The following is a 144179-nucleotide window of genomic DNA, read 5'->3' as shown; positions in this document are numbered from 1 at the left end:
AGTCAATTTGGGGATCGCGAATCATTTGAATCAGTTCGGGAGTACGTAGCGGGATCGCGAATCATTTGAGTCAATTTGGGGATCGCGAATCATTTGAATCAGTTCGGGAGTACGTAGCGGGATCGCGAATCATTTGAGTCAATTTGGGGATCGCGAATCATTTGAATCAGTTCGGGAGTTCATAGCGGGATCGCGAATCATTTGAGTCAATTTGGGGATCGCGAATCATTTGAATCAGTTCGGGAGTTCATAGCGGGATCGCGAATCATTTGAGTCAATTTGGGGATCGCGAATCATTTGTATAAGTTCGGGAGTTCGTAGCGGGATCGCGAATCACTTGAGTCATCTGACTCCAGTTTGGGAGTTGGAGCGGGATCGCGAATCATTTGAGTCAGTTCGGGAGTTCGTAACGGGATCGCGAATCATTTGAGTCATCTGAATCCAGTTTGGTAGTTGGAGCGGGATCGCGAATCATTTGAGTCAGTTTGAGGATCGCGAATCATATATATCATATATATATATATATATATATATATATATATATATATATATATATATATATATATATATATATGTGTGTGTGTGTGTGTGTGTGTGTGTGTGTGTGTGTGTGTGTGTGTGTGTGTGTATATGTATGTATGTATGTTTCTCGAAATTGATTCTGAATAATTCAGATTGCTTTAATTTATTTATTTCAAAATGTTTTGTGTTATGTTGTCCATTGTTGATAGTTTTCATACTTAAGCTGTGAAAAAATTACTTTCTGTTTTACTTTGTGTTTGTATAGACCATAACGCATAAAAGCGCATTAATGGGAACATTAAAGAAAGTTCTTTAAAAAAAAGTAACTAAAAAGTTACTTTTAACAGTAATGCATTACTTTTTGGTGTAAGTAATCAACAAAGTAATTGAGTTACTTTTTGAATTAAGTAACTAGTTACTATTTCTTTGTAACTAGCACAACACTGGTGTTGTCATAACGTTCACCTTGGAGATTGAAAATGTTTCTTTTTTGAGACCCCAGGAGCCCAAATTCAGACCCAGAACAATAAAACTTACAAAAGAGGTGGGAGTTCAAAAGAGGAATCTTTATATTACCAAACTGCAGGGAGAGGAAGAGTAGATATAAGTCATGATCTGCAAGATTAACCACAATCTGATGTGATCCGACCACTTCAGAGAAAACCAGTGTTGAGCTGCTGCAAGAGCTTTTGAAGCACAGCAGCTGTGGTCAAAGAGTTTGAGAGTTCAAAGCATGTTCGCGAATCATTTGAGTCAGTTTGGGAGTTCGGAGCGGGATTGCGAATTATTTGAGTCAGTTCGGGAAGTCAGTGCGGGTTTGGGAGTTCGGAGCATGAATCATTTGAGTCAGTTTGGCAGTTCGGAGCGTGAATCATTTGAGTCAGTTCGCGAGTTCAAAGCGGTTTCGCAAATCATTTGAGTCAGTTCGGGTGTTCAAAGCGGTATTGCGAATCATTTGAGTCAGTTCGGTAGTTCAGTTTTAACAGTTTTAACAAAGCTGAGGTTTGAGCGTATGTTTTTTTTTTTTTTTAATTCTATTCTATTCTATCTTATTATTGACTGGTGCTGAGAGAGTGCTGAGGCACATTGTATTTCATTGCTGTGGTGCTCTGTACGAATATGCATATGACAATAAAACTGAAACTGAAACTGAAGCGGGTTCGCGAATCATTTGAGTCAGTTTGTCCAGCATTGGGCAGTAACGGGTTATTAGCAACGTGTTACTGTAACGCAGTTACTTTTTACAGTAACTAATACTGTAACCCATTACTTTTTTAATAAATTAACTCCGTTACCATATGGTGCATTGTCCTTTACTTTTTAAAAAAAATAATTAATTTTGACTGAAGTGCAGCCTAACCTGTTTGCAGACGCATTGTAGGATTGGTGGATGCCAACCACTGTAATCACGAAAACACACTGTTTCCGTTTATTCAAGTATGGCGAGTTTCTCAAAGTGGAAATATGCTCATTATTTCACTTTAGTTGAGCATAAAGACAAAAACATTTTAGTCAAATGTAAGCTGTGTCTTTCTGGTTCGAATGTCCTATCATAACCCACGAATTTCCAATCCGTGTGCTCAGATTTTGTAAACCGTACCCTCGGTTTTTGAATCTATACCCACGAATTCATAATCTGCGCGCACACTTTCTCAATCCGTTCCCATGGATTTGTAAACTGTAGCCTACTCACGGATTCATGCAGCAAGCTCCTACGTGTTAACATACAGTTTTAATGAATATTATTATGTGGAATGGGTCTACAGCAAAGTGTCTTAAGTGATTCTCTGTATGTTTTTCTCATACAGGTGAAACATTGTTGAAAACATGCATTAGTTTCGTAAAATAACTTTAAAATAGCATTTATTTTATTACACGTTACAATAATTATATCCAAGTCCTGTAGAGTGAAAAAAAGTCATATCTGTAGAAAATGTTGGGATCTCGAGTGAAGAAATTTTTCTTTGAGCTTTAGTTTCAGATAAATAGCATTCAGGCTTTAGATTATATTTTAATTATCACACCGTAGAAACTTCTGAACATCTGAATCACGGATCGGAACCAACACGTGTAAACAGGAAGCTGTCGGCGCTCATTTGGAGACATATTTATAACTGCAGGACAAAAAAAAGACACTGATGTGTGCTTGAGTTTGAGAAAGTCAGCCAGCGTTTCTACATCAAAATGAAATGGAAAATTAAATCTGCAGTTAGTCATGGGAGGCGTATAAATTAGCATATCTTTGAACAAATGAGTTATCTAATAATTGTAGTTGTGTCGAGCGCTGGGAGGCCGGCGTGGTGCTGTTGCGTAATCTCTCATGCTTGTCTCTCCTGTGGGGAATCACAGATGGGTCTTAAACTGTCAGCCTCACTCGTGTCACTCGCACGCTTCACGACTGCCAATCTGCCACGCTCCATCTTTATTCTGCTCTCATCTCGCTTTCATGTGGCAGAACTCATCCAGAGCCGGCGCTGCTGCAAAAACAGGCCTCTAAACGCCTTTGATTGAGCTCGCTTTGGATCTGAGAGCATTCAGAGGAATATTTATTTATTTGGCTGGTGGCTGAATGATTTATGGACACTTTCGATGCGTGGCCTTTGTCTCGCCATCAGAATGCATCACAGCAAACACACTCTGACATGGAAATGTAGGACTTCAGATGCGTGTGAATCCTGCAGTTGTTATCCGGTCGCAAATAATAGTGCTGCTAACTTTTTAGCGATCAGTTTACAAGAACAAGGCACCAATAAAACCAATCAATCAATCAATAAATAGGATATTATTAAATAATATATATATTAAATATAGAGTTTATACATATTAATTTGATTCATTAATAATTAATGATGAGATTATAATTTGATAAATTTTATACAAACACACAAACACATATAATTACATTACATTAAAATGATAAAACATTAATTTATTAAATCAAATGATCATTTATAATAATTTATAATTTGCACATTAAAGTTACTAGTTTTATTTCACAAGTAATATTTTATTATACAATAGGCTATATTATCAAATAACAATATATTATAAATAAAATATAAACAATCATATAGGAGAAGTTATTGCTATTTAATCATATATATATTGATGTTATTAAAATATATTTATTATAAATTCTAAAATTCTAAATGTATGTGTGTATATACTGTATATTTTTTTATCTTGTTTTTCAGTCAGTTTTAAAATTTTTATACAATAACTACATCTATAAAAATCTATATAACTATATTATATAACTAACTACATAGGTATATAATTATGCAAGTAATTATATTCCAATATATATATATACACACAAATATACAAATATATACACACACACACAATTGTATTTATACGCATGTACTGTATGTAATATTTTAGAATGTAATATTTAATTCAATTTTTGATAGCACTAAGTTTGCATGAACCAAACTCTAGTACATGGACACAGAGATAGCATAAAAAAACTAGTTTTCTAGTTAAATCTATTTAGTGTACATTTCTCTCTCTCTGTTCACATGTGTAATTTTTTTATTAACTTTTTTATAAATTTTATTAACTATATAAATTAGATCAAATGTGGCAGTGTTGCTTAATTTTGTGTGTAACCTTTCCAAATATTTGAAATAAGTAGCTTCCCATCTTTGCTAGCTGTTTGCAATCTAAAGATGAGTGCATATTAATACCAGACCACTGCTAGTAAACAGCTTGAGCCAAAAGAAGTGATGCTCATAAATATTCATGTGTGTCTTCACTGTCTCACATCTCCATGTCTGCTTGGCCAGCACTTTACTCTGCAACACTGTAGCTCTCATTTCCCTGCAGGACAGGCCTGCGAAAGACACTTTTCAGAGTAATGGGTATTTACATGGAGGATAAATCGTTCTCTCAAAGTGGCCCGGCTCTTGTCACCGGCAGATTAGTGCACGGAAACAGGTGTCAGATCAGACAAGTAGAGCGGTGCTGTGGAAATAGCCGTTTGTCGCATGAAGAGAGCGATTCTGCCAGAGACGAAAGGGAAGAGGAAATTGGCTTTGAGAGAGGAAATTAAATCAAATCAAGGGAAGAGCCCCCGAGGTGCTTCAACACGCATTAAACGTCACAATACACGCTTTTAACACGGCCGATTGTGAATATTTGGAAAGACTGAAATGTCCTTTTTTAATAAGGTGACCCGTTCTGAACTGCGCGGTGATTGAACTGAGATTCAGTTTGGTCACGCTGGATATTTTAGGAAAGTCATTATTGAAATTTGTCACGGTTGTGAGGCTGACTGTGTTTTTCATCTATGGCTGAACAAAATACGACTGCAAACAAGATTTTTACTGATTCTCCAGTGGTTCTGGAGATGGAGAGTTGCTGCTCCGCAGTAGTTAGGACGGTTGCTTACAGAATGACTTTTAAATTCCAATTTAACTTTAATGAATTTAAGAAGAGGCTGCAAACATGATGCAGAAACACAGTTTACATTTCAATGCAAGAGAGTAAAGTTGGGATAGATAGATAGATAGATAGATAGATAGATAGATAGATAGATAGATAGATAGATAGATAGATAGATAGATAGATAGATAGATAGAACATACAATTACTAAAAATAAAAAATAAATCAAACCTAAATAGAAAAATTCAAGAAAATGACAAAAGCACAGAAAATTAAAAATAAATAAATAAATAAAAAACTATACAAAAATGTTAATAGCACAAACAATTTCTTAAATCTATTAAATATAAAAATATAAATATAAAAACTAAAAAAACAAAAACAAATCAAAAGCACATAAAATTATTAAAACTAATAAACAAAACAAAATAAAATTAAATAAACCTATAGAAATATATGAAAAACCTACCTAAAAAAATAGGTTTAAAGCACATAAAATTACTAAAACTAAAAGATAAAATAAATTACACCTAAAGATACACATGAAAAACCTAAAAACTAAACTTTTCTAAAGCACAGAAATTTACACAAACTTTAATAGAATTAAACCTAAATTAAGAATATGAAAATCTGAAACAACTAAAAGCACATACATTTACAAAATTATAAGCACGTAAGGACACCTAAGCACCTCATTACTAAAACTAAAATGAAAACTCAGAATATAAAAATTACATTCTATATATATATATATATATTTTTTTTTTTTATCCAAATATGAACCGTTATGGCAATTTATGAATGATACTAGAATAACTCTTTTCTGAAATGCAATTGACCCTTCGCAAAGACCCGCCCCTCTTAGTTACTGTTGCTATGTCCAACAAGTCATGTCAATCTCATGCAGTGAACAATACATCGTGGAGCAAAGGAGAAACTGCCATCATACAGACAGACAAGACTGCACAGGTTACTTTAAATAGTTCTTTAAAGAGTCAGTTCACCCAAAAATGACAATTACTGTATGTCAATCACAGAAAGACATCAGTACACAGCATTTCTCAAGTTTAAGTCCACTTATGTTAATCTACTGAATGCCTGTTATTTCAAGCACGTACTCCAGATTTTGAGCCATTTCAAGGTGAGATCAGTTCTAATATCTGACCTTGAGAATGGAAATCCTCATGTGTGGATGTCGTAACCTCTTTTGAGTTGGCACAAATAGCTACAATATTTCAGCACTGAGTTTGCGGCATGTGAGCGAGTGTGTTTCTCATTTGGCAAAAACTCCAGAGTTTACATTAAAATCCACTCCAAGGCCTTGAGCTTCTTTGTTTGAAGTGCATGAATCAATCTAAAGAAAGAAATCCGCTGGTCGTTCACAATTCAGCATAAAGGTAATAGCCTTTCCCAGCATGCACTGGCTGTGTACGGGACGGCCGACAGAAGCTACAGGTCTGGCCCTCATCTGACCGCTCGGCTGACATTGATGAATGACCAGTGCAATGATCCACTGCCATTTTTCTCTTGCGTTAAGCTCTGTCAAGCTGCAGTTATTGAGTTCAGTCAAAAGCTGTTTTTGGGTCCATCATTCTCCTGCTGTGATATCTGTTCCATACGAAGGTATTTTTGGTTCAAAACAACTGAACGTCTGTGACAGTGGAATTTGTAGTCATAGAGAATAGCCACATACGTGTATCAGTCAATTTGAAGTCGCAAACAAAAGTTTCAAACTTGTAGATTGTTTTTCTCTCCCACAAACACAAAAAAACAGTTGCACCTTCTCAAATCCATCATTGCAGGTGCGCAAATCCTTTTCTATGAATCACAAATCAAGAAACTCGTACGCTCACGTTTTGCTAGAAATAAAATACAGTAAAAATTTGTTTGTGTTGTGTTAAATTTCAGAAATGTTGGCAAAGCTGACAAGCTCTCTGATGAGAAACACTACAAGGGGATTAAGGCTGATGCTTTTTATTTGCTCCCTCTTTTCTGAATACCAGATCTGTGTCTCTGAAAGGCATTTGGTGCCACCGAAGTAGATTCTTGGAATAAAACTGCATGCACAAAAACGTCAAGCATGCACACACACACAAAAAATAAAATCTAATAAGTGATTACAGAATTTGCCCAAACTGCCAGACTTGTGCTGTATGTGCTTTGAGATTAATTAACATTATACACCATCTGAACCGACCTACAGAGAAGGTGCATAATTGCTTGATAATCCATCACAAAATATTAAAGCTCTGTTCTTTATAATGCATTCATGTAGATCAAACAGTAGAGCCAATCAAGTCCCCATTAGAGCTGCTGAAATAATGGAGTTGATTCCCAGGGAATCGATAACGAAAAAAAAACAAAAAAAAAACAACCTTTAACTAGTTTCCTTCGACTAACTTATCAGATGATGTTATCACCGTTACGTTGGCAATTACAAGAAAATGCTCCAACTGGAATGTATTGCAGATGACCACAAACTAGAAATGTTGTTCCAGACCACAAACTAGAAAACAAACCAACTAACCAGTACCTGAAAATACTGTTTGGGTAACTTCCCTCAATAAAATGTGTACATAACGCTGCACAAGTTGCTTTAGATTAAAGCTTCAGGCCAATGCATGAATGAAAATATAATTGTATTTTTGGTTACCTAATTTCAATACAATTGACAGCTGGCCATATGATGATTCTGTCTCCTGTAACAGTTGCAAGCAAAAAACAGGTTTGATTTATGCAGAACAACTCTAACAAAAAGCTTTCAGAGCCGTTTGATTGATAAGTGCTGTGGAGATCAAATGAGATATAAACCACATGCAGCATACTAAATATAAAACCGTATGTAATACTATAAACATACGCTGTTCAAAAGTTTGGGCTCAGTTTAATGCTTTTTATAACAAGGATGCATTCAATTGATCAAAAGTGACATTTATAGTGTTACAAAAAAATAAAATGGTTCTTTCGAGCTTTCTATCCATCAAAGAATCCTGAAAAATCAAATGTATGAGTTTCCAAAAAAATATTCGTCAGCACAACTGTTTTCCTAATTATCAGAAATGTTTCTTGAGCAGCAAATCATCATATCAGAATGATTTCTGAAGAATCATGTTAATGAAGACTGGAATAATGACACTGAAAATATAGCTGCGTATCACAGAAATAAATTACATTGAAGCATATATTCACATTGAGAACAGCTATTTTAAATTCTAATAATATTCACAATTTCACTTTCTTATTCCGTGTTTTTGAGCAGATAAATGCAGCTTGAGCAGAAGAGACCTATTTCAAGAACATTTAAATATTTTACAGACCTCAAACAGATTTATGGATTTTTAATTCAATTTAGTGTAAAACTGACTCCACTTTTTGAAGTCTGGTCCAATAATGACTAAAAAAGTGCTGGTATTTTTTTGATTCATTCATCACACTGGGAACTGAAGGTCAAGTTTGAGTCCAGTGCATTCTGGGACTTCGTATCTTACTGACGGTGCTCTTATTGTACAAAGCAAATATACTTGGACAATTCACAATGAACATCCTTGAGAAACTGTCTGAGTGTTTTGTTATTCTCAACATAATCAGATGATGATAACCTCCTGAATTGTTCTCTGCATCTTGACGTATTTATCCTGTAATTCCACTGCCCTCATTGTCATCATTAGATACGATCTCCACAGGCGTTTATCTCCACATCTGAAGGGAAGATGTCAGCAAAACAAACAAATTCTCGGGTAATTATGATTCCACAGATAAAGCCTTTCTTCTACTGATAACTTCCTTCCTCCTTTCAGCAGTGAATCGTGATTTCAGGAGATCGTTTGTGGTAATATATATAATCTTATTATGACTTTTTAATGCCATATTTATGACTTTCTCATTTTGTGCCAGTGTGCCATAATTTGACTTTTTTGTCTCATAATTATGATTGTGTCATTATTTTGACAAAATATAGTCACAGTAGTCAAGCAGTAACTATATTTACAATACAACACCACCTCACATTTTATTTATTTCATTTTTGTATACCGTGTAGGGCACTTTGGAGAAAAGCATCTGCCAACTGCATATTTTTTTGCCAATGTAATTTTTTAAATGTAACTTTTTATTTTATGATTAATATTTGAAGAATGCATAAAGAAAAAATATAAAATTCACATGAGCATCAGGGAACATGATATATTCTTTAGTCTTGTTAATATTTAATATACAGTTTATTTAATGAAAATAATGACAGAAAACTTTTCATAATTGACAATTCATAATTGTGACTTTTTGAAGTTAACATATTTCACTTGGTATTTCACGTCACATCAAGTCATGTCACTTTTATCTTATAAATTATGACTTAACTCATAATTAAGACATAATAACATTTCTTACTATTTTATCCCAATTTCGATTTTGTGTCATAGTTTAAAAAAATAAATGTAAAAGTATAAATATTAAATTGATATGAGCATGTAAGGAACAGGAAATGTCCAATTTATAATAAGATTTAATATGCACTTCTCTTGTATTATTTTAACTTGTCTTGCATATCAGTTGCATGTCTTTAAAGGGTAAATGCATGATTTACTTTTTCCTTCATATAATTCATGTGAAATAGCAGTATGTTATCAGCAGCGGACACACTGACCCTGCGTCATGTCATGAGCTGTCACACAAGGCCTGAAGCTAAAAGAGCTGAGCGCTTGAAATAATTCCCAGTTGTTTCGCTCTAATGGCTTTTGTTGGAGGTTTTGCAGGAATATTTGTGCTGGGAAAATTACAGCGCGTAGACACGTTGCATTTTCTCATGAAGCGCATACTTGGCTGACATTTATACAGCACGGCGAGGCAGATCCCTCTTCACGCTGAAGTTTAAATGCCACTCACATTAGTTTCAGACACCTGTGTCCTTTAGCATTTCCTCACAGAGCAGCTGGCCGACTTCTGCTCTCAAAGCACAGAGCAAATCCAGCTGATCTTAATTACTGAGAGACAGAAAACACACAGCACTTCTACAGTATGACTGTAGATACAGACATAAACCAGGTCATAAACCTTCTTCTGATCTTTCCTACTCTCCAGCTTCTCCAAAACCTATTTGGAAAGTCACAGTCAAACATATCTGAATATGGGCCAATAAGAAGTCTTAATTATGCATTATAGTTAGCAAAATTATGACACACAAAAAAATAAATGACTAATCACATTATTATGATTTAGTATTTCATAATTTAGATTTCATGTCTCATAATTATGACTTAATATCATGACTATGATATTTTTAGTATTTTGTCTTGATTGGGACTTAATCTTATAGTTATGTCTTTTTTCATGATATTTCAATTTGAACATTTGATCACATAATGTAATTATGACTCGGCATGTCATTAGTCCATTTTGACTTTATACCTTATGATTATGACTTAACGTAATCTTGTAATGATGACTTGTCTTAATTATGAGTTTCTATCTCATAATTACGATTTAGTTGGTCATAATATAGATTTTTCCATCGCATTTTGACATTTTTGGTCATTTATGACTTTTTATCTTAATTTTCACTATCTCATAACAGTTGTTTTCATAACTTAGTATGTACAAAAGCATGATTGTTTTAATACGTGACAAAAATTCATTTTGTACGTCATAGTTTTGTCTTATCTCATAATTATATATTTTTTAAATCATACATTTTACATTTACTCGTAACTGACTTTTTGTGTCATTTTTATGTCTTTTTGTCTGAATTTCAATGTTATAATTATTTCATCTACTGTATCTCATAATTGTAATTTAAAATGTCACTATGTTGAGTTATGACATCTCTCATAACTGTAATTTAGTACGTCACTGTGTTATGACATCTATCTCATAACTGTAATTTAGTATGTCACTATGTTGAATTATGACATCTATCTCATAATTGTAATTTAGTACGTCAATATGTTGAGTTATGACATCTATCTCATAACTGTAATTTAGTACGTCACTATGTTGAGTTATGACATCTATCTCATAATTGTAATTTAGCCTGTCACCGTGTTGAGTTGACATCTATCTCATAACTGTAATTTAGTACGTCACTGTGTTGAGTTATGACATCTATCTCATAACTGTAATTTATTATGTCACTGTGTTGAGTTATGACATCTATCTCATAATTGTAATTTAGTACGTCACCGTGTCGAGTTGATCTCTATCTCATAACTGTAATTTAGTACGTGACTGTGTTGAGTTATGACATCTATCTCATAATTGTAATTTAGTACGTCAATATGTTGAGTTATGACATCTATCTCATAACTGTAATTTAGTACGTCACTATGTTGAGTTATGACATCTATCTCATAATTGTAATTTAGCCTGTCACCGTGTTGAGTTGACATCTATCTCATAACTGTAATTTAGTACGTCACTGTGTTGAGTTATGACATCTATCTCATAACTGTAATTTATTATGTCACTATGTTGAGTTATGACATCTATCTCATAATTGTAATTTAGTACGTCACCGTGTCGAGTTGATCTCTATCTCATAACTGTAATTTAGTACGTCACTATGTTGAGTTATGACATCTATCTCATAATTGTAATTTAGCCCGTCACCGTGTTGAGTTGACATCTATCTCATAACTGTAATTTAGTATGTCACTATGTTGAGTTGACATCTATCTCATAACTGTAATTTAGTATGTCACTGTGTTGAGTTTTGACATCTATCTCTAAATTGTAATTTAGTACGTCACTGTGTTGAGTTATGACATCTATCTCATAACTGTAATTTAGTATGTCACTATGTTGAGTTATGACATCTATCTCATAATTGTAATTTAGTACGTCACTGTGTCGAGTTATGACATCTATCTCATAATTGTAATTTAGCCCGTCACTGTGTTGATTTGACATCTATCTCATAACTGTAATTTAGTATGTCACTGTGTTGAGTTATGACATCTATCTCATAACTGTAATTTAGTATGTCACTATGTTGAGTTATGACATCTATCTCATAAATGTAATTTAGTATGTCACTATGTTGAGTTATGACATCTATCTCATAAATGTAATTTAGTATGTCACTATGTTGAGTTATGACATCTATCTCATAAATGTAATTTAGTATGTCACTATGTTGAGTTATGACATCTATCTCATAATTGTAATTTAGTATGTCACTATGTTGAGTTATGACATCTATCTCATAAATGTAATTTAGTATGTCACTGTGTTGAGTTATGACATCTATCTCATAACTGTAATTTAGTATGTCACTGTGTTGAGTTGACATCTATCTCATAACTGTAATTTAGTATGTCACTGTGTTGAGTTATGACTTCTATCTCATAATTGTAAGTTAGTATGTCACTATGTTGAGTTATGACATCTATCTCATAACTGTAATTTAGTATGTCACTGTGTTGAGTTATGACATCTATCTCATAACTGTAATTTAGTATGTCACTGTGTTGAGTTATGACATCTATCTCATAACTGTAATTTAGTACGTCACTGTGTTGAGTTATGACATCTATCTCATAATTTTAATTTAGTACGTCACTGTGTTGAGTTATGACATCTATCTCATAATTGTAATTTAGCCCGTCACTGTGTTGAGTTGACATCTATCTCATAACTGTAATTTAGTATGTCACTATGTTGAGTTATGACATCTATCTCATAATTGTAATTTAGTATGTCACTTTTGAGTTATGACATCTATCTCATAATTGTAATTTAGTATGTCACTATGTTGAGTTATGACATCTATCTCATAATTGTAATTTAGTATGTCACTTTTGAGTTATGACATCTATCTCATAACTGTAATTTAGTATGTCACTATGTTGAGTTATGACATCTATCTCATAATTGTAATTTAGTATGTCACTTTTGAGTTATGACATCTATCTCATAACTGTAATTTAGTATGTCACTTTTGAGTTATGACATCTATCTCATAACTGTAATTTAGTATGTCACTGTGTTGAGTTATGACATCTATCTCATAATTGTAATTTAGTATGTCACTGTGTTGAGTTATGACATCTATCTCATAATTGTAATTTAGTATGTCACTGTGTTGAGTTTTGACATCTATCTCTTAATTGTAATTTAGTATGTCACTGTGTTGAGTTATGACATCTATCTCATAATTGTAATTTAGTATGTCACTATGTTGAGTTATGACATCTATCTCATAATTGTAATTTAGTACATCACTGTGTTGAGTTATGACATCTATCTCATAATTGTAATTTAGTATGTCACTTTTGAGTTATGACATCTATCTCATAACTGTAATTTAGTATGTCACTATGTTGAGTTATGACATCTATCTCATAATTGTAATTTAGTATGTCACTATGTTGAGGTGACATCTATCTCATAATTGTAATTTAGTATGTCACTATGTTGAGGTGACATCTATCTCATAACTGTAATTTAGTACGTCACTGTTTTGTGTTATGACATCTATCTCATAATTGTAATTTAGTATGTCACTATGTTGAGTTATGACATCTATCTCATAACTGTAATTTAGTATGTCACTATGTTGAGTTATGACATCTATCTCATAACTGTAATTTAGTATGTCATTATGTTGACTTCCTATCTCTTATTAATTATGAACTTCTATGTCATAATTATGGTTTACCAGAGAATAAATTTTTTTTATGTGGCAGTGTAGTGAGAAATGTGTCACTTTGCTGTTTCTGATTGTTTGAACACTTGATTGTATTCTTTGAGCCAGCGAACAGCTCAACAGAAACACATTTTTGCCTCTTCACCCAGATCTGTTCTGGTATTGTCTGATATCTGGAGGAATATCCTGGTTTGGATGTTGACAGGTCTGTGTGAAGGGAAGCGTGTGCTGAATGCAGGTGCCGTGTGATTTGTCTGTGATTTTGTTTTCGTTCCGTGTCTGTCAGATGAATTGGTGTAATGTGCAGAGCCTCTCTTTATGCTTTCATTCATGTTTTATATTGGTATTTTTGGTGAGATTCTTTGCTAATCCAGTTGGGACGTGACTTTGCGTGGAATTGCAAGCTGAAATGACTTCCACATCTCTTCCAAACCCAATATTCAGGTAATTATTCTTTAAAATCATATTGTGTTGTGTTTTTTTTCCCCTGTTATAAATCTCTTCTTTTTGAATCTGATATCTTTTGTGCTCTGAGCAGCCCAGGTAAATAATATCTCCAGATCTCTCCTTGAATGGTAAAAGACTGTCATAAATTAGTACACCAAAGCCTTCCAGGTTTTATGTACTTCTGCTGTGCTCTGTGAAATGTGGACCATGAATTTATTTGGTCTTTAAAAGCAACATGCAGTAAGACCACAAATTTAGCGCTCAGCGCATTCGGTGGCTCTCCAGACTCGAGTGTCGTGTCCACCGAATGACCTCCATTCAGACGCCGTCTAATTTACAGTGTGGCCTATGAAATGCCCCTCGTTCCCAAAGGATGAATTACTTTCTGTATACTGAAAAAAAGAAGTACCTTGATCTTTGGCCCTTTTCCTCACACAACTGTACGTTTTCCTGAAACACAAACAGCAGCTGCCCTGCGGACCAGGAAAGCATCAAAACACACAAAACACATGCATTTTGACAACAACAACAGCGTGAATAACTCAGAGCTTCTTCCATTAGGATCCGTAAGCAACCAGAGCGAGATTGATCCGGTCGCAGATGCAGAAGCCCACGGCAAAGCATCGATTAGGATGTAATTTATTCCTGAGTAAAGGGTAATGTAAGCAAAGAATTTTTGGGCTCCGAATGTGATTGTGATGTATGACAGCGGGAAAGTGATGCCGACAGGTATAAATGACTGAAGGTGACGGAGGGCTTGAAATTAAAATCTGTTAATCTAAGCTAGGTCATAAAACACTGGCAAAGTCAAGAACAAGGTGTGTGTGTGTGTGTGTGTGTGTGTGTGTGTGTGTGTGTGTGTGTGTTGTCTGCTTCAGTTTGAGCTGCCCTTAATACAGCTTCATTTTTTTCAACAATTTCTTTGAGAAATATTGCTTTTCAAATCAGAATCCCATGTTCTTCCGTAATGTGATGTATTTCTGTGCCAAACAGGATATTCATCACACAGGACTTGGTTTTATCTGTGAAGAATTGATTGGTGAAAATTGTCTCTGTAAGACAGACAGATGAAAAAGGAGAGGGATTGATGACGTCAATCATTTCAGAGGCAGAAAAAGTTATTACACTCAACATCTAGTGACGAATCATTCACATTAAGACCAGACACATGAATCAAGAGTTTGGATTTGATTGATTTAAGCATAAATAATTAAGTTACATTAATAAAAATGTATTTCTTTACTAACAGTAAATAATTAAAAGAATACAATAAGTTAATTAATAAAATAAGAAAATTACACACACTTCTTTGTTACTTTTCCATTACAAAACTGTTTTTAGTTGAATTTGTACATTTCAAATAAAGTAAATCAGTTCAATAATAAAGTAAATTCTTTAATTTATCCATTAAGCTTAAGCACAAATAGTTGCATAAATAAAAATGTACTTAATTGCTAAAAGTCCTTAAAATTAACTCATGTTACCAATTTAACTAATAAAATAATTGTAAAAAAAAATGTAGTTTTGCATTGAAGTGTTTTAATTTACATTTGTGAGTAAATTCCAAATAAATAATTTATATATATATATATATATATATATATATATATATATATATATATATATATATATATATATATATATATATATATATATATATATATATATTTGATTAATTGATTTAAGTTTAAGCACTAATAATTAAGTTACATTAATAATAAAAAAATATATAATTACGAAAAGTAACTAATAAAATAGTAAAAATAATTGTTCCACAAATTTTTGTTACGTTTGCATTAAAGGGTTTTTCAGTTGCATTTATTTGGAATATTTTTGATTTATTGATATAAATTTGACCACTAATAATTGATAGCATTTTAATAAAAATTATTTATTAACTAAAAGTATATAACAAAAATAACTAATTTAATAACTGTTGAATATTTTTATGTGATTTTTGCATTTAAAAATGTATGTTTGTAGACTATATCCATGCCGTTTTCTTGGTCTACACTGGACTTTCTTCTTCTTTTTTTTTTTTACTGAGAAATTACTATTTTATAATTAATTACCCATTGAATTAAACATTTCGTTTTAAAAAAGAAAGATGGAAATGGTGTTTTCTTGCCAAATGTATACAAATAATCTTTTTTTTTTTTTTTTTTTTTTTTTACAGTGTAGATGGTAAGACATTGCAGATGTTTAGTTGAATTCATCAGTATATCTCAAATACATTTTTGAATGCCGTTAAATTTGTTAATATAATATTTGGAAAAGTTACTCGGGCATCAAAGTGCACATTGTAGCATGTTATTTTGCTCAAGACTTTCAAAAACTAATCTAATTAACACTCATTACCATCAACACTTCTCATTCAGTTCACACGATCATGTTTTCAGATTGTCCTTGAGCCTTCGAGCACACACACAAACACATACACGTTCGTGGATTTTGCTTATTCCTTTGCTAATATATAAATAATTGTTCTTGTTTGTATGTGCCTGGAATGAATACAGAAGTGATTAATAATCGAGTGGGACGACATCATTGTTGCAGATTGATGTCACATCCACTAGTTCTCACAAAAATCAAAACACACTGAAGCATTATCTGATAATCCTGTATTAATGTTTGCATAAATTATTAAGCTATTTACATGTGACAGTGAGATCTTTTGCTCACAAGAGTTTGAGGAATGCAAATGAGTTTGATTACAGTCAAGCATTCAAAACTGATATTTGGGAACATAAATATATATTTAGAAATTTATTTTTGTGCACTTGAGGCTATCAGAAGTGTGTTTAGTTAGTGTGTGTGTTGGTATGAGGGTGGTTTGGTTGATTTATAATGTGGCAGCATCAGTAACAGTCTAATTTTGGTGTTGAAAGGAGTGCTGGGCTTTTTCTGGAGGATGTTGAGCTCTTGAGATCTTCTGAGGCTGCATTGATCTACATTCGTGTCACGTTACTCTTTTAAGAGTCCCTTTCAGCATGCCTGTTGTTGTCGGATAGGGCGTTACCATGGGAAATAGCCGAAATAGCCATCAGAAAAAAGAGGCAGAACTGTGATCCGAGTCACTGAGCTCAACAGGGAGCCGGAGGAACAAACTCACTCCTGTGAAACTCCATTCCCTCTTCAACTCTCAATGGACGAACGCTGCTGATGTTTGAGACTACAAGAGAAAATGATGGTGGACACGTCTGTTTACAGTCTTTAAAGAAGTTATTAAGTTTAGCAAAAGTTTTTCTCTTAATTATTGTGTATGATCTGGCAAGAAGCGAATAGTATTTTGTTTTAAATCACCGTACTTAGTTGATTACATTAAAATTCACAAACATTGTTGTATTATATTTTTTTAACAGTTGTTTGGACATGCAAATGATGCATTATTTGCATAAATCTTAACTTTGGATAAAGTCAGGTTCAGAATTCTTGTTTGATTTTGTTGTCATATGAAAGATATAGTAAATATAAAAATACCTGTAGATTTTGCTGTAAGTGCTGCTGAAGTGAAGGGAAAACCAGTTTTGTACAAATGTTAAAGATAAAGATATGCTTTAAAGATATGCATTATAATTGAAATCTATAATCACAAATACAGTTGATAAAGTGCGATAAAATAAACATGTAATAGTGTATTTAGTGTATTTTGAATGCTTTCCCCTCACTAGTCTGATAGAGCACAAGTCAAGTAGCCTTAAAAACAAAACAAATTATGTTTTTGCCTCTAGTTTCTTTTCTTTTTTTGTGATCAACTTTTTGTTTTTAAATTAACAAAATAAAATCCATTCAAACATATAAACAAACTTGGAAGAGGGAGCGACAGACGTGTTATCAATAATTTACAATCAACATCTAATTTCTACAATATATATAAAAAAATATTTGTAAATATTTGTGAAGTTCGCTTCCATTTCTTAGTGAAAATAGTTTCAAAGTACTAAATATTCAGACTTGAAACTTCAAGATGCATTGTGCAAGTAAGAACTGTGAAATGCTTTTCATTTAATAACAACTTAGATTTTGGTCTGTTACTTTCATAAACCTGTTATAGGATGTCAAAAGACTTGGAAAATAATGCATGACTCATAACTGCGTTCACACCGCAGTCTTCAAGAGCATCAAAAATCACTCTGACCGCCTGCCAACAATGCTGTAGAAAGATTTGTGGACGCTCTGATGGAGATCGAATGCATATCTTCCTGCAACTTTATGTCCTCACCTCATCTCTCCACACGCCTCTTGGTTTTTTTGGACATTTTTGTAGCTTGACAGTTTTTGGACTGTACATTTATAGGGTGTAAAAACTTTTGCTTCTAATTGGCAAAACTAAAATTGCAACAATAATCTGATTATCAGATACCCAACAGAAACAGTGACTGCTGCTTGTGTTTGGTTTAATAACAGCAAAATTGTTTACTTTAAGGTTTACAGTAATTTACAGTAAAATTTTAATGTGAAGTAAGATTTGTGGCTTATGCACCCATCATGGTACACTTTACGCTTTTTTGAAATAGAGCGGAAAAAGAAAAAAAGTGCAGCCTAAAATATTCTCTCTATTCAAAACAAACCACCTCTTTCCTCTTCATCCTTGTCTGGATTCACAAGCACACAGGTTTTGGAGTATCATTTGTTTGTGTTTCTTCAGCGTCACGGCACACACACACAGTTCCTCTGGGGTTTTGTTGAGAGGTCTGGGCCGGTACGGTCCTCCTGAGACAATAAGTGATTTAGTTTCTCATTGCTGGTCTGCTGGCGTCTGCTGCATGTCAATCACAGAGGAGGTTTATCTGGACACACATCGCAGGACGTGATGACAATACCACCAGGTGGTTTCTCAAGGATTGGATGTGATGTGATGTGATGTGTGTGTGTGTGTGTGTGCATGTTTTTGTGCTATATCAGGACACAACTCTGTATAATGACATTGGTTTGACACAGGTATTACAAGGAGCGGGTGACTTATGAGGACATAACCCATGTCCCCATTTGTCAACACTTATAAATCATACAGAATTAGTTTTTTTGAGAAAGTAGAAATGCACAAAGTTTCCTGTGAGGGTTAGGGTTAGGGGTAGGGTGATAAAAACTACAGTTTGTACAGTATAAAAACCATTACACCTATGGGATGAACACACTTTGCACAAAAACAAACATAGGGCTGCCAGTCGATTACAATTTTTGATCTAATTAATAACATGGTGTCGATCGGTTAATTAAATTAATTGCAAAACAAGTTTGACTGTGAAAATACCCACACAAGTAAGTTCTCTTCAAGAATGGGGCTTTGGGTCATTGATTCACGCCATTAGTTCAAAATGCGGATTCATTCACAAACTAAACACCGCTGTTTTTCTTGATGATCGCAACAAATCTGCTATGGATTTAAAGTTAATATGTTCTCCGCAAATTGAAAATGGATCGGCGTACACAACAGCGTGTTCAGGTTCCTGCCAATATCCAGTAACTTCACACAGCCATTGAAGAGTCACAATCCACAATCAACAACCTGATCAACTCTATGTGAAGGAGATGTTGCACTGCGTGAGGCAAACGGTGCTCACACTAGATACTGACTAATTTTAGGACCATCCAATACAGTAAAGCTGCACATTTTAGAGTGGCTTTTTATTATAGCCAGCCTAAAACACACCTGTGCAATATTCATGCTGTCTAATCAGCATCTTGATATGCCACACCTGTGAGGAAAATGGATTATCTCGGCAAAGGAGAAGTGCTCACTAACACAGATTTAGACAGATTTGAGAACAACAGGCTCTTTTGTGTACATAGAAAAAGTCTCAGATCTTTGAGTTCAGCTCATGAAAAATGTGGGCAAAAACAAAAGTGTTGCGTTTATAATTTTGTTCAGTGTACAATTAATAAAGTATTTATTTATTTTGAAATATGAGTTGGAACGGGATGTTCTTGCCAAGTTTTCATTAAATTTGCCCATTTGCTAAAAGTTTTGGAAGCACTTCACAGAATATATTCCTGCAGTGATTATGGTGTTATTGTGCTTCTTACTGTCCTCTGGGTGTTTTAAAAGACTTATGGCCTCTCTAACACTGTTTTTCCATATAATGGTATGGCTGAAAGCTTTTTTATTCCAGCAACAGGGTTCAGTTTGTCCAAACCCTTGTGAAGAACTGAATTATTCAGGTGAATGAAGTGGCTTTCTTTGCTCAGAATAATCTCAACCACGACCATACCAGATTTATTTGGATTTCTGTTTTCTGTGAAACATCAGCTAGCTCAAATATAAACACAAATACCATAATATACAAGCACTCAAAAAAAAAGAAAAAAAAAAGAACTTTGTGTAACTTCCATTCAAACTTGTTATACACAGTTCACCAGCATGTATAATCTAAATATAGATCTGGATTAATTTGCTTTGACATGAAATGCATTTTCCTGTAATGCAGAACATTAACTTTGACATGCACAATTACTGGTTTAATTTTATTAACTTATACAACAATAGTAGCTGTCGTTCAGATATGAAACTTGTTAGAAGGAAGGATGTTTCCAGTGCTTCGTTGGAGAGTGAGTAATTTTACAGTTTGTTTTGGACAAAGAAAACTTGTAATATATAGTAGTGTATATGTTGAATCATTACATTATATTGAAATAATTTAAAGTCACCCTGTCCCCGCAGTGTAAAAGTGTGTGTGTGTGTGTGTGTGTGTGTCTGTTGTAGAAATGACTTTCCATATGAGTCACTTCTGTTACGATACTTTCACTGCTTTTTCTCATTTTTGGAGCTTGACAGATGTGGTCACTGAATTGTTTTTGTACAAAAAAGAGCTGCATAATTCAAATGTCTCCATTTGTGTTCCCCAGGAAAACTTTTTTGTGTGATTCATTCATTTAAAGTCAGTCACCCTGTCCCCGCAGTGTAAAAGTGTGTGCGTGTGTGTGTGTGTGTGTGTGTGTGTGTGTGTGTGTGTTGCAGATGTACTGCGGCTGATGAGATGCTTCACCTCATTCTCAGCAGTTCTGATATTGATTAGATCTACAACTCTGTTATTATAAATCATATGATCAGCGCTCAGCTGTTCATCTGCCTGTTGAAACAGCTACAGTACAGTCACATAGGTTAACTGGGTGTGGTGATTCACACCATTGATTTATCACCTGCACACTCACATGCAGGTGAAAGAATTATGTTTTTATCGTCAATTAATGAGGCTTTATATTGGGAATTTAATCTGTGTGACTCGAATGCATTACACTACTGTGTATCATCTGTAGTGTCTGACTTCAGCATGAATGTCTGGTTCACTTTACAGCTTACTGTAGCCAAGAACCACCCACTTATACAGGACAAGAGCGTCTGACCTTCATATAACCAAACAAACATCTGAAACCACTGCTACCTGCACATTCATAGTGAGTATGCAAATAAATATCTGATTATGAAAAGCTCTGGTAAACATATGCATCACAGTTTTTAAATTGTTCTTATTTGAACATTGAAAGTCAAATTCCAATATTTACATGCTTAGTTTATTTTCCTATTGACTTGATTATTACTCCTTTCAATCGGATAAAAATATCATTCAGATCAAGCTCAGTCAGGCAGATTGAGGCATTCAGGACTTTTCAATCCAATTACTAACAGATTAATTGGGTTCATGTACTTTTGCAATACTTGAGCAAAATTCACAGTTTAAGAATCTGCTCATTTTATTTAATGAGTGTGAATTTGAATCAATTCAACCACGACACACAGGATCATGAATTTGATAAACAAGGAATACTGAATGAAAGATATTGTGATAAAACAGAAATTATAACACCATTAAATCTAACTAATTATGCATTTTATTATTTTGTTGCATGACTAGATGTTCATCAAATTCCCAAAATAAATTAAACTCAATAATTAACACAGCCAGCTTTTATTTATCATCCAGCAACACACAATGCCACCCCATTATTTTAGATAACTTTATTGGGAGAATAATTATTATAAGTTAAATTGTTAAATGTAATATGTTTGAATTTAATACACTTTTAATGATGAAACTTGGATCAGAGAAACTGTCTTTAGTAAATCTACACTAGGAAAGACTGTAACACACAAACATGATGTTCGTAGACCCGACAAAGACAGACAGCACTGACTGGGACATAAATACATTGGGTGACAAGGGTAATTAAAAGACACACCGGAATCAAATGAACAATCCAATAAGGGAGAAATTGGGTCATGGGGAGCACATGAGGAGAAAAACTCACATAAACCTGGGATGGGGTCCATGGTGGAGACTACAGAGGGAGTAGCCAGGGTGAATCATATTGAAGAAGGAGCCAGGGAGGAGACTGGAGGGACTTGAAGCAGGAGGAGTCAAGTGGGACCCAGGCCTCTGCCATAAGAATGACTTATGGTGGAGCCGACGGAAGAAGGAGAAGGGCTGATGACTCCGGAACCAGTTGACTGACAAGCCATGGTGGAGAGGAGAGAGCTAGGAGCCATGGTGGAGGATGGGACTCAGAGGCTGGAGGTTGAGGCAAGGGATTCTCCAAGCCACGCCAACAATGGAGACTGGCAGACCCGTGGTGTTCACAGATGGTGGGCTGAGGGGGAGCAAAGGGGCAGCCAGACAACAGTCTGTTGGACTCAGAGTCAAAAGCTCTCTTATGGCTGAACTCTGGAACAGGAGCCCTCTCTGGGACACACTTGGGAACATGAGCCCTCTCTGGGCCACACTTGGGAACAGGAGCCCTCTCTGTGCCACACTTAGGAACAGGAGCCCTCTCTGGGCCGAAGTTAGGAACAGGAGCCCTCTCTGGGCCACTCTTAGGAACAGGAGCCCTCTCTGTGCTACACTTGGGAACAGGAGCCCTCTCTGGGCCACACTTCGGAACAGGAGCCCTCTCTGGGCCACACTTGGGAACAGGAGCCCTCTCTGGGCCGAAGTTAGGAACAGGAGCCCTCTCTGGGCCACTCTTAGGAACAGGAGCCCTCTCTGTGCTACACTTGGGAACAGGAGCCCTCTCTGGGCCACACTTAGGAACAGGAGCCCTCTCTGTGCTACACTTGGGAACAGGAGCCCTCTCTGGGCCACACTTAGGAACAGGAGCCCTCTCTGGGCCACACTTAGAAACAGGAGCCCTCTCTGGGCCACACTTGGGAACAGGAGCCCTCTCTGGGCCACACTTAGAAACAGGAGCCCTCTCTGGGCCACACTTAGGAACAGGAGCCCTCTCTGTGCTACACTTGGGAACAGGAGCCCTCTCTGGGCCACACTTAGGAACAGGAGCCCTCTCTGGGCCACACTTGGGAACAGGAGCCCTCTCTGGGCCACACTTAGGAACAGGAGCCCTCTCTGGGCCACACTTGGGAACAGGAGCCCTCTCTGGGCCACACTTAGAAACAGGAGCCCTCTCTGGGCCGAAGTTAGGAACAGGAGCCCTCTCTGGGCCACACTTAGGAACAGGAGCCCTCTCTGGGCCACACTTAGGAACAGGAACCCTCTCTGGGCCAAACCTAGGAACAGGAGCCCTCTCTGGGCCGAACTTAGGAACAGGAGCCCTCTCTGGGCCACACTTGGGAACAGGAGCCCTCTCTGGGCCGAACTTAGGAACAGGAGCCCTCTCTGTGCCACACTTAGGAACAGGAGCCCTCTCTGGGGCACACTTGGGAACAGGAGCCCTCTCTGGGCCGAACTTAGGAACAGGAGCCCTCTCTGGGCCACACTTGGGAACAGGAGCCATCTTTGGGCCGAACTTAGGAACAGGAGCCCTCTCTGTGCCAAACTTAGGTACAGGAGCCCTCTCTGGGGCACACTTGGGAACAGGAGCCCTCTCTGGGCCAAACTTAGGTACAGGAGCCCTCTCTGGGGCACACTTGGGAACAGGAGCCCTCTCTGTGCCACACTTGGGAACAGGAGCCCTCTCTGTGCCACACTTGGGAACAGGAGCCCTCTCTGGGCCGAACTTAAGAACAGCAGCCCTCTCTGGGCCACACTTAGGAACAGGAGCCCTCTCTGGGCCACACTTGGGAACAGGAGCCCTCTCTGGGACACACTTGGGAACAAGAGCCCTCTCTGGGCCAAACTTGGGAACAGGAGCCCTCTCTGGGCCGAACTTAAGAACAGCAGCCCTCTCTGGGCTACACTTAGGAACAGGAGCCCTCTCTGGGCCACACTTAGGAACAGGAGCCCTCTCTGGGCCGAACTTAGGAACAGGACCCCTCTTTGGGCCACACTTGGGAACAGGAGCCCTCTCTGGGCCGAACTTAGGAACAGGAGCCCTCTCTGGGCCACACTTGGGAACAGGAGCCCTCTCTGGGCCGAACTTAGGAACAGGAGCCCTCTCTGGGCCACACTTGGGAACAGGAGCCATCTTTGGGCCGAACTTAGGAACAGCAGCCCTCTTTGGGCCACACTTAGGAACAGGATCCCTCTCTGGGCCAAATATAGGAACAGGAGCCCTCTTTGGGCCACACTTAGGAACAGGAGCCCTCTCTGGGCCGAACTTAGGAACAGGAGCCCTCTCTGGGCCAAATATAGGAACAGGAGCCCTCTTTGGGCCAAACTTAGGAACAGGAGCCCTCTCTGGGCTGTATTCAGGAACAGAACAGAAGCCATCTCTCGACTCTGGTCAGTTGCTAGAGACAGGGGAGGGGATAGTCTTTTTTTCGACAGTCTTTTCCTCCTCATTGTCCTCTTTCGGGCTGCTGTCATCATAGGGCATTAAAGAGAAAATCGGCTGGCGGGCTTGACAGTGGAGCGGCCGGTGGCCTTAACTCGGGATCAAAGTGTCTTACTGGGCTGGACAGGGCAACAGGACTGACAGAGGGCTCTGATGAAGGAGGGAGGAGAGGGGAAAGGTCAGCATCCAAATCTAATTTTGGATCCCCTTCTGCATTCCTCAGTCCCATTTCCTCATTAAAACTAAAGTCAGTGATGGATTATTTATCATATAGCAACTATCCCACAACATAATTTTAGAAAACTTCATAAAGATAATTATTAACATAAGTTTTTTTTTTCGAGTTTTTTTCTTCCGATTTTTATACAATGAATTTAATACACGTTTCATGTTCCATGTGTAATTTTAAATAATTAGTACTAAAAAAATAATAAATAATTAAATTAAATAATAATAATATTTTATATGAATCTCAAGACTCTCAAAACAACTAAAACAAGCAATATTTATTTGTCATACAGCAATATTATTGTAGGTAACTTCATAAAGAGAAATATTAACATAAAAGAGGAAATAAATTATTTCTATATGTGGCATTTCAAAATTCAGTGGCTATTTCTAAAACAAATATTTTAATTAAACGTTTTTAATTAATACTGAAAATTTAAAATTCTTGAAAGCTAATTCAGTTGTCACGCGAGCGCACACAAATAATAAAGTTGTATATTTAATTCCGTTTTATTTATTTATTTATTTTACTTTTAATTAGAATTAGAATTTCAAATTCACTTTTAATTTTTCATTGGCGCATTTCGTTTGACTTTAAAGTGATGTCTGACAGCATTGCAGATTCTCTTTATAACCTGATGAGATTAAATTAAAACAGCAGCAGGGTTGTGCACCGGACGGTGCTCTCTCTCTCTCTCTCTCCCTCTCTCTCTCTCTCTCTCTCTCTCTCTCTCTCTCTCTCTCTCTCTCGTTCTCTGTGTGTGTGTGTGTGTGTGTGTGTGTGTCACGCAGACTGTATTCAGATGTTTTCGGCAGCAGGATGGCGTGAAAGAGCCACGGAGAGCAGAGCCCACGCACGCGCACACGCACGCGCTCGCTCCCAGAGTCTCGCGCTGAGGAGTCAGTCTCATTCCAGCATCAGTCGCGCATCATGGATCTGCGGGGCTCACACACTATTGGAATGATTTTACCGCTGTATCTCATCTTTTACTTCATCCCAGGCTCCGTCAGCAAAGGCGAGTATCACGTTATTCATATTATTCGAGGTAATCTGAGACGAATAATGACTTTTCTGATGGATTTGTGTCCGCGCGCGGTCCTCTTACTGGAATAACGGCAGTAAGTTGAGGAGGAACTTTGCTTTGTGCCAACCGGTGATTAAACGACAAAACAATCTAATGTTGTTTTATTATTTTAGTTGATGTAGTTTATTATATGTTTGATGATGTATTAATGTATGGTAGCTTGAGGGGGTAACTGATTCATTAATGCAACAGATAACGTGAAGGTGTTTTACGCATCGAATTGGTTTGATCGAGTCCATGATCCGGAATATCTGATGTGTGATTTTTATTTCAAATAGTCTCAGAATGAGCGGTTTTGTGTCTATTACTGTAGGACACACTTACTCGTGTATTTCAATGGGTCGGATGCGACAGGAGAAATACTTGCACTATTTAATGTCGTGTGTTTTAAGCCTTCGTGTCAAATAGTGGATTAGTTAGCTATCATAACAATTACGTCTGTGAATTTATTCATAATAATGCCATAATAATATCGATATTATTTACAATAAGCTATTTAATAGGCATTAATAGATTAAAATATTAACAAAACGTAAAAATTACTAGAATTATTAGAATTATTAACGTATGAACTTCTTGAAGGTATCATGCATTTCATTAGGCGACACAAAACTCGATTGCGCGTCATACGCGACGCGGCTTAGTTGACGTTCGACGATCTACTATCCTGAATTGTCTCCTCCAGTCCGTAATAAAATACTTCTCTGCTGAGAAACAAAAGAAACATCTTACAGACAAGCCTATGATGGCTTTTCGCTCAGGCTGGTCTGGTTTGCGGATTTTGGAGGGGTTGTAGTTGGTCAGGATCTGAGGGTGAAGCTTTCTGGACCAAAAGCTTTTTTCGAGCGTCGATTTATTACATCGAGCTCGTATCTGATATTAAACATGAAGAATATTTCTGATTGAAGGTGAAGTGACCAAGTCTTTAGCTGCGTTTAGGGGTGGATTTATCTGAAAAACTATGGCCACTCTTTTCCAAAGCAGAAATCATCATAGTTGGTAAACTTCTATATATATATTGTGTGTGTGTGTGTGTGTGTGTGTGTGTGTGTGTAATAGCAAAATTTAAAAAATATATATATTAAAAAAAATCTATATGCATGTACAGTATGGAAAGATTGATTACGTTGGTCAAAAGAGTGAACAATGTGAAATTTGCCATCACTTTCCAGCAGTTGCATTAGAAACACATAGCAACCTTTACTAGATGTCTAAAAACATAATGCCAATGTAAAATACTGCAAAATACAGTGGTATAATGTGCATTACATTTTCTTAAATTAAAATAAAAGAAAAACTTTGCTAGATATATCATCACAGTCTGTGAAAAGTGTCCATTATCAACCGGTGTAGAAACCTGTTGAAATAAGTGCACAGTAATGTCGCTTGGTGAAAAACATCAATAAATTAAGCAGAAATGTGTGTGAACAGTATTACTGTCCATCCAAAACGAGCTTTCTCATGATTCTATCTAGTTAACCTGTCAGTCCTTTGGAGATGCAGTGACTAGTTCTTTCTCTGAGCTGCATCAACGGGTTCTTGTTCTCTAGGTGAACTGGTGACTGACTGGTGTGAGCTGCATAATGTCAATCAGTCATGTTTAGTTGCATGTTTGCATGCGGTTTGCATCAGACGGTCAGTGATGGGACTATTACCGAGGTGACTGACTTCAGCAGCATTTATTTTGAGCCTTTCAGCAGTATTTGGTCACGGATGTTGAATCTGGAATGGAGGAATACATCAGAATGAGCTTCACCAGAGTGGATCATGGGGAATTACACCGATGCAGTCTAACACAGAGTGATGGCCGTCACCATAAACCCTCGCGTCGCTCTAGAGGACAACGCTGACGTCATGCTCTGAGCTTGTGGGTGTTGGTAATGAGATGCATATGTGTTGTAATTGAAACAGATGGTTATGAACTTTGTAAGCCCCTGGCTCTGCACAGTATGCAGCACTCCAGGATACAATATCCAGGGTGATGGATGCTGAATTCTGCTCTTCTGTCTGCACAGATTGAGGATGCATTAGAAATAAGAGTGCACTGGTGCCCAGACATGCCTCTCGCTCGAGTGCTGTGTGCATCATGCTACAGTGATTATATCTCCACTCCAAGACACTTCAAAACATATCATGGGACTCAAGAAACGTGGTATTTCCTTGGTGCATTTTTATTGGTGGTATAGAAACTGTGTAGCTAGGGTCATTGTTAGGGTGATCTGATTGTTAGAATCATTTTAGCATGTTGCTATGTGATAGTTAGGATGAGCCTATATATCTATATATTTTTTTGTTTAAAATATATATATATATTTTGTTTTAGAATAGTGATATCGATTTTTTTTTTGTCGTTTGTTCATTCATTCATTTTTTTTAAAGAAACTGTGTTGCTAAGGCATTCTATGTTTAAAGCATCTATTTAGCATGTTAGCATGCGGTTGGTAGTGAAAGTCAAACATGCATCTTCCTCATTAAATGTTTATCTGTGAGATTTTTGCACCTGCTTTATCATCCAGCATGTAACAATTCAGATTTGTAGTTATATATTTATGTTTTGTCTTATACAACTTGATATACAGTAGTGCTATAGATTTTACATTTTTTACACTTTGTACAAACTATGATGCTAGGGTCATGGTCGAGGTGTTTTAATTGCTTTTAGCATGTTGTTATGTGGTTGTCAGGGTTTTCTGGGTGGTTGCTCGGGTGAGTTCTCCCTCACGTTTCTGTGATCTTCTGGTATGTGCATCTTTCTCATTCAGTGTGCATCTCTGGGGTTTTCCACCTGTCTCATGGTATGCATCTGATCACTTTTTCAGAAACTAGGTTTTTGTACAGTTTGTTCAGCTTTATCTGTATGGCCTCCGCTGTTAGCTCCGTAAAGCACAAGCCTGAAATATCCTGCTCGTGTGAGACGCAGAATCAGGCCGCAGTGGAAGCCGTGCTGGGCTCAGCTGGTTCCTCTGCAGGAATAGAAGTGCATTGGACTGATCTGAGATGTGCTCTGGGAGTCCACACAGGCCTGTTTACATCCAATGACCCACTTTTACTCTTCATTTTGAAGTCATTGTACCCTAAAGAGCCATCAACAAAAGCTTCATTTCTGAAATCACTTCTATTTTTCTTTTAACCTCCAAGGTAGACTTAGCAGTATATTATGATATCTCGATTTTCAAAATGGACTCAGGGGCTCACTTGTGTAGTTTCATACTGGAGCACACACTTAAGCATCAAGGCTCTTTAAAGGTTCTTTTAGGCAAGGCACTGTGGCCTGTTTGAGGCTTTTGAGTTGTTTGTTTTTTTGGAGATGGCATCAACTGTTTAATTTATCATTCTCCAGATTCCCAGAACCAAATTTCTTCAGGTTCTTCAGATCAGCGTTCTTGAAGCACCAGATCATAGTGTGGTTTTCAAAAATAACCATATTACATTACTATTTTTATTTAATGCGGTGACCTGTTGATACTGATTTTTGCAGATTCCGAGAAGATTTGAGAATAGACTTAAAACGGGCTAGTGAAGGAGAAAGTCCCACATTTACAGACAAACTTTTCTCAAGTTTAGGAGATGAAGCTGGAAAAGCCCGTCCACCCTTGGTTTTACAGAGACAATGTTGGGACTGTTAAGAGAAGGTGATTACTAGACCTAAGTGCTCTTTGAGGAAAGTAAGGAGTCAGAAGGTCATTGATGTATTTTGGTGCAAGATCAGATAAAGTCTTTTACACAAAGACAGCTTTTAAAATCAATTCTAAACTTTACAGGAAGCCAATGTAAAGACGCTGAAATTGGAGTAATGTGATCCCTATTTTTCGTTCCATCAAGAAGCCTCGCTTCTTACTGGAACAAAAAAAATGGATCTCATTACACTGCATAAATTGTCGCATTTTGGACAGTCTGCAGGCTAGAAATAGCCGTTTGAGGCAGGCCACAGTAGAGCAAATTACAGTAATCCAGGTGTGATGTTATGAAAACATGGATTATAGTTTCCAAATCTTTGTGGGGCAAAAACTGTTTCAATTTAACAATTGATCTCAGATGGAAGAAGCTGCCTTTTACCACAGTGCTAATTTGTTTCTCAAAGGTGAGTAACGAATCAAATGTAACCCCAAGATATCTTACATAGGGTTGAACACTGGCAGAGAGAGAGACCTTAGTCCTACAGTGGCCTTAAATCAGAATTTCGCAGAATTGCAAAACATTCTTAGTAATCCAATATTTGATCTCCCCTTGAAACAGTCTTAGAGCACATCCAAAGAATCACTGCTGTCAGTTTTTGCTGGAAGATAGAACTGTGTATCAACAGCAGTGGTAGGAAACATATATTTTTCTTTGTCCAAGGGAAGCATGTAAAGCGAAAAAAGAAGAGTGCCTAAAATGGACCCTTGGGGCACACCTAACGACAAAGGAGCCGATGAAGAAGAAAACTTCCCAATGCTCACTAAGAAGGTTCTGTCTTTGATAGATAAGAGGCCAACCACTGCAGAGTGATTCCCTGAATACCCACCAACTTTTCCAACCAATGTAACAGAATACTATGATCAGTTGTATGTAATGCTGCACTTAAATCCAACAAAACAAGCATCGCATATGATCCAGTATCAAGAATTTGCAAAAGGTCATTGCTAACAAAGTCCCTTCAATTAATGTTTAAAAAAATGCAGAACCTTTTAAATATGAAACCAAACCACCAATAGGTGGCAGCAAATGACTATTTTAATGAGTGAGTCATTTAGACATTCATTCAACCGATTCATTCAAATGGCTGATTCATTCAGAATCAAAGCAAGTGTGGTTTAATGAATGGATTACTGAATGATTTACTCCTTTGATTCATTCAAAAATGAGGATTCATTCAGTAAAGAAACACCACATTACTTGGAGACACAATTAACAGTTCTGCTGTTTGATTGGAACTATTTTCATCACTGAAATTGAGCAAAAACTGTCAATATTGTGTCTAAAATGTTAGTCACAATTTTTTAACTTCTTGTTTATTGAACTACTATTGTATAAACTTCTACAGCAACAACATATAATTGTGCACAATTTCTTTTTAGTTTCACTTTCACTTTCAAGATCCGTGATCACACGCACTCAGTGGCAGTACTTACTGCATATTTTACAAGATTAGATGTTTGTCAGTGGTGCTCAGGATCTGCAAATCATTCAGCATCGTCTCAGTCATCTCTCCTTACTCTGTTTATGTGGTAAGTGATATTTTATGTACTGTAATATGCAATAGTTATTTGTTTTCCGTGCGTTTATGAATACAGATTCACGCTTTGGGCACAACCTCTAACCCCCGGCCCTCATGATGTCATCATGCATGGCGATGTTTTTCTGTAGACATCGTCAGATGCCAGTTTTGTAGACATTGCGCAACCCTAACTTACATTATGTATAATATTATCAATATATAATATAAGAATATAATTTTTATTTAAAATTTAAGTTTTCCATATTTAAAATATAATTTAAATATTTGTTTAGTGTACTTATTTTTACATAAATCTACATAGTAAATATTTTACATTTTAAAATTCAGTACAGTTCTCATTGCATTCTATTTATATTAAATTCCTTGTCATATCACAATATTTTGTGCTCTTTCTTATATGCACTTGTCGGTAACACTTTAGAATAAGGTTCCATTAGTTAATGTTAGTTAACTACTTTCGTTAACATGAACTAAGCAAGAACAATCCTTCTACAGCATTTATAAGTCTTAGTTGATGTTAATTTCAACATTTACTAATGCATTATTTAAATCAAAAGTTGTGCTTGTTAACATTAGTTAATGCACTGTGAATTATCATGAACTAACAATGAATAACTGTATTTTCATTAACTAACAGGACAATTTTTATCTGAGATACAACTATTTGAAAATCTGGAATCTGAGGGTGCAAAAAAAATTGAAATATTTAGAAATTCACACAAGTTGTTCAAATAAAGTTCTTAGCAATGTATATTACCAAACAAAAATAAAGTTTTGATATATTTACAGTAGGAAACTTATCAAATATCTTCATGGAACATGATCTTTACTCAATATCATCATGAATATTGGCATAAAATACAAAATCTATTATTTTGACACATACAATGTATTTTTGGCTATTGCTACAAATATACCCCAGCGATTTAAGACTGCGTTTGTGCTCCAGGGTCACAAATGACAGACATAACAATAATCTAGGTTTATTTTTACTTTTTGAATTACCGTAATTATTTTTGGCTGTGTGAAGTTTTTTTAGGTACTCTTTTGTTTGTTGGAGTTGAAAATGTTTTTGATGTTTCATAGGTTCTTCAGATTAGCTCTTTGGTTTCCTTGTTCTCAGAAAGCATTTTATTCTGAAGAATTTGAGATAAAAAAGCTCTTTCTGAGTATAAAGGTTCTTGTGCTTCATCAGGCTGTTAAAACACGTTTCGATCCTTTATTTAACAGTGTATAAGCTCTCGTGTGGTTTGATACTATTTCTTTTTTGACAGTCGGCCTTAGTTTACCTATTTGTAATAGTAATAGGTCCAGAAATGTGACTGTTACGAACACAGATGACAAATACAGCGGTCAGTGAATTAACACAGTAGTGCAGCAGCATTTTTTTTTTGACATTATGCCCAGGCTGTTTATTCTGCCAAGGCAATTATATTCAGCACTGAGGCAGACTGGTGAGATCCGGGGCCAGTTTGTTGGCTCAAAATCCATCTGCCAATCACACCTTAACACTCAGTGTCTGCACTAAGCATATCAGGAGGTTTTCCCTATCTGATCTCGGGTCAGAAAGACTGACATCCCCTACTATGTTATCTTTACTTCCAGGTCGTTTATCATTGCCGAAAGCTGGTCCGGAGGCACTGAAGTGTTCAATTTAATCATGACTGTGTGGCTGCTTACTCTTGGTGATGTCGTGCGCTTTATGATAAAACTGAGTTGCCACCAGAGTGTCGTGGAAGCTTAGTCATAATTGTGAAGCATGTCTTGCTAAAAATGGCCAGCAGAATCAATTAAAGAGCGGAAAGAAAGGAGATGGCAAGCGATGGATGGAGTTTGGCTGGATTTCAGTTCCTCGAGATGTTGGGAAGTGGTTTGTTCTGATGAATGATAACATGAGGGATAAACCTCCTCTTTAAAGGTGAAGAGTGCGCATTTCACATGTTTCAAAAGTTGCAAAAAATATATATAAAATAACACGATAATTGACTGTTGAGCATTATTTTTAGGGGAAACTTTAAAGATCTTACCCAGCTAATGGAATGTTCTGGTAAAGTTCTCTCAAAGTTGTAAACAAACCTTCTTCCTGTAACATTTATAGAATGTTCGTTCAGAGTTATCTGTTCTTTAATAATGTTCTGACAATGTTATTAATAGCCTACATAATTTATACATGGTTTTAGTTGGATGTTTATATAACGTTTTTTTTATTTTATTTGTTTGAGAATATTTAGAGTACATTCCCAGAATGTTTGCAAAATTTCGTAATGTTATGACCAAGATTATTATCTTTTTTTTTTTTTCACATGTACAAAATGTATTTTGAAGTGTAGAACGGAAACTTGAACTTATTTCCACTTAATATGAACCTGTCCTGTAATTGCATCATTCTGGTCTTCAGTTGTTCAGGAAATTGAAAGATCTTTTGGTATTAAAATATCACTGGATCCCAGATTGTGTATCCTTGGTGTAAATAAGTGTGTACTGGAAAAAAAAAAAAAACTATATGTCTATAATGCTTTTTGCTATTCGCCTTTCCATACTTCATGTTTGGATTAAAGAACATCCTTCTACTGTAACTCTTTGGCGTGAAAAACTCTTGCCACTGTTACCATATGAAAGACGGCATAATGTACTGGATGGAACTCTGGATACTTTTGTAAATGATTGGTTTCCCCTTAAAGATTATTTTGGATGTGATCGGCAAGCTATAACGTATTAATATGGATTGAAGGTTATTATTATTATTATTATTATTATTATTATTTAATATAAGTTCTCTGGTTCTTTTCTCTGTATATGGTAAGAAGAAAATATGAAAATAAATAGTTTAAAAAAAGAAAAAGAAAAACTGAAAAAATTCAAGAATGAAAAACTAATTTAAAATATTAAAAAAAGAAATCTATAATACTAAAGCAATTCTAATTACAAAGGAATGGCAGTTGAATTTTTAATGAAATGTAACACTCTAAAGTAGAAAAATATGTAAAGCATACTCTACTAATCTTTAGTAAATATGGTTTGTATCTCCCATTGTAAGGTCTCAGCCTCATCAGGATTTATCGTTTATCAATTCTACCAGTTGTTTGTATGGAACGAGACATAAACTCTCAGCATAAGATCAATTTGTTGCGAATGCACTTCGTATTTCCCTGCAAAGCACGTTGTCCGTTATGATTCATGGCCTCAAAGAGCCTGGACGTCGGCATGGGGCGAAGCCGAGAACAAATCACCCTCATACGTCTACTTTACTGTCAGTTATGAAAATGTGTGAATAGAAAGTCAAACGGTGAATGGGAACATTATGGAGTGAAGGTCACACACTAGTGGCAGTTGTATGTGCTTATTTTATTTTTTCTCATTGAACTCTTGCCTGCTCCTCATGCATTTGCATCTATTAAGTATTTACGCACAAAATTGGCAGGAAATTACACCGCAGCCGTCAGAGACTCGAGGCCGTATAACTCTCAAGGCTCAAGCACCCAAAACCAAAGCACATTCATCTCACACACCTGCCACGGCTGATAGGTGATACAGCCCAGAGAATTCATCATCCTGAGCCATATTTTGTCTACAGAATATACTGCACTTGCTCAAATATTTCTTTAGAAGAAGGTGTCGAGTATGTTTGGGAGGAAATGTCATTTCTTTTCTGCGCACTTCCAAACACTTAAAGGGGATAGTTCAAGGAAAAATGTGTTTTTCGCTTATGTTGTTCGAGAACCGAAGGTGGATCTTTTTTTTTTAGGAATTTGGAAAAAAGCTATCCAAGGAATAATTGACGACGAACCATTGAATTATTTGAAAATAATGCACACCCAAGGTGAATGGTTTTGGTTCTTTTGCTAAGCTGTATCAACCTTTGAAATAACTGGAATAATTTGGCGTTATGAACGAAATAATTTGGCCAACATTGGTGATATGAACATACTTTTGCTATGCATTTCCCTGGAAATAATTGAACATTTTAGGAAGTTCGTCAGCCAATCGGATTCAAGCATTCAACAGCCCCATATTTTTTTTTTGTGAAAGAAATTAAGAATGTTTGTTCGGCAAGGATGCACTATATTGTTCAGAAGTGAGAGTAAAGACATTTATTATGTATAAAAATATTTCTATTTCAAATAAATGCTGTTCTTTTGGACTTTATATTCAAATTAGAATCCCCGAAAAATAAAATGTATCATGATTTCCACAAAAATATTAAACATTGAAAATAATCAGACATGTTTCATGAACAGCAAATCAGCATATTGGAATGATTTCTGAAGATCGTGTGGCACTGAAGACTGGAGTAATGATGCTGAAAATGTAGCTTTGATTACAGCAATCAATTAAAGTTTAAAAGATATTCACATAAAAAAACTGAATTGTGATAGTATTGCACAGTTTTAATGTCTTTATTGTATTGAGCAAATAAAGATAATTTTTTAGAAACATTAAATATCTTTGTGGATTAAATGTATGTATAAACACACAAATCTTAATGTTTAAGCATATAATGATATTCTAGGGAATTGTGTGCTTCCATTGTTAAAGCAGCAGTTTGGACAGAACTCTTTTATATTGTAACATGACAATTCCTCTCTGTATAATACAAGGTTAGAAAATACATAATTTATTTAGTCAGTGTGGAAGAACTTGATGGTCTTCAGAAAGCAAAAAAACTCAACACCAAACATTAATGACCTGTACATACATTATATATGGACAAAACTATTGGGACAAAACTCTGGCAACAAAGAATGAAACATAACTTTTTAAACAAAAAAAATGCATTGCCTTTCATTCTGTTGCAACAATTTTGAAAGTTTGTAAAATAGAGATTGACCGATATATCGATTTACCGATATTTTACCAGATATTTAAGAATTTTACCATAATAAAGCCATAATTCACTGATAAATAAATCTGCTTTGTGTTTTGAGAATTGCGTGCTGGATCTCCATCGCAGTGCATCTGAGGGGAGACGAGATAACAACAGTGTGCAGGTACTTGATTTACTGTAGTTAGTAAACTTTATTTAACATAGCAGCCAGTTGTGCACAAATTCGATGCATTACATAAATGCCTGAAATGTAGTTTGTGCAGCTTGGCTCTAAAAAATAGAGATCATTTAACAGAGTCATGTTAAATAATCCATCAAGTCCTGTCCCAATAAAGACGAATTTTTTCATCATTAGTCTTGTGAAGCCACAGTGGGTTGATGTGGTTGATGCTCAGGAAATGCTCCAAAACGGCCACTGCAGATCTTTTAACAAGATTCACTTGTTTAAAACACCCTAAATTGTATTAAGATTTAATATATAACCATTAATTTGCTAATAAATATCTAAATAAATACAACTCTTTGGAAATTAATTATTTATTGTTGCTGCGAGCGATCGCAATTGGAGTATAATTCTGTGTAACTGCATCGATAAACCGAGCTGTCAGCAGGCATTTCATTATCTAGAAAGACAAAACAATATTAATAATTTTGATATAACATTCCAGTTGAGATATGCAATAAAACACAATGTTTTGTTTGTTATAATCCGATATTCCAGATAATATTATTCAGTGAATTAGCATTATCCAGTGATAGTGACTCTGTAGCTATTTAACAGTTTATAAACCTACTAAAACGGTAGTTTAAAATGAACCCGATATGACTCCTATCCTCTGTTTATTTTCTCCATTTGAAAACATTAGACATTCTACATTTTTATAAATAAAATGTTTTTTATTGTTGTAATATAAAGATTCAATTTAACATGAAAGACTGAAGAAGTATGTTCTTATTTCACTCAGTCATTTATTTACTTTATAACAGTAAATAAATATCGGTTCTGTATATCGGTTATCGGGCACATAAACATGCAAATAATTGGTATCGGTATTGGTTATAAAAAAAATAAATATCGGTCGATCACTTGTCTAAAATGACTGTACCCATGTACAAGTCATTGGTGTTTTGTGATGAGTTTTTGGCTAAAGACCTGGTTTTAAAATCACACCAGAGGTGTTCAGCTGGGTTTCTGCAGACCAGTCAAGTTCATCTGCGCTGACTCAATTAATAATTTATTTTTGCATTGTCATGTTAGAACAGAAAGGGTCATGTCCAAACTGTTGCAATAAAATTAGAAGCACACAATTCCCTAGAATATTGTTTGCTTAAACATTAAGATTTGTACTCATGGAAATTACTAAAATAGTCAAAGGTGTTCGTTAGAAGGAAGTGTCCCAGTACTTTTGGCAATATAGTGTATATATGCATATATAAAATACCTCATAAAGTATAAGAAAATCAAAAAACGTGGTGCATATGTATATTGTACGTGTTTTGTATATTGTATAGACAGTAAATTATTCTTTATGGTGTTTTTTGGAGCTTGACAGTCGTCATAATGACTTGTTGTTGTATGGCATACATTTCCTTTAAAAAAACCTCCTGTGGCGTCTCACAGGGCAAGATAACAGCATGTGGGACGGGAGCAAGTAAATAAACTCAGAGTTTTGGTTTTGGAGTGAACTATTCCTTTAAATGTGCTCCATGTTTTATATCATCAGCCTCAAACATCTCGCTAATAAATAGACACGGATAGACGTGCCCTTGAAGAAGAACAGATAAAACACAACAAAATCGTCAGCGGGGCGCTGCAGGAGGAGCGACTCCTGAGCCGTGTCACATTCTACAGGCGTAGTTCATTTCACTCTTCAGTGCTTCCCCTGTGGCAGGCTGGAAACACAGAGTGACCTGCCCGCAAACTAGGTCAAAGGAGAAACGTGCCCCTTTAAACCCATGAAGAAAACAGCTAATCAGATATTTCTCACCCTTGAGGCGTCCGAGTTCTCCAGTAGTTCGGCATCGGGGATCTGAATGTGGCTTTCCCCTGTGAGCGCAGTGAAAGTGATTAGTTGTCGGTAATGGAGGGGAATGGTGTTAGTGACACCGCTCGACCTGCCTGCTATCTACACACACACACACACACACACACACAGATCCCGCAAATAAGCACTTCGTAAATTGTATATCTGCCTGTGATTTCACTTTCTGATGTTCCTCTAGAAAGACGGTCGAAAGACTCCGTGATATCAAGAGTTTTGTGGCTTTTTAGTCTGTCTGTTTATATATATTGTGCATACAGTATGAAGCTTATAGTGTTTTTACATGAATATATAAATAATAATATTTACTTATTTAAATCTACTATATGCACAAAGTATTGGGACTGTTCTAATAACAGGTGTGACTGCTTATAGTAATAATCTTACAAATCTTAATGCTAAAGCATATAATGATATTCTAGGGAATTGTGTTCTTCTAATTAAAGCTATAACATTATTCAGATTAAGAGCTGTGAGTGATTTTCTCTTTGCATTTTTTTTTTTGTTTGCTTAACATTGATTGCCCAAGCGCGAGTCTGTCACTTTAAAAAAGTATATTGACACACATCAGATTTAAGTAAATTATTTCCATATTTTGTGTGCATTTGATCATTTGGACATGCACTCGAACCTCAAAGTGTAATTTGGTTGTCTCTTTTTTTAGTGCTGGGTGCACATATCGTATTCCTTGGGAACACAGCCTTGCTCCAATATGCATTAGTGTATGTTTGTTTGTTTATTTGCTTACAGCCAGCAAAGTTAGCTGAATTTCATTGCGAGTCTGGCTTGTGTTTACTACACTACTGATGTCACTCGCTCAGATGAGGACTATATATCACTATATATCTCGAGCCTTCATGACAGCAGCTCATTAGTAGTTAAAACAAGCAATTACACCATGCATGTCAAGAAAATTCATGTTTAACGTGATTTCCCCTCCGAGGGTGTCCGTCCATTAAGAACTCAACATTCATCACACAGATGCTCCTGTCAGGGATTATCATTTATAATAAGGGCTTCTCAAGCTTACAGACCCCTGCAAGAATCAAACGGCTTGATTTGAGGAGTCGCAGCCCCTTAGTATACAGATAAAACAGCACGAGATGAAACGCGTCCCTGGAGGACCAGAACATGAGCGTGTAGAAGAAGCTCGGGCTTTATGTTCCACTCGCACTGCAGCTTTTAGAAATGATACATTTAAAAATACATGTTCTATTTAGAACCAGCCTGATGTCACTTTGATGCTCCACAAAGAACTTCTCGTTCTCTCTAGGTGATTAGAAAAAAACAGTCTGGTGCTGTGAAGATCAGAGAAAACAAAACATTGATCTGAAGAACTACATGAAGTACTAAATAATCAAACATCAAGAATATCTGAATCTGCAACAGGGACGCTGGGGCTAGTTGTCACACCTTTTAATCTAGTCACTTATTTATTTTCCAGTTGCATTTATATTCTAAAGTATATTGAATATAAATGCTATAAAAGCATTTATATAGTATATATACTATAAAGTATATAGTATATAACTTCTACTCAAAATTGTATTGTCTTGAATACAAAAAAAAAAAAAATGCTGTTTAACACATGTTGACATTCAGTATAAAGTAAGCAGTTTATTGACACTGAATTGATCATGTATTTTACTATAAATATTATGTTGTTTAAATATGCATTATATTTAATTAAATAATTTTACTTGTTTATTTATTTGAAATGTGCAATAGTCTATTTAATGGCTTTTCAGATCTAAACATAAAATTGAAATCAAAATAAAATATGTATCTGATTAAATATTATTAATAGTATTTATTTGAAATGCATTTTTTTATTAATTTTAAAATGTATTATATTCAATTTCATGGCTATTTAGCAAGATATAAACTTTAAAAAAATATGCTATTTAAATAAAGAAATATATAATATATCTGATTAAATATTATTCATATGATTTATTTATTTGAAATAACATTTTTAGATACATTTTTAAATGTATTAGAATCTATTTAATTAATTGTATTTAAAAATGTAATATGTGTAATTAATTACACATTTGTGATAGTTTGTGATTAATTTGCTTCCTTTTTGACTCCTTTTAGATTACTTAACTTGTCTATCACATAGATTTACAAGATTATTCTGTACTGTATTGCTTTAAATTTAAATTAAAAATTAAATTAGTAGACACTTTTATCCAAAGCGACTTTTTTAACTTATCATGTGATATAAAAATAAATAAAAAATGTGTTACATTCTTTGTTATTAACAACATAAAGTACATAAAAAAAATAGTTTAGTCAGAGTTTCACTGTCTGGGGTTCATGTTATTATTTTACATGAGATTACATGTAATCAGTTACTACCCAGCTCTGATAAATTGCTCTAATGCAAATGTGACAACTTGCCCCGACTGTCATACTAAAAAAAAAACTAAAAAAAAACTCATGGTCCCACCTCTCAGTTCAGATTCACATTGATAATGCAGTTACTGTTGACATAGAAGACATTGTGAGATTGCACTTTTGGCTGAACATTACTGAGTTACTGAGATGAAGACTCGGTGTCCCCTTTATAGTGCAAAAGAAAAGGTTTGGCCATCTTTTGTCAGTCTGAAGTGTTGCACAGACCCACTGAAGGACTTTAAAGTGTCTATTTCCAGTATCATGTGACTTTCTTCACAACGTTTTGGTTTAAAAATAGCATGACGCAAGTGAGCGGTAGATCCAGAAGAAAATGACTTAACGTCACACGTTTGATCAGGAAGGCTTTCAGAAGTCACAGGCGTCTGTATAAACACAGAAAAACTCAAACCACCACCCAAGGATCAGCTTATGATAATCTCAGCTGGTGCTGAATTATGAATGCTGCAGAAATATGAATTTCTGTGTAGAGTTTCAGGCCATATTTGACTGGCTTTTGAGTCAGAAATGCAGCATTGTGGGGAAATTTCCACCTGCTGGACCTTAAAACAGGTTAAACCTCCACTGAGCTGAACACACACCTAGATATATTGAGTTACAAACCACTTCTCTTTGTTAACTTGTACCGGCAGCGTCAGTTAATATTTATTCATTGCATACTTCATATGTACTGCACAGCAGAGGGAACTAAGGAGCAGATGGAAAATTTCCCACTAATGATGTCAAAGCAGTTCCGATGCTAGAAAAAAAATATATATATATATATATATATATATATATATATATATATGTGTGTGTGTGTGTGTGTGTGTGTGTGAAAACAATGCATTCATTACCAGACTAATAAAACATGGAATGCATTGACTCCTATGCATTTCTTTCTGCATGTAATTGATGTTTGTTTCATGCATGTTGCGGCATCCATATCAAATGCATGATGCTCTTGTCTCGCTGCTGTATTTATGTATAATGCATGGCGAGTCATCACAGGGACGCGTCTTGACGTTCGTGCCCACCTTGTTAGATAACGTTGCTTTGAGTTAATCTGATGGCCGCTGATGATTTCTGATGTTGTGTCTTAGAAGGGAATCTGTCATCATGACACTCGTCTTTAATTGTTTGGCATTGTTCAGCAGAGTAATTGTGTGCTGCTGAAGGCTGCTCTGTGGCCCGTCTGTCAGGTGTGTTTACCTGAGATAAAGGCAGATCCTCAGCCGCTGACAGTGTGCTGCTCGGGGAGTTTGCTCAGTAGATTCTGTGTAAGTTTGAATAAATAATGAGGGAAGATTGGATGTTTCCACTCATCAGATCACAGGGTGTTAGTCAGTGAGTCGCAGAGCTCTGGTAGGTTTGGGTGTATAGTCAAAACCATGGTATTTGAGAAGTACCTAAGTGTATCATATCATATGCATCATATGCATTTTTAAATATGAAAATATATTTGAGGTATTATTACTATTTTCCGTTATTATAGAAATTATGGAATTATTATTAGAATTTGTGGTAACACTTTAGAATAAGGTTCCATTAGTTAATGTCAGTTAATGTATTAATTAACATGAACAAACAATGAATAATACATTTATTACTGTATTTATTCATCTTCGTTAATGTTAGTTAATGAAAATACAGTTATTCATTGTTAGTTCATGGTAATTCACAGTGCATTAACTAATGTTAACAAGCACAACTTTTGATTTAAATAATGCATTAGTAAATGTTGAAATTAACATCAACTAAGACTTATAAATGCTGTAGAGGGATTGTTCTTGCTTAGTTCATGTTAACGAAAGTAGTTAACTAACATTAACTAATGGAACCTTATTCTAAAGTGTTACCGAATTTGTATAAATATTTTTTTTGTTTACATCCTAAGTTGTTTTCATATTTTAGTTTTATTTGTTTTCCATTATTATTATTATTATTATTATTATTATTATTATTATTTACATTTATTTTTAAATTTTATTTTATTTTGATTGTAAATATACACACATTTAAAAATATATAGTTGTTTAAAATATTATTATCATTTGTCACTTTCATTTGTGTAGTTATTTTTGATTTTTAATGATTTTAAATAATTTATAATACTAATAATATTTGTATTATTATTAATGTATTTATATTATTTGTTTGATTGCTTTTATGTTTGATTTCCCACTTTTATATTTTACTTTTTGTTTTAAACTAATGTAAGAATAATAACAATACTAATATAATTCTTATTTTTAATTAAATGTTTTATTTTATTTTACTTTCATTATCTTTAAAATATTTATTCATTATTTTTATTTGTTGCGATTTTATTTTATTTTATAATGAAAAACTGAACAAGTCTTAAACCATATGTATATGAACTCCTTCAGTACAGTAAAAAAATGTTGCACTGCATGTGCATGACATGAATGTTGAAAATGTAAAAATCTAGATTTATTTGCATTCAGATTGCTGCTGATTGCATAAAGTGGCTTGTCAGAATCAATATGAAAAGATGAAGATGCAGTCATTGAGGGAAGTCTCTGAAGAGTTCATCACTTGTTCTGTTTTAACAATTATTGAACACCGAAACCTATCTGAAAGCGAGCTATTGGCTGAAACCATTTCCAGTCTGTCCAATCAATGCAAAACTGTACATGGAAACACTGCTAATGATTGTGTAGCGTAATGAATGAATCGGCTCGCATGCAGAGAACAAGAGGACAATGCCAAGACAGATGCACTCACACTTGCACAATCTGCTCGTTTCAGAAATGCACATTCACAACCTCTGCCTCACAGTTTTAATGAAAATATGAACATGTCAGCACCAACCACAGCTTGCAACACATATTAATTCCATAATTCAACACATTTCTTATTAAAACTGCAAATTGAATGAGGAATTTTTTTTTTTTATCAATCTGGAATTGATTGAATTGTGAAACATTGTATGAGAATGGTTGTTTATTATTATCTTCATCATAATTTGATTTTTTATATGTAATGTATTTATTTTTAAATATTTTTTTTCATTAGACTTTTATATATTTTTGTTCATTGATATTTATAATTTATTTTTAATGTTTTTTATATGTTAAAATTAAATATGAATGTATTATGTATTATTATTATTATTATTAAGGTTTTGTTTAGAATTGTTATATATATATATATATATATATATATATATATATATATATATATATATATATATATATATATATATAAATATTTTCATTTCTATTTAAAATTATTTTTAAATATTATTATTATTATTATTATTATTTAAATGTTATTTAACTTTTTGTTTTTATATCATTTATTTATTAAAGTGTATTTATTTATTTTTAAATTTTATTTATATTTTTAGCATTTATTTGTTTTAAATATGAATATTCTATGTATTATTATGATTATTACTATTATTCAAAAGAGTCTCTCTGTTTATTTTTATTACCTTGCATTTTCAAGTCACTTAGATAAACCCATAGTAGACAGTCTTGAGCTCCTGTTGAGTGTATTGTTCATGAATCGATGGTTTCTGTGTTGTTTTTGGAGTTCAACTCTTCTCTGACGGTGTGAAATGGTTTAATAGTTCCTCAGCAGCGGATGGGAGAGAAATGAAGTGATTGTTGTCTTGTATATATATGTATAATAAGTGATATGAAGGAGGTTTTATCACAGCAAGGGTGATGAATTATCCTCGTTAACGCTGCTCTCCTGGTTTTGTAGTTGTTTCTGGACCTGGCAAGTAAATGGTAAAAGCAGAGCGGTGATGAGCGTAGCATTGGTATCTGTCAGGACGTTACGGTTTCCTATCAATCAAAAACGCCTGGCCAGCGTCCTGCGCTCATCTCCTTCTCCATTATAAACTCCAAGAGGAAGAATCGAGAAACGACTCTCTGATATGAAAATGAGACGCTGTTTTTCTGAAATATGTCATCAGAACGATGTATTAGAGAGAAAGGAGTCTGCTCGTAGCTCCTGTGTTTTATATATTGGACTCACACACTATATAGATGCTCAGAAGCTGATTATACAAACCAGGACAAGGACAATTACCTTTCCACATATATTATTCAATACACACTCTGGGAATAACTATTACCATAAAAGTAATAGGAAGTATTATTGTGCGCCGATAGGAATGCAAACAAGAGCCGTTTGCAATAAAACTAGAGGAATAATGTACAGAATATTTCACACAACACACCGCTTTCTCTTTAAATAAGTAAAGAAAAACGGCTCTCACTCGCACAGAAATAATAATCACCTGACCGTGTGTTTCATGTGGAGGAAAATGGGTCAGCTTTGTGCAAATGTATTTTTCTGTAGGTAAAAGCTTTTTAAACAGTCCTGAATTTCTGATGAAGTTGAATAATAAGCGTAAAGCTGGATGGGCTTTAAAAACATCCTCAAGTGCCCCAATTCCAGCTCTAATGTGAGTCTCGCTGGCACTTTACTACACTTTAATACATCCTCCACAGCCTTTCTGACTGATATTTACAGTTTATATATATATATATATATATATATATATATATATATATATATATATATATATATATATATATATATATATATATATATATAGTAAAAAAATGTGATATTATTAAAATTTTTAAAAAAGCATTTTTTTTTCTGTGTATATGTTGTAAAATGTGATTTATTCCTGTGATCAAATCTGTATTTTCAGCGTCTTCAGTGTCACATGATCTTCAGAAATCATTCTGATATGATGATTTTGTTGACTGGTTGTGTGAGTGTGTGTGTGTGTGTGTGTGTGTGTGTGTGGGTGTGTGTGTGTGTTTGTTTGTTTGTGTGTGTGTGTGTGTGTGTTTTGTTTGTTTGTGTGTGTTTGTGGGTGTGTGTGTGTGTGTGTGTGTTTGTTTGTGTGTGTTTGTGGGTATGTGTGTGTGTGTGCATGTGTGTGTGTTTTTTTTTTGAGTGTGTGTTTGTGGGTGTGTGTTTGTCTGTGTGTGTGTGTGTGTGTGTGTATGTGTGTGTGTGTGTGTGTGCGTGCGTGTGCGTGCGTGTGTGTGTTTGTTTGTGTGTTTGTCGGTGTGTGTGTGGGTGTGTGTGTGTGTGTGTGTTTGTGTGTGTGTGTGTTTGTGCGTTTGTGTGCACGTGTGTTTGTTTGTTTGTTTGTGTCTGTGTGTTTGTTTGTTTGTGTCTGTGTGTGTTTGCGCGTGCGTGTGTTTGTTTGTGTGCGTGTGTGTGTGCATGTGTTTATATACAATAAAAAAAGAAAAACAAGACATTAAGAAAATAAAATATTGCACAAGTATTCATATTTTGAACTAACAAAAAAAAAACATGTTTAAGAATAATTTCTGATTATTATCAATGTTGAAAACAGTTGTGCTGCTGAATATGTTTGTGGACACTGTGATACATTTAATTTTTCAGAATTCTTTGAACAGAACGTTTGAAATTGAAACAGGAATGTGTTGTTGTTTACTGAAGTGAGCTGTCCGTGTGTTTCTGTGTCTGTAGAGAGCTGTGATTCTCCGCTGGTGTCCGCTCTTCCTCAGTCGGCCTTCACCAGTTCATCAGAGCTGTCCAGCAGTCACGGGCCGGGCTTCGCCAAACTCAACCGCAGAGACGGTAATCCAACACCGCTTCATCTTCATCTCACATCTCACCATCAAACTAGATTTTGTTCAACTCATTCATCAAAGAGAGAGGCAGTGTTTGATGGCTGCAGGGCGATTTTTGAAAAATGTTCACATTAATATTTATATTCATATTTATATCATCAGTCTTCCAGTAATCCAGTTATCATGTCTGAGAAAAAACTATTTGTTTTGCAAAGGTTTACCAGGTTAGTAGCATCAAGAGTTAACCTGGTAGCATTCAGTAGCATCTGAAGTAGATATTCATGAGCACAACTGTATATTCAGATGTTTTGTGAGATATAATTAAAAGAATTAGATTCAGATTACAAAGTCACAAACCATTTCTACTAATTTCTGAGACATTTTATCTTCAGCTGGACTCATAAATAAACAGTTATGTAATTGTTTGTTAATGTGGTATCAATAATTGTATATTTACCTGCTTCTAGTCATCATGGATAATATATCTGACTGATTGGTCGCTTCACATGTCAGTCGGATAATTATGTCCTGCTAGCTTTTACTTATCTATGTGGGAAGTCAAGTTTGCATGATTTATTCTATTATTTTGCTTTTTATTACTGTAAAGCTGCTTTGAAATGATTTCTATTGTTTAAAGCACTATAGAAATAATCTAAAATGTAACTAAAATGAACTTAAACATTTCGGGCATATTACAGTTAATGCTTTTAAAAACACCAAAAGTAAAGCATACTGTTTTTAACCAGTTGATTATAATGGTATTTGTTAATATTGTAAATTAATGGTTTTTTTCATGTTTTCCTTTGGATTCTAGTTACATTTTTAGTAATTCTATAGACATTTTATCATTATTATTAATTATATTTTTTTAAAACATGTCTAGTTTTTATAAATTTTTATTTTTGTGTTTAGAATTATTAATTTTATTTTAGCACTTCATTCTAAATTAAATGTTGCCTTGGCATATATATATATATATATATATATATATATATATATATATATATATATATATATATATATATATATATATATATACATACATACATAATATATTAGGGGTGTAACGGTTCACAAAATTCACGGTTCGGTTCGATACGATACACTGATGTCACGGTTCGGTTCGATACGTTTTAGATACAGCAAAATGTAAAAACATCTCAACTTTTCAGAATGCTGCAAGCGCACCGCGGGTCATGTGACAAGAACTAACCAATCAGCTTCATCCTTTCCCGTAACAACGTTGAAAGCTCAGCCAAGATGAAGGAACAGCTGATCATAGTTGTATATGGATTGCAATTTTGAAATAAATTTAGTAGCAGAGCTACTGCAAGCGATTTTTAGAGCTGCAGATCCATTTATCCTTCGCTGAAATTTCCACGTCTCATGGAAAGAGCACGTCATTGTTGCTTAGCAAAGACAGATGCCTCATGAGCGCTTCTGCCTGAGCGCTTTGGAAAGAAGGAGAAAGATACGACTAGCGTTTTCCATGCGTTTTTAGGCGCGATATGTGAACGGCCCCTAAGGCGCTCGCTCACTCAGTACGCGCTGAAGGCTCGTTGCAAAATGTCTAATGCATTTAACAGACCAGAAATAGAAGATCCTAAAATAACCAACAGGTCTGGTGTTTGGGTGCTCTTTGGATTCCCTGTAAGCTATAATGGTGATGACAGAATGAATGGTAAATAGTAAGGTCTCATATCCGCGGCTATAACGTAAATGAAGCCTACCAATCGCTGCAGTGATGTCTTTTGCCCTGTTTGAGTCCGTTGGAGTCTGCCTAAGCTGCGGGGATGGTTTGTTGCGTGTATGTTTCTCCTTTTTTTCGTCTTTTCCCAAATACTGACACAATAAGGTGATGTCGGCGTAAATGAGTTGACATGTTTCAAGTATTCCCGCTGGCAGACATCCCAACCTGCAAAAAGTCATTTCAGGGAGGTATCCCGAAGACCCCCCCATCTCCCCCCCCCCCCCAAAAAAGGAAGGAAATACATCTCAGCTGTAGTCACCTTCTCAGTGAGACTTTGCCTATCTGAATGGGATGAACTTCCCTGCACTTAGCCTCCCTAACATGTTATGGTCCCTAAAAGATATAGCATAAAATATTATAGCTATAGGCTTATGTAATTATTCGTTAATTATGTTTAAATATGTAGATTACTTTTACAATTTATATAATCTGCTCATACAATTTATGTAAACTGCTTTTATTTATTTTCCATTGCAACTTTAAACAGGTCTAAAGAGTTTGTTTTTTTCATGTAGCCTTGGCAACTAGCCTGAATAATATGCAGATGAAATGAAACTTGTCAACTCACCTCAACATGCCTTTTGCAATCATTTAACCTCCTATGGGTAATGCTTGAGCAAGACTGTCATTATGTTTTACATATATAAGACAGGGGTATACTTTCGTGTAGTCTGCCGTAAAATGTGTCTTGTACTTTTTTTTTTTTTGGCACTTTCCCTCTGCCATGGTGCTCCTGTTTCTAGAGAGACATAACTGATTAATTTTGTTCGGGAGAAGAGATAAAAGCCCGCCCACACTGACAAATGATTGGTTGATTTGCAGACACAGGCCGATCAGGATGCTCTCTGTCTTACATGCGCTTCGCACACACGCACATTAGCACACACACGCAAGGTCTCTCGCTCCCTCTCCCTCTCTGCCGTGCGCACGCGACACGGTTTGAAACACAGTATCTGTTTCGCATGCGCGCTTTTGCTCGCTCGGTCTAGATTCCGGGAGATTTTAACTAATTTGCGGGTCTCAGGGAGCCGCTTTCAATATGCGGGAGACTCCCGGTACATAATGCGTACCGTGTACCGAACCGAAAGCCTCGTACCGAATGGTTCAATACGAATACGCGTATCGTTACACCCCTATAATATATACATATATATACATACATAAATAATTCCAGACAGTTCACAGCTAGAAACGTGTGTATGGCTTTAGTTCAACTTAATACCCTGATTTTAATAGTCTACAGTGGCTAAAAGATTATAAAATAATAATCAATTGAACAAATTCATTGAAAATGCAGCTTTCTGGTCATTCTGGCCAAGAAGTGTCCATTTACCCGTGCAAAGGCACGTTTGATGACCGTGGGCATCTGCTATCATTTGCAGTAGCTCATCAGCTTCAGTGAGATTCAGCTGTATATCGCATTAGCTGTGCTTGTGTCGTGGCATTCGGTGAGTCTGTGAATGCATTCCTCTTGAGGCTGACAGGTGACCACATTACAGATGAGCTCAAAGAATGACCCGCCTCGCATTTCAAGAGCTAACAGATAGGCTTAACGAATCGTTTCAACCTATTACTGAGGCTACAGCGCAGTGTTTAAGTGCAAACATGCTTCCTCCAGGAATGACAACATTAATGACTGGAGTAGGAGGAAGTGTAATTGTTGTGCCTTGTGGAAAATAGCCTTCAAAGGTGTGATACACACACACACACACACACCTGTGAACAAACAAACAAGCACACACAGTGTAGGAGGCTCTGAGAGCAGTGCTTCAAAGACTGCAGCACCCAGTCTGATGTTTCTGCTTAAAGGCCGATGTGAAAGAAAGCGGAGGCTGCCATCGCCTCGTCCGCTCACCTGCCCGCTGGAGACTGACATCAAACTCTGAATAAAACCAACACATCAGTAGAAGAGTAAAGATTTTTAGTTGAAATCATTGTCCTTGGTGATTCGTAGAATGTGAGTCAATGGCTACCGGCACTTTGAGAGTCAAAAAAGCATATACAGACAACACAAAATTAATCCCTGTGGCTCCTGATGATATATCGAGGTCTTATGAAGCAAAATGATCAGTGTGTGCAAGAAACTGAACATTTTTTACAACGTAATCCAAAGCCTCAGATTCTTTTCAAAAATGCTAATTGATTCTCGTGAATAGTTCATTTCAGTGAACTGATTCAGTGAACTGATTGACCTGTTCGTTTACATAATCATGCAATGACATAACGTATATACTGTTACATTACAGTACCAAATAATGATGTGAAACGTGGATGATTTACATGTCTAAAACATATAAAGTGGATAATCGTGTCTCATTCAACTTAAATGCATCTTCGTTTAAAATAAACGGCTCTTTCTGTATGTGAGCTTTGAGATTCAAAAAACTCTTTTGGTCTTCACTGTTAGTTTATTGATCTGACTGACTCATTATATGAATAAAATCTAGTATCCCAATGACATTACCAACTGACATTGATCAAATGTAACTGCATTTATGTGCAACATTATAAAGTCTGTGTAAACTCATCTTTAATTCATACTAACAAAGTACGAGGTTATCTAAGTGATTCGAATTAGTTTTCATGTTTGTGGAAATTAAATTTTGGAAGATATTTCAAGTTTGAGGCATTTTAGTAGCAACTAAATGAGCAGAACTCTATATTCTGTTGGACTTTCTGAGTCATATCTGTGAATTTGCTTAAACCTGACAAGAAGTGAAGACAATCATAACTGTGTTTCAGTCCCAGAATCGCTAAATTGCCCACGATTCCCATCCCTGGTTCCCCAGGGTCGACTTCATCGTCTAGACACTAGATGTTTGTCTTCTTCTGTAAGTTCTTCAGGCTAAATTAAATGCCAAGGTATTTGTGGCTCTATCAGAACCATGTGAGATTTCAGGAAATCAATAGAACTCTTAAAGCAGCACCATATAGGACTCGGACTAAAGGTCAAACTCGGGTGGCACGTAAAAGTTGGAAGCATGTGGAAAATAACAAATAGTTTGAGATTCCTCCAGGCTGGTGTTTGGATCCGGTCAATACACACTTACAGCAAAGACAAGAAGAGTTTGAATCTCAAAACTCACATGCATAAAGTTTATTTTGGACAAAGAAGCAGTTTGACTTTAAGTTAGTGTTTAAGCGCAGCCGCTTTGTTTACAGTTACATTACATCTGAAAAATACTTTAGATTGTCAAAGGGAGTATTTATATAATGACTTTTAATGTAATTTATTTCATGAAACATCTTTACTTACTGAGAACAACTGAGGGACTTATCACCAGCTATTGCAAAGGGTGAAAAATTTGCTGTTACTCAAAGAAGTAAAACAATGCATTAGTAACAGGGCGTGAAAACTTTTGAACTTTTGATGATTGCCTGCATTTTTCATTCGGGAAAAATTGTGGAAAACCAATGTTGTTAAACATAATATGCAGAGGAAACTTAACTCCACTACAGACCTTTTGCCTTATATACTTTATTAGTATTCCAAAGTTTTGTTGGAAAACTTGTGTAATCTATCAAAATGCATTAGAAATTAAAATGTGTCTTTTGTCATCTGTAGTTAAATGCATTTTTAAAGTAACCTGCCCAACCCTGCAAGTGTGTTAGCACTTAAATAAAAGGGACAAATTAACATTTTTATGGTTTCTCAATGGGTATGTTTACATGGACATCAGTAATCTAATTATTTATCTTATTCGGAATAAGACAATATTGTGATTAAGGTGTTTGCATGAGTTGCTTTTAGAATATTCCTTTCATGTCCGGCATGTTCTGACACTTCGATAATGCAAATAAAATAGCAATATTCTACATGGCTTTACTTCCACTATGACTTTAACTATGACGGATTAATGTAATCAAAAATCTCTGTTTATGTGGTAGATTCTTAATCAGAGTATTGTCTTAAAGGGGGGGTGAAATGCTATTTCATGCATACTGAGTTTTTTACACTGTTAAAGAGTTGGATTCCCATGCTAAACATGGACAAAGTTTCAAAAATTAAGTTGTGCGTTTGAAGGAGTATTTCTGTTCCCAAAATACTCCTTCCGGTTTGTCACAAGTTTCAGAAAGTTTTTTTCGAGTTTGGCTCTGTGTGACGTTAGATGGAGTGGAATTTCCTTATATGGGTCCTGAGGCACTTCTGCCGGAAGAGCGCGCGCTCCCGTATAGCAGAGCACTGAGAGCACAGACATTTCACTGATCAGAGCGAGAGCGTCAAGAAATGTCACAAAAGAAGTGTGTTTTTGGTTGCCAGGGCAAGACAACCCTGCACAGATTACCAAAAAAACAGCATTAAGGGACCAGTGGATGGAGTTTATTTTTACAGAGCATCAACGGAGTTGTGCAAGTGTTTTTGTTTGTTCCCTGCATTTCGAAGATGCTTGTTTTACAAACAAGGCCCAGTTTGACGACGGATTTGCGTATCGTTTATTTCTTAAGGATAATGCAGTCCCAAGGAAAAAGGGTCACGATCGTGTGTTGGAACCGCAGGCGGTGAGTAAAACTGCTTCAAATATCTCTGCCTTCTTGTTAGTGCGTCCGCCTCCCATGCTGGAGACCCGGGTTCGAGCCCCGCTCGGAGCGAGTCGTTGCTGCTGCTGTTCTCGTTCAGTTTCAGCCTCTGGATCTGATTCTGGATCATAAATATACGCTGAATCTGACTGTTAGCCATGGTTTGTTTTGGATGTTTTTTCCTCACGGTAAAGTCACAGCTTCCACATGCTCTCAAAGCAAAAGCTTACTGGCGCTCGTGATTCTTTAGCTCCGCCCACACGTCACGCCTCCAGCCGGTCGTGTTTTTCCGGGAAAAAATTGGTACAGACTATCTTTCTCTTATGAATATAATAAAACTAAAGACTTTTTGGAGTTATGAAGGATGCAGTACTACTCTATAGGTACTCAAGATTAACAGGATATTGAGTGAAAACGAGCATTTCACCCCCCCCCTTTAATCGTGTTAAAATCGGTATATTGTTGTACATGTAAACGTGCTGAATGATTATGTCAAAAGGTCATTTTGATTCTTTTTTTTTTTTCAGAAAATGATTCAGTAAATGAGTCAGATTAATTCTAAATGACTCACATGAGCTTTAATTCAGGAAATTGGACTGCATTGGTCGTGCTGTATGTTTTTGCGACGTGGATCGCTGGCTCTTATCATATCATATACAGACACCTTTTTCAGGTTTTCCAGTTAATCAGTCTCTTGATAGCTTCTAAACATTGTAAGCCCTCGACGGCTGCATTCGAGTCCAAACAACATTATTAGAGCAATAATGAAATTTTGAGACATTTGTTGTGTTTGAATGCCTCCAATCACAGGCCAGATTACGTGCGGTATTTCATTGCACAAACCTGTCGGGATGTCGGAGCAAAGCTCTTTGAATCATGGGATAATTAAGCGAAGCGTTCTCATTCATATGGCAGCTTCTGCTAATTCCCAGACCACCGCTGGCTCTCACAGTGAAGAGCGCTGGGTTTCTCAGAAACGTTGCTCTGTGTTGGTATGATTACGGCTGCCATCAGTCGTTTAAATCATCAGCTGTTAGTCTATCAGCAGGTGTAATCGTTCCTCGCCATGTCACAGATAAACATAGATATGAATACTGTGCACAGGGTCTAATTAGAATGCAAATGTGATTGTGTTTCTCATGATGACCGCTATTAATTTGAGATTTTATCTGCAGGATATAACAGCCATACTTATGAGATCATTGTATATTGAAGCAAAAGAATACAGCCACTAGAAACACAGATTAAATCTATTTAATTTTGTATTACATGAAAACCATGCGTTTTTTATCAAAAAAATTTTTTTTAATTTGTACAAAAATAATAACAAATAACAAATAAATATATACAAAATACAAATAAGTTTTATATATATATATATATATATATATATATATATATATATATATATATATATGTGTGTGTGTGTGTGTGTGTGTGTGTGTGTGTGTGTGTGTGTACACATAATTTTATATAATTAACATTTTAATTGCATTTAATTAACATTTTATCTATTTAATTTACAAATGTATATATTTAATGATTTAATATATAAACTGTAAAAATATATGTTTTTGAGGTATATAAACTATATGAATATGTCTCAAAGCAAAATGAAATACACTATATATATATATATATATATATATATATATATATATATATATATAATTTTCATAATTTAATGTTTAATTAGATTTCATATATTTAATTACAAATGTATATATATTTTTATATAAAATGATATTTTTTATATTTGTCATTTGTAATTTATATAATTAAAAAATGATTAAAATATAGAGTGCGTAATGTACAAAATATGTGTATAATTATAACATATATAATTTAATATCTAATTTGTTTTAATGAATTAATAGAATTTCTCTGTAAGTTCTATATATATAGAGAGATATAGTTTAATTAAAGTTAATTAAATCTTATATTTTTGTATTTTTAATTTCTTTATTATCTTATTCTGTTCTTTTTTTCTATTTTTCAATATGGATTAGTTTTTATTTTTTTGCGTTTTTTGAATGATTTTCTGCTGTTGTGTATTTCATGTTGCGCTGCATGAAAGCTGCATTTAATCGCATGGCTAAATTATAATAACTATAATTGACTGTTTGTCATATTTGGCTTTCAACATGCAGATTAAACAGTCTGGCATTTAGATCTGCAATCAGTGTGAAAAAAGAGCAAATTAGATCCGTATGAAATTCTAATTATAATCCTTTCAGATGAACTAAGCAGATGCAATTAACCAAAAAAAGAAGGTATTGAGCTTCATATCCTTTTGTTACCTTTCTCTCTTTGGCTGGAGTGCAGGAAAAAGCAGGCAGGTGGCAGCTCTCCAGATCGGTTTGTGTTGCAGTCGCTTCATCAAAAGCTCAACAATCAACGTAATAAAAGTTGCTACTTTCATCAGACATTTCTGCTGATCCTGTCCCGCTCTAAACTAGCCTTTGTCCCTTGGCTCTTGCAGGTGCGAAAGCGGTAAATAATAGATGAGATTCTGGCCAGTTCATTACATGGACATTGGCTCTTCTTCAGCGTTTGCTGAACTTGTTTAAGGATGACTTTCAGCTTTCTTTAATCATATTAGTCAGTAATACATTTCCTTCATTTTTCATTTTGATTGGATGTGAAGTACAGATCAAATATTACACACTTGATACAGTTTAAAAATCTGGGATTTTTTTATTACCTTTAAAAGCATTTATTTGATCATAATTAATAACAATAAAAACAGAACAATTTTGGAATTTTATTACAATTTAAAAGATCAGTTTTTAAAATGTAATTTATTTCTGTGATGTGTCTTCAGCGTCACATGATCTTCAGAAATCCGAATAATATGATGATTTACTGCTCAAGAAACATTTCTGATTATTATCAATGTTGAAAACAGTTGTGCTGCTCAATATTTTTGTAGAAACTCTGAAACATTTTATTTTTTGATGACAAGAAAGTTCAAAAGAACAGCATTTATTTGAAATAAGAATATATTGTAACATTATAAATGTCACTTTCGATCAATAATATGAATACAATTCATATAATATTATATAATTACTTTATATTACTATTATTAATGTTACTGACCCCAAATTTTAAAACCTAAATAGCGGAGATTCTGGAAGAAAATCAAGAAGAAATTCTGGAAGAAATTCTGGAAAACCATCTTCGTGGTTTGATGTAGGTCACTGTAGATAAAGCATTGCAGTCATTATTTAGTCTGTTTCTTGCAGACTGAATGTTGCTGGTGGTTTCAGGTGTTATAATAAGCTGAAACGGTGATTTAAATGTGTCAGAGCGCCCTCATCAACGCCCCCTGATTAACCCTAATCACTTTGTTCATTTGGAGGAATCGTTTGGTCCTCTCCGGTCAGAAAAAAGGCGGTGAACGTACAACTTTTGCTTTATTCATTGTGACAGCTGAGCAGAGATGCAGCTTATTCAGTACGAGACGATTACTCTTTAATGAGGGCCGTATAAGAAGATGTTAGGATGGGTAATTCAGTTTTAATGGAAACGGAGGAAAACGTAAGAATTTACTTGCGTGAAATTGACAGCGATGGCGATAGCAGAACAATGCTTGTGGTGTTTGACCAATCGGACATAACCTTAGGTTTATTTATTTTATTTATTTCATTAGTGATAAAACATGTATATATATATATATATATATATATATATATATATATATATATATATATATGAGTATGTTTGTATGTTTATATATATATATATATATATATATATATTTTTTTTTTTTTTTTATTCTAATTATGGAAAAATGACTTTATATATTTTACATATATTAAATGAAGTTAAGAAAAGAAAATATGTCTATACATATTAATATACATTATTATAATGTACATATATTTACATATAGATTTTTTGTAATTTAATATCTCATCTAATACGTCATTTATTTGAAATGTTTTATATATTATTTTTACTTAAAGATAGACGGACAGATGGATGGATTTTTTTACATTTTTTTGTTAAACTAAAGATTACCTCTTTTAGGACAGTATCGTTTTTGAATAAAATGTATTCCTCTTACATTTTCTTCCTGGAAATACACCTGCTCCACATTTTCACCAAACAAATGCAGTGAGAGTGTCGTCTCCAGTATAAGTTAAACAGACACTTTTCCCTTGTATTCTTGCGAGATGTGCCGGCTTTGTTTCTTTCTTGTTTTTTTTTCCTAAAGCTTGGATCCTGCAGCTCAGGGCTTTAGAAAGCTTTTAGAGAAACGCTCTGCAATCGATCAAACACACTGCTGTCCCTGCTCCATGATATTAGGACCGGAGCTGCTTTCTGGACGCTGGTTTGAATTCTCCACACAGGCTTTGTGTCGTTACAGAGCTTCTTCCGGCTGTCCGCCCCTGCGCTTGGCTCTCAGTAATGAGCACAGGTCAAGCGTCGACTCTTTCTATCTCAGTGGCCATGTCAGTGTCTTCTTAGCTTGGCTTCTTGCAGCCGCTGCCCTAAATACTAAAATAGGCTAGTTATGCTGCTCTGAGGCTAACCGGCTCGGATAGAAATAGGTTTGTTTTGTTTTAGTGAACACAGTATGACAGTATCACCCATGATTCAACAGGACTGAACAACATCTCTAACCAAACCTCCATCTGCCGTTTTGTTTGAACTCATAGAAAAGAGATTCACAGTTGAGATTGTTTTTCTGAGACAAGTGTCTCCTGTTTCTCAGATGCTTCTCCTATAAGAAAAAGGCCTTGAGTGTCTGGGTTTCAGTGGAGATCTATACAATGCTACATTTAAAGCTGCAGTCCGTAACTTTTGACGGTTAATAAACAGAACTTCGTGCGTCTTGCTGAAAAACAATGTCGCCAAATTTTCTCTCTATGTCTACAACAAATCACTTTTCACTATTCACGTAACAACGTGCAGAAAGATGGAAACTTATCTCTAAAGATTCACAGCGGTTTATTATAATAGTGTTCTCATTAAAATGTTATGTATATGACAGTCCCAGTCATAGTTATTAATATTCTTCAGTGTTGTTTGTCATTATGGAAAGAGAAACTTAAATCTAATAGGGGTAGTTGGATTTATTCATGCACTTTAAAAAAATATTTATTTAAAGCTTCTTTCTTTTCAGATTCTTATTTTTATTATTATTATCATAATAGGTTGGATATTAATTATTGGTAGAAAAAAACGGTAGTTCTGTGTGAAATCAGACATTTGAGCATCTCCATATATCCAAAAATGGCATGATCATAAGACTTCAGTGAATATTTTCTGTTAATTGGGAGTTGAATCAGGCTCCTCCTATCAAAGAATCAAAATCTTCATCTACTCTGGGTTACCCCTACAATATAGAGTAATTTTTGGTTTAGTTTATTTATTATTTACATATATATGTAATTAATAAAGGTGTTGATGTATATAATTATATTCAAGATATTACAAGAAGATGTGTGCTATATATATATATATATATTTTTTTTTTTATTATTATTAAATTATTGTGTCTATATCTATTTATTCTGTGGAATTTTAGCAAAAACATCTTAAACAGTGTTGATACTTGAGTGAAACTAGTCTTGGCTATAGACCCCGTCGTGCTGTAGAATATCCTCATCTTGGGTCAGGGCAGCTGGATTTGGGTTCTCCGGGCTCCACCTGTCTGATGTCTCCATCCATCTGTTTCCGACGCTTCGGCCACATTCAGCACGTTCACTTCCTGTGCTCCCAATGCACCGCGGCTCCCGTCCCGAGCAGGTGTGGCTCTCGCCTGGCTCTCTCAGAGCGGCCGTCGGCTGCTTCATCATGATTTACGAGGGACAGGTAGTGTTTATGATGCCTGATCTGATTTGGTCTGCGCTGCAGAGGTATACAGATCCACATCTGCAGCGTGAGACGCATCACTACAGATCTCCAGCCAATGCAGCTCCTTAAGTGAGATTTGACTGGATTTTCAAGCTAATTTGTGTCAGTATTTATGGCCGGCTGTGGGTAAAATGGACTCTGCTGTGATGGACTCAGAATATCAATGCATTCACTGTAGCTGCCGGTTTCTCTGTGCAAAACTTTACTTGTTGTTTTAAGTCTGTGTGAGTTCTCTGGAGCACAGAAGTATGGTCGTATGATTTCTCTAATGTGGAAAACAGGGATGGAATCACAGAATTTTCTGTATAAAGTGGAATGTCACGGAATTGGTCATATTTTGTCAATACACGTCCTATGGCTAAATAGACTAGTGTCTGTGAATATTAAACTACAAAGTGACTTATAATATGAATCCTGCATGTGTGTCTGTGTTTATGAATGGTTTTAGTGTCTCACTAAATAAGGACATTAATACATGAACGACATCTCCAAAACTGCAGTTTCATTTTAGAAAAACTATCGTCATATCATATATATATATACACAAACACAAACAACAGGTGCATCTCAATAAATTAGTTCATTTATTTCAGTAATTCAACTCAAATTGTGAAACTTGGGTATTAAATAAATTCAATACTCACAGACTGAAGTAGTTTAAGTCTTTGGTTCTTTTAATTGTGATGATTTTGGCTCACATCTAACAAAAATGCAGCAAATTAAAATACTTCATAAGACCAATAATAATAATAAAAAAAAAACATTTTAAGTTAATTGCTGGCTTTCTGGTAAGTATGTTCATTTACTGTACATGTACTCAATACTTGGTAGGGGCTCCTTTTGCTTTAATTACTGCCTCAGTTCAGTCTGTAATGGAGGTGATCAGTTTGTGGCACTGCTGAGGTGGTCTGGAAATCCAGGTTTCTTTGACAGTGGCCTTCAGCTCATCTGCATTGTTTGGTCTCTTGTTTCTCACCTTCCTCTTGACAATAGCCCACAGATTCTCTCTGGTGATTTCGCTGGCCAGTCAAGCACACCAACACCACGGTCATTTAACCAACTTTTAATGCTTTTGGCAGTGTGGGCAGTTGCCAAATCCTGCTGGAAAATGAAATCAGCATCTTCAAAAATGAACTTTTCCATGACATTCTAATTTATTGAGATGCAGCTGTATTTGTTTGTGCACTAGTTTGTGCACTTCACAATAACTGCCTATGTAGTGCTTTGCATATCAGCCACTTACAAGGGTTCAGTTTCAGTTTGGATTCTCCCTATAAAGGCACCTTTTTTTTTTCTCCTAACCGGTGCTAAAGCAGCGGATCAGTTATGAATAGCGCGTGATGCAATCCATGCAGCGTGGCCCGTGATGCAGAGTAAGAAGCCTTGGTTTGTGTGCTGTGTCCCGCAGGTGCTGGAGGCTGGTCCCCGCTGGACTCTAATAAGTACCAGTGGCTGGAAATCAAGCTGGAGCAGCGGACGGAGATCACAGCCATCGCCACCCAGGGCCGATACGGCAGCTCTGATTGGCTCACACGCTACCTCCTCATGTTCAGTGACACGGGCCATAACTGGAGGCCGTACCGACAGGAGGATAGCATCGGGGTAAGGCTTGAATTCTTCACCTGAAACATGCTCTGACGAGATAAAACGCTAAGCATGCTGCTTGTCTGTGCAGAAGTCGTCATCTCACTGAGAAACTCGTATGTTGTTTACTGGCTCCGTGCATCTCTGTGATCCTCTGTTCTGTAGATATGACTCTCCAAATTTGTAAAATTTGTTTAACTGGTTTTGGTGATTGTTCAGATGTGTTTTGGCCTGAACAGCTACCGGGTAGATATTACATTTTTCCTGTTTTATAATAGAAATACTTAATATTTTAATCAATATTATATTATATTATATTATATTATATTATATTATATTATATTATATTATATTATATTATATTATATTATATTATATTATTGTAAATCTCCTTCTTCATTGTACAATCTTAAAACAGATATATTTAAAAACAGATTTAATCTTTATCAACCTCTTTATGATATTTTGTCATTTAATTTATTATATAATGTTTTTAAATAAATGTTATATTAAGTAATAAATTGCATATTTTTAAAAAAAAAATTATTTTTAAAAATTTTATTTTATAATATAATATAATATAATATATAATATTTAATATTTATAATTTATGCATTTATTATTTGATTTATTTATAAATTTAATATACATTTTTAATTATAAATATAACTTTCCTCATTCAATGTGCAAATATTTTATTTAAATTTTTTAATATAATTAATTTGTAATAATTTTATATTTAGTATTTATGGTTTATTTACATGTATTAATAATTTATCTGATTTATTTAGATATTCATTATAAATGTAAAATTGTAAATATAACTTTCCTCATTCAATGTGCAATCTTAAATACTTTATAACTTGGTTTCAAATTAAATGTCTTTTTAATGATTGTATATTTAATATTTAGAATTTGTTTTCAATTATTTATTCATTTATTCAACAATTGTTTTTGAACATCTGAATATAATTGTCATTCTTCAGTGTGTAAAGTTAAATCAGATTCAGAAGCACAGATCTCAGGCTCTCCAGTGAGTTCAACATTAGATAAATGTGTTATTGAAATGAGTTTGTGAGTGTGTGAGAGGGTTTATTTAGTTTTGACACTCAGAGAATATCTGCTTATTGAGTTTCACATCTTTTGTCGTCTTCACGTTTGGATGTCGAAATGCTCTGCAATCTGTTCTGTGAGGTTTGCACTCAAGATTTATTGATTCATCTAACTACTTTTGATTCAAGATGTGGATTTAGGCTACATTTGACGACCAAACTCAGTGACAAAAACAAGTTTTGTGTTTTTTTTTCAAAAAGTGTTTTTTTTTCTTCTTTACTTCTTTATTTTTTTGTATGCATTAGAGGCTAGCTTCTGTTCACCAAGGTTGCATTTATTTGATCAAAAAAACCTTACAAATAATTAAAAAAAATGTTCCCTTTGTCCAAATGGTATGAAACCTTCTACGGCTCTCAACACTTTCTAGATCTACAAAAACAAAACAAAAATAAATTGGAATGATATCTGTTTTTATGTTAGCGTGACAAAATTTGTGACACTCTGGGTTTTCGCAATCAAAATATCATCAAAATCAGAAACAACGCAGAACAAATCGACAGAAATGGCACAAATAAAGTGGCACACTTCCACCAATGCAAAAAACATCCACAATGCTAAATTATATTGCTCACAACACACGTACACACACACACACGTACACACACACACACACACATAGAGGAATACATTTTTGAGACTATAGAAACTGTTCTCTTATCATTTGTCAAATAAAATCATCCAAAATGCAGAACCAACACAAATATAAAGTGGTGACACTGACACCAACAATTTGTACACACACACACACATACACATATACACAATTGTGAGAATATAAAAAAACTGCTCTCTTATAATTATTTTAAAAAAATCATGCAAATTGCAGAACCACCAAAGAGGGAGAGAGAGAGTGAGTGAGAGAGAGATGACAGGATGAGACAAAACAATTTAGCATGCACACACACACAAACCTGCTCCAACCCCCGTCTACAGAAGTCCAGCGGTTTACCATGCTTACTGCCTGCAATGCATTGTAATGTAACATTATTGAAAAACGGAAAAAATTGCTAAACTTTGACAAAAAATATTTTATTTTTGTTATAATTGTGATTTTATAATATTTAGATATGAATCCAACTGAATCCAACTTGTGAAAAGACATCTTTCAGGTAGTCAAATAGCATATAGTGGAGCTCTATGTATCGGGACATGTATCGGGAAGGGCTCCACCGCTAACCTTAAAGTGGGGGTGAAATGCTATTTCATGCATACTGAGTTTTTTACACTGTTAAAGAGTTGGATTCCCATGTGTGGCAGATTAGTCAGATCCTCCCTGTAGTGACGTCATGTTATTGGTAGCCTATCTTCCCGCAGGGAGGTGTGTATAAATGGCTGTTTGGTGCGGGCCGGATGTGCGTCATCTGTTCTGTGCCTGCGCTCTTCCTGTTTACTGGCATTCAACAGAGGTCTGTGGTTAAAACACAGCCGTTTGGGCATTTTAACACCGCTTGTGTCATTTTGTGGGGCTTTGCGTACACTGGAGAGTCTATTGTAAACAACCGTTACGTGCGGTCTGGCTCGTTACACTGCCTAGTCCCAGGTACGTAAGATTTAGTATATTGCCAGAGGTTTTAGGTGATGTGGTGTGGGGGTCAGCTATGTTTATCTTTACCGCAGCATTCCCGTGTGTTTACCGTTTGAGTGGGGACATCCAATATATGCTGTTTGGCATCTACTTCATTTCTATCCCGTGGATACTGACGTCAGCTCTGCTTTCTGGTGTGGCGAACGGCTGCGTTATTTGGTATGTGTGTTTATATTTCCGATTGCTGTTCATAAACTAATAACTAGTTTACTAATCGCCTTATTATCTGTTAGGGGCTAAGACTGTGCGTGCTGCATTTCCCTACTACATATAGAAGCACGCTGCTGTTTTGTTCCTGCTGGATTTGCTTTCGTTTCTTTTCTGTATATTTTTGCTGTGTGTTTTCATCATTTTGTCCTGGGTGATTTAGCGCGGCCCGATTTTGGAGTTGTTGGTTAAAACCTGCTCCTACTGTGACTGTATTTTAAAGATCTTTTTCTCGTACGTTGGGAAATAACGAGTTCAAGGGCCGCGCTCATTCAGATATTTATTTCTTCATTTTCCCTTTGTGGTGTTTCTCATTTTGGACTGGTTCAGAATGCTGAGATTTTCTCTTGGACATTGTTGTCTTTAAATTTATTTTCATTTTCCTTTTGTGTTATTATCTAGCTGTTTAAGCTAGAATTTATTTCTTTTCTTTATGTTGGAAGGGTTTCTTTTGCTCCCCTGCATTTAATAAGTTTTTTATTGATTAATTTCTATTGCTTTGATTTATTTTGTTTTGTATTACAATTACAGGAGCTGTGTGTCCGACGGCAGTGAGGCTTTCCTTCACCGTGTGCTGTGTTATGCTGTGTGAGCACCACTGATAAAATCACGGGTATTGGAGTGAGTGTGGGTGTGTGTGTGTGCACTTAGTGTGATTCTCCTCTTTTGCTCCCTCTCTTAGCCCATTTGATGCCAATAGGCTACAGCTCCGAAGTAAATGTGAATCCTTATTGTGGATTGTGATTTCCAGCTTAGTAATTGGCTGGGTGACTATTATTCCTGCATTTTAAACTTTTGTACTAATAAACAAACTCTATTTTGCTACCCACGTCTCTTGCTCATTTTATTCAGTGGAATGAACCTGGGTTCCTTATAACATTTTAAGTGAACTGTGATTCCCTGGTATAGTCCCAGGGTGGCGTAGTCTATTGTATATCTCCTGAGTGTTGAATATTGCTGCAAAAAGACCACTTTGCCACACATGCTAAACATGGACAAAGTTAAAAAAATTAAGTTGTACGTTTGAAGGAGTATTTCTGTTCCCAAAATACTCCTTCCGGTTTGTCACAAGTTTCGGAAAGTTTTTTTCGAGTATGGCTCTTTGTTAGATGGAGCGGAATTTCCTTATATGTGTCCTGAGGCACTTCTGCCGGAAGAGCGCACGCTCCCGTATAGCAGAGCACTGAGAACACAACAGACTTCACTGATCAGAGGCTCAGAGCGTCACGAAAAGTCACAAAAGAAGTGTGTTTTTGGTTGCCAGGGCAAGACAACCCTGCACAGATTACCAAAAAAAACCAGCATCAAGGGACCAGTGGATGGAGTTTATTTTTACAGAGCATCAACGGAGTTGTGCAAGTGTTTTTGTTTCTTCCCTGCATTTTCGAAGATGCTTGTTTTACAAACAAGGCCCAGTTTGACGACGGATTTGCGTATCGTTTATTTCTTAAGGATGATGCAATCCCAACGAAAAAGGGTCACGATTGTGTGTTGGAACCGCATGCGGTGAGTAAAACTGCTTCAAATATCTCTGCCTCCTTGTTAGTGCGTCCCCTCCCATGCTGGAGACCCAGGTTCGAGCCCCGCTCGGAGCGAGTCGTAGCTGCTGATGCTCTCGTTCAGTTTCAGCCTCTGGATCTGATTCTGGATCATAAATATACGCTGAATCTGACTGTAAGCCATGGTTTGTTTTGGTTGGTTTTTCCCTCACGGTAATGTCACAGTTTCCACATGCTCTCAACGCAAAAGCCTACTGGCGCTCGTGATTCTTTAGCTCCGCCCACACGTCACGCCTCCAGCCGGTCGTGTTTTTCCGGGAAAAATCGGTACAGACTATCTTTCTCTTATGAATATAATAAAACTAAAGACTTTTTTGAGTTATGAAGGATGCAGTACTACTCTATAGGTACTCAAGATTGAGTGAAAACGAGCATTTCACCCTCCTTTAAGGGCTAAAATAAACTTTTTAAGATTAACCTTAATAATTACAGTATATAGTTGCACGTAATTATCAGAATTCTGTGCTGTTTTCTCCTGCAGTCGGGGGGGGCCATATTTATGTCTGTATCCATCATCAGTCTGCAGTGAGAAACGCTAGTCACGATTCCGTCTGTCACGAGAAGCGTTTAGAGTTGAAGACACAAGCGCCTGTGTTTTATTCTCCTGTGAGAGCCAGAGCTTGTCGCTCCAGACGCTGGAGGATTTGCACCTTGTCTCTTGATATATTTCACAGGCCACTTTAGAGCAAATGAGATGCGCCTCCTCAGCAGGAAACAGAGCAATTTGTAGGGTTTAACGCTGCACTCCAGCAGACGGATGATGCCTTCTAACACACTGAGAGCACTACTCACCTCCCAATTACTCCGTGCACACAAACTCCAAATTGTAGACATCTCTGGCAGATATAAGGACAAAATGAACGCTCCTCTCTGCAAAATAATCCAGAATGACTCTACTTGTTGCCTCCGTTTGCCTCTTATAATGGCCGGCAGGACCTTGATTATGAAAGCAGACTGAGGTGATGTTCTGTTGTTCACTGGTTTCCCAAATTGGCCAAGCTAGTGTTTCACTGGTTTAGGTGGTTATTCAGCTTGTGTCTCAGCCTAAACAGCTGACTTCTGACAACTGTCCTCTTCAGGGTAACGTTAGTCTGTTTTTCTAGCGCTCCTGACAGACAGCGATCGTGAAGTAGAAGAGAAAGTGAAACCCGTCTCACTTTAAACTCGTTTTTTCAAAATTCCATTCCGGAAAATCATAGCAATCTGCCAACTTCACATATCTATAACTTTTGTAACGTTCAAGCTATGGACAAAATGAAACCAGTTCACTTGAGCTTTCACGTGGTATCAAAACCTAAATAAGGTCAAATTTCACCATGTGTTGGGTTTTCCTAGATCGCATCACATATGTTCCATTCAGAGTGCATTGAAGTGTGCGAGACGTGGATTTAAATTGTATTATACTACGAGGCCGTTGAATGCTTGAATCTGATTGGCTGACAAATATTCTAAGGTGTGCAATTACTTTCTATTATATTCTATTATATTTTTATCAGTTAGCCTATATAGTGTTGCATCTTAAAAGGCTACACATGACATTATAACAACGCTGTTTAGAGACGCAAAGAGGTAAGTTAGTTAGAGGTAAGTGTCTCTGTCTCTCTCGCTCTTTTCCTAATAACTTTATTAAGTAAATGCATTATAATGCTATCAACTTCTCAAGCCTCCATTACCAGCTTTAAAATTAAGTTTTGGTACTAGCAAAAGAGGCACTGGATGAGATGCGGGAGAAATAGTCCTACTCACAATAACGATTTAAGGACAAAAACTGGACGAATCCTTTTAAATATAATATCTGATCGATGTCTTGAGGTGTGGTAACCGTAGTATAAGCGGAATAATTGACTCCGGGCCGTTGAATTATTAGAAAAATAATGCACACTCGACCATTTACAGAGGTATATGACAACATCTTCACACACGTACAAGTGTGACATCATATTATGATGTCACACTTGTACGTGTGTGAAGATGTTGCGCAATGCAAATCCGTTAAGAAATGTTCCGAAGGGAATAAACTTCAACAGATTTCCCTTGCTCAGGGAGTAGGGAACAATGAACACTGTATAGGTACAATGTCAATGGGAACACAGTTCATGCATGTCGTACTATGCCGTCTGACAAACTATTTTGTAAAGATTTTATTTTGTTTTGGCAAGTATATAATTATTGTACCCAGATAAAAATGTTGGACTAGTTATTTCAAGTTATTCCTGTTATACATACATATATATATGCATACATATATAAATATACGTACATATAGCATTGATTTCAACGCTAATTAAAAGTTGCTTTAGGATGTATAATAATAAATATAATAATAAATATATTTTATTGATTTGTTTGTCCAGTTTACGTGCTTACGGAGCCCCGCACACGACATGCAAAAAAACAATAATAATAAACTTGTCAGGATCCTGCCCTGACAGTCTTGTCTGTACTGTCTTTGTTCAATGTGTCTTTGTTTATTTTGTGCCTGAGCACATGGTTGTGTCTCTTGTGTCTACCACGTGCTCCTCTTGTCCCACCTCCTTGTTTTCCCTGGTCACGCCCTCTTGTTTAGTCCCCATTAGTCAGAGTGTTGTCACCTGTTTCTCATGTCTCTGTATGCTCTTATTGTGATCATTTCCCTCATGTGTTTGCCGGTTCGTTTTTTGTGTGAGTTAGTGTCTGCTTAGCGTGCTAGCTGTTCTAAACCAATAGCGATTTTTCCCTTGTCAGTTTAAGTCTGGTATTTGTTAGTTTAAGTTTATCTTGTCACTGTTTATTCTAGTCTAGTTTAAGTGTTTCTTTTTGGTTGGATCTCACTTTTAATTTGACTTGAGTTTGACTTGTCCCTTAAAGTATTTATTTTCCCCTTTTGAGTTATTTTCTTGGTTAGTCTTTCCAGTTTTTTCTAGAACTTTATTTTGTATTTGTTTCTTTACCTTTTTAGTTTACTTTGGTTATTCCCCTAGTTTATCTTGTTTCTAGGTCATAGCAGCCTTGTCTGATTTTTGCCCTTGTAGTATTATTATTATTATTATTATTATTATTGTTGTTGTTGTTCTCATGTTGTCTTAAGTCTTGTCTAGTGTTTTGTGAGTTCTGTCTGTTCCTGTCTTGCCTGCTGCCTTCTCCCTGGCTACTGGGTCTCCCCGCCTGGAGATCTGACGTGTGGCTTTACCTCTATAGTCAAGTGCCCTTGGTTCCTGGTGTTGTGGTCTGGTCCCTTGCACAGCCTCCTCAACAGTCCTGCACTCAGTTATCACCCAGAGCCCCCCTCGGCGGTCATCCCCCCCCATCTGCCTGCTCCACTGTCTACCCATCTACCCAATCCTACTGTCTGGACAGTTCAAGCCACTCCCTCCTGTCGTGCTTTGTCTTGTCAATAAACGTTCCTTGTTCACTCTGCATCTGGGTCCTCTCCCTCAGTAACCCTGACAAAACTGTGCGCATGATTTACTAATTCGTTCCCTCAATTTACTAAATGGCACACGATTACTATTACGTTCGCTCGATTTGCTAAATCGTGCGCACGATTTAGCAAATCGAGGGAACGAATTAGTAAATCGTGCACATGATTTATAAATCGAGTGAATGCAATAGTAAATCGAGGGAACGCTATAGTAATCGTGTGCATGTTTTAGTACATTGAGGGAACTAATTAGTTAATCGTGCACACGATTAAACCTTATATTTTTTTCCGTGTGTCATGTGCCGGGGCTCCGTATGTGCTAAATATATGCTGTGATTTTTATTATTTTTATTTATTTATTTTTTTGTTTGTTTACACAATAAGAAACACATAATCCTAAGCTTTCATAGCAATCCTTCGTCCGGTCCTAGTCCAGCCTAAACATCCAGTTTTAGTTGTGCGATGAGTGTTTTGTCCAGTGGGTTAGTGCTGTATTGATTTCCTTTAATACAGTGATGTGATGGAGAGAAGCACTGACCCGTGCTCATGTCCGATCGCTCTGGTCTCCACAGGGTCTCAGCTCGTATTATGTTGAATGTGAGATATAGACGGGTCTCTTCACCTGCCGCCCAAGTACAGGATCAACTATCTGCATCTTTATGATCGAATGGGAGACTGAAGCGATGCAGGAGCGCATTAGTGCATCAGGTCAAACCACACACATGTAACTCTGGTGTTCTTCTCGTTCAAGGCTTTCTCTGGGAACTCGAACGCTGACAGTGTGGTGATGTATAAACTCCAGCAGCCCGTCATCGCTCAGTACATCCGGATACAGCCGCTCCACTGGAACCCAAACGGCAGGATCGGCCTGAGACTCGAGGCCTACGGCTGCCAATACAGTACGAGTTCAACACTGACATACCACTGGACAGAAGATAATTCAATATACATTTACATTTAATCATTTAGCAGATGCTTTTATCTAAAGCGATTTACAAATGAGAACAATAGAAGCAATCAGATCAACAAGAGAACAACAACAGTGTACAAGTGCCATGACAAGTCTAAGTTAGTCTAGTACAGAACACACAGCCAGTTTGTTTGTTTTTTTTTTAAACCTTGTGTTTATTTATTTAAATGTGATTCAAAAGCTTTCATATTATGGAGTTGGTTATTTATTTAAAAATTATTTAAATATTTAAATATAAAATAAAATAAATTTTTTTGTAACACTTTATTATTTATTCATTCATTCATTTAAATATAAATTAGAATGCTATGTTTTTTTATTTGTGTATTTGTTTAATTTAAAATCTTTAGTTGTGAAATTAAATCTGGTTTATTATTTATTTTTCATTCAATCATATGTTAATTTTTTTTATTTTGACAAAATGGTATTTTAATGATTTGAATATTTGTTAAATTTTATTTATGTTGTGAGTTTATTTAAATATTATTTTAAAAATGTTTATTTTAACAGTTAAACTATTTTACTATATTTCATTCTTTCGTTTTTCCATTTATATATCTATTAATTTGATTCATTTTAAATATGTTTTTAAAAAATGTGTTTATGTAAATTTTAAATAAAATAAAAGCCTATATATCCTGAAATGTTTATTTTTTAATTAATTTATGTATATTTATACTAATAAATGGATTTGTTAAAATAGGATTTAATCTTTTAAGTTATGAATCAATGTAATATAATTACTTATTTACTTATTAAATTTGATTTAAAAATATTTTAAGTTATGAATTGTATTTAAATATTATTTCAAAGATTTTGTTATGAAAAAACTGTACTATTACTACTACTAATAATAATCATAATAGTAATTAAATTCTGCAAATTATGAATATGTATTTATTTATGTATGATTACAATTTTTAGTTGTGAACGAATGTTTAGTTTAACTTCCTGAAGAGTAAAACACTGTGGCACTCTCAAAACATTCATCAACTGTCTCAACCAATGGAGTGAGTTTAGAGGCGGGGCTATGTGATAATGTACTCTTGTTTATGCAGCCAATAGAAGAAGTGTTTGGCAAATGTGTGACTCATTATTTTTGGATTTCAGTTTGGTACTGTTTACCTGTAATCAATGCTTTCATTTTAGTTTTGTGATTACAACCCCCAGATCAGCCTGTGCTCTATAATATGACAATTTCAATCTCCAGACACCACGTTATATGTTAAAATTTGAGAGCAGAGCAGTGTGTTTGAGACTTACTGCAGCCCAGCGCTCTGGCTGATGTATGGCTGGTCTCTCAGAGGTCCTGTGGATGAGATATGTTTGTATGTCGCTGGAGTCACACAGGGTAAACCGCAGGGCAAAAGCTCCAGTCAACATACTACAGTGTTTATTTGCCTCAAGTGCATTAACAACATTTGGATTGTTTCCATGTTGATACTGTAAATACAGCAGATCATTAGAGACGGAGTGTTTTCTCTTCATTCATACAGATGAATAATTTATTACTGGGATCTGCAGGTTGTGTCCAGTGTCAGGCGTTTGCATCATCTCTCTTGACCTCAGGTTTAAACCTTCTCTGTTTAATTTAGTGAAGCTACTGTACCTGAATACATCAGGAGTGTCAATAGAGCTGCACAAACACTGTGTGCAACACCAATTATAAAGCACAGAGTCAAATACTTAAGAGTCAGGGGTTTGTTGACATGTCAGTCCACGCAAACAAACAGATCATTGTTTTGAAAGGGTCTCAGAGTCACAGTGTTTCACTCTTCAGGCAGTTACATCACACACAGCATCTTTATTTATTCATTTCGTTTGTTTGTTTGTTTAACTTTCTCTATTGTGCTTTATATATTTATTTGATATATTTTATTATTTATAGTTCATTCATTTATTATAGTCCCTTATTTGTTGTTCATTCATCTAAATATCTGTGTTGTTTTAGTTTATTATTATTATTTTAATTGTAGATTGTTTTATATATGTGTGTGTGTGTGTGTGTGTGTGTACTTATTTTTTGAGTTTATTATTATTTTCTTCTTATTATTATTCATCTAATTTATAATATATTTACTAAATATAGTTCATTGTTTAATTTCCACTGTATTTGATAATTGTTTATCGTTTGTTTGTTTATTGATATTTCCAGTGTATTTGATATTTGTTATTCACTGAATTATGTAATTGTTTATTTAAGGTTATTAATTTATTGATGTATTACTGTTATTTATTTATTTTAGCTCATTAGTATTATCTATTATTGTTCATTATTAAATAATGAATTATTTTATTTATTTTGAGTTAATTTCATTATTTATTTATTTTATTTTTGTTTCTCTTTTTAGGTTCATTTAATTTGATATTTATTTTTAAAAAAATTATGTGAAATTTATATGTTTACTGTAGTCCATTGCAATTTATTTACCATATTTCATTATTTAAATGTTTTTTGTTAATTATCTATTTTTATGTTTGATCATTATTATTATTAACTTATTTATTTTCGTCTATTATTAATTTTATTTATTATTTAATTCATTTGTATTTAATTACTCTAATGCATTATCTATGTATTTATTTTAATTAATTGTTATGCAATTCATTATTTATTTATTTGTTTAATTGTTTGTTTGTTTGCTTGCTTGTTTGTATGTATGTTTGTTGCAGTTCATTACAGTTTATTTACTGAATACATTTGAAGACTTGTTAACGAGAATAGAAATCAGTCATTTGTCCTGCCTGGTTCTGAGTGGTTCAGCCTGATCTCTCAAGTTCTTGTGTCTGTTTCTGCTGTGTTTCCAGAGTCTGATGTGGTCAGTTTTGACGGCAGCGCTAGCTTGCTCTTCAGGCCGGATCCCAGCATCAGTCTGGCAGACAGAGACGTGTTGTCCATGAACTTCAAAACCCTGCTGAACTCTGGGATGCTGGTTCACATGGAGAAGAACAGCGGACACTCACTCACTCTGGAGTTATTCAGAGGGAAACTTCTCCTGCAGCTCAGAAAAGGTAATAAAATACAACTGCTCTAATTAGTAATTATATTCTTTCATGTTGATAAATGTCGATTTTGAGCCTATTTCAGTTTCAAGTCATTCAGTTTTAGGTAGACAACATGCAAGCAGAGTGTTTTGGGCTACAAACTATATGTTAAAAGAATATGATATGATACAGCAATTCCATCCTTTAGTAATTCCACTGTACACTGTTGTAGACCACGTTAATGAATTACTGATTCATATATTTATATGCCATCTTTTTTAATTAATTAATCTCACAAAAGCTGTTAGGAACATGTCAGGATTATATTTCACCCCAAAAGCAAAAAAATAAAACCATAATTCAGCACAGTGTTCAGTGTCGCCCAGCCCACAGCTCTACAGATGTCAGCCAGAGAGAGGCTGTACTCCAGAATATAGGAGGAGGCAACAATCCATGTGGAGTGAGCCCTCACCACCAGGGGACAAGGCTCAACTTGGGATTGATGTGCTAAAGTGATGGCATCCACTATCCAGTGAGCCAACCTCTGCTTGGAGACTGCCTTCCCTTTTTTCTGACCTCCGTAGCAGATAAAGAGCTGATCACAGCTTCTGAAGCTCTGGGTGCGGTCCACATATATACAAAATGCTCTTACGGGACACAGAAACACCAAGGTTCACCACCTGATCGCGTGTGGTGGGAACCTTGGGCACATATCCAGGCTGGGGTCTCAGGACAATGTGAGAGCAGGCTGGCTCGAACACAAGGCACTCTTCGCTCACTGAAAATCCTTGGAGGTCCCCGACCCTCTTAATGTTACGATCAGGAGCATTGTATAAGCAGACAGGAACTTAAGCTCAGCTGAGTTTAAAAGTTCAAAGAGATCTCTCTGAAGACCAGCCAGGACAGTAGAGAGATCCCAGGATGGCACCAGGGGTGGCCTTAGAAAGATTTAACCTTCTAGTACCTCTCAGGAACTTAACAATGAGATTGTGCTTTCCCAGGGTCTGGCTCTGATGTGCTGTGATAACAGCCATATATTCTACAACCTTTCTTGAAGAAAAGAAAGCATTACTCCAATCGTGCATCTTCTGGGTCTTCTCGGTGAGAAGAACACCAGTTCATGAACAGACTCCACTTCAGAGCATAAGCTTGCCTCGTCGAGGGAGCTCTAGCCTGAGTAATCGTGTTTACCACCACCAGTGGCAGATCACTTAAGTCTGCCGTCCTGTTCAGGAGCCACACATGGAGGTCCCAGAGATCTGGACATGGTGGCCATATGGTGCCGAGCCTCTGATAAAGGAGGTCCTTCCTTGGAGGAATGCCCAGGGAGGACCATAAGTTCCGAAAACCAGAACGGGAACCGGGATGCATACAGATAGAGGGTGCCACTCTGTTCCACGTGAGAAGAGATGGGCGAGAACGCAGCAAAGCCATGCCCATAGGCTCGTAATCAACATATGAGTCATACACAAATGCAGCTTAAGCGTGTTGGGATGCCCAGACACTGATGGCAACGCTTGTGGCCGTCGATAGAGGACAGGTTACTAATGCAACCAAGAGAACACAGACGAAATGGCATCTTTAAAAAGACGCTAGTCGTCCATGATGAGAAACCACTCTGTTAGTTGAAGCACTGAATCAACAGGGACACCTCTGTTTGCGCCAACACGCCAACCAGCAACAGCTTCTTTCTTCCAATCAGAATGAAAAGGTTGTGTAGAGAAGAAATCATTCACTCACTTGGCACCAAAGCAAAAATCTGTTGAGTAGATGCACCTGTTGCCTATTTATACACGTATGCACAGGGAGTGGCTCAGGTATGCAAAATTCATTGGCATTTTCTCTAAAAGTAAGAGCAGAGCGCTCTCAAGTAAGCCCCCTATGTCATGACATAACTTCTAGTGACCTGCAGATAGGTACCATAAAAAGTCTCAGTGCCATACTTCCGGCAACCCAGTGAGCGCAGTATCCAGTGCATGTGCTTTTAAGCTTCCTTATCACTACGTTGCCCCGCCCGTGATGTCCATCCATTGGACTGATTACACACGTGATTCAGAGCTTGGTCATGCTGAAGGCATTCCCATAGCGTTTCGACAAAGCAAATTTCCTGTATTGTATTTCCTGAAGTCTCTCTGAGCTCAGCTGGGTCTGTCTAGAGGAGTTTGAAGGCCTTGCGTCTGTAAATCTGGGATTTTCCATCGTGAAGTACCTGCAGTCTAACTGCCGCTCTCTTTGCTTTCACCTTAATTTAAAACAAATCAAAGATGTCTGCCATCACTTATTAGAGAGAGTTTGCAAAGTGCTAAAGTGGTCTCTCGGCCAGGCTCTGATAATGGCTTGACTCTGTTTGTCAGAAATACATGTAGCACTCGCTGTTGTCTTTGCCGCTGCTGATAATGGCCGCTCGTTCCTCTTGTTTAGATGAGATTTACTGTGCCGTAAGGACATTGCACTTCAAAGCTATAGCTGCATTCGATTGGGATCATTTTAGGAGACATTACATTCAGCCAGTGTTGAATATACATCACTCGAGATGGCTTTTAAAATGTTTTAGGCTTGAAGTACCTGCATATGAGGCTAGAAACTAAATAATGAAGAATAGATTAATATAGATATATTCATATATTTTATAAAACATTTTTAAACATGTTTTATTATGGGCCTTTTAAACCAGTTTAGCAGATAAAGTTTTAATTTAATTATATATTTTTATTTATTTATTTTTTTTTTATGATTTGTCATTTTAATTAGTTTTGGGGTGTTTTTTTCTCCATTTTTAAATATGGTTTTATATCTGCAATTTTATTTGATTGTGTAATCAGAATTGACACTATTTACCTTATATTCATGATCCTGCTGTTCAGATTTGCATGAGACAAATTACATAACAAACTGTTATTATTTATGATTTTAAGAATTCTAAAGCATCAGTCAATGCGGACAGAACAATGTGTATTTAAATCCAAACTCAGACTAGAGAAGTTTGGGGCAGAACATGACCCACTGGAGCACAAAACAAACAGACAGCTTGATGAATGCAAACGACCAGCAGAATAAAACAGTTTGGGATATGGGGCATAAATCTTGATGTCACAGCTTGTTTGCAGATGTATTTTTCGGCACAGACAGAAGCCTGTATTTGCCAGTGACTAACATCTGTCTGCTTCACAACAACAACAAGATCGGCACATAAGCTGCTGGGCTCGTCTGATGATTGGACCTGTGGCACAGTTTATTTTCTGAACCACTGCTTCTCAGTGCAGTCATGCTAAATTTATGCAGGTTTTCAGTTAGGGATGACGTGAATATTTAAAATACAATCGCGACAGAATGAATCCACTACTGTATGTTCCTCAAAAAACCCTAAATGTCCTTCAAATAAATTATACTGCAAACTTCAGCTTCCCCAGACTTGATATCAAATTCTACTTGCAGACAAAAAGCATGAAATCTGATGAAAACAGTACATCCTCTGCTGCTGCAATCTTCACATTTCCAAATGCCAAAGTCAAACGTAAATGGCAAATCGAACACGTACATTTAATTGTCAAACTCGTACAGACACGCAGCATGAGATTTACAACCACAGACTGAGATGAGATGAGAAAACACAGGAAAAAACCATCCGTTTCACACAGACAGTTATGAGATTCAGTGAAGTTTCCTCCTGAGAAAAGCAAATATGAAACCAAAGAAAAAATTAACTACCGTCAAAATATTAACCCTGAAGGTGCCGCAGTATAACAGTCTACAAAAAGTTACTCAAAAAAAGAAAATTACTTTCTTTTGATAAAATAACCAAAAAAATAGTTTATAAATAATAAAATAAAATGAAATATAAAAACGTAAAAACTCGTTAAAAGACGAGCATTCATTCGCACATCAGTTATTCAGTATATATATATATATATATATATATATATAATCTAGGCTGAATAATAAGCTTTTTAAATGCTATTTGAGCATAAAAAAACAACATTGACGGGGCAGTTCATTTCAGATTTTGTTGCTGATTTGAAATATGTTATTTAATCGCGAGTGCAGTGAGCAGTTTTTGAGATTTCAGGATTCCCTCATTCATTTAGATAGGATTTATTTGAGCTGCCCGGAGGCATTGCAAAGATGGCGGCGAGGGAATGGATTTTCCTTGAAAGGGACTTTGCTTTAACTCAACCAACCAAGTGTCTGACCACGACCTCACCCCTCCCCCATCCCCCAACCATTAGAATTTCCGTAGGCGGGATTTATTTTACTGATATTCTAATGGACCGCTTTGGGACATCACAAAACCCCGGAAAACAGTGCTGCAGTCCAAAAGAGCTGTTCGGTGTAGTTCTTGAAAAGTTCTTTAAAACAAAATATCTCCCTTTTGGAGTGGACTTTGAGATTTTAAGTTTGTATCTTTTTCTGTCCAATGTCAGAAACATACATGGCAGCAATGCCCAAACATACACACTACACACTGACCAAAATTCCAAAAGTGAAAAGCATAATAGGACCCCTTTAAAATTATGGTAAAATAAAATGTTAATATTAAGGGGAACACTTTAGTAAAAGGGGGAAAATTTATAAAACTGAATTTTTTTTAGCAAAATAAATATATTAAAAACAATATATTGTAAAACAGACTATTGACCATAATGTATTTAAAATTTAGCAAACTATTAACTTTGTGCTTTTTTAAAAAGCCCATAACCCCCCCACCCCCCCCCCTCCGGAATTATTTTATACCAGTGATTTAATGGGGATTTAGCATAACTGTATAATCTCAAAAGTGCACTCTCAAAAAAAAAAAAATCTGAGACTGTGTAATGCTGAACAACCAAACATTTTATTAAGATAAATTATTATGTACATTAGTATATACACTAACAAAAAATATTCTGCCACAAGGAAACAAATCTAAAAAAAATATATATATAATAACCTATTCTATTATAAACACTATTTACCCTCCAGTACACTCACGTTTATGTTGACAGCAAGATTCTAAGTTAAGGTAACTTACAGGCTAATTGACATTCAGTTACTTGCTTGCTAACGTAGCATTCTATCTGGGTAATACTATCACCAGGTAATACTATTTTCCACAGAATCTGCATTTGAAAGCCTGGTGGTCAGTCACTACTGCTAGTTTATTTTTGTGGCTAGCTAGTTATTTATATATACACAGTCGTGTAGCCTGTCAGATACGCCACCGCCAATCAAATTACGGCGTTTCTTGTACTGTCGTTGTCCTGGTCATTAGAATTGATCCAAATAGCAGTGCAAAGATCCAAATAGCAGTTCAAAGTAGCTTGCTAAATATTGGTGGGGAAAAATTAGTCATCTCAAAATATTGATTGGGACTAGTACCTAGCGCCCCCCCCCCCCCCCTAAACCTACGCCCGTGTGCGTGTGTGTGTGTATGTGTGCGTGCGTGTGTGTGTGTGTGTATACATAATAAATATACACCGTACTCACACATACAGTATGTAAACAAGCTTTAAATAAAAATAATAAATAAAATAAATTATTTGGGAAAACAGGACTTGCTCGTGTGAGATTGCTTAACTATATTTTATTATATAAATATGAAAACCAGTGAGTCAGTGGTCATGTACAATGAACCTATTACTATTAATGCATCTATTTTATGTTTATGGCACGCAACATGTCTATCAATTATTCTTCAGCTACAATCGGTCGGTCTGGCACTGGTCAGTTACCATCAGAATATGAACTAGCTCTGCTTTGATTTTACGAAGATCACAGCTCTGGTGTAATTTAACACTTAGTGTTCCACTGCTTAATATTTCATGATCTTTGTTCCTCTTAGGAAGCAGAATAACACCAGCCCGGCCTTGATCTGTCCTGTTCACTCGCATGACAGCCACACTCATATTAGTGTTTGAAGAGCCAACCTGATTAATAAAAAATAATACACCGTCAATCCGTCATCATCTCACTATGAAAATATGAGAATTGCCTGTCCTCTTCTGTCAGCTTTTTAAAAGTGTTCCTGAAATTTTGATCACGCATCAAGTATCAAAAATATAGCCACATGACCAAAACATTATATAAGTTAACATCACTTAAAAAATTATAAAATTACATATCTTTTTTAAATATAAGTAAAATAAAGCATAATAATGATATATTACTCTTTATTAATATTTATAATAATTATACATAATAATACATAATCATTTGTGTGTATAATGTAATTTGTTATTTTGTTTTATTTTTATAATTTTTATTTTTTATTTCTTTACATTTTTGTTGTTTTATACACACACACACACACACACATAATTATAATAAATGAATACTAAATTATAACAATACAGCTAAGTTAAAAGTGTTAAATGTGAAATAAAATGTAAAGCTAAACAGAAATATTACAATTATTAAAAATGAAATATATATATATATAATAAAATATATAGAACATTCAATGATTTAAATAAATATATACATTTTACAATTAAATGTAATTAAATATTAATGAATTATTAATGTACAAATAATAATAATGATTATAAATGGGTAGATATATATATATATATATATATATATATAGAGAGAGAGAGAGAGAGAGAGAGAGAGAGAGAGAGAGAGAGAGAATATTTATTATTATTATTACATATTTATTTTGTATTATTTTTCTTATTATTTCTTGATATTTTTTTTATTTATTATGTGTGTGTCACTGAAATGGCAACCCAACACAGTTCCAAAATAGTTATTAACTATTTTCCTTAAACGTATTTATATAAAAGATGTGTCTTATGCACTGTTGGGAACGTTACTTTACAAAAGTAATTAGTTATAGTTACTCACTACTTGTTCCAAAAAGTAACTGAGTTAGTAACTGAATTACTCTATAATAAAAGTAACTCGTTACCAGGGAAAGTAATTTGCGTTACTGTAAAAAAAAAAAAAAAAAAAAGTTTCTATATGTCAAATATATATCTTTGTAGATGCGTATCACATTACATGTACACATTTCATGCACATTCTTGCCTTTGAACACAATTAATTTGACGTAGTGCTTATATCTCCACCTTGAAAATGCCAACTTTTCATCGGATTGCTCCTGACTCGCCATCTCTGCTGCGAATCTTTGTTTAGCTGTTGCGTGCGTGCGCGTTTGCGTGTTTATGTATGTGTGTGTGTGTGTGAGTTTGACGCCGCTGGCGTAAAAACACTGGCTCTGATTGGCTACCATGAAACACATGACCTCTGCCTTAGCTAATCATAATCACTTATCTCTTTATTAACCCAGATCCTCACTCGCTGTGTGAGCCAGGGGTGCGTTTGGGGTGTGTTCGGATTACATAGTTTATTAAATCAATGCATAGTAACGCACCGCATTTAACGTCCAGTAACGTTAACTGCGTTTTAACAACGGGAAAAGTAATTAGTTAGATTGCCCCGTTACTGAAAAAATAACGTTGTTACCCAACGCCGTTCTTTTAAACGCCGTTATTCCAAACACTGGTCTTACGGCTGTAAACATTTAATCTTCTTTTGATTACAATCTCTCGTCTTTTGCTTAAATTATGCATTGTTTTATGGAACAGTGTGTATATGAATACTTACACACTGCTTACTTTGTACAGTATATAAATATAGTGTGTGAAATTGTATGTGCAGTAAATGTTTCAAAAAGCTACATTGTTACCTCATGACATGCATGTTAGTGAATGGTGATTGTGTGTGTGTGTGTGTGTGTGTGTGTGTGTGTGTGTGTGTGTGTGTGTGTTTCAGGCCAGGGTCTGTGGCCTCTGGTGTCTCTTGGCAGTCTGCTGGACGATCAGCACTGGCATCACGTCAGCGTGGAGCGAGTTCGAGGACTGGTGAACTTCACCGTGGACAAAAACACCCAGAAGTTCCAGCTGCCTGAGTCCTGGAGTCTCTCTGAGATAAAGGAGGTGAGCGCTGACGACCTCCAGCTCAATAAAGCATTTCAAACACGTCGATTATATACACAACATAAATCAGCTAGAATAGAAATGTCTGTGGAATTAGATTTCACTGTCCGAGTCTTTCTACACTGTTCATTTATATTCACATCAACACTTATACCTCATATTACAGTAAACTACAAAAGCCAAGTTTATTTATACAGAACATTTCATGCACAATAGTAATTCATAGTGCTTTACATAAAAAATTATTACAAAACTAAGTAAAAAAAAGTAATAATAATAACAATATTTTAAAAGTATATATTAATATATTCTGTAAATAGAAGTTATAAAAGGTGCATAAAAAATTAAAAAGCAATAATAGTAAATACTATAAGTAATTCATTACTAAAAATCATAATTGTAAGAGTTATTTCAAACAATATTAGCAAACTTAAAGCTGCGGTAGGGAAACTTTTGACGCTCTAGCGGTTAATAAACAGAACTGCTTGCGTCTTGCGGAAGAACATTGTAGCCGGAACTACTTCTCTCTGTTTATGTCTATGAAGAATCACAAAGGTACTGGGTTACTCCGCCGCGGTACCCCCGAAGCAATCTAAAATAGTCCGAATATAAACACTTGTGTACCCTAGTGATTCAGGACAGGCTAAAAACACGGTTTGGAAAATGGATTCATGGTGTACTCGCTTATTATATACATTTTTCTACATTTTGAACACAAACAAAGTTACGGACCACAGCTCTGATTGGTTGTTTCTTACCGGGAGCGGATGACTTTCTGCAAATGGCAATAGGACACTGGGAGGAGCCAGAGGAGCTTGATTTTTTTCACAGATTATCTGTCTCATATTCTACTGTCAGGACATAATGGCAGGTTTAATAAAAATATAAAAAATATATTTTTACAAAAGTTACCTACTGCAGCTTTAATACATACTCTATATATTTTGTGTATTCAATTTGTCTCCCATGTTAACATGTAAACTAGCAAAAAAAAAATGTTTTTAATTATATTTAATAATAAGATTTTTAAGATTTTTCTGTCATCATTTGAAGTGGATCAATAAAGTTCTTCAAAGTTTTGAAGAACAGGTTTTGTTTAGGTTTTAAGACAACACTGATGAAAGTTTTGATGCACTTCAAATGTTGACTTCTGTATATTAATAATAATAGAAAATTAACAATATACATTTCATTTCAATTTTATATATGTATATAATTATTTATTTTATTTGTTGTTTTTTTACTAAATTTGTAGAACTTTACAGTCATAGTTACTAATTGCGGTGTGAACACACAGTAACACTAGTTAACCAATAAATAATTAATTTGTCAATAATTAACAAAAATAATTAAAATATAATATATTCATATAATTGAAATTAATTTAAATTAATAAATTGATATAATTAAGTATGTGTGTGTGTTATCTATCTATCTATCCATCCATCCATCCATCCATATATATATATCAGAAAAGTGTGTTGTATTTCCACAGTATTTTCACAGTATTTTATCGTTTAACTGCATGTCATTAGTGTAAAGGTAGTTTCTGCATATTTTTACAAGCGCATGAAAGAGTTTAAATGATTGTCTGTGCAAATCAACAGTCTGTCAGTGGAGTTTATCTCCTTAATTTCATATCCCTCTGTTAATGTGTGTGATTTCTGACATGGATCTGTCGTTCTTTCACAAGATCAGTTTCAGTGGAACGTCAGCGGCTGGACTCCAGAAGACCCACTCCAGAACAAACTTCCACGGCTGCTTGGAGAACGTGCTTTACAACGACATCAGCGTGATGGAGCGAGCCGAAGACCAGCAGCTCTCCATCACGGTTAGTGTGTGAACACAGTCACGTCTGCAGATGCTGGATCTGACCGTCAGCTGCTGGCTATCCTCATTTCTCCATAATGAGAGCGTTGTGTTTCCGTGACCCTTACTGTGTTTCCTCCATTATACAGGGTTTCTTCTTGTTTTACAACCATTGTCTTGGGACTTTGGGGGTTAAACCAATTACCATCCCTTTAATTCATTGTGGTAATGGCTGTGACATTGGTTTCAAGATAATAGCCAGGAGAGCGAATGCATAATTTATAAAGCAGACGTTCTTCCTGCTCTCGGTTGTGCTACAGTGTTTGTGTCTCCCGCAGGGGAACGTCAGCTTCACATGCGCCGAATCCATAGACGTGCCGGTGACCTTCGCCAGTCCTGAGAGTTTCCTGGCTTTGCCGTGGGTCTCCGGTGGAGAAAGTGCATCGGTCGCTTTGCAGTTCAGGACGTGGAACAGAGCCGGCCTGCTGATGACCTTTGACCTGCAGCATAGCGCGGGAACGCTGTGGCTCTATCTGAGCGAGGCCAGAGCGCGACTGCAGATCCATAAGACCGGCCGGATCGTGACGGACATCACCACAGGTTCAGATCATGCATTGTGGGATATATATCCCATAGTTTCAGTTTATTTGACAGTCAAAGTAGAATCCATCTCTCTTGTGTGTGAAGGGTAAAGCAAAGTCAACATCAGTGGCCCTTTCTGCTCTGAGCAATGCGATATCTATCAACATTTACATCACAAAGAAACTTTCTGGCTGAAAATAGTTTTATTGATTAACCCAATGAATGCAGAACACTGATTAACTTTGAATATGAGGTAGAATGCTTCATATGTAGTGGGTGAAACAGATTGCAGTATGCAAACAAACTTTTCAGGATCTTGAAATATTTTTCAGCTTTATATTCATCTGCATTTTTAATTATTATTTTTTTAATTATTATTATCAATATTATAATATATTTTTTTAAAATATAAAGTAAAATATACATTTTAGACACAGTAGATAGTGTTATTTTAGTATCATGGATAAACTATTATACTTAATATATATATATACATACACACACACACACACACACAAACAAACACACATATACTGTGTATATAGTGCATTTTATTTTGTTTATTTTATTTTTAGTTCAAATTTTTGTCTTTGTAGTTTATATAGTTATATGGAGTCTAGTTTTTAGTTGCAGTTTATTTAGTTATTTTAGTACTTTAAAAACGTCAACAAAATTAAAATAATAAATTTTGCTTTGGCAACTAGCTGAAATAAAATACAAAACAAATTTTTTTAATCTGTTCCGCTATAGTTGCATTGAATAATTTCTTATTTTCATTTAGTTCAAATTTATTTACTTAAATAACTTTAACTAAAATAAAAAGTATAAATTAAATATTAACTGAAATACACAATAAAAAAAACTTTAAACTGAAGAACTAAACTAAAATTTAAACTGTAAATTTAAGTATTATAGTTGTTTATATGTTGAATTGAATTATATTTATATTTTCTTTTTTCATTTTAATTTTAATATAAAATACATATTAATAATAAAATAAGTTTTTGACATTTTTATCATAATTTTTTCATTAAACTTAGTTTAAATAGTTATAATCTGTATTAGAGCTGTTGTTTTTTAGTTGTATTTATAGTTGTATTAAATTCTTTTTAGATATTTTTTATTTAGTTATGTTGCCGTTTGTTTCCATTAAAAAAAATGCATTTTTAATCCATTTTTGTGTGAACTTCTGGCATTCCAATCCAATATTGCATCAAGACAGAGCTGCTTTCAGGTTCATTTGACACATTAGAAATAAAGCATTGTTGGATTAAACAAAATACATTTAGGCACGTGTCACCTGTTTATGTTGATGCATACAGAAAATATACATGCTGAACACAATATGCACAATGCATTTCTGAAAAAGCACTGTTAGTTTGCTATTATATAATTCCATATAGACTCTAAGACAGAAATCTGTTCTTGCGGTTTATGTTAATATGATCTTTTGGCTCTCTCTCTCTCCACAGGTGCTGGTTTAAATGACGGTCAGTGGCACTCTCTGGAGCTGGCTGTCCGTCGAGGCCGTCTCGCAGTCACCCTGGACAGAACCGACAGCTCTACAGCGTCCACTTCCTTCCCCGTCGCTCCTGACAGCCAGCTATTCTTAGGCGGTAAGAGCAACCTTTAGCCATCCATCGCTGTCTGCTAACAGAAAGCAACATGCTAGCTCCGAGTAATTTCCCTCTACACGAGCCCAGTCCTTCACGTTAATCAATCCGTCGTGTCACTCAACACACAGCTTCCGCTGAGAAAAGCACATTGGTTTAGCTTTCCAGCAGTTTGGGGCTGAAACTCTCGGAAGCTTAATTGCCTTCAGCTCAGTGACTGGAGAGAGAGAGAGAGAGAGAGAGAGACGTCACTGCTGCAGTGTTTCTGCTCTGAGCTGCAGTAAAGCATGCATCAGATCATCATGTTATGAGACAGTTGTCCACATATAAGCATTGACATGACAGTGTGTGAAATATTGCATGTACATTTCTCATGTGATTTGTAAATATTTGTGCAATCCAAATGATTTTTGCAGCTAGCATTGTTAGTGTTACATAAAAGAGGACAGGAGTAAAAAAAATAATAATAATAACAAGTAAACATTGTGAAATCTATAACTGAAATAAAGTCTAAATAACTCAAATGAAATAAAGTCAAAAATGTAAGTTATTGTATTTCAGATAAACTAAATTAATACAAAATAATAAAAACTATAGACATATAAACATTTATTTTCTGAAAACAATCAAAAATGTATTAACATAAAAAAATTAAAGTTAACAAATAAAATGAACTGTAAACTAAAAATACTAAAACTGAAAAACTATAAACAATTAACCTAATTTATTTCAGCTAAAAGAAATACAAATTAATAAAAAATATGTAGACATGTATAAAATATAGTATTTTTTATTTAACTCAAAGCTAATTATTTTTGTAGTTAACTAAAACTAAATATATATATATATATATATATATATATATATATATATATATATATATATATATATATATATATATTTTTTTTTTTTTTTTTTTTTTTTTTTTTTTTACTCATAAATGTTAACTGAAAAAAAAACTAAAAAAAAAACTCAATCCTATTTTATTTCAGCTAGTTGCCAACATTTCTCATTTCCATTTAGCTCAACTTGATGTACTAAAATAATAATAAATAATAATAATAGATAACTAAAACTAAGTATTTTACTAAAACTAAACATTAGCTAAAATTTAAATAATTTATAAAAACTGTAGTACTGTACATCAATGACACTTAAATAACACTGCCCTAGCTTAAACCTGTTATTGTGTGTGTATTTTGGTCTACAGGATGTCCAGACACAGAAGACCGCAGCGGCTGCAGAAACCCCTTCAGTGTTTTCCAAGGATGCATGCGTCTCATCCGGACGGACGGAGCTTTAGTGGATCTCATCCGAGTGCAGCAGATGTTGATTGGGAATTTTAGCAATCTACAGATGGACATGTGTGGGATCGTCGACAGGTAAGCAATTACGCTTTTATGTGAACTCGCAAAACATTCCACTTTCCATTTTCATCCTCGCTAAATATATGTGTTCAGCTTGATTATGTAAATAGAGAGATTAATTAGCCAGAGAAATGGCACTGAATACTGATTGGCTGAAAGACAGACGATGAGCCCGAGGGAGAAACTGACCTCGTTTAAATATTTATCCATCTGATCAATCGCATTGACTCACTTTTTGCTCCGTTCTAAATGCAACTTTTGTTCACAGTTTAGTTTAAAGGGCATGCTGTTTTTGCAGCAGAGTTTCTGGACTTTCTGTTTATTTATTAAATGTTTTTTGCATCACTGTTTGTGATATGAATGAGATCTCAAATTGTGCAGCTTGTTAAGGAGAGTTGTTACATTTTAAACTGTTGGAAAAATAATTAATTTAAATTTAAATGATGGCAAAAAATATAGTTTAATATTATTTAACATTGTGGAAACATTTTAAAATCAATTCCAGATAATTAAAAAAATATATTTTTTATTGTATTAATTTTAAAATATTAAAATAATTGTAAGAATGAGAAAAAGACTAGGTACTTCTAAAAGCAGAAGTGTGTAATTTCTGTGGCACTTACAATACTTAGGCGTGCATGATATTTTTGTATCAGCCAAGGTTTCTTTATTTTTAAGTGCATTATTCAGTGTTTATCAAAGCGTAAAAATAAAGTAAATTAACATGAATAATTTAATATCCAGTTTAGAATATAGGATATTTAATTATGCATGCCTATGTATCCTATTTTTACACTAAGATCACTTTTTATTATGAAAAACTCACTAAATATAACATTTTTTTAAATTTAATAATTTATTTATTTAATGCTGGTAAATGTAATTATTTTAACAATGTTAACAACTAATAATTTTAACATTTAAACAAATAAATTTTTAACATATAAGAAGTTTTATGTACATTATAATTTATGCATTGTATTTAAAAAGATTGTTTTATTTTTTATTTATTCTTACAAAATCTTTTACAATTTTGTTTTTAATTAATATATATTTTAATTATATTGTGTTTTAAAACATATGCAATTGCTTTTTACTTTTATATATCTACACAATTCAACTTGCGTTGCATAAAACATTTAGAAAATAATCATAAAATAACCAAAACTAAAATAATAGAGAATAATGCATACATGATGTTACAAAGCACAAATATACATTTTATATGAATTTGACAAAGCTTGTACAGTTTTTGCAGTCGTAGTTCAACAATATGGATTTTTCAATGGAGATGAGATGAAATTGCTGATATTAATATCTTTGTTTTGTTTTTAAAGCCTATAGCTGTATATTTTCCATTGACAAGGCTGTCTGTAGATTTTGTCTAAAGGAGGATGTTGTGCTGTTTGACCAAGTCCACACTGTTATCATATTGGCCTGGCTAGTATGTAACTAGTATGCAGTGTTTATTGCACACATTGTGCAGTCTCTCTACTGTATGTACTGTACATGTGGAAGAATTGACAATAAAGCAGACTTGACGTGACTGAAACTGGATTAATATCACAATATGCCTTTATTCACTAGCCTTTGCTGACTCTTTAATCACTGCACAAGGTTTCACATGCTGTATGAATCAATGTTGGCTGGTTTTAGTATACTCTGCAGGACTGATTGTGATTGTGTTTCTGTCCTGTTGGACGTTTGCTTCATTTGGCTTGATGCAGAAATGACCTTCTTTTGCTTTGAGACTGCAGTGAATCTCCTGAAGACGAGGCTGTATTTGTGACAGAGATATTTCTTTCTTCTGTGTGTTTGATGGGCTATAATGCGCCGCTGTGACCGAGCAGTTCAGGGTGAAGGGGAATATCTCAAGTGAATATTGTTTTTGGTGAGACTCGATGCAGATGTAGATGCGTTGCCTCTGGGTTCTCGTTTACATTCTGAAAGGTTCTTTCGTCTGTCATACTGAAGACTTCTGGGATTGCTGTTTGTTCATTTGTTTAAACGGTTTATTGTGCTTTTAGTGATGTTTGCACAGCTATTGCAGCATCGAGTTAGTGATCATTCTGCATCGTTTGTGACATATATATCTTAAATTGCATGGCTTGTTAAGGAGAATTGTTATTTTACATGTTAAAATTATTTTAAAATATTGCACATTTATTTTTAATTAGAAAAATATATTTTTTATTATTTAAACTAATTTAGATTTATTGAAAATATATATATATTTTTTTACTTTACTTAGTTTTAAAATATAAAAATATTTGTGTTCATTTATATATAATTTTGAATATACCACCATACCGGTGTATTTAATTACTGTGCAAAATGTTGCCCTTCTAAGCAGCGACTGCGAGGCGTGGTGAGGGTAAACTCAGAAGTGCTCTGGTGTTACGTTATAACGCCGGTTTCACACAGTCGTTCTCCAGTGCTTATTAACCAGGGGGGCAGGGTTTCATATTTTTTTGAAGCACCCCTGGGCGCCGCCATTGGCTAGCATTAACATCACCTGCTGTTAGCATTCCATTGACTCCCATTCATTTTGGTGTCACTTTGACAGCAAATAACTTTACATCTGAGGCGTTTAAAGACTCCATTTGTCCATTAATTATTTGTAAAGAAACACGAAAATGTATAAAAGGCTCCATTACCTTGTTTCTTACGTTATGGTCCCGTAGAAGCAGATTTAGTAAAAAATAGGTTAACGATTGCGTCATAACCAGCGACTCTCTGTCGCACTGTAGAGAAATTACCGTATGGACAGGAGGAGAAGCTCTTTTCCTGTCTATGAGGCTATCGGGGGGACGTGGAGGCATGAAGTCAAGGGAGATAATTAATCAGAATACTTACCAAAATGTGTCTTCCTATTCATGCTCGCCTTCTCTGGAAGATTCGGCGGGTGTTTCAGATTTTTCTTGGCACAGCGATTAGAAGATTTACAGGTTGCTCACGTGACATCTACGTCATCAAGCTAAGTTTGAGTCTGCGCAGTACGCCCGACCCCCAGGAAATGGGTGCTTCTAATTGACTTCACTTGTCTCCATTGAATCCAGTGGGGTCGCTGTGTCCATTTCTTTTACTGTTTATGGTATTAACGGATTCCAGCTGCACGAGGTTGCGGTGCATCGTCTGCAGCAGTGTAGCGATCGTTTACGTAGGCTACGTATTTCTATTTTTGCTGTGCTGTAGGCGCTGAATTAAAGTGACAGCACATTGTACACGGGAAAAATGAACATGGATTGACATGGAAACGCAGTCATTTCACAATAAATGTATACTAATTAAAGCCTACTGTGTTTCACACGCAGCACATGGTTTTTTGGCTAGGTTTAAAACAAGAAAAATAGCACTTTTAGATAAACGAGGAAAACAACATATATGTTCACTTTTATGGAAGCAGAAAAACAAAGTTCATTAAAGGGGGGTGAAATGCTCGTTTTCACTCAATCTCCTGTTAATCTTGAGTACATATAGAGTAGTACTGCATCCTTCATAACTCCAAAAAGTCTTTAGTTTTATTATATTCATAAGAGAAAGATAGTCTGTACCGATATTTCCCGGAAAAACACGACCGGCTGGAGGCGTGACGTGTGGGCGGAGCTAAAGAATCACGCGCGCCAGTAGGCTTTTGAGTTGAGAGCGTTTGGAAGCTGTGACATTACCGTGAGGGAAAAACCATCATCCAAAACAAACCATGGCTAACAGTCAGATTCAGCCGTTTATTTATGATCCAGAATCAGATCCTGAGGCTGAAATTTAACAAGAGCAGCATCAGCAACGACGTCTCTATGTGGTATGTACTGAAACTGTATATATTTGCTTAGCGGTTTTGGAAAATGACTAATTACTTTTTTTTTTTTTTTTTTTAAGCTGTACATGTGGAAAGTGCAGTTTGATGACAACATCGCATGTTGTTTACTTGATGTGCTTACGGGCTGATAGCTAAGTTAACAACACAGAGATATTTGAAGCAGTTTTACTCACCGCCTGCGGTTCCAACACACGATCGTGACCCTTTTTCGTTGGGACTGCATTATCCTTAAGAAATAAACCATGTGCAAATCCGGCGTCAAACTGGGCCTTGTTTGTAAAACAAGCATCTTCGAAATGCAGGGAACAAACACAAACACTTGCACAACTCCGTTGATGCTCTGTAAAAATAAACTCCATCCACTGGTCCCTTAATGCTGCTTTTTCTTTGGGGGGGGGGGTAATCTGTGCAGGGTTGTCTTGCCCTGGCAACCAAAAACACACTTCTTTTGTGACATTTCGCCACGCTCTCCCTCTGATCAGTGAACGTCTGTTGTGCTCTAACCGGAAGTAGTATTTTTGGAACAGAAATACTCCTTCAAACGTACAACTTAATTTTTGAAACTTTGTCCATGTTTAGCATGGGAATCCAACTCTTTAACAGTGTACAAAACTCAGTATGCATGAAATAGCCCGTGGGATTGCTTGTGATAAAGATTTAAATGCAAAAGGCACGAGAATGTTTCTGTCTGTGGTGTTATAAATTTCAATATTTCAATATAATTATATAAGAAAAGTAGGCTAATTATTGTGTTTAAATGTTTTGCTGCTTGCTTGAGCAGTTTATTATACAAACCTAGAAGTAAAATGCATGAATAATGCGTTGTTTATATTTATTGAGTTTAAACTAATCTCTATAACTATGAAAAATTGTTACTGTTCTGTGATAAAATCAGTGATGATCAGTGATGCGCGGTTCAATGTATAAACAACCCGCAAACGACCGATGTTTTCAACTAACCGGCCGCAACTCGGACCGCAAAAAAAGAAAAAGAAAATATTGTACCCGACCCGCTTCCTGACACACATTTTATACAAAGTAGTAAATGTGTCGCCCCTTTATTTTAATTTAATTACTTAAACAGGCTATAGCCTACAGGATAATAAGCGTTATGTCCGCACACATAAGGCTTGCCACAAAAAAACGGTTAAAGTAATGATTATGCATGTGACTAAATTAGCAAGGAGACATTTAATTGTTCAGTAATAAACTGGTGTTTTCTGTGTTGCTGCTAAAATGAAGTTGACGATGCAGACTCGCCATGAACACCAGAGAGAAATGCACATTCATATGGATTACATAATTAGAGAGTAACCCGTTTATTTTGGTTTGAATATTTTCATTTAAAAGTAGAAATTTCAAGATTTCTGTAATATATTGCCTATATTTCTTTTTAAACCCATCGACTAAAAGATTAAGACATACCTGTCCCAAAATATCACCCAAAGTTTCTACAGCTTTTTTCTTAGCTATTTCAGAATCTGGAAAAATGACTGGGGCAAACTTGTTACTGCAGTTGAGCGATATGAATGTGTGTGATGTACGGCATGATAAATGCTCGTCACCTGACCGAACAACACGCGCACTCTCCAATTTGGGATTCTTGAGGAGGTGTTCGTGCACCAGTCAACAGTTTGATTGATGTACGACTCAGCCTATCAACTAATGCTTTTATTGCTCTCCTCTGAACTATTGGACATAAGTTAATAGTACACCTATGGACGTATCCTTGTATTTATTAGGCAGGGTCAAATGAAAAAGCGGGACAGATGCTCAATTTGTGTGAGGCGGGACAAAGGGTAAAATTGCTGTACAGCTTATTAACAACGTAAAGTGGGACAGGTGGTCACTCTATAATCCCGAAGTTATTCAGCCAATAAAGTTTAGGCCAATGTATTTCAAAATTGTGTCTAGTACTATATAAATTACAAAGGTTTAATTGGCATCTTTATTTCAAAAGACCTGACCGACCGCAACCCGAATATCATTAAAAATATTTTTGGATGACTCGTAACCGCGGGTGGATCGACCCACACATCACTTTTGCCGTTACAGCCAAAAAGAGGAGCCTGGTCTGTTGTTTGGAGGTTTTTTGGTTTCCAAAAACCCGACGTCGACCAAACATCCATTTTATGCAAGTGCTGTCAGGCTAAAATTGTCGCCAAAGGCGATAACACAAGCAATTTGCTCCAGCACCTTAGGCGCAAGCATGTCTTGGAATATCAACCATCAGAAAATGCATTGTACACCTGATTATGCATGACTCAAAAAAAAAAAAAAAAATGTCATAAACCGGAAAACCGGCACAATTTTGAAAAAAAAAAAACGTTATATAAATTTTTGGTCAAACCACCCAACACCAACACTTAGATCACATTTGTTATTGTGACACAAATGTTAACACTGGTAAATGTCATTTTTTAAACATGTAAACAAATGTACATTTAACAATGCTCAGAATGAATATACATTTTTCACACTCTACACTGTAAAAAAAAAAAAACGTTTTAAGGAATAAAAAAGTAAATACAAATTATTGGTGTACATTTTACAAGAAAATATTAGAATATTATTTCAATCTCTCTACTTTATTTATTGTTTTAGTTATTTTTTTGCAATTAGTAGTTTCTTCCGAATGATCAGAGAACCACAACTTTTATTGGGAAAAATAAATCCTAGTTATTTTATTACATCAAGTGAGAATAAATTAAAATCAAATATGTTGCAACAGAATTTAGAAAATTTATTGTGAATTTAATTTCAACATTTTTATAATAAACAGTATATTATCACTCAGTCATTATTAGTGTTGATGTGAACAGGATGCCAGGTGTGTTCTTTAACGCTATGAAAACATCATGCGTAAGTCACGAAGACACTTGTGCTAATGCAGTTTAGCAGGTCAAGCGCTGGCGTCACTTTCACACTGGTCCTGCGGCTTGAATGGAGCTCTCGGCTCTCATTAGGGGAACACAATATTATTGAATTCGCAGGCATGAGGCGAGGACAGACTCCATACAGAAACAGCAGCTCCACTGCGAGGGTTATTACCTCTGCTAAAGGACTGTAGTAAAACATTGCTGCCCATAATACAGAATGGTAGTGGCTCTCATTGGCTTTACATGCACCCCATGTGAACCCATGGGGCCCTGTGCAAAATGAGTGTGAACTAGAGCGAAGCTGAGTGCCTTTATTAACCCCACATCAAAGATAATATGAGGGAAGCAGAGAGCTGATGCGTGCTGCTGTCGTTTAGAAGACTAAAGTTGAGCTTGTAATGATTCCTTGTACTAAAAGACCAATGCATTTGTTCACTTTCATGCCACTCTATTTCAGTAGTATATAGAATGAACACATTTGTGTGCATTGATAATGTATGCAATGCACTAGATTTGACCTGCCACCTCTAGCATGATGAATGATAAATAAAATAAAATAAAAACATCTGAATAATTAATTAGCATTTGAAGCTTTTTTCTGCTTCCAAGCACATGATATCAGCAACAAGAAATATGCACTTTTAGTAGGATAAGTCATTCATTTATTACTTTATAATTCTATTATTTATTTATTTTACTTTTCCAACTATGCACAGTTATATAGTTGCATTTTATCATTTGTATTTAGCATAGCTTTTTTTTTAATCTGCTGTTACACAAATCATGACCCATCAAAACAGAAATTGAAATTTAAATAAAACATTGGAAAATCGGATACAAAACATAAAACAAGCATATTTCTAAGATAACTGTATGCCATATTTTTTCAGAAACTAGTGTTCTGTATGGGGTTTTTGTGCTGAAGGTTGACCTGAGGAAGTTGTTTTGTTATTGCTGTGACGTGGGAGGAGCTCTGTGTGATGTAGTGCTCACTTTGACTAAAGCGCTGAGTCAGTGTTATTGTAAAGGTGAATAATGGACAGAATAAAGAGGAGTTTCTGCGCTGTCGACACTTTCACTGAATCTCAGACTCATACTCTGAAATACAGCTGCTGTGTGGAGGATCATTACCAGTGCTGACAGGAAGTCCCGCCCATTGGTTTAAAGAGCCAATCACATGAATGATCTGAGGGATACCCTACAGATTTCTTTATTCCAGCAAACGCAGTGCTGCATGTGTTTAAGTTTCTCGTCTTTCCTGCTCTACTGCTTCACTTATCATCCATCCTGTCCTGCACTAACTCTCATTCTGTCTTTTATTAGTGCACTTGAATTCCATTCCATTGTTTTGGTGTCACCATTACATTTGTATTCATTAATCAGGGTCTACCCGAGTTGAAAATGTTTGGCTTTATTTAATAAATAATATTTCTATTCACCAAGGATGAATTAAATTGATCAAAAGTTGACAGTAAAGAAAGACATACAGTAATGTTACTAAAGATTTCACATGAAGATCATGTGACACTGAAGACTGGAGGAATGATGCTGAAAATACAGCTAGGCATCACAGAAATAAATTGCATTTTAAAACATATTTAAATAAAACAGTTATTTTCAATTGTATTAATGTTTCACAATTTTACGGTTTTTACTGTAAACTGGTGAGAAGAGACTCAAAAACATGAAATGTTAAAACATCTTACTTTTTAACAGTAGTGTTATATCTTCACATGTAAAGTTGATTGATTACGTAATTGCACATAGTTAACGTTGGATGTTTATATTTTCATAGGATATTATTTATCATTGAAGCATCTAGAGTCTTGAATTCAACACTGAATTTTCTTGTTTTAAAGTGTCTTACCAACAAACAAAAATATTGGATGTGTTAGGTATATATATATATATATATATATATATATATATATATATATATATATATATATATATATATATATATATATATATATATATATATATATGCACATAGAACTACAACTACCATAGTTATAATAATAATACTAATGAAGTGCACCCTGATTGTTGCAAATTAATCTAATGCTGATTTGAAAGAGCCACAGGCATGAATTCACTCAACAGTTTTGTTGCTGCGTCATGAGTCTTTACAGTAAATTAAGTCTTTGTCATTCTTTTCAGCACAAACACACCTCCTTTGTATGCAAATGAGTCTTGTGCCTTATTCACTAAAGTCAGCGTTATTTGCCTGCTGCAGTAAACATTGTGCTTTTAGCAGCCACCTAAAGCAAGAATTAGAATTTCATTTGATGTTTTATGCACTTTGCATTGATTATAGCGGCAGTAATTCATTAAACAATGATCAAACGTTCTTATCCAAACATGCAGTGAAGTTCATCATACTTTCCGCATTTTAAAGAGCTGTTTAGGTGTGTGGATCACTGCTGTACAGTCACAGTAAAATATAATAGATTGTGGAATTCACAAGTGATGCACAAGACAGGAAATTGCTTTAGGTTTATTTGTCTCAATGGCTAGTTTGCAGGTTTAGAATTGACAGTATTATCAACTTGCTGAAAATGTGCTCTCCTTCAGACCATCCAAGATCAGGATGAGATTGTTTCTTCATCAGATTTGGAGAAATGTAGCATTGCATCAGTGTTTTAGCAATGGATGCTCTGCAGTGAATGAGGGTCCAAACAGCTGATAAAAACATCATAATAAGTAAGGAATAATTGACGACGGGCAAATTTAATTATTAGAAAACTAATGCACTATTATTATTATTATTATTGTGCATTATTTTTCTAATAACTAAACAGCTGGGAGTCAATTATTCCACTTATGATTGCCACACCTCAAGACATCAGTCAGATCATATATTTCAAGGCATTCGTCTGGTTTTTGTTCTTCAAATACTGTTGTGAATAGGATTATCTAATCCAATGCCTCCTTTGCTAATTCCAAAACTTAATTTTAGACCTAGTAACAGAGGACAGAGCCGTTGATAGCAGACTTATGCAACTATTAATGCATTATTAGAGAGAGAGATCCACAAGTACCCAAGTTCATCAGTTAACATCTTGTGAAGCCAAAAGCTGTGTTTGTAAGAAACAAATCCATCATGAAGATGTTTTAAACTTCAAACCATATTGCTTTTTACACTGAAAACAAAGTCATCTAGTCTGAATCAGGAGAGAAATCGGCACGGATCAAGAACCAAATACAAATCCAGAACGGTCCAGAACGGCTCTAAACAAATATGTGAGTGGATTTTGATTTGAGAACGTAACATGGATGTTTCATGAAGTGATGTTAAAATATCTTAATGCTGGATTTGTTTCTTACAAACACGCAGCTGTTCCCTTCTCGAGACATTAACTGATGGACTGGAGTGGTGTGGATTATTGTGATGTTTTTATCAGCTGTTTGGACTCTCATTCTGACGGCACCCATTCACTGCAGAGCATCCATTGATGAGACACTGATGCAATGCTACATTTCTCCTAATCTGATTCAGACACAAACTCATCCACATCTTGGACTGCTGGAAGCTGAGCACATTTTCAGCAAATATAAATGTTTAGGTAAACCATTCCTTTAAATGAACATACTTTGGATGTTGGGGAGTTGAAGCATTGCATGTTTGCATCTCTCTTCCCGCTGTTTTCTGCTGATGAGGTCGGCTGAAGGTTGCATCATTGGCCTGGCTTCTGTCCGTCCTAATTTCCTCCACATGACCTTCGACCCCCAGGCTGGAGGTGTGAGTCTGTCTCCTGTCAGGTTTCCCCTGCGGCTGAGGAAACACATCAACAGCGCGTCGAGGCACGTGCCGATTCCCCGCACCTGCTGCACTTGTCTTTCATGAGGTGACTTCAGCTCAGCGGGCCGCCGTTGGTTGTCACCTCTCTGTGATTAGGGTCACGCCGCACGACCTTTGGCTGCTGTCGAGGAGGGTGGAGGGATGGGAAGGGCAGCACAGGGCACGTGCGTTTCGACGCCGTCAAGCTGCTGCTCAGAGCCGTTGTGGCATTTATTCTCAGAGCTCGCTGTCCTCACACATTCTGCTTGAATAGATTTATTTTCTGTTCTGTCCTGCAGCAGAGGCAGTTTTCTGTCTGAGGGAGTTTTTATGTTTGATTTTATTGTTCACGATGCGAGTGCCGCATTGAAATTTTTGATTTTCTTCACCACAAAACATGCTGACTCCTTTCGACCTGTTTTGTAGGTAATTTTAGTTTGTTTTTGCTCAATTGATACTATTTAAGTCTGTTTGGGAAATAGATGTTACTTTTAAATTCCGTTTTTTTTTTTTTATCTCCCTTTGATGTACATTTATAGAATGTTCGGGATTCAAAATGTAACTGACAGCGATGATGTCACTGAGGTCATTTGAATTCTGTTTGGGCTTTTTTCTTGCATCTTTCTATCTTCTGCATTAGAATTTATTGAATTGTGATTGGTTTTCTCTTGCAGAAGATGAAATGCAGAACACAGGCATCTTGAGTTTAACTGTCTACCTTTACGTTTCTACACTAATTCTACTAGTTGTGTTTTGTTTTTTCAGTGTTTTTTTTTCAGGTTATTCAGTGAAATCTTGATCTTGTTTCTCATTTCTATGTCATCTCCAGTTTCCCAGTTGATGTGTCCTTCAGGCTGAGATGCTTGTGGAATATCATACTCCCAGATGTCAAGATGAATTCATTAGAGACCTCATTTCTTTAAAAAAAAACATCTGTTCAATTTTATTTAATATCAGCTTGGATTGAAATTTGGGTTGCACTTTATTTTACAGTACGTGTACTAACATGTACTTCTAGTGTACTTACAGTGTATTTATCTAAGAAAGTTCTGGTAATACAAGGTAACTAGATGGGGTAGGGTTAGGTTTAGGGGTAGGTTCAGGGTTAGTACCTAGTTATTACATAGTTATTGTAATTACTATAACAAGTACATAGTATCTACATGAGGAACAGGACTGTAAAATAAAGTGCTACCGAAATTTGACCCTGTTTACTGTATGTAAACATGTTGCTGGCCTTATTGTGAAATCAGTGCATGTTATTATAAAAATAATGTTTGCCTTCATAATCTTTCATGAAAATTGAATAGCTTGCTCTTACAAATTATGTTTGTGTACTTGTTTCTCTCCTAAGCATCGTAGAGAAGTTATAAAACGGTCATGTAAAAAGTTTTGCACTTCAATAAACCCTGACTTACGTTACACTCCCATTAAATAGAAATTAATATTTTTATTCAGCGAGGATTTATTAAATTGATTGAGAGTGACAGTATAGACTATTATAATGTTGCAAAAGATTTATATTTCAAATAAATGCGGCTTTTAAACACATTTTTACAGCTTTTTCTGTGTTTTTGATCAAATAAATGCAGCTCTCGTGAGCAGAAGATACAAAACCCCAAACTTTTTAACAGTAGTGTATAAGCAGCTTCCCATTGAAATTCATCATTTGTCGATCTTTTGGCTATGATTTGTGTTTATTTATCTCAGCTCGTCTCATCAGAGAAAACACAGTTGTTTTGCAAGTCATGCTTGCGTTTCTCCTTGCTGTGTGTTTCTCTCTCTGTGTCTGTGTGTGTCGCGGTGGCAGATTACAGGAGAACAGAGGAGTCCGGCTGCGTGAAGCCGACCGCCTCGGTTCACTTGTGTCCCTGCGATGGTCCTGCAAAGCTCTGATGGGATTGCAGCCAACAAAGAGTCAGGGCTCTCAGTATGCCACCGGCGTACACGAGCCAAAAAGTGTGCTTTGGGTTTTTTTCCCTTGGTTTGAAGTGTCGTTTTGAGCAGAATGAAAGACACACTCGATCCTGTTCGATTATAACGCTACAAAGCGTGAAACAGGAGCGGAGGGTGTATCTGTCCCGACCACCGAAAGCACAAAGAGCGTTTGAACGGATCCTCTTAGACTATCATTGTGGTCACAAATGGAAATCTGGTGAGAGATGTGGACTGTAAAGTGAGTGCTGGTAACACGAGCATGCAAATCATCCCGTGAGAGTCGGGAGAGGGTGGGCTCAGGCAAGGACATTGTGAGATGACTAGAAAGGATTCGCTTTACAAAGAGAAATTGGAAGATGTTTGTGGTGCTCTGAGTCCCTCGGTTAACCTTGCTTGCTCTCAGCAAAACTTTATAGCTTCTAAATCAAGATGTGGTGGCATAAATGATTATTAGTGGTGTTTGCCAAGTCAATCTTGAGGTTAACGGTGTGCTGAAAGTATTAAAGTTCAGCGTGTGTTGTCCTGTGGTGTTTGTGCAGGAACGAGTCCTCAGCACTGCTGTTATTTCAGGAAGTCGTCAGATGTGATATTCTTGGCATTTTGCACCAAAATCATACAGCATATAAGTTTACTTAACCCTGCAAAATGTTAATAATTAAAGCGTAATAGTTTAATTAATAGCTTCTCAGGGCAGTGCTAAATAAGAAAGCAACATGCATTTTTTATGATCCCTTGTTTTTTTAATTTAACTTTGCAGATTCTGTGAGGTGCATGTGAGCTTATGACTAAGTGACATTTTTATGCATATTTTTCACCCTCCTTCTGAATTACAGGCTTATTGTGCCTTTATATTTAAGGCTTCTTTAAATAAATGAAGTCAAACAGTTGCATGTAGAAATAACATCACTAAATAAAAAAAGGTTTGCATGAGTTTGCAAACCCTTTGCATGAGTGTTTATGCCTATTTTGTGCTAATTCTATGCATATTTTTCAGCTTCTCTCTAAATTAAATTGCTTTTCTATATTTTAGACTTCTTTATGTACAGTACATTTAGATTTATGATTATGATAATGAAGTAGACTTGATTATGATTATGATTGGTTAACATCAGGGTGCTTTAAAAGTTATGTAAATTACATTTTTGGTAACCACTTCTTACAAAGTGATTATTTGTGTGGAAAACCGACCCAAATTTAAATAATTATTTGATTAACTCATAATTAATATTGATTTGCATATACTTCAAAACAATAATAACAATACATTATGCATAGTTCCATGCAACTAACCCTAAACCAAAACCCTCATCCTAACACTAACCCTATAGTAAGTACATGTAGTTAAATAATATAACTCAGCACTTATATAACTATACTGTAACTGTACTGTCTTTTGAACTCATAATTGAGAGCAATAAGTCAGAATTGTGAGATAAAAATGTTGCAATTACCATTTTCTTATTCCATGGTGGAAATAAGCTTCCAGTATTGCCTGTGATTTACATGCAACTGTCATACTGTCAGAATTCTTCTTATATGTCCCTAAAAGTGCACTGCTAAAGTCACTGTTTCCCGCTCCAGGATCAGATAAAGCCAACAGCAAGGTTTTCACTCCACGCAAACTGTCTACAAAGGCTGCATGTGCAACGCTGAATGATTGCGCTTCTCTGTATCTGATTGTCCTTGAGATCAAACATCAAATATGATATTTCATGTCCTGTTTTTTTCCCACCAGATGCTCCCCGAATCGTTGTGAGCACGGAGGGAGGTGCTCGCAGTCGTGGAGCACGTTTCACTGCAACTGTTCTGCCACGGGCTACAGCGGAGCGACCTGCCACAGCTGTAAGAACGCTTCTGAAATACAGACCACTTCCTGCACACACTTCAAACACTTCCTGTGCACGGATTCCTTCCACACTCAGAGTCAAGGACGGAATCCCTCCTGATGTTCCCTAAACTGCACTATATGATCACGGTTTATGATAAAACTCAGTTACAGTGATAATTTATGGAATGCAAAAAAAAAAAAAAACATGCTTCATTCTGTAGATTTTGATATTTTGAATAGAATAACAACATGCATTCGTATTCATATTAAGTTTATTATGCTTGTTCATATTCACATTGCTGCACTGAACTGCATCTACTAAGGCTTTTAATGCAAACGTTTGCATATTTGGACAAATATTGATATATATATATATATAAATATATTTTCATGTTTGCTTAAAATGTCTATAATTTGTATTCTATTCCAGGGCTTGGCATTGGAGCAAATTTAGCAGTTCAAGCTTACCATACATGAAAAACATGATGGATACAGTAAAAAAAAATCTTAATAAGTGAGAATTATAAACGAGCTTGAAGTAAGCAGATTCTTTTATTTTGAAACGTCTAAGCTTCACTATTGCCGACTGCTCATTCAAACAGATGAGAGAGATAAAATATGCACTTTTACAGCCTTTGACAGCATATTACAATATAAACACCATAAAGTAAACATTATAATAAAGTAATTGTTTGTAATAAATGCATATGCATCATACATGATTATGTGTAGATGTGTCTGTGATTAATTGCATAAGTTTGCAGATGTCATTTTGCAGCCTATAGTAGTTTTAATATCTATTGCGTTCTGAAACACATATATTATCATCGCATATTGAGCACTTTTATCCCAGAACATCAATGCAAATGGAATTCCTCCATGATATGAGGCCTGTAAGGAAACAATATAAAACATGACGCAAGGTCAGGCGCTCATTTGCTGCAGAGCTCAAGCTTTACACGCTTATGGATTTACACAGTTCTCAGTGAAGTGAAAAGGCCCGCTTTTGGTGCCGTAAAAGAGAGTGGAACAGATTTGGGCTGAAATGAAGCACACGTCACTCAAATGTTTAATGGCGGCAGCATTTAAGACGTTCACACTTGAGCTGTTTTAAAGGGGGTGTTATTGAGAGGGACTTTATAGGGCGACCCCATAATTAGATCTCACATAAAACTGCTGTCAGTCAGAGGAGCGTTTGAGGTATTTCTGCAGGACTGTAACTGAATATATCTGTTTTATATATTTATATGGTTTTAATGGGGTTTTGATGTTGACAAAATTTAAACTAAGTAATGTTTTCTCCGATTGAATATGAAACAGATTGCATACAGAATGTAATTATTTTCCTTGAAAGTGAAACCTACAGTAATCCATTTCCTCCCTAAGCACATTAATAGATAGTTAACTTCCCCCGTTTGCGTTACATCATGAATTTAGTGCTACGAAACAGATGCAGACGGTCATAATTAAAGCTGCTTCGTTTGCTTGAGTGCATGCAAAATTGATGCAACACACTTCAGATGAAACACTGCCTTCGTTTTATAATACAAATACACTGGGAGGTGTAGTTTCACAAATATGCCATGCAAAATTAAGTGGACGATATATGATTTTCAATGCTTGTAAAATCTTACAAAATATATTATGTGAAAATTTTCTGAAGATGAATGTGAGCCAAAGAGAAAAAAATGTGCAATAAGTTCAATCTCCAAATGTAACACAATTAGAACATATAATGTGATCAGTGGGATAGTGAACTGAGTTAAAAAACCATGTGAAACATCCTGCCTTTACAGTCACTTCACACTAATTATATTTCCTTTAAAAGTTCAACATGGCACAGATAAGAAAGTGCATCTTTATACTCATTTAAACACTTTACTGGCTCGTGTTAGCAGATGAACACGAGATCCAGCGTTGATTGACAGAGACCATTCTGGAGCATTGATTTAGATTTAGATCTGCTTAACCAATCACATCGTCCCGTCCAGGTGTGACATCAGTGACATCGAGAGCGTCAGAGGGGAAATCTCCCAACACAGCTGTGATCAAAATTAGTCGGTTTCTCCACTTCGGTATCACTTACACACATCAAAATTTAGTTTTATTCATATCTGTATTCTGTATGAGAAAGATTTGGCCATTTATGTGTAGATATTTAGATTATAGATCATAATTTTAGAGGTTGTTTTCTCAAAATGAGTTTAGCAGTTCTTACATACACCTAAATTTAGAGTTTTACTCATATCTGTATTCTGAAGGTTGTTACTGAAGGATTTGTTCATAAATCACTCAGCTGATAAATATTAGACATATTATTTTCTGACTGTTGACGGTATTTCATGATTTATGGGTTGATAAGAAGAGAAAAATCCAAAATCTCTTCTGTAAAAATCTTTAATATGTCAACAAAATTAAACGAGAATGTTAAACCTGGCTTTATCCAGCGTTCAGATTTATCTACTGGAAATATATGCGAATTAGTGCATTTTTAGTACATAATGCCACATGTTTAAACATAACATTTTAGAAAAACTTGTAATACAGTTTTTTTTTCTCTTAATTTACTGTAGTTGATCAACTGGTTAGCCTCTATTGTGATTTACTATTATTATGATTTTTTTACCCATTCGTCTGTCTATCACTATCTTTCCTGGAAAGATCATGGCTTCTCATGGCAACTAAATATATTTTCTAAAAGTCCTGAAGCTGCTCCAGATAATTTCAAGTATCTCGAGTACTGGAATCAAAACCATCTCACCATTCTGTTAAAGATGTAATAACATTTTACAGGGTGTGAAAATAAAAAGAGACGTTTTTATGTGAGCTGCATTTCCAGATGTCAGAAAAGTGAGAAAGTGTGAACACGCACCTGTTTAAGTACGTTACTGTTATTATTCACAGTGTTGAACGTAAAGAGCTTCACCTCATTATCTCTCCACACTAACCTACTGCTTCTGTGTTTACAGCCATTTACGAAGCGTCGTGTGAGGCGTACAAACACAAAGGAAACACGTCTGGCTTTTACTACATCGACGTGGATGGAAGCGGCCCCGTCAAACCTCAGCTAATCTACTGCAACATGTCAGGTGAATCTCACGCAGTGAAGCCGAAGTGATTAAATCCCTTTAAACACTCCGTAATTGGGACTTTAATCCACAGCTTTTGATCCTTCACGCACCATGTCACACCCCACGGAGGAAGTCAGCTGTGACACTCGCTAAAACACACATTAGAAGAAGCCGACAGATCAACCTTTGAGCCCGTCTGTGTGACGTTCACTCGCACAAATAAAGTTTTAAAAGGCTTTTATGGCATGATGCAACAGAAGAAGCTTTTGAACTTGAATGGCTCTTTAGAAAAGCATCGCGTCACCTTTGATAGATTCCCACTTCTCCTTTGTTGAAGTCGATATGAAATCCAAATTGACTCTATTGACTTTCTTAATACACATTGCGAGACTTATAGTGTATGCTTAATCAGTGTAGTTTTATTCTAAAGAAAAAGTATTTTGTATTTCTTCCTAACCTCCTCTAAAATTACATGTTCATCCAATCAGTTCCCCATGATTTTTTATATATATTTACTCTTTCAGTATCCTATTTCACATCAGTGTTATTTTACATAATCAAACAGAGCCAGAAACTATGTCAAACAGAGCAGATGGGGGAAGAAAACACAACAAAACAGGTCCATAGGGTGTGACAGTTCACCCCATTCCCCAAAAGACTTGACCTCCCACCATAGAGATAAAGAGAGGGATGGTGGGGGACTTAGGAGGAGGATAAAGGAGTGTATGTGCGATGGTGACGGGATGGCAAAGGGCCTAGACAAATGAAAATACTGTTACAGAATAAATATTTGATAATTTATTATCATTACTCATTTGTAAGTCGCTTTGGATAAAAGTGACTGCTAAATGACCAAATGTAATATTTTAAATTAGTTATTTTGTATTTTCAGTTTCCATTTAAATTGAACCTAATGTAAGTATTATTGCAGTCTGCATTTTAGTTATTTTCATTAGTATATATTTTGTATACATTATTACAGTATTTATTAATATTGTTTTTTTTTTCAGTTTTGTACTTTTTGAGGTTTACATATTTATATTGATTTTTTTTTTTTTTTTTTCAGTTTTAGTTTTAGTCATTTTTATTTAGTAAATTTTTATTAAAAAATTTATATTTATTTATTTATTTATTTAACTTTTTTCCCCAATAAATGACGTTTTTATATAAAAATGTATAATAACAATAACTTCAGTTAATGGTACCAGCAGTTTCACATTTCGCACTACATCAGTCAAATGGATTGAAAATATAATTTCATTATTTCAATATTTTAAAAGCAGAACCATTATGAAACCACAATAACCTCTAAAGCAACTCAAGAACCCAATTCAGCTGAAAATGGTTCTTCTTAACCACTCCTTGAACCCATGAACCTTTTATGATTGTTTAATATATATCGCATGCTTAGTTTTATTTTATTTTTTTTGTGAATGTTCTATGACTTTTTGAAGGACAAATGACATGTTGATGAAATCAACAGTGCTCTGAGCTAAAACATAGTGTTTTATTTTAGCCTTTTCTTCGTTCAAATCCCTCTTTTCCCTGCAGATAAAGCATGGATGGTGATCCAACATAATAACACGGAGCTCACCAAATTAAAAGCGTCCTCTGGGATAGATCAGCATTTAGCCCACTTTAACTATTCTGCCGACGTGGAGCAGATCCAGGCGATAATTACCCAGGCGGAGTACTGCGAGCAGGAGCTCTCCTACCACTGCAAAAAGTCACGGCTCTTGAACACACCAGGTAAGCCCTTTTTATTAGGAATATCGATCGCCCCCTCCCTATGAAAGGTCAGGCTTATTAAAATATCACTCCATCCGCAGACACATGACGCTTACGCAAACGACTCAAATTGATTGTTATGCTCTTGGTTACGGACAGCTCAGTTATTTCCCCATGTTTTTTCCTGCATTCAATTAATTGAAAGTCACCTTTAGGGTGGATTATTCATGTGCTTTTGCACCTTTAAAGAGCTTTTATCGTGTTTGTTTGTTTGTGTGGGTTTGTCATGGGCGGTTTGGTTCGGTGTCAATCACAGGTCGGGGCGGCTGATAACGGTTCTCGTAGTCTCTCAAATAAACACGAAACATCCACTCACATGGTAATTACATCCATTCATTGTCACATTGCTGGAGTTCTTGATGAGACGAGGAGAACACAGTGTAAGGAATAAATAAGAAATGTTGGAAATGCCAGATGAATAGCAATGAAAAGAACGATTAAACCTGGACAGATGCATGCAAGACTGATGGAAAATCACTCACGAGATCTCTTCAACAGCTTAATGCTTCCTCTTGAGATTAAAAGCTGAATAAATAGAGACATGTTCTGCTTCTCAGGTGTTTCGTATGAGGAAAAAGTCCTCAGTAATCTCACGTCATCTCAAAATGTCTCAAAGATTACAAAAATATCTCTTTATAAGCTAAAAATGTTCTCATTAAATTCAGGATGAGTTGATATGCACTATTGACTCTTTTGTGTCTATCTTTATTTCTGTTAAAGGAACTGTAGAAACATCTCACATCCTGTTTCTCATGAGAAGATCAGAGCAATCTCACACACTGTCTCAAAATGATCCCAAAGTCTGCAACAAAAAGTCAAATGATCTAAAATGTTGGTTATTTTGTGTCTGTAGAAACATAATTTCCAGCTTCTCGGATGTTCCTCATGAGAAAAAGAACCCAGTAATCTCTAAATGTCTCAAAATGTGACCAGATCCCAAAGTGTGTAGCCAGAACTTGGATATCTCAGTATAAACCCAAATATTTCTCATTAAATTCAGGGTCAAATGATCAGGACCCGGTTCCCCAAAACGTTCTTATCGCTAAGTAGTTCTTAACCTATTCCTTAACCTCTCTCTTAACGTTATAGCGTTCGTACGCTAAGTATATCTTCTGTAAGTCACACTTTCGTAAGGTTGGTCCGGACCATTCGTAAGCTCTCTCTTAGCGTTGTTTGAGCTCAAGACGCTACTGTACAACAGTCTTTAGAAATCAGCGCAGAGCAGTACAAGTCAAAAACTATTGAATGTTGACAATGTTGTGGCTCAACAATGATTTTATGTTATGGACATTTTAAGATTAATAATAAATTATGTTCGCAATGGATACAGGCCTATTAATGAAGTTGACTTTATGTGGTATCAGAACTAATATTGTGATAATTAGCCTTGGCTATTTCGTAATGTCATTAAAGCGTTTAAATTGGCAATCACTTTTGATAGTTAAAATCTGGCAAACAATGTGGCTCTAAATGGCTAAGATCTATAAATGGGTGGTGTCCAGTAAGCGACCAACTATGGCAGCGATCCAACGTGTCCTTGTATTGAATCAAAGACGGAGCCGGACGCAGAGCCGTTTAGTCCATGTCAATTTTTTTATACGGCCACACGTCCGGAGGTCCAGGAGGTGCAGCAGGGCTTTTTGTCATGCCAAAAGCGATACGCGGCCATAAACGTGCAGGTTATAGTGGACAATAGGGGTAAGAGTGAGCGTTATCGGGGAACCGGGCCCTGAACTATTGAGTCTGTTCTTAATTATTTTGATCAATCTCAGTAGAAACATGTCATTTACAGCTTCTCAGATGCTTCTCACAAGAAAAAGGCCGTAGTAAACACGCATCCTCCCACAATCTCTCAAATTATAATCACATTTGCCAAGACTCCCAAGTGTGCAACCAAAACCAGAGATCATTACATTTGGCCTCAAATAATGTGAACTATTGACATGTTCAGAACTTTAGTAGAAACATGTCACTTTCAGCTTCTTAAATATTTCTCATGAGAAAAGACCTGATCTTACACATAATCTCAGTCATGTTAGTTATGAAAGCACAAGCTCTGATCAATTGTTTGTTTTCCATCATCTCAGAGTGGTAGTGTAGTGTGGTTGCATCAGTGTGGTGATGAGCGCTGTGTGTGTGTTGTTGCAGACGGCGCTCCCTTCAGCTGGTGGGTGGGTCGATCGGGCGAGGCACACATGTATTGGGGCGGTGCGGTGCCGGGCAGTCAGCAGTGCGCCTGTGGCCTGCAGGAGAACTGTGTGCATCCCGAACACTTCTGCAACTGTGACGCCGACGGCAAAGAGTGGTACGACACACTCACATGACTGATCCAGCTCACATTACAACCCCAAACCACGTTTATTTAAAGAAAACGAAGCCTACTTTCAGGAACGTTGAGATGTTTTTGTGCATTGTAGCATTGTTTTCATGACAGCTGCAGACAGTGAGATGTTTTCGTCTTTCAAACAATATGAATTAGTGTCATTTAAACGTCAGATGCAACAAACAGAATAAGGCTCGGAAATTTGATTCATTTCTCAGAATCAGCTTAATCAGGTGAATCAATCTGATTCAGTGAATTGATTCAAATCTCTGATTTGACGATTCATTTTTAAATCCAAATTCAACAATGCCTGTTTAGTTGAACTTGAAGTCATTTAACAAAAATACATAAACATTAAAAAACATACTGAAGACCAAAAAATATTGCAATATGGTTATGTATTAAATATTTTATATTTGACCCAGAACTTCTGTCCAGATACTCAGATTTTTTATTAAAATGTTTTATTGAATGATTTTATTAAAATCAAAACACAAATACCACCTTTTTATTTATAGCATAGCATAATGCAATAAAACTAATTAAGTTTTTACTTCTATTTTTAACTTATTTTTTTCTGTAATGTTGGAATCGGAAAATGTGAAGAAGAAAAAATAAAATCATGACTGTCCAAACATTTTTTTAAACATAAATTAAAATAGTTTATTGATTTTTTTCAAATTAATTGATATTTATATCATTAAAAAAAAATGCCACACTGATGCAATAAATAAATTAGGTTTTACAGTATCACTTTAGGAATTGGAAAATGTTCTTGCAATGAAATAAATAATTAAATAAATAAATAAATAAGCAATCAACGGACCAAAACATATTGAATTATGTTTGTATTATAGATTTCATGTTTTTTTTTTTTATAGTTTATTGATTTTATTAAAATAAATAAAACAATAAAAACAATAAATGGCGGCGTTTTTTTAATTTTTTTATGCAGCTTTATTTTGCATAAAGGGAATTGGAAAAAGTAATTGCAAATGTAAAAAAAAAAAAAAAAAAGTGTTTATATTTTGATTTATGGGTGAAATTTGATCTGGTCATGTTCTTGACTGTATTAATGAGATTAACCCTTGAAGTGCAGTCGTGTTGTTCTCATGTGTTGAGTCATGCTGTTTTGATTTCTTTGACAGGTCAAATGACTCCGGGCTGCTGTCCCATAAAGAGCATTTGCCGGTGCGAGCGCTGGCTGTGGGTGACATCAACAGATCGGGTTCAGAAGCGGCGTACAGAGTGGGACCCCTGCAGTGTTACGGTGACAGTAAGTACTACACTAATCAGACTCTGAGCGCTCGTTCTGTCTCTCTGTCAGACACAGCACAGCTACATCAGCTCTGGCTGGATTGGCTTAATGAAAACCACAGGCCAACAATATAAACACTGCTTCTCCAGATAACTTCTGGAACGCTGCCTACTTCAACAAGGAGACGTCGTACCTGCACTTTCCCACGTTCCACGGGGAGCTGAGCGCAGATATCTCCTTCCTGTTTAAGACCAGCTCTTCATCCGGAGTGTTTCTGGAGAACCTGGGGATCAAAGACTTCATCCGGATCGAACTGAGCTGTAAGTGCCTTCAACCTTCAGGTTTATTCCTCTGAATCTCACAAAAACCTGCCAAAATATTTCATCACAAAATAAAAAGAAACAGTTTTTGGAAAGACCATTCAGAATTTCGGTTTTCCAATAGTAATTAAGTACACCTAAAGTCTTGAAAGAAAAGTTTATTCTTATATTAATCTATATGGGAGTATATATATATCTATCAAAATGATAGATTTTTCTTTAATGCCAAAATTCATGAGGATATTAACTAAAGATCATGTTCCATGAATATATTTAGTAAATTTCCTACCATTAATATATCAAAACTTAATTTTTGATTAGTAATATGCATTGCTAAGAACTTCATTTTGACATAATTTTAGCGTTAAAAAATAAATAGTAATTGAATATAAGATTAAATATTGTAAAAGGGCTCCCTTTAGTTTAAAGCAGAAGCTGTCGTAGATCTTTATGCCTAAGGATATTTGATATTTGAAATATGATTTATGCATGTTCATGTGGTTAGTGTTCCTGTGGCTCAGTGGTAGAGCATTGCGTTAACAGCACAAAAAGGTTGTGGGTTCGATTAGGGTTGTGCGATTAATCGGAATCAAAATAAAATCGCGATTTGAGTGTGCGAAGTATGTTATCCGAACCAATCAGGATGCAGCGCGCCTAAGTGTAGCGCGAGAACAGAGCAGACTGGGCATATACCTAACTCCAGGTTCACACACTCTGTCTGGGATGCGTAGCCTTTTTTTTTCGAGCCCATGTTAATGGAACGGAACATTCACACTGCACGCAGTAAAAAGATGAGAACAGAAAAGGTTATAAATAGAAAAGTGTGAAAAGATTTTATATATTGCACGTGAGAACAGAGAGAGTTGTGAGTGCACAGGACACAGGTTGAGCGAGAGGAGACACATTGTAAGGCAGCGTGTATCTGAGCCTTATACAGTCTATGATCTGAGCACGTGCGTCTGGTTTAGTTAACAGAGCAAAGGAAATCTGCGTGCGAGCGGATAGATTTGCGCTCATGCATTATTTTAATATGCTTTCGCGTTAGAATAATGCGCTCTCGCTGCTGCTTCTGAACCGCGTACACATAACTTACTGTATACGCACTGCAGACGGAGTACGTGTGAACCTTGGCCAATAAATATATTGTGCAAAACATATAACACCTGAACACGGGTTTTTTTTTTATTTATTTTTTTTTGTCTTATGTCTAGATTTTTGTTTGACATCTTTACTTAGTGATTATTTTGACTTAAGTCTGTTCTAGAGACATGTTACAACTTTTTGATTAAGCTCTCATTGGTTTTCTTTTGGAAATATGTTTCAAATTTATACTGAATGCATTTATGACTGTAAAGCATGTCTGTGTGTGTCAAAATCGTGATTAAAATCGAAATCGCAAAATTGATCAAAAAATCGTGATAGTTTTTTTTGTCCATATCGCACAGCCGTAGGTACGATTCCCAGGAAACACACATACTGGTAAAATACTGTATAGCCTGAATGCAATGTAAGTCGCTTTGGATAATTTGGATATTTGGATAATGTAGTGATTAGGTTGAGCATTGAATTGATGAATTGTGTGTGTGTTCTCATGTTTGCATGGGGTTATGTACATGAGTTGAATATGTCAACATTGCTGGCTGTTTGTTCCAGAGAAGCTGGAAATATAGACATCACAAAATGGTTTTCTCCAGGGAAATTACCACAGAATAGCTCCTGAACCAATATGTAGAGACGTGCTCGGCTGGTTTCAGTGAAACCCTCTTCTACATGATCAGTTGAAGACCTTTGGCCATTTTATTTTCAGTGTTTGCTAAGTCAAGCATCAGCATTACTGTAACTCATAGTCATCTGAAGCACTACAGTCAGAGAAAGTAGTCCAGTTTAGCCCCTGTGTTTGAGCTCCTATAGCCTTGTGGTTCTCTTGCTATTTTTTTATATTATTTTTCTGTTTGTATATAGATATGATAATAATTGAATATTAATATTGTATAATCATAATATTGAATGTACACCACCGGTCAATATTTTTTTAAAAGAAGCCTTCTGCTCACCAAAGCCTGCATTTACAGTATATGATCCAAATAATAGCAAAACCAGAAAAAATGAAAATATTTGCACTATTTTCAATATGAATATATTTTAAAATGCAATTTATTCTGGTGATTTCAAAGCTACATGTTTTGCATCATTACTCCAGTCACATGATTTGCTGCTTTAAAAAATATTTATAAAGAAAGTATAAAGAAAGTCAGCTTTCTTTGATGAATAGAAAGGACTGGAGAAATACAGCTTTGAGATCACAAGAATACATTTTAAAATATATTCAAATAGAATACAGTTATTTTAAATAGTAAAAATATTTCAAAATTTTACTGTTTTTGCTAATCTCATAAATGCTGTCTTAGTAAACAAAAAAAGTATTCTTTAAAAACCATAAAAAATCTTACGGTTCAAAAAGTTTTTATTTACTGTAGTGTATATATTTAAATTATAAATATTACAAATACTATGCATGTAATATGCATCCTAGATGTTAATACAGATGTTAATACTGTGTCTGTTAATACAGACACAGAATGCTGTTTAATTAGTTTTTTATGTTTTGCTTTGCTTTAAAAAAAAACACAGTCGCACAAAGGAGGAGGAACCAAGTCATTTTCAGAAAACAGAAGATCACAGAAGCCAATGCAACTGCGTAACAAAACATGCAAAATCACCCAAAACCCAAACATGCACCAAAACCACTTTCAGTTTCTCCGAAAAAGTCAAATCTGTTTCAGCTGCTGTTAGATGATCTCTATCTGTCTCCCGTCAGCCGCAGTTCATCCGAACCCTATAACAGCCCTCGTCTGCTGCACGAGTGTTTAACTGCATGAAAGAGCTGTTCAGTTCCTGGAGTAATGGCCTCATGTGATGGATGAGAATAGAGCATGTGAAGACCTTACAGCGCCCGAGCGCTTGTTCCTTTATAATGACAAATCCTCCGGCTGGAAGAGCTCAATTAACCTCTCATTATATGCTGACGGAGTCGGCCGCCTGGCGAGGCTGTTCATGTAGGACATAAACTCACAGGAAGTTCCTCTCAAAGCCACGGATGAGAATAAACCTGAGATCTGAGCTGGAAGAGTTCAATGATTTACTCACCGTCACATCGATCCAAATCACCGTGACTTTACTTCCTTCAGGTAGTTAAAAAAAAGATATCAGATTTTATATCCATACGAGGAAAATACTCGGATGTGGATTGAGGAAGTTTTCAATTCCAGTTCAGTTCCTGAGTTTGAATTGAGGATGCAAACAGGATAAAAAATTAATATGTTAATTTAAATGAACTGAAATTTACATGAGTTTAATTTTTTAAATATTTGCCAAGATAAACTTCAGCTTTACAACTTCTAGATTTTGCATTTAATTCACTGTGTTACTCGACGCTTTATTGTAATAAAAAACATCCTGCAAAAAAAAGTTAATTAATAAAAAAAATATATATATATATATATATATATATATATATATATATATATATATATATATATATATATGTGTGTGTGTGTGTGTGTGTGTGTGTGTGTGTGTGTCTGTGTGTAGGATATTTTGCTTACTTTAAAAAAAGAAAATTGTATAACATTTTCTTCTATTTTTAAGTTTTATTTCACTTAATTTTATATATATTCAGTATTCTGAATAAGTTTTTAAAATAATTAAATCGAATTTTCTTTTTTTATTATTTTTTTTTCATTTTAGTAAGATTTAGTTTGCAAACTTAATATTTTGATTGTCTATTTTTTATCAGTTTTATTTGACCCTTATTTTTATACTATTCAAGTATCCATTAATATTTTGTATGAGCTTTTTTTTTTTCAGTTGAAGTTGTAATTTCTAGAAATTTTAATTAATAGATTTTTTTATTTTTTTTTCAAATATTTGGTATATTTAATATTTTTATTGTTTTATTTTTACATCAGCTGTATTTTAGAATTATGCATATCCTATTAGAGTGCTTATGAATATATTGGATTCGTTTTTATATTTGTTTTCAGTTTTAATTTTATGTGTTTCATGAAGATAACATGAGTAGCTAACTAGAAGCCTGTGATCTTCTGAATGAACGTATTGAATGTGAAAGTAGCTCAAAATCATTTGATGAAGGATTGGATGAGAATATTCCTCAACAGAAACTTCTGGTTCCTCCGAGAAGCAGTGAAGATCTTAAGAGATCTGTGGGTTATTAGCTCTATGCTCTTCTCTGGTTTAGAGCAGCTGTTTTCTCATTCATTTCATCATCATTAGAAGTTGTTTTAGACGTTTTCCTGGCGTTTCTCTCAAACCATCAAACATCATCTGCCACACAACAGATTTCTCATTTCTCTTCAACAGTTGCGTCTTATTAGCTGGATCCGAACATCAGCCAGATATCATCTGAACATCCATCAACCGTGTTTGTGTTTCCAGCTCCGACTCAAGTGCTGTTCTCGTTCGACGTGGGGAACGGTCCTCTGGAGGTGAAGGTGGAGACGCCGTCGGCTCTGAACGACGAGCGCTGGCATCAGGTGAGAGCCGAGAGGAACGTGAAGGAGGCCTCGCTGTTCGTGGACCGTCATCCCGGCGCCGTTCAGAAAGCCCCCGCTGACGGACACATGCATCTGCAGCTCAACAGCCAGCTGTTTGTAGGTATGAAGAACATTTAACAGATAAACCATGTCTGGTGATCCTCAGTCTCAGCGCTGATATCATGCTTTGGATTGGTCCTTTTTGCAATATGTCAAAACAGTATGGGTCAAAATTATAGATTTTTCTTTTATGCCAGAAATCATTAGGATATTAAGTAAAGATCATGTTCCACGGAGATATTTTGTAAATCTCCTACCGTAAATATATCAAAACAAAATTTTTGATTAGTAATATGCATTGCTAAGAATTCATTTGAACAACTTTAAAGATGATTTTCTCAATATTTAGATTTTTTTACTCCCTCAGATTCCAGATTTTCAAATAGTTGCATCTCAGACAAATATTGTTACGCATCACTGGAGAGATTATTTATTCAGCTTTCAGATGATGCATAAATCTAAATTTTCGAAAATGTTTCACTTAACTGACAAATGTCATTTCAAAATCAAATAATCAAATAGAACATTTTGCTTAAAAATATTTGAAACAAATAAATATTCTATATTAAAAAAAATATATTTTTTATATTTTTTATTTATCTAATTCAGTTTTATTGTACTATACTATTCTAATATTTGTGAATGTTTAAAAAAACTGCTTTTAAAGTGTTATATTTTTATGTCTATTTTATTTTTATTGTACAACTATATTATTTATTCATTTATTTTGATTTAAGGGGAATTTTTGCTTAGAAATATTTTATATTTTTGTCTAATTATTACTTTCTGTTAAAATTTCAGTGTTATTTTAGTTTTTTATGTACTGTTATAGTATTCAGCTGTATTTTGAATTGACTTTCAGTTTTCGTTTTATTTTTAATAATGGTGTGCGTTTGCCATTTGTATTACTCTTTGTATTTTTAAAATTTACATAATTTATTTTACTTTTCTGTATTTTTAGTAATGTTAGCACTTTAACTTATTTGAGTTAATTTCTAAAAAATATTTCTAATTTTCTTTTCTTTTTAGGTTTGTTTTTCATCTAATATTGGTTTTATTTTTACTTTATTTGAATTACCAAACTAGTTTTACTTTTAGTTAAAACCACATTAATGTTTATTATTATTTCATAAAGTTTTTTATATTGCCTTTTTTTAAATAAAGTATTGAGAATAATTCAATAAATGATAATTGTAACATCCAGATGCATCATAACTCATAATATGGGAAATTTGGAAGTAAAAATCTTTAAAAAAAACAGCTTCAAACATGCAAAATGTTTTTTTGAACTCATTTTCAAGAATTCAGGGCGAATGAATTGAAGTTTTCCTGTAAGTGTTGGGAAAGTAGTGTGATTATAGTTCAATCTGACTGTTCAGTGCTCATCTAGATATGAAGAACTCCATCTCAGCCGTTTATAATGCAGGTCTGAGGTCTTCTGAGTAAAACAGATCAGTCATTCGACTCCAGGAGACGCTCGCAGTATTGCACATATTCTGTTCAGCTCATAACATGAGAAAGAAACTCAGTTATCAGGCTGCTGCTGACACGAATGAGGCTCACAGGTCACTCTTTCAGAGACTAAAGTTATTATTTCCCCTAATATATCACCATCATCACAGATGTTTCTTCAGCAGTTCTAGAAAAAATACAAATAAACACACATGTGCAGTACAGAGCTATAAAACTAATGTGGAATTATTGTTTATATATATATATATATATATATATGTGTGTGTGTGTGTGTGTGTGTGTGTGTGTGTATATATATTTTTTTTTTAAGTTAATTTGCATTTTGATATTATTTTAATAGTTCTAGTTCTAGTTTTAATTAACTGTTCTATTGTAATTTATGTATATATATTTTGGCTTTAAAAATTTCATTTAAATTATTATTATTATTTTCATATTTTAGTTTACCATTAAGTTTGTTTGTTTGTTTGTTTGTTTTGATATTATTTTGATTCTTTTAATAGATTTATATTTAGTTAACAAAAACAACATTGTTCTATTTTTTTATTATTTAAATATTTGTTTTGCATATTTTAGGACCACTAAAAACTTTTATTATTTTATTATTACTGTTGTATATATATTTATGTATTTATTAATTTTGTTTCTTCTTTTTTTATCTATTTAAAAATTTATTGTTTTAGTTACATTAACAATAACAACATTGTTCTGTTTTAATATATAATATATAATTAATATATTTCTGGCCTATTTTAGAACCATTAAAATATATATATTTTTTAATGTATTAATTAATTTATTGCATTTTGATATTATTTTAATTCATTTAACAGTTTTATTTTTTATTTTTCTATTTTTTGTTGCACATTTTTGGATAATTAAGGATTTTTTTCACATATAAAGTGTATATGTATTTTTTTTTTATTATTATTTTATTACAGTATTGAGAGTGATTATTAATCATCCAAGACATCAAGAGCTGATATAAATACTAAAGAGGGAGACTTAAACAAAGCTTTCCATTTGATCTGATTTCTCTCCAAGTGAAAAATCTGGAAAAATAAAAGACATAATAGTCATCGGTTCCTGTAATGGTTGGTAACATGTTTGCATTTGTCTCCCGTTTCATCACTTGCATGTCAAAACCTTTAACAGTTTTAACAGCATTTCTAACTTTTGCTCGAACATTTCACAGATGATTATATGGCACAGCTGGCACAGCGAGGTGTTTGCTCAGACGAATTAGCACTAAACCGCTGAACACTAATATATGCAGAGCGCATTATTTCTGTATTTATAGCTTGTCATCTGCAGGGACAGAATACAAAAACAAAATTCTTCCCAATGCATCTAAAGCATCTTTTCTCTGCTTGCGTCTCCAGGAGGAACGGCGTCCAGACAGAAGGGCTTCCTGGGCTGCATCCGCTCGCTCAAGCTGAATGGGAAGACCCTGGATCTGGAGGAGCGGGCGGAGATCACGCCCGGAGTGACGCCGGGATGTCCCGGACACTGCAGCAGTTACGGGGAACTGTGTCAGAACCAGGGCAGCTGTGTGGAGGACCACAGCGGCTTCACCTGCGACTGCAGCCTCTCGGCCTTCACCGGCACCTTCTGTCATAAAGGTACTGAAGCTCAGAAGGTGCATCCTAACAATCGTGCATTGATCCCAAGATTCAAACTAAATACATACATTTTTACAATATTGATAATGACAATAATAGCATCATCTCCACAGATGCGCTTCATGAGCACCACTCTGTTCCATAAACGCTTTGTAAAATACACTAAAACTAAAAGGTCTTCACACAAATGACACATTTTATAAATTATTTGTATGTTTTTAATTAGTTAAACTTATTTCATTTGGTTTTAGAAGGAACATTACTCATTTTTGTTTGTAATTTTAAGTTCACTTAATATTTAGATTTTATTTATTTATATGTCCCAAAACTTGAGCTGATTAGCAAAAACTACACTATTGTGTGTTGTTTTTTCGGTAAATTTTGTCTTGTTTGTGTGTTTTTTGTCATTAAAAAAATAAATAAGATAAATATCATATCATTTGGTAAAAACTTAGGTAAAATACAGAAACCCAAATATTCACGTTGATAAAATAAAAAATAAATATATATATATATATATATATTTTTTTTGTGTGTGTGTTTAGCATTCTTTATATACCATTGTAGTATTTATTAATATTTATGTATATTTATTAATATTTTTTAATTATCTTATTTTTATATTTTCATTTTTGTCATTTTATGTGCTTTAGTAATTTTATTACTTTATTTATTGTATATATTTACTTTTATTTTTATTTCTTTTATTAATTTCACTTCAAATTCAGTTAGTTTCCAAATAAAATTTTCACTTAAGTTCACATTTTTCATCGCATTTTATTTCATTTTATTTCATTTTACAAAAATTACTTTTAATAGTTCTCCGTATCTGCATTTTGTGAGCATTTTTTTTTTAATTTGCAAAAAAAAAAAAAAAAGTGTTGCATTCTAAAGAATTTATTAAATTGTACAAGTTTTATGAATTCACTTCATTAGGCACCATTTTTGGTCCATCCATGGGGCCATTATTTTATTTTATGGTCTAACAAACATGTAAAATGTATTTATTGCCCTATTAACAGTAAATGTTGATATAAAGTGAATCAGAAAAATAAATTTGAGAGTATCTTTGTCCATATTTCCCTATAAGTCAATAGCACACAATGATTTTACACCAGTTTATGATAGTAATGCAATCCATTATCCTAATCCCGTTGCGTTTAATCTCTCTTTCAGATGTTTCTGCCTTCTTCAAACCGGGAACATCAGTCACGTACACGTTCAAAGAGCCGTACAAGCAGCACAGGAACGTCAGCGCTCAGTCGTCCTCCATCTACTCAGATTTAATGCTGAGAGGAGAGAACGTCTCGCTGAGCTTCAGGACGAGTCAAGCGCCGGCGCTGCTGCTTTACATCAGCTCATACTACAGAGAGTTCCTCGCCGTCCTGCTCAACAGAAACGGTCTGAAACGCTCTGATCCTCCTCTCTAAGCACATTCATGTGGATTAGCTCGAGTCTGGGGAATCTCTGAACACAGCAGCCGCAATAAATGACTTCCTACTGTATACTGTCTGAAATCTGGCATGAGACAGGGAAAGCTGGGAAAGAAATGGCAGAGGATATATTCCCTCGTGAGACTGCCACACATTCATGAGCGCGTGTAAACATGTGTCTGTGATCTCACGTGCCACAAAGCCCATTCTCAGAGCTACATTTTCTCAGAAGCTCTCGTAATTTAAGAAGTTGCATGACTTTCGTCCAAAACACCAGTCTGACATCAGAGACTTTTCACGGTTTCCTGCCTTGTAATTTTGCCACGGCAAGGGAAATCATATTTTAGTCAAGTTGCATGTTTGCAGAATTAAATGTGATGAGAAACAGGCTGAGAGACATGAAATAATGCAGTAGACATACAAAGCATACAGTGTAGGATGATTATAACCGGTTCTTTTGAGACGGTTCGTTTAATGAATCGTGCAGAAAGACTCATGAAGTTTGATCTGAATAACTGTTCTTATCAAATGTAAGGCAATGCATGTTTTTAGCCACAAAATAATGCAAAGACAGTAAAAATACAAGACATATTTCTATTGCATGTTGGCAAAATTGTTTCGGACATCATTTTTATTTTTGAAATGGACAGTTCTTTTAATGAATCATGCAAAATGATTCGTGACCTTTGATTCGAATCACTGCGTCCTGACCAAACGTGATGCAATAAAATGTTTTCTAATGTAAAATTATATTCTACATGAAAACTAAAACTAATAAAAATTACTAAAGATTAATCTAAAATTAAAATTAAAATACAAAAATTTAATCGCAGTCAAAATGATAATAAATATTAAGTATACAAATAATACTAAAATATTTCTTCTTCTTTTTTTTTTTTTTGCAGAACCTTCAAATGTAGTTTGATTAAAAGAGTATTTTAATGCTTTTTACAAATCAGGGCCCGGTTCCCCAAAACGTTCTTATGGCTAAGTAGTTCTTAACTTATTCCTTAACCTCTCTCTTAACGTTATGGCACGATTCCCGACACGTTCGTACGCTAAGTATATCTTCTGTAAGTCACACTTTCGTAAGGTTGGTCCGGACCATTCGTAAGCTTTCTCTTAGCGTTGTTTGAGCTCAAGACGCTAGTCGCCACCACTGTACAGCAGTCTTTCGAAATCAGCGCAGCGAAGTACAAGTCAAACTATGGTATGTTGACAATGTTGTGGCTCAACAATGATTTTATGTTATGGACAATTTATAATAAATTATGTTTCGCAATGGATACAGGCCTATTTATGAAGTTGACTTTATGTGGTATCAGAATTAATATGGTGGTAATTAGCCTAGGCTTTTTCGTAATGTCATTAAAGCGAATTGACAATCACTTTTGATAATTAAAATCTGGCAAACAATTTGGCTCTAAATGGCTAAGATCTATAAATGGGTAGCATGGTGGTGTCCAGTAAGCGACCAACTATGGCAGAGATCCAATGTGTCCTTGTATTGAATCATTGTATCTCTCTCTCTCTCTCTGTTCATTGTAGATAGGTTGCTTTTTATTGAAAACATAAACCAATTGCAATTAATACCGCATTAAACAGAAGTAACTGCAGCTGCTTGCCAATCAATTCTGATTGTAAAGTACCTTACCATTAAGTCTATTACATAATTTTAAGAAGTCGTTAAACCCATGTCAAGAAGCGGCACAACATGATAATGAGGGTGTATGATTAGCGAGGGATACCCCGTTCGTCTAACCGTCACAAAATATCGTGTGAACATACTAACGATTTTATAATTTAATTTATAGTCTATATTTTACTGATAACTTAAACTATGTTAAAATAAATGTTACTGTAATAATTTGAGGAATGTTTTATTTGCATAGAACGTGTTGTCTTTCTTAACGCTGTATTGCACTTTCGCGTGAAGTGGAAAATCGATTCCTGAGCAATCGATGCCAACTAATTCTAATACTGTCAACTGTAATCCTAAAGGACACTTCAGGGAACATAAACAACTTTGGTAAGATATATCTTTCGAGGTCTTCTTAGCGCGCTAAGAGTGAGCGTTATCGGGAAACCGGGCCTAGATTAATTTGATTAATGAATGCAGCCTTAAACAAGCATGGGGCAATAAAACATTCTATTTTAGCCACAAAAGACTGTAAAAATACAAGACATCTTTCTATTACATATTTGCAAAACATCTTTACAGCATGACATCTTGACTCTTGTAAGCCAATTCTTCTCATGAATGGAAATCTGCATATTTGTCCCAATGTTACGCTTTAATTGTATCTAGACAAAGATGAATTGTTGCTGGAAACGTATTGCATCATGTCTGGCTGGAACCAGAGTTTGTATTCTTAGTCTAAATCTAAAACTATTAAAAAAATTATAATAATCTTATTTAAAAAAAAAATTTAAATAGTGCTGAAATAAACTAAAACATACATAGTATATGAAAAACAAAAAAGTGAAAAATCTTAAATTAAACTTAGAGACATTACTTTGCCGACTACCTGAAAATAAAAATTTTAAAACAACAATAAACTAAAGCTGAATAGATATATTTAAAAGAAAAAGAAACAGAATAAAACTCGCAAATCTGCATCACAAATTACAAAACCTTAAACCTAACACACACACACACACACACACACACACACACACACATACACACACACACACACACACACACACACACATATATATATATATATATATATATATATATATATATATATATATATATATTATAATTATTGTAGGATAGTAATAATTCTAAATTTGTTATTATTATTATAGAATAGAAATCATGCTTAAATAAGTTAGAACACAGTGGATGCTTGTTGAGGTTTCTGGGATGGATGTTCATATAAAGTAACAGTGTGTAGGTTTGGTTTAAATAAATACCATTTTAATTACCAAACATCAAAGGATGTTACCCAATATGGTTTTATTTAGCATGTTGTTTGGGTCAGCTATTGTGGCGTCCCACGCTGCCCCAGCAGCAGAATTCAGTCGGACTCTGTAGATCTGGCTCATCACGACGCACAGAGAGGAAACAGCAGACAGATTAATGCAATTACGCAGAAAGTCCAGAACAGCTTCTAGAACCCCAGCGGCCGCTCTGACAGCTTCCTGTTCCTGTTGCATGCAATTGTTGTTTAGTTGCTCCGTGTCCACATGCATTAACAGCTAAGACAGTTCGACTAAAAACTGATCCATTAGTGCAGAAACAAACATGCAAGCTGCTACTTAGCATCGTATTACAGTATGTTTTCCACATGCAAAATACACTTGTTTTTACTTGACTATGTTAAAAAGAAGTTTTAGTTTTGTAAGAGAATGATTAAGTTCACCGGAGGTGATAAGTATGCACGTTTTTTAATTGATTTCTGCATCTTGTTTTGTTTCACGGGGGATAACGTTTTAATCCTCTTAAGAAGAAGCTTTGTAGTTGGGAAACACATTGGCTTTTGTCACATGTTGATGTTCCTGTTCATGTTGACTGCGGGTAAACGGTGACTTTTGACGGTATAAAAGCCTGTTGAGAAATCCAATGCTCTTTGTTCTGAAGGACATTTGGACGTCAAGTACAAACTGCAGCACAACAGAGACGCGGAGGTTTTCCGAGCCAGCGGCAGGAATCTGGCCAACGGGCAGCTGCACCGCGTCAGCGTCCAGAGACTGCTGGAGACGCTCAGTGTTCAGGTACTGTGATCCTCAGAGCGGCCGCTGTTCAGTGCACACATTAAAGGGACACATTCACAACATACAGCATCAGAATTTAAAACGTTTAAGGACTGACACTACAGGAAGAAGCATCTGTGTTCAGGCTTTCTTGCCTAAATTATTCAAGTCTAATTCTATTCTTTAAAATCAACTGGCCCGTTTTAGACTTGCACTTACTAACTGCTTGTTTTCTATTCTATGGTTTGTTTTCTTTCATTTATTATACAATTAAGAAAAGCAAAAAAGGCTCTAACAGTAGCTTTCTCTATTCTTTTTCAATTCTATCCGTTTTCTTTTTATTATATAATAAAAAAACCTTGCTATGTGTACTGTGTTAAGCTAACTGAGGCTTGTTACAGCACTTGTATATGCTTGCTGTGTTGTTGTTTTTGACTGCTTCAATTGTCCTCTCTTGTAAGTCACTTGGGATAAAAGCGTCTGCTAAATGAATAAATATAAATGTGTTCAGACCATTATTTGTTTTTATTATAGTTATATATTATAGTTTTAGTTGTAACACTTTACAATAAGGTACCATTTGTTAACATTAGTTAAATCCATGAACTTAACCTTCACTGATGTTCAATTAAAATATTAATCTTCATGTTAGTTGGCAGTGCATTAACTAATGTGAAGAGATACAACCTCTCATCTTAATAATGTATTAATAAATGTTTAACTTTAACTGTTTAATAAATCCTATAAAAGTATTGTTCTATTTATAGTTAACTGATGCTAACAAATGAAACTTAATTTTGAAAGACTTACAATTTTTTACATATTTTGAATTAGAATGAGAATTTATTTGTATTTAATTAGAATTTATTCTTTTAAGTTAACGTTTTAGCAATGTAGTTGTTTTTTCTGTATTTTATTCGCTTTTAATTATGTATATGATTTTCAGAAATTATATTTTATATAATATATAATTAATTGTAATTTTATTTTGTAATATATATAACAAATTCTCACAGCTTGTAAATAATATATAGTTGAGTCATTTTTTATGTCAAGTTCAATTTAGCTTTAGCAACTTATTATATTTTATTCCATTTCAGTAAACATATTTTATTTAATATTTCTTATGGTTTTAGTTTTTTACCTAAGATAACCCTGCTTCAGATTAGTGGAAACTAAAAATTCAAACTACACATTTAACTGTTTGTTTAATAGCACTTGATGTATTTGCATCTATAGGTTTCAATTGCAATATATATCTTTAAGGGACATTTTTAACAGACACCTGGAGAGAGGAAACAGCTAGACAGATTATACATATCCACTAATTTTGGTTCATATGTGTGACATAATCCTTTTGCATATTTCACATTTCAGAAAACATAATACTGAATACAAAATAAATGTCTTAATTTAGTGTGATTAATGTAGAGCAGTATGCTACATGAAACTAGACTTTTGTATCATTGTTTCTGTGTTACAAACATTCAAATGAAAATGTCAAGCCATGCATATATTGCTGAGTTTGATCACATGGAGATTTTAATATTAAGTGTCCAGGTGAAATATCAGTCGGTCTGATGTGTGACACGCGCTGGTCAATAGCAGTCAATCAGCGACTCTCAGCTCTGTTCATGACCAAACCATTAGTCTGAACCTCTGTAATAAGCACAGTTTGAATGTGAACACGCGGAGGGACCTGTTTTATAATTGATCTGAAGATAAGTTTTCATTAAAACACCTGCAGATGAATACTTGCTATGTACAAACATAATGCTCCCTAGCTTTTTCTGTCCTCTTTCCTAAAATGTTAACTGTCTTCCTGCATTTTTTTTGTAGGTCGATCATCATGCAAAGGAATATTTCAATCTAACATCGGACACTGAATTCAACGCCATCAAATCCATTGTCTTGGGAAAAGTGATCGGTGAGTAAGACCACTGTAAACATTCATCCGATTGTTAGGACTCGAATGTAAGTTTTTCTTTTAATGCTCAGCTTAAATATTTGAATTTGAGCTTGAAACTGTCGAAATCAATTTATTTGACTGCACATATGGAAATGATTTTTGAAGCAAAATTTAAATTTTGAGCTTAAGCTGAATGTTTTCATAATAAATGAGCAAAACCCTGTACATGTGCACTATTTGACAAGCACTTCTAATCTATTTTGAACCTCGCCAGAGTGTTTTTGCATTAAGGAGGAATTGTCTCTGAATCCCAGTCGAGTTCTGACCTCGGTGCTATGCAGATGGTCAGTTAAGTGGCCATTATTATATTTATTTTAGAGGTTTTCTAAGCATCATGGATGCTGAAGTGTCTGGAGGATGCAGAAGCATCAGGAGCTCGTTTGTGCAGTCGGACGAACTCCTCAATCTGAGTGAACAGAGTACGCTTTGTCCTGTTTACTTCAGATAAGACTAATATTGACTACATGTTGTTATTGTTGTCTGGGGGAACGGCAAATGGGTCAGTTTGATTTTTTGCACAAAAAAAGTCATATTTAGTTACCCACAGATCCTCATGAGCTAAATCAGGCTGGTTTATTCTCATTGTAATGATGTCCAGGTCCAGGATGGTGGTGTTTTATGTGCGTCCATGTGAACATGTGACATGAAACGCATTGGCTGTGACTCTTCAGATAGTGTGTCACTGACAGCGGGCTGTGTGTCATTTCCAGCAAACACTATCGATCAAGGCCAGAAATCAACTTGTAATGAATAATAAATCAAATGTGAAACCTGCATCGAGCTCCTGAAGATTAATATTAGACTGGTTCAGAGCTGAAATGATGCCTCAATCTGCCGAATCAAGATCATCGGGAGCGTGTCAATAGAGACACAATTCATATTCGCTTTTCATTGTAACCTTACAAAGCTTGACACATGCATTTTTTAAATGGAACAGTTTATTGAACCATCTTTAAAAAATGTGCATATTTTACTTTTATGGCTCATTTAATCTGATATAGTGAGAATATGGAGTACAAAAACAGGTCCCAAACTGAGCAAAAAAATATGCAGTTTAATGTAGATGCTGATATTTACATGGACAAAAAGAGGTTCAATTCTGATTCTTGTGATGTAAATCAAAGAGATCTTTATAACACCAGAGCATATACTTGCATACAAATGCTTTAAATATCAGTCATCGCTGTATATCTCCAGTAATATGTTACAGTAAGATGAGATGTAAATGATCCATATATAACACAGAGATTAAGAGCTGAAGAAATCAAGGCTCCTCAGAAGATGTGAGATGTTCTGGAGGCTTGTGAAGATCATTCCTCCGCTGAGGAACAGTGAAAGTAAAGCTTCTGGAAACAAACGCTCCTCAAACGAGACTCTGAAACATGATTGATGGAGTATCAAGTGAAGCTGAGCTGCTTCAGTCCAGTAAGAGTTCATCTGGAGATATTACTGACCTTATTCTCATGTTTACTTTATTCAAATCGGTAAAGATTTGACAGCAAAAAAGACACGAGAAGCACCAGCGGACTAAAAGGGCATTTTACTGGAGAAAAATGTCTAAACTATCAATCTTACGACAGAAGAAGTAGATTGCAACATGTTAAACAGCAAAGTTTATGCCATGTTGATCATTTAGAGACCCACAGTAGCTTTAGGGATACCTTTTTACTTAATTGCAAAGCTGATCACATAACTTTATAGCAAACAACAGACCAGAAATCGTGACGTTGAAAAAACCTTTTCATGCACGTTATTTGTCAACTACATCATGTCTTTTTTTCTCTCTCTCCTGTGGCTCAGTGTCTGAATAAAAGCGCTCTCATCGGGCTCCATGTGTTCAGTTCACTGCCGTCGCTGTGGAGTGGAATTCAGCGTGTGGTTTTCGCTCGAGATGTTTGGTACAAAACTAGAGCGCATGGTTTTGTGTCCGTGTACGTTTGAAGTGAGACTTGCATCTCGTTTCAGAAGCATGCTGAGGAATATTAACATTGCTCAACTGCTGCTCTTCTAAGCTTAGTTAGAGTAGAGTAGTTATCATGTGTCGGTTAAGCTTTTTTCAGATGTTTGTCCTAAATTTTCTTAGAAGAAATCAGTGAACAGTTGGCGTACAGTCTGTAAAATGAATATGGAAGTGGCTCACTGTATATAATTTGGTCATTGGAGAATTTGATGGGAAATTTTTGCATTCTTAGAAGCAGGAAACATTGACATTAGATCTCCATTTAATTGCGATCCAAGAGAAACCATTGAGATATTTTGTGATCTATCTCTTAATATTGCAGATTATATTATCTATGACTAGTTTTAGACAGTATATTCTTAAAAATAAAGGTGCTTCACAATGCCACAGAAGAACCATTTTGTCTAAATGGTTTTTATAAAGAACCTTTAACACCTGAAGGTTTTTCAGATTATAAAAAGGTAAGAAAGAGATGGTTCTTTAAAGAACCTTTGAGTGAATGGTTCTTTGAGGAACCAAAAACGGTTCTTCTATGGCATCGCTTGAAGAACCTTTTGAAGCATCTTTATATTTAAGAGTGTAGTTAGGTTTCCATCACCCTGTTTTTATGCTTATTTGGAAGTACAGCAAAAAAAAAAATCCCTTAATTCACAAAAAGTTTTGATGCTTGCTTGAAGTGGTTTTAGAGTCAATGCAAATAATGGAAGATGGAAACGCATCTTCTGAATAAATTATCAGGAAGACGATTTTCTTCTCTTTGACTCGTTGAATGGAAACAGTGCTTTATTCGCAAATGTTTTATGCAATATCCCACTTTTGCGCATACGTTAAATTCACAAGTTTGGAAAGAAACCTAGCTATTGGTAAAGTCTCTACTGAAGCTCAAAAGGAAACACGTGAGACTGAGTTTTTTTGGTTTTCTAAGAAGAAATAGCTAAGAGGCAGGATACGTCAGAAATCGATTAGATCTCCATTTAATTGCTATCCTGGAGAAACCATTAGGAGAATATTGCAGACTTTGCGATTTTGGTAAATCTGATTTCTGCTGGAGATATTTAGATCTCATTTTAACACTTTTTTTAAAAGTCCACTTAAGACATTGTACTAACAGTCAGTAACTTTGCAGCTAGATGCCAACTACTGTAGCAGTCATTAGAGTATAAATAGACTGTCTGCTTAATATCTTTAACACTTTTCTTTGATGGGCCCACAACAAACTGACTATAAGATTCTTTACAAGTGTATTCTTACAACGTATTCTACTAACCCTAAACCTAACCCAAGTCTATTCTGAGCGTTAGTAGACATCCAGTTGTAAATTAGGGAGAATTAGTTGACATGAAGTTGCAAAGTTTCTTATAGTTAGTAGAATGTCTAAAGTGGACTATCAAAATAAAGTGTAACCAAGTGTCATGATTCTGCCCTCGTGTCCTTGATTTTTCCTAGTCTTGAGGCAGGATCATGACAGACCCGTGTTTTGTGTACAAGCGCATGGCCTTGTCTTTGGGCCATGTGCTTGTGTTGTCTCGTTCCCTTGCCCCGCCCCCCTTGTTATCCTAGTCGTGTCGTGTTTGTCCTATCTGTAACACCTGTCGTGTCTTAATTGTTCCCCCTATTTAGATCTCCTAGTGTGCTCTGTCCTGCGTCGGTTCATTGTGTTTCTCAGATGTGTTCTACTTATGTGATCGTGTGTGAGATTGTGCTGTACCCTCTGAAGTCCTTGTATTACCGTGAGTGTTTGTAGTTAGTGTCAAGAGTTTGTTTGTCTTCTCAATCCTGCCCTGTTAAGTTGTTTAGTTCCTGCCCTAGCTGTTGTTTTCCCCCTCGTGGGTTTTGTTTTCCCCTTTTTGTATTTAATAAACCCTTTGTGTTGAGAATCCCTGTCTGCACCTGAGTTCCTCCCTTACCAATACCTGACAGAATGAACCGACCACAATGGAACTCAGCAGACAGGAGGCAATACTGGATGTGGTCAGCCAGCAAGCGAGATTGTTTTGAGGGCTCTCGCCTTGTGGTGTTCCGGGGGACCAGGGGAGGTCGTTCCGGAGCGAGCGGGCGAGAGGAGGAGCCCCAGAGGTCCCCACCTACCCAGCTGCCAACGGTTCCAGAGGGTCGTATCCTGGCCGTGGCCACTCTGGGGGATCAGGCACATCCCTCACCGAGTCCTGAGGTGCCTCCCACACCCGTCGGTCTCCCCGGGAAGCGAGGGAGACGGTTATCGTGGGAGTCTGCCTCAGAATCGTCGGAGTCAGCCCTGCCAGAGACCGAACTCCCCCAACCCGCCTCTGACCCAGCTGTGGTCTCTGCACCGCGCCCGAGGAGGAAGAGGGGGCCTGCCGGTCCTGTGACCCCGTTTCCTCCCGTGCCAGCAGCGGAGAGTGCTGGCGTGCCCGTGCCAGCAGCGGAGAGCGCTGGCGTGCCCGAGCCAGCAGCAGTGAGCGTGTCCGAGTCAGCAGCGGTGAGCGCTAGCGTGCCCGAGCCGGGAAAGAAAGCTGTATGCAAGTCGGCAGTCGTGAGAGCGGAGGAGAGAGCCGCGGCCGACTCTGCAGCAAAGACTCTTGTACAGTCGGTTTCATCTCATAAGGAGATGCCAATTGTCCTAGCTGCTAAAGCATTTTCTGATTATTTGTCCCGTCTTGTCCAAATTTTAGAAATCCCCGTCAGTCCTGTCTTGTCCCCTGACCCTGTCCCCAGAAGTCCCAAATGTCCAGCCGTTGTCTCCCCGTGTCCTGTTGATGTGGCCCCGTGTCCTGTTGATGTGGCCCCGTGTCCTGTTGATGTGGCCCCGTGTCCCGTTAATGTCCCCCCGTGTCCTGTTGTCCCCCCGTGTCCAGTAGATGTTGTCCCCCCGTGTCCAGTAGATGTTGTCCCCCCGTGTCCCGTAGATGTTGTCTCCCCGTGTCCAGCCGTGGGCTCCCCGTGTCCAGCCGTGGTCTCCCCGTGTCCTGTTGATGTGGCCCCGTGTCCTACGGTCCCCCCGTGTCCAGTAGATGTCGTCTCCCCGCGTCCCGTAAGTGTTGTCCCGCGTCCCTTGTCTGGTCCTGTCATGTCCCCTGTCAGTTGTCCCGAGACCCCTCCCCGTCCCTCACCACCCAGACCTGCCCGTACCCCCCGTCGTCAGCCTTCGTCCTGTCCTCCTAGGATTCCTACCCCTCCCACCCGCCCTGGTCTGTCCCCCATGAACTTTGTGGTCCCACCCCCTCCCCTTCCCTGTTTGTTTTTTTTGATTTGTCACCCCAACCCTGCCGTTGTGTACTCATGTTTGCCTTTGTTGTTATTTGTCATGTCCTGTTGGTTTGTGTCTGTGTCCCAGTCTGTCATGTCAGTCGTGTCCCGTGTTTGATGTTCCCTTGAGGAGCGTCTGGAAGCCGCTCCTTAAGGGAGGGGTTCTGTCATGATTCTGCCCTCGTGTCCTTGATTTTTCCTAGTCTTGAGGCAGGATCATGACAGACCCGTGTTTTGTGTACAAGCGCATGGCCTTGTCTTTGGGCCATGTGCTTGTGTTGTCTCGTTCCCTTGCCCCGCCCCCCTTGTTATCCTAGTCGTGTCGTGTTTGTCCTATCTGTAACACCTGTCGTGTCTTAATTGTTCCCCCTATTTAGATCTCCTAGTGTGCTCTGTCCTGCGTCGGTTCATTGTGTTTCTCAGATGTGTTCTACTTATGTGATCGTGTGTGAGATTGTGCTGTACCCTCTGAAGTCCTTGTATTACCGTGAGTGTTTGTAGTTAGTGTCAAGAGTTTGTTTGTCTTCTCAATCCTGCCCTGTTAAGTTGTTTAGTTCCTGCCCTAGCTGTTGTTTTCCCCCTCGTGGGTTTTGTTTTCCCCTTTTTGTATTTAATAAACCCTTTGTGTTGAGAATCCCTGTCTGCACCTGAGTTCCTCCCTTACCAATACCTGACACCAAGACTTGTTTTCTCAGAAGAAACATTCAGAAGTAGGATAGTTAATCAAACATCTACATTTAATTGATATCCTGGAGATATGTTTGAGATATGTGGATATTTATTCCAGGTTATAGTGTCATGGTAAATCTGAGCCCAGTTTGAGATCGCTTCTGAAATTTTAGAGGAGATGTGTGCGAGAGAACTAGGTTTTTTATTAGGAGAAACATCTAAGAGTCAGGAAACTCACCCAAACATTTCTATTAGATCTCAATTTAATTGCTAGCCAGGACAAACCACTGAGATCATTTGGAGATCTATGATTTTTTTTTTTATTGCAGATTATTCTTATATATTATTCTTATATCTTGATGAATCTGTGGCCAGTTTGAGGTGTTGAGATCTTTTCAACTTGGACATTTCCACTCCAATCCGGGAGAAACGATTGAGATAATCTGGAGAACTGTGACTTTTGATTCTAGACCTTGGTATATTTGTGCATCTGAGCCCAGTTGACAATATTCTCTCTCTCTCTCTCTTCTGAAACTCTAGAGGATGCATGTTTGAGATAACAGGGGTTTTTTTCTATGGAGAAACATCTATGAAGCACAAAAGTCATATTGAGATATTGAGATCTGATTGAAAACTCAAACGTGTTTTGCAGACTTAGGTGAGGTGGATCCAGAGATCGCTCGTCTGAATGCTCTGGGCTTCACCGGCTGTTTGTCTGTGGTCCAGTTTAACTCCATCTCTCCGCTGAAGGCGGCTCTGTTGTATCCAGACACCAGTCCTGTTATAGTCACTGGACCACTGAGTGAATCCAGCTGTGGCTCGTCTATACAGACAAACCCCTACGCCGCTGAGACCACTCATTCTCTCACAGGTAAAGCCATCAGACCTTTCCCCTCTTCTTCACTGGATTGGATATAGAGTGCAACAGAAGTCAAAATCTCATTCATTTTCTCCACAGGTGAACTGATTTTTTACATTAACTCATAAACCTTTAAAGAAAGATCTATTGTGAGCTACCAGGTTTTTACACAATGGTTTATGCTTTTGTTGAAGACAAACACCAGGCGAAAACTTCGAAGCAAAAGCTAAATCTGTGGCAATGCATTCAGAATCCACGATTAGTGAAAACAAATCTTTGAAAAACATTAACAAAGAATGAAGCATATTTCAAGAGCCTGTTAAATTTGTGCAACTGTGTTCATTTTTTGCATTTTCATTGTGTTTTTCTTTTTTTTGTAATGGCGTATTTTTGAGAGTTTCTAAAAAAGTTTATTTCATTTTTATTGAAGCAAATGTAATTCCATAAAATATGAGATATATTATTGTTTTCTCTTTGAATTAAAATTGTTTTTCTGACCCATAGTCCATGAATGGCTAGAAATTATTACATATTAAAAAGATATATTAATAAAGATAAAAACAGCATTACATCACTTTTTTTTTTTTTAACAATTTGTTTGTTGTTAATGCATGGGTGTATGTATATATATATATATATATATATATATATATATATATATATATATATATATTAAATTATTCAAATTATTGTAATATACTATTCTGTATTATTTATTTAGTCATTTATCAGAAATTTTTAACCAATTGTAGTATTAAAATAATTAAAAACAGATCAAAAACTTAAAAAAATACTACCTATACACATTTTAAAAATACAGAAATAAATTAAAATGACTAAAAGCATACAACAAAACTTAACATTTAAATAAGAAACAAATGATAAAGCTAAAAACAATTCAAAAGGTATAAGAATGATTCTAACATAACACTAAAATATTAAATGTATTTTAGTGATTTTTAATATATAAGAGAATACAGTATATTTTCTTTGCATAGTGGAGCAACAGTTCTTAAGTTGTTAAAGTTATCTAGTTGCTTGTACAAAAACATTTATAGACATCTGTATCTTCTTCAGACTTTGTTTTCCAAACTTCTCTCTAGTTTTCTTTAGTTTTTCTCCTCAAAGTTGAATTTCAGCAAACTTTCGTCGCCGGCTCACTGAATCCTCCGCAGTGCTAATTAAATTAGAGCAATAATGATGGTAATGGCTGATCACTGTATTCATCTGCGTGAGAAAGACCTTCATTTGCATAATCATTTCTGCGTTTGTATTCAATGAGCCGTGACCTGTGAGCGATAAGCGCTTCAGTCCCGCTGATGATCTGTCTGTCCGTCTCTCCTCTCTGCTTTAGATCGTGTGGGTTCAGTAGGTTCTGGTGAACCAATAGTCAATGCTATCAACAGCGACTCGGCTTTGATCGGAGGTAAATGTTGTAGTGCATCACAGAAATATTCCATTTCTCATCTTTTCTCATTTCAGTCATTATTATTTGCTGCTTTCAGCTCATATTTGCTCTAGAAATCCCTTAAAGCAACTATTCTCCCAAAATTCACATTTAGTTCTTCCCAAACTTTTTGACTGGAGATGAGATGTTTACCCCCTTTTTATCATTCAGTGGGCTCCAAAAATGTAGCATAAGAGTGCAAAATAAAATTGAAATTTACAGTAAAAAAGATTGTTTTAGCATTTCAAGTTTTAGAAAATGTAATAATAAAAATAAACTGATATAATGTCAAAATTTGATTCATACCTCTATAATATACTGACAGTTGCCACAAAATAAGATGGTAAAGACAATTACAAAACAGCATCAGGATAACAAATACAACACTAGAATAATGCAGAAACATTATTATTTTATTTAACGACATAAAATCTTAATCTCATCCAATTTGAAGAATCACACATAATTCTGGGAATGTACATTTATTTTGAATAATTACACTCCCTTCCAAAAACTGTACATTTTAATTTTTAAAACAAAATTATATAAAAAATGCCAAAAATGAAAGTAAAAATTATATATTCACTACATATATTATATGGAACCAATTAACATATTTTACTGTAGCATTTTTTTTACCGCATTTTTTTTTTGCATTGTACTCCATAAGTATTCTACGGTCATACACTTAATTCAATAATTAATAATAATAAATAATAATACATAAAAAAAATTTAAAAGTCTCTATTTCGGTCTAATTCAGTGTGTTACTTGAATTTCTGTCATTATTTGTGGAATTTACTAATAAGTTATGAATGAAAATTGTTTCCACAACAAATTAATTTCAGTATGTGATGCTTTTTCAAAGTTTACACACATGATTACTATCACTGTACGGAAAAGAGCAGTGTTTACATCTGTGCTAAACATCTCCTCTTGCATTCAACAGGAAGAAAGTAAGTCATACAGGTTTGGAGAAACATTTTAGGAGTCAGTTTACATTTTGTGAGCTAAAAAATGTAAAAGACTCCATAAAACGATTCAGAAAACCTCCAACCCGGCAGCGTCCCTCAATAATGACTGATTAACGGCTGCGTTCACATTGACTGAATATAAAGAGTTCTGCAAAGCTATCGCTAAATAGAAAGAAATTAACAAAGCCCCCGAAAACTAATTAAACATTTAAAGAAATGATTTGCTGATTAAGGGGCTTCTGCTACAATCCCAAACACACTTTGTCCTTTTCACAGCCACCGTAATGTGGCATTAAATTGAGTTGAGATTTATTTTGGCGCTTCAATTAGACATTTCTTTTACCCTTTATAATTAAATGTGCCATGCTTAAGCGGTCACAAAGGAGAGAAACATTTTAGAGGCGTCTGGCTCTGACAGTGAGTAGAACTGAGACGAAGAAGCATTCACAACACGTCTGATGGCGTAACGAGACCATCAGAGCGCCAGTCGCCAGGGCTTTCGCCAACTTTCTGGCCTTTATTGATGGTCTGTATTTAACCGCTTTTAAAAAATGGCACTAATGGCATCTAAATTAGGATTGATTGTGGCGCTTTATCTGCGTGAGGTCTGGATTCAGCCTTCAGAAACGCCTCTGACCATCCAGAAGCTGAACTTTAACACATTCTGTAGCACTAAAAGCCACTAAATGACCAGTTTAGGTGATTACTCCTGAATGCTTTATACCATTTATACCATTTTATTCCATTCAATTAAACCTGGTTAAGATTTTATTTATTTATTTATTTATCTATTGGCAGTATTTATCCAAAAGTTGAATATATATATATATATATATATATATATATATATATATATATATATATATATATATATATATATATATATATATATTAATATTTGTAATATTTTTACCTATGTTTACTATATTAAAATTAATATTAAATATTTAGAATGTTATATTTATATTATATTATGTTATACCATTGTTATATTTTATTTTGAAATTATTAAATTATTAATTGCAAAATTTTGGCCTAATTAATAAATGCTTCATTTATATATATATATATATATATATATATATATATATATATATATATATATATATATATATATATATATATATATATATATATATATATATACTTTTTTTTTACTCATTTTTAATAGAATTTCTTCCGTTTTGATTACAAAATGTTTACAAAATTAATTTCATTTGACTTGTTTTCATTTATATTCACTTATAATATTTATTACACATATTAGAATTTGTGTTACAATTAATATATATGGATATGAAATAATTTCATCACATCAAATGTGCTAACATCACGTGTCAAATTATCAGCAAGGACTATAAATATTACATTTCTTCTGATTTCATTAGAATATATTATTTGTATTATGTATTTTCATTAAATGTGTTATTAACATTTATACAATAATTAATAAATAATATAAATACATTTTTACAGTGCTTACATTCAATGTTGTATTTTAACTATACTTACAAATATGAATTTTTTTTTCTAATACATATTATTATTATTATTATTAACTTTTTTAAGTTAGTCATCCATGTCCATTTTTCATTCTCCAAAGATATGTGTACGTAGATCTGCTCAATATTTCACGTGTTGTTGTGCTGTTTTTCAGGAGTCATTGCCGTCGTGATATTCGTGAGTCTGGCCGCGCTGGCTGTGATCGCACGATTCCTTTACCGGCGGAAAGAAACGTTTCAGACCCAAGAGCCCAAAGCTGAAAAAACAGAAGACAGTCCTGAAGCGCCCTTTAACACGGATCCAAACTCACAGAGCATTATCAGTGAAAACCAAAAAGAGTATTTCATATGACGCTCTTTCACCTCGTATGGGACTAATCCAGTTAAACCGAAGAACTGAAATGCCTTGTCGAGTCTAGGGACATTAAGATTCACGGTGCATTATGGGAAACCGTCCGAGAGACTGGAGCTGCTGTAATAGAGCGACGCGTTCCTCCGTTTTTGCCCTTTTTGTACATAAAACAGTTATTGTCCAGGGATTTGGCACAATAGTACGGTTTCTAAGGTGTGTATGATGACATTCATTGGTTGTAAATATTCTTTTGAAATGAAACTTTGTAATGTCATCTTCTCCTTTTGCCTTTGAACGATTCAGTGCTCAGTATTATGTTTAACGGAGTCAAAGAAGCGATCATTGTATAATTAAATCGAAATAACTGTGAGAGTCGGCGAGTGCGATGTTGTTGTGAATACATGCGTTTGTGCAAAAGATTTCAGATTTTGTGGAAAAGGCTGTACGCTCCGTATTTATTACTCTTTGCCCGTGCTTTTCTCAGTGATTGGCCACTTGGAACAAAAAATACATCCTATGACAGTTGTCTATTGTGGACAGTTTGTGTCTCTGGTCTTTTTTCTCTCTTAATAACATGAAAGCTGTTTTCGCTACAAATTTATTACTTATTTACATTCCATTTTAAAGGTAAAACATTAAAAATTTGAACAGAACAGCATCAGAAAAGTGCATTTTGATTGATAGATATTTAAAGTGATGGCGCACCTAAAAATTAACATTTGGGTGAAACATCTTAATGATGGATGCAGATATTGTCTTTTTAAGACTTTAACTGATGGACTGGAGTAGTGTGGATATACTTATGATGTTTTTATCAGCTGGTTGGACTCTCATTCTGACGGCACCCATTCACTGCAGAGCATCCATTGCTGAGACACTGATGCAATGCTACACTTCTCCAAATCTGATGAAGACACAAACTCATCTGTACATCTCGGATGGCCTGAGGATGAGTAAAATTTCATTAAATGATAATTATTCGATTAACTTTCCTTCAAGAATGTTTTATTTGTGTGTGTGTCACTTTGGTTAAAAGTGAGTTATGTTATATCATATATATATACTATAGCACTATGGCAGCACCCTCTCCACAGGATCACACGTGAACAAAGCGTCTCTGTCAGCCAATGTTGAAAAACCAAACACTGAAACATTTCCACACGCTTTCTGACTCTCTCTGGACGCAGCTGGAGTTTTCTTTTCTGAAATGCTAATGCCTTCGGTGCGATTTGAAAGAAGTTATGTATAATAAGCTGTGAGGCTGAGTGATGCTGACAGAGAAAAACGCAGATTATGACTTAATGACTGTTGTGATATGACAAAAATAATAATAATTACAGCCAGGAGCGTCTTAAATCTAAAAGTCCACTTTAACTTCAGAATGAGAATCTCACAAGATTTCTACTGATTTCATCCCAAAAAATCAAAATAAATGTAACAAATGTGCATGAAGAAGCCTGTACAAAGGATGAAAAACAGGAATTCTCTGGTTAGCAAAATATGATTCTCTTGATTTAGTGATGAAATACCGTCTGGAAATTTTCTAGGTGGACTTTTTAAGATTCACTCATTTTTAAGACACTTTGAATCGTTTGTGACATTTGAATCATTTCTATTGTTTTGTAACAAACGCAACAACAAAAATAGGTAACTGACCGCCAGAGCGGTTCAGAACAAACACAAGAATGAATTTTTGTTTAAAGCTCGTATCTGTGAAGATGTGTTTGTTGTTGTTGCACCAGCCGTGTGTAGAGTATGTGAACAATTTGTGGCATCTTCACTTGCAGCTTTTCAGTTCTTCACAGGTCTTATTGATCGATTCAGTCCATAGTCAGGTGGATTACTGAGTTACGGTGAGTAATATTCATCAAATCATTTGGCAGTTGTTGTATTATTTATGATATCTTTTTTTCATCATGCTCTGAAAACATTTGAGAATCTATACATCCATTAGGACAAGAACTTTTGCTAGCCAAAGAAGATTATTAATATCCTCTGCACAAAGGATCATTAATAATACATCAGCAAAAGCACTAACACAGTCTGAGTTCTGTCTTGTTTTTTACTAAAGACGGCATGAGGAGAAACACGCGTCTGCTGAGCTGTTTGTTTACCTCTGTGACACTAATACTGATCACATCTTTTATTTTCAAATGTCATATTTTAGCTGTGCGCCGAGGGTCACCTTTCCTGAGAGACTCGTGTGTGTGTGTGTGTGTGTGTGTTTCTGCTCTGTCTGCTGTTCTCCACAGAGCAGATGGTTGAACGCTCTGACTGAATCACACAGACTCAGGGGAAGAACACGCAAGAAGAAGCAGAGACCTGATGAAGAGCAGCTTCACCTGCAGAATACATGATGAGAAACAGATAGACACACACTCAGACACAGCCACACAAATTTGGGTCACTGAAGAACAAACCTGTCTTTCTTTCTGTCTCTGTCTGTCCGTGTGGTTAACTGTCTGTCTGTCTGTGTGTGTTACTGTCTGTCTCTCTGTCTCTCTGTCTCTTAGTCTCTCTGTCTGTCTGTCTCTTTGTCCCTCTGTCTCTTTGTCTCTCTGTCTGTCTCTTTGTCTCTTTGTCTCTGTCTGTCTGTCTGTCTGTCTCTTTGTCTCTCTGACTGTCTCTCTGTCTGTCTCTCTGTCTGTGAGTGTAACTGTCTGTCTGTCTGTCTGTCTGTCTCTCTGTCTGTCTCTTTGTCTCTCTGTCTGTGTGTGTGTCTCTCTGTCTCTTTGTCTCTCTGTCTGTCTGTCTCTCTGTCTGTCTGTGTGTGTGTCTCTCTGTCTCTTTGTCTCTCTGTGTCTTAGTCTCTCTGTCTGTCTGTCTCTTTGTCCCTCTGTCTCTTTGTCCCTCTGTCTCTTTGTCTCTCTGTCTCTTTGTCTCTCTGTCTGTCTGTCTCTTTGTCTCTTTGTCTCTGTCTGTCTGTCTGTCTGTCTCTTTGTCTCTCTGACTGTCTCTCTGTCTGTCTGTCTGTCTGTCTCTCTGTCTGTCTGTGAGTGTAACTGTCTGTCTGTCTGTCTCTCTGTCTGTCTCTCTGTCTCTCTGTCTGTGTGTGTGTCTCTCTGTCTCTTTGTCTCTCTGTCTGTCTGTCTCTTAGTCTCTGTCTGTCTCTTTGTCTCTTTGTCACTTTGTCTCTCTGTCTGTCTGTCTGTCTGTCTGTCTGTCTGTCTGTCTGTCTCTTTGTCTCTTTGTCACTTTGTCTCTCTGTCTGTCTGTCTGTCTCTTTGTCTCTTTGTCTCTCAGTCTGTCTGTCTTTCTGTCTGTCTGTCTGTCTGTCTGTCTGTCTGTCTGTCAATTCAATTCAATTCAATTCAATTCAATTCAATTCAATATTGTTTTATTGGCATGAATGTAAATGATACAATATTGCCAAAGCTTAGTGTACATATATGGAAAATATAATTTAAAATAAATGATTACAAAAAAATTAACATCACAGTAATGGAACTGATTACTATAATATCATAAAATATTAAACTGTAACTAATTATAACATTTGTGTGAACATTTGATACCACAGTTTTTAACTTACATATAAATACACAAATATACTAAGGATCATTGTGGTGCACAGTAGCCAGACTGCCATTACTTCATTTTGACTTCCCACCTTTAAAAGATTTGCTTATTTTTCATTCATAAACGCTGGCCTTCGTTTGTGGACTCAATTTTAATAAAACCAGCAGAGATAATATGATTGTAGACTAGATTTGTTCCTGTGGGATTATATAGATTTACATTTCAGATTTAAAATACAGCTACAATTTGGAATAATACATGTGAAGTAATTCAGGGATGTTACAGTTTTTAACATAGGGTTCTTTACTCAAAAAGGTTCTATGATGACAAGAAAGGACTCAAATTTTTGGAGAAAAACTTAAATGGCACTCTTCGTGTGATATTGATTAACTACATAAAATTATATATATATATATATATATATATATATATATATATATATATATATATATATATATATATATATATATATATATATACATACATATATATATATATATATATATATATATATATATATATAATATATATACATACATATATATATATATATATACATATATATATATATAAATATATATACATACATATATATATATATATACATATATATATATATATATATGTATATATATATACATATATATATATATATATATATATATATATATATATATATATATGTATATATATATATATATATATATATATATGTATATATATATATATATGTATGTATATATATTTATATATATATATATATATATATATATGTATGTATATATATTTATATATATATATATATATATATATAAATATAAATATATATACATACATATATATATATATATACATTTTCTAACACGATATCTTGAATTTTGTGATCATTCACATGCATTCATAAATGCATTTGAATACACCGAATAATGCAGTGAAATATCGCACTCAAAATGCACATGTGCACTAGTATGACTTCATCATGTAATTTTACTTTAGCCTAGATGACTGCACTTTTTAGGCACGATTTGTTTAGTTTTTGAATATACTTGATAATGTTAAAAGGCACATAATTAAAACCAAAAATACGAGTTCACATAACACACCTAAACACGCTTGGAAAACGTTATTAGAACTAGCTACTAAATTAGTTAAAAATGCATATCCACAGCAATGATTCGCGAACCTCAAACTGATTCAAATGATTCGCGAACCCGCTTTAAACTCCCGAAATGGCTCAAATGATTCGCGACCCCCAAATTGACTCAAAAGATTCGCGATCCCGCTTTGAACTCCCGAAATGACTCAAATGATTCGCGACCCCGCTACGAACTCCTGATCTGATTCAAATGATTCGCGATCCCCAAATTGACTCAAATGATTCGCGAACCCGCTTTGAACTCCCGAAATGACTCAAATGATTCGCGAAATCGTTACGAACTTCCGAACTGATTCAAATGATTCGCGATCCACAAACTGACTCAAATGATTCGCGAGACCGCTTTGAACTCCCGCACTGACTCAAATGATTCGCGAACCCGCTACGAACTCCCGAACTGATTCAAATGATTCGCGATCCCCAAATTGACTCAAAAGATTCGCGATCCCGCTTTGAACTCCCGAAATGACTCAAATGATTCGCGACCCCGCTACAAACTCCTGATCTGATTCAAATGATTTGCGATCCCCAAATTGACTCAAAAGATTCGCGAACCCGCTTTGAACTCCCGAAATGACTCAAATGATTCGCGAAATCGCTACGAACTTCCGAACTGATTCAAATGATTCGCGATCCCCAAACTGACTCAAATGATTCGCGAGACCGCTTTGAACTCCCGCACTGACTCAAATGATTCGCGAACCCGCTACGAACTCCCGAACTGATTCAAATGATTCGCGATTCCGCTCCGAACTCCCGAACTGACTCAAATGATTCGCGTACCCGCATTTGTGCCAGTGTTTAAATGTCTGTACAGAAACAGAACTCTACTGTAATATCAACTTATATGTTTTAATTACTTTTCTCACTCGTATTAAACAACAGTGTTTAGTTTCATCCAACATCAGTTTATTTCCAGGTTTAAATTATGTCTGATTCTCTTTTAAGCAATCTTTGACCAGACTGCCATTACTTCATTTTGACTTCCCACCTTTAAAAGATTTGGTTATTTTTCATTCTTAAACGTTGGCCTTCGTTTGTGGACTCAATTTTAATAAAACCAGCAGAGATAATATGACTGTAGACTAGATTTGTTCCTGTAGGATTATATAGATTTACATTTCAGATTTTAAATAGAGCTACAATTTGTAATAATACATGTGAAGTGATTCTGGGATGTTACAGTTTTTATCAAATGCTTAAACATTAAATCTTTACTTACAGATTACAGATTCTGAAAGCGGTCACTCAAACAGAATAACACACCAAATCTGCAAAACCATGCACTTTTTTTATCAGCCTTCGACTCAGTTTTCATAATTTCTTAAAACACTTTTTTTTTTTTTGCAAAACACAACGCAATTGTCTATGCAATGCACACAAATGTAAAAGTAATTAACATTATAGCAAAGGTATTTTCAAATGTTTTCTTTTGAGACGTGTTTGTTATATTTTGAATGTGGTGCTTCATTTTGCAATCGATGTGAGGCATTTTGCATTTTGTGTGTGCAATTCTTGGATTTGTGTGAAAAGTAAAAAAAAGAAAAAGAGGCAAAGTTTTAATAAAAATGTCAATAAAATTGCATTTACAATCTGATTTAAATGATGTTCATGCATTGTGTAGCTATATATATATATATATATATAAAATCACGGTAGGAGCACAAGACAGACACAGTGGGCGTGGCGTCAGGCCTCGGAGAGGCTTTTATTAACAGAAATCATAAAATAACAGAGGGAAAAAGTGGCCAAAAGGGGGAAAGTGTCCAAAATAACAGGGAATCTGGTGTCCTCGTCGTGCTGCGGGGTTTGTGTAGGTCGGGCAGTGTTCATCGAGGAAGGGTCCAGGTAAGGGGCGGAGTCCGGCGGCCGCACGCGCTCCCCTCCTTGGTCCGGGGTGCGAGGGGCGGCGGCTTCTCCTAGCGGCCACGTCTCTCTCGTTGGCCGCGGCGCTGGTAGGGGATGGACGGCCCGGCATCCTGGCCCGTCGGCCGTGTATACGGGTGCGGTTCCCATCCAGATCGCGGGTCCGGCAGCTCACGTCTTGGTGGCGCGGGAGTCCCTCAACGCACCCTTCCTGGACCCACGAGGACACCAGTGTGCATGCATGGGGAAGAGACCGGTCCCCTGAGGAGAGGCGCGTTGGGCTTTTAAACAGCGGCGGTAATGAGGCTCCACTTCCTTCAGGTGTGCCACATCACACGCTGCCAGCCCTGACTCGTCCAGCGCCCCTCCTCTCACACACCCACTCCAGTCGGGAGCCTGGTGAAGGGCGGCGATTTAGGACGGGGTGCCGGTGACAATCAGGGAGGAGGCAGCTGACTCGTCACATTCCCCCTCCCAAGCGACATCCCCGTCATCAGGGCGCCGCCCACACGGGAGAGACGCGGCCGCTAGGAGAAGCCGCCGCCCCTCGCGCCCCGGACCAAGGAGGGGAGCGCGTGCGGCCGCCGGACTCCGCCCCTTGCCTGGACCCTTCCTTGATGAACACTGCCCGACCTACACAAATCCCGCAGCACGACGAGGACACCAGATTCCCTGTTATTTTGGACACTTTCCCCCTTTTGGCCACTTTTTCCCTCTGTTATTTTATGATTTCTGTTAATAAAAGCCTCTCCGAGGCCTGACGCCACGCCCACTGTGTCTGTCTTGTGCTCCTCCCGTGACAATATGTATATATATATATATATATATATATATATATATATATATATATATATATATATATATATATATAGCCTATATGTATATATATATATATATATATATATATATATATATATATATATATATATATATAGAGCCTATATATATATATTAGGGGTGTGACGGTTAGTATATAACAGTGAGACCGGCGGTTATAGTTAAACACCGTCATTAGAACTCTATAACTGCCATTAAAATATTTTTTACAAACATTTTTTTATCAAAAATTATTTTCATTTTTTAGATAGGATCATAAGATGGGCAATATATCGGGAGACATGGTTATTACCACTTAATGAAATTTTGTAAATCGTCTGACATTATATTAAACACTTCATTAAATTTTGCTTTGTAAAAAACCTTTCTTAAAAACGAATTTCGTTTTGAACAAATTTTATCTTAATTTTAATAAATGTTTCATCAGCCAATTGCATGTATTTTAATAAATAAAAAGCAAATATAGCAGACAATGATAACCGTGACATGGAAGCACCAGCGCGCCGCGTTCACTTGCACTGCACTGTGAACTAGAGCGCATCTCATCGTAATGAAACTCAGGGTAGGCCTATGCCTCATACATTAGCATTAAATATTTTTGCTGCATCCTTTCTAGAACAGACAATGGATTTTTTTTTTTTTTTTTTTTTTTTTTTTTTTTTTTTTGCGGATGGCGGGCGGGTGCGGCTTTGAAATTTGCTCAAAAAACTTTGGCGCGGATGATGAGTTTTATGACAGATCTCCTTATATTATATTTATTAAATATTTATTATATTTATTAATAAACGGAGGTCTGAAATCTCTGCCCCTTTACCGATCAGAGCGCACGCTGACACGGAGTTAACCCGCTATCTCCAAGAACAACCAATTGACTCTACGGCAGACAGATCCAGCATGATGGCGAGACAAATGAAACACGCTATCCGCTCCGGTACACACAGTTTGTGTGTACATATATATACGTACACACAAACTGTAAGTCATCAAGGAATCACTGTATATTTAATGATCCCTGATTCTGGATCTTGTATTTTTTCAATAGTACACTTCTTAGATAAAAGGATTCATTGGGGTTCTATATAGAGCCATTGGGTTATTTACTCAAAAAGCTTCTATAATGACAAGAAAGGACCCAGACTCAAAAATGATTCGCGACCCGCTACGAACTCCCGAAATGATTCAAATGATTCGCGATCCCCAAACTGACTCAAAAGATTCGCGAACCCGCTTTGAACTCCCGAAGTGATTCAAATGATTTGCAATCCTCAAACTGACTCAAATAATTCGCGAACCCACTGTGAACTCCCGCACTGACTCAAATGATTCGCGAACCCGCTACGAATTCCCGAACTGATTCAAATGATTCGCGATCCCGCTCCGAACTCCCGAACTGACTCAAATGATTCGCGAACCCGCATATGTGCCACGCAGGGCCGGCCATGCACAGACCTTTTGAGGGACATGTGCTGAAACTGAAAAAGGGCACCCCCCTCCCTTTTTTTATTTCAAGATTATTTAGCATCAGTGTTGGGAGTAACGCATTACAAAAGTAATGCATTACAGTAACATATTACTTTTTGCTGTAAGGCAGTAGTGTAAGGCATTGCTAATCAATTTTCAGTAATATTTTACTCGGTACATGTTCAGTAATGTTTGCGTTACAATGCACTTTTAGCCCAAAATTTAATTTTTCAAAGAAAAGAAGAAGAAAGAAAGAAAAAATGATGGCAAGACATTAACGAATCGAAATATGAAGCAAATAAGTCATATTTCCTGTTAGTGGTAAGTCAATAGCTGCTTGTGGTGTTTGTTTTGCATTTAAATAATTTCTGCGTTTTATTTATTTATAGTTTCAGTTCAAAGCGGCTCGCGCTCGCCCCGTTAGGAGCTCTGACAGAAAGGCTGCGTGTGAGGCTGACAGAGACTGAGAGAGATGTGTTTGAGATGTGCTGTTTTCCTTGATGCATAACTTACATTGCACAGGTATATTCTCCATCTGTAAATGTTAAAAAAACAATGGAAAATATTTCCATTTTGCTGACAGAAGTGCATGAGCTTTTGGTTCAGCTATTCTCCGCTAGTCGAGCGCAACCGCGCATGCGCGGCAAACAGATGAGCTCCATGAAACAGGAGAGCAATAATTCTAATGTATACATTTTGCTGGAATATTTATAGTTGGACATTAAATGTGACATGTAGAATTTTAAACCTATAAGTAAGTGTATTTGTATAATAGCACTAACTGTAAAGTGTAATGGGGTAATCAAAATAGCCTTTTTACTCAGTCTGTGCTTTTTAATAATTTTCATTTTTAACTTTAACTTCTGCTTTAATATATATATATATATATATATATATATATATATATATATATATATACACATTAGATTGCAATTTTATGTTACAATGTAATTAGATTTTAACCCTAATATACATTCACTTTATTTGTTTAATCCAAATCCAAAATACCAAGATATAGACGACCGCAAATCAGACAAAAAATAGAGAGACATGAATTTTTCCTCAGATCGCCCAGCCCTATACGGAAGTGTGGAGTTTTATTTCAAGTAAAATTTTTCCCTTTTTTAAATAGTATAAAAACAAATAAATAGCAAAAATAAATAAATAAATAAATAAACAGGTACGGTAAACTGCAAACCATAAATCGTTTACTCTCTCTCTACAGTTGCAGTTGATACAAGTAGGATGCAGTGAAGTACAGTTGCAGTGAAAAGCAGTTCTGAATGATCACGTGACACTGGAGTAATGATGCTGAAAATTCAGCTTTGATCACAAAAATAAAGTACATTTTAAAATATATTCAAATAGAAAACAGTCATTTAAAATTGTAAAAATATTACACAATATTACTGTTTTTGCTGTATTTTGGATCAAATGAATGAAGCCTTGGAATTAATCATGAATTACATTCTGCATGATAAAATATAAAGTTTTCACAGTGATCTGTAATTTGTTTTAGTTACTACTACATTACTGTAGTAAAAGCATTTTTTACTACATTTTATACACGTGAGGACGAGCGGAGAGTATACCATAACATGATTAGCCTAAATGTTAATAAATTAAGTGTATCAGCAATCATAAATCAAAG

The 144179-nt window shown here is 35.6% G+C and overlaps 1 protein-coding gene across 1 annotated transcript; it reads left to right on the top strand.

Moving 5' to 3' along the window:
- The first annotated feature begins 25674 nt into the window (after positions 1-25674).
- cntnap3 (contactin associated protein family member 3) lies at positions 25675-134531 on the top strand. Its single transcript, XM_026245851.1, has 24 exons — positions 25675-25903; positions 45957-46067; positions 59605-59798; positions 68396-68543; positions 71423-71626; positions 79352-79515; positions 81209-81346; positions 81663-81924; positions 83379-83522; positions 84730-84901; positions 99037-99143; positions 102099-102218; positions 103752-103949; positions 106137-106293; positions 107460-107587; positions 107719-107889; positions 112345-112563; positions 115358-115597; positions 116774-116998; positions 120620-120753; positions 122572-122659; positions 129208-129426; positions 130769-130840; positions 133493-134531. Exons 1-24 carry the CDS (start codon positions 25819-25821, stop codon positions 133687-133689), a joined length of 3897 nt encoding a protein of 1298 aa, XP_026101636.1. The 5' UTR covers positions 25675-25818; the 3' UTR covers positions 133690-134531.
- Positions 134532-144179: the final 9648 nt, after the last annotated feature.

Source organism: Carassius auratus, unplaced genomic scaffold (assembly GCF_003368295.1).
Source record: "Carassius auratus strain Wakin unplaced genomic scaffold, ASM336829v1 scaf_tig00011176, whole genome shotgun sequence".
NCBI classification, from domain to species: Eukaryota; Metazoa; Chordata; class Actinopteri; order Cypriniformes; family Cyprinidae; genus Carassius; species Carassius auratus.
Note: the sequence above shows the minus strand (reverse complement) of the source record. Positions and strands in the feature narration are given on the sequence as shown.

Excerpts from the sequence above, each read along its gene's own strand:
- cntnap3 (XM_026245851.1), top strand. The coding sequence starts at position 25,819 with ATGGATCTGCGGGGCTCACACACTATTGGAATGATTTTACCGCTGTAT. Across the intron at positions 68,544-71,422 it reads GGCCTACGGCTGCCAATACA|AGTCTGATGTGGTCAGTTTT; the intron begins GTACGAGTTCAA and ends CTGTGTTTCCAG. Across the intron at positions 122,660-129,207 it reads TGTCTTGGGAAAAGTGATCG|ACTTAGGTGAGGTGGATCCA; the intron begins GTGAGTAAGACC and ends CGTGTTTTGCAG.